General features: G+C 43.9%; 3 protein-coding genes across 5 annotated transcripts; 2 read left to right on the top strand and 1 right to left on the bottom strand.

Moving 5' to 3' along the window:
- Window positions 1–3,543: 3,543 nt before the first annotated feature.
- Window positions 3,544–8,288, top strand: PCBD1 (pterin-4 alpha-carbinolamine dehydratase 1). The gene is made up of 4 exons (XM_068547754.1): window positions 3,544–3,638; window positions 6,202–6,333; window positions 6,869–6,949; window positions 7,718–8,288. Exons 1-4 carry the CDS (start codon window positions 3,636–3,638, stop codon window positions 7,814–7,816), a joined length of 315 nt encoding a protein of 104 aa, XP_068403855.1. The 5' UTR covers window positions 3,544–3,635; the 3' UTR covers window positions 7,817–8,288.
- A 27,724-nt stretch (window positions 8,289–36,012) lies between these two features.
- Window positions 36,013–101,338, bottom strand: SGPL1 (sphingosine-1-phosphate lyase 1). Of its 3 annotated transcripts, XM_068547751.1 has the most exons (16): window positions 101,156–101,338; window positions 100,628–100,688; window positions 100,244–100,305; window positions 67,713–67,878; window positions 61,607–61,674; window positions 58,621–58,768; window positions 56,186–56,262; window positions 54,638–54,766; window positions 47,340–47,428; window positions 45,282–45,387; window positions 43,820–43,918; window positions 43,039–43,188; window positions 41,692–41,930; window positions 40,148–40,294; window positions 39,074–39,194; window positions 36,013–38,566 (listed from the first exon to the last, which is right to left on the bottom strand). In XM_068547751.1, exons 3-16 carry the CDS (start codon window positions 100,268–100,270, stop codon window positions 38,426–38,428), a joined length of 1,707 nt encoding a protein of 568 aa, XP_068403852.1. In that variant the 5' UTR covers window positions 100,271–100,305; window positions 100,628–100,688; window positions 101,156–101,338; the 3' UTR covers window positions 36,013–38,425. The 3 variants fall into 3 exon arrangements, with proteins under 3 accessions (XP_068403852.1, XP_068403851.1, XP_068403853.1); XM_068547750.1 differs by lacking the exon at window positions 100,628–100,688; XM_068547752.1 differs by lacking the exons at window positions 100,628–100,688; window positions 101,156–101,338 and adding an exon at window positions 100,902–100,920.
- Window positions 101,339–120,602: 19,264 nt separating this feature from the next.
- Window positions 120,603–132,480, top strand: TBATA (thymus, brain and testes associated). The gene is made up of 10 exons (XM_068548875.1): window positions 120,603–120,664; window positions 121,927–122,162; window positions 124,116–124,271; window positions 125,154–125,233; window positions 126,399–126,572; window positions 128,530–128,611; window positions 129,422–129,566; window positions 131,161–131,213; window positions 131,980–132,022; window positions 132,264–132,480. Exons 1-10 carry the CDS (start codon window positions 120,618–120,620, stop codon window positions 132,478–132,480), a joined length of 1,233 nt encoding a protein of 410 aa, XP_068404976.1. The 5' UTR covers window positions 120,603–120,617.
- The last annotated feature ends 11,699 nt before the right edge of the window (window positions 132,481–144,179 follow it).

The raw sequence follows: 144,179 nt of genomic DNA, 5'->3' as shown, positions 1-144,179 counted from the left end.
ACGGTTTTGCAAAATTTGCAAAAGAAAGATATTTTAAGTGCAATAGATTAAGCCCCTTGTCTTTTGTCACTCCAACTTTCCCTATGTCACACCCCTCATGTTGGGTTGTGTTAAACATTGGGCATGTTTGGGGATCATACTAAGGGCAAGTTGTATTGGGGATAGAGTTATTTTGGGTTTAGATGGATACATGAATGAATGATTCTCAGTTACATCCATGTCTAGATTAGTTAGTGCTAGCTGTTCTGGTTATAGGAATGCCTTCCAGAAATATCCCCAACTCCTGCTGTGCCGAGTCACCCAGCGTTGTGAGGTGACATAGAGGTGCAGGGCCAGAAGTTGTGATGGGAATGCATCCCACAGCCCCCTGGCAGAGAAGCATGTGGTTAACGGAGGAGAAACAAGGCTCGATGTGTACAGAAACAGCATCTAATGTGTGGAAATTTCTTCCTATCATCAGATGTGTAATATTTGTAAGCAGATGATTTCTTTTTTTTTTTTAAACTTTCAGTGTGGCTTCTGTCACTTAGCATGCTTTTGAGATTCATGCATATTGTTGCAGGGGTCAGCAGTCATTCATTTGTATTGCTGAGTAGTTAGTATTCCAGTTCATGAATGGACCACATTTGTTTATTCATTTATCTGTTGATGGACATTTGGATTATTTCCAAATACAGCTGTTATACACATTTGCATATAGGTTTTTTTTTCCCCGTGGACCTGTTTTCATTTCTCTTGGAGTGGGATTGCTGATTCATAAGGTAAGTGTATGTTTAACTTCACAAGAAATTGCCAAATTGTTTTCCAAAGGGCTGAACCATTTTGTATGTCCACCGGCAAGGCGTGAGAGTTCCAGTGACCTCACATCTTCATCCACACACATGGTATTATCAGGTGGCATTTTTTTCTAGTCCTTCTAAGAGGTGTGTCGTGGGATCTCACTGTAGTACCAATTGGCATTTCCCTAACGATCCCACAGGAAGAAGATGTCTCTCCACATACTCCCCACATTCTTGCCCTTCTCCCAGTGGTACACTACTAGTGCTAGGTTCATGGTAGGGGGCTGAAAGTGGGCTCTCTGTTGCCCTGGGTGCTGGAGCTTTCTCAGTGTTCCTGCCCATCCCCCCCAACCCCAAGCCTCGGCCCCGTGGCAGCCAGACTGCCTTATATCTGTGGCTGGACTTGTGTGCAAGTTTCCTGCTTCTCCCCAGAGGTAGCCGACCTCCAGTTAGTTGTATTGGTATAGAATCCCAGGCCCAGAACTGTTGTCTGCCCCTCCGTCAGGGCAGAGGGATTTTTTTTTTTTTTCTCCAAGTGTTTGTATGGATATATGCTTTCATATATATCCATATATATATATGGAAATGAAGCCACAATGCATATTTATCTGGGTTCTGGGAGTGACAGGATTTGTTGGCCCTCTCCTAGTGATTTACGGCTTTTGCTCCTTTAAGACAAGGGTCTGGAGAGGACTTCAAGTTTGGCCCTTTTCCCACAGCAGCAGCCAATCTCCTGCTTGGCTCGGGGGTGGGGGGGGGGGGAGGGAAGGGGAGGGGGCGTTTGCTCCCATCTTTTGTCCTTCCCCCACTCTTTCTCCTGAGCACTCAGTGGAGGTCCGTAAATAAAAGCTGTTCGTGTGTGCAAACTCTCCCCATGGTGTCTCGGGGCCCCAGCTATTCCAGACTGTATGCCAGCACACACCTGGCTTCCAACAATGTGTTAACATTTCAGCTGATTTCTTCTCACCCACTTTTATGGAGGCTGTGTGTCTTCCCCGTCCCCTCCCCGCCCCACGCCTGGCGGGCATGCCTGGCACAGGTGCATCCTGCCTCCCATGGTATTCAGACTACTTGGTTGCCCGGTGATCTCAGCTCCCCGGCCAGCTGAAGAAAAGTGATGATTGTATATTATCTCCAGGCTTTTCTCATTGCTACTGTGGAACACTCTTTCCAGCTGTCTACACCCTAGCAGAGCCTAAATCCTCCTTTCTGTCTTTGAAACTTCTCTTCTGCCCTCTACCCACCAACGTTGCCAAGCTAATGCATAAGTCTTATTATACCAAAATATAAGATTTCTGCCAACAAAGGACATCATGCAAGAAGTTAGTGTACAGATGGCTGAATGAGAGGAGATAGTTGCAATATTTAAAACTGACAAGCAATTAAAGTTGAGATATATAGAGTTCCAAAAACCAACTTTAAAAAAGCACTGTAAATTCTAAAAAATAAAACTAAAAACTATAAAATATAGAAGAAAACATAGGAGACAAATCTTTGTGACCTTGGGTTAGGCAAAGATTTCTTAGTTACAACATCAAAATACCAATTCATAAGAGAAACTTTTGATAAATTGGATTTCATCAAAATTAAGAACATTTGCTCTTTGAAAGACATTGTGAGAAAGCAAACAAAATATTTGCAAATCATATATCTGATAAAGTGCTTGTATCCAGAATGAAGAACTCTGAAAACCCAATAAGAAAACAAAAGACTCAATTTTTTTTTTTTAAACGGGCAGGAAATTTGAACAGGCAATTCACCAAAGACTGACCATTGGCAAATAAGCACATGAAAAGGTATTTAATATCATTAGTCATTTAGGAAACTCAAAACCACAGTGAGATACCACTGCGCACCAATTAGATTGGCTAAAATTAAAAAGACTGACATAGCAATTATTCGTGCATCTGGGGGTCGGGGGGCGGCGCGGTGCAAGGGAACCGGAAGTCTCATACACTGCTGGTGGGGATGTAAGATGGTCTGACCACTTTCAGAAGCAGTTTGGCAGTTTTCTAACAAGTTATAAGTATATACTTGCCATCTGGCCTAGCCATTCCACTCCTAGGTATTCACGCAAGACAAATGAAAGCATATATCTATACAAACACTTGTATGCAAAAGTTCACAGCAGCTTTATTTGTAATAGTCAAAAACTGGAAACAACCCAAACGTCCAACAAATTGTAGCATATCCATTACAATATAATACTATAAAATAACGTCTACCTAGCCATAAAAAGGAAGAAACTATTGACACGTGCAACGACATGGGCAATTCTGCTGAGTGAAAGACGGCAGATATAAAAAGAGTGTAATTTGTATGATTTCCATTTACATAGCATTCTAGAAAATGCAACCTAATCTATAGTGAGGAAGCAGGTCAACAGTTGTCTTGAGTTGGGAGGAGGCAACTTAGGGTTATGGCTATGTTCATGATCTTTATCGTAGCGATGGTTGCACAGATGCATACATGTCAAAACGCATCAAACTGTACACTTTAAGTATGTGCAGTTTACTGTGTGGGTCAATTTCTCAATAAGGTGTTTTTAAAAAAGAAAAAGTAATCTCGCGCCCAGGGTCACACAGCTGGTAAGTGGCAGAGCGCGATGCAATTGCTGGAGTCCGCGTTTGGAGCCTGGGTCCTTAATCCCCGAGCTCCCGGCAATGTCGGCACGGAGGAAAGTGCTGGAAGGCAGCCCCAGCTGTTGTTAATGATTACCAGTGGGCGGCCCCTTCCTGGCTGCGCTCCCGCCCCGGGGCGGCCCGAGCGCCGCCCCGCGCGACGGCTTCCCAGTGCGCTGGGCGTCTCGCTCGTCTGCTCCGCCGCCACCAGCTGCTGCTCGCGTCCGCGCCCGGCATGGTGAGGGAGTGGGGGGTTCACGCGCCGCCGCCGTCGGGGTGTCCGGGTTAGGAGGGGGCGCGCGGGAGGGGCGGAGGAGAGCCAGGGGCCCGCGTTGGGTCCCCGCCCAGGCCAGAGGACGGCGCCCGGAGGTGCGGGGCAGGGGGGCGGGGGGTGGGGTGGTACCTCCGAGGCCTTCGCAGAGCAGCCGCGCGCCCGGCTGGGAGAGTCGGGGTCTCTGTCCCACCCCCGCCCCCGAGTGGTGACCCCTGGGAAGCTGAAGCCGGGAGAGGGGCGGTGGCAGGTCCGGGTTACACCTAGGCGGGAGCCCAGGCCAGAGCCCGCGCGGGGCCTCAGTGCCGCCTTTCTGGGCGGGGGTGGGGAGGGGCAGCATAGTGAGCCCAGGACATAGTTCCCCTTGGTGGGGAGGTTCTGTCCTGTATTGGGGGCTGGGGTAGGGGCAGGGGGGCGGGGGGTGCTGAGGAGGGGCGACTGAATTTGCGTGTACCTCTGTCTGCCTGTTTACTGCCCTTCTCGCTTGCTCTTCTGCTAAGCCCTCTGTGCTGTCCCCCGACCTCAGAGCCGGCCCCTGGCTCCTAGTTTGAGGCCTGTGCCCAGCAATGGGGACATGGTTGCTCAGGGTCACCCGCCCTCCAGGGTGAGCTTTCCTGGAAGGGAGTCTCAGCTTCAGAGGTGAAGGTGAGCCTGCGGAGAAGCTTCTAGACCCAGGAAGCGTTACTAAACAGCAGAGTGTTAGGCCCAAAAGCATTAGGAGTGGTCGGGACTGTGGTGCCACCTGGGAGGGCACTTTGAAGGCTACGGCTCAAATGGAGGGGAGGTGGTGGGTGAGCTGATTGTGAGGTACACTGAGGCCCCAAAGCCGCAGTGCGTGGGTAATCAGTAACCCCTCTGCACACTCCCAGAGGCCCAGGCTGAGTCCAGGCCTGACCTGTGATTTACTAAGCAAACACCACCCCTGACCCCTCTCTGATCCCAGATTTCAGAGGGACTTGTCAGTTCAGCCCCAGGCTGTGAAATGTAGGGGATTCCAGAAGACTCTAAAAAGGAGCCTCCTAGGAGCCCGCTAGTACCTGCGCACTCCTTTCAGAGCCAAAGAACTAAATGGTGGGTTCTGATGCCTTGGCTGCCATGTGGTCACCCGGTTGGTTGCCTGGATACACGGACCAGGCTTATCAGCCAGTGAGACAGGGTCAGCTGTCTGGGGGTTGGGTGGTGATGCAGATCTCGACTGCCCTCACTGGCCTTCCAGAGCCCAGGAGGGAAGACAGAGCCAGCCAGATCGGTCCAGAGAGAAACCGTACTTTCAGGAGGGAGAAAACGGCTATCAGAGCCCTGAAATGTTTTTCCAGTTCTGCCCCAAACCTGAGGGCCTGTCATAAGCTTACTTGCCCCAGGAAGTCTCTTTTTAAAAATGCAGATGATATTCCCTTAATAACAATGGAGTTTATTAAAATGTCTCCTGGCTCCTCTTGCTGATTCCTAAAGTGGAAGTTCTTGTGCATTTATACCCATCAAGCCAGGGGAGATGAGTGCCCCAGGGCCACCTGGCTTCCAGTTTGCAGGCTGCTTCATAAAAGCTAAATTAACCTCCCTCGCATTCTCTTCCCAGGCCTAACTGATTTAATTTAGCACTCTCACTTTCCTGCCTTGGGTAGTTCTACTTCAGGGGCCTAAATTCTGGGATCCCTTAAGCTCCTCCACCTGGATCTTCTTAGAGGCTGGAACTGACCTTTGCTTTCTTCTGTTCTCCAAGAGAGGGTTCCACTCACGGCCTGAATTGTGCCAGTTTGGGCTGCCTCGAGGGCATTTTGCACAATAGGAAAACAGGCTGAGGCACTGGCTTTGCCATTTGCCCTTGGCCAAGTTACTTCTGCTTTGGGGACTGAGCTCTGTGGCTCCAGCTTCCCAAGCTGACAGAATAGAAAAGAAGGTGGAAATCTGAGAAACGTAGGCCTGGCAGCTGGGAACCAGAGGCTGCGTGGGAGTGTGGTTGGGATACCCACTAGGAGGTAGTGCCAGTGGTGTTTGACCGCGGTGTGGCTAGGAATCGCCTGGAGCATGTTTTAAGTGCTGGTTCCTTTGCCCAGCCTCAGGGGTGCGGACACATGGACCCACCTTGAGAAAGATTCCTGTGCTTTTGCTGACTGAGGTTGGGGGGTGGGGGAAGAGAGGTCATTTCCCCTCTCTAGGCCTCAGTTTCCTCTTCAATACACAGCAACAGTAGGGGCTTGATTTACTTTTGCTCCCCCATGAACAAAAGAGACCTAGTTTTTTTACCGAGGGGGTGCCCTCTGTAAGGCTTTGGGGGCAGGGGTGGGGAAGGAGTGTTTCTCTGCCCCAGCGATTTGCATTACACCTCAGGACTCTCTGTTCTCTAAGAACCTATCAGTGCACCAGCCAGAGCCCCTCCTCCCAGTCTGTTGCTTTAGACCAGCTGCCCTTTGACTGCGCCACCAGAACTGCCAGTGGAGGCTGGCTAACTTCCCCCAAAGGTCCAGAGCCCTCTCTTTTGTCCTGTGAAAAAAACGAATGCCCTTGGTCTTCTGTGTTTTCCCTCTCCTAGGCTGGCAAAGCACACAGGCTAAGTGCTGAGGAGAGGGACCAGCTGCTGCCAAACCTGCGGGCCGTGGGGTGGAACGAGCTGGAAGGCCGGGATGCCATCTTCAAGCAGTTCCATTTCAAAGACTTCAATCGGGTATGGCATCAGGGTGGGACAGAGTTTCCTGAGACTGGGGCTGATCGGGGTCACACTCCAGAACGTGTTCCTTCCCTTAAAGTTCTGTTAGCCAAGACTGTCAGATGCTCCGCTAATCCAGTTTACTTGGAAAGTGTCCTCCTTGGGGATTGGAGAGGAAAGAGGTGTGTCTTGGGCTCTCCATACCTGGAACTTTTAGAAACAATCCTCAGAGAAGACAGTTCAAGTGGGAAGCAGATGCACATTTGAAGACATTTTAGTAGATAACCAAAAGATTGGCGAAGACTCAGAAGCTCTTTGGGGTTTCCACCTTGTTAGTGGTCCTGGTAACAAGACTTCCTACTGCAGAAGGACCGCCTCAAACTCCAGCCTCAGAACCAGTGGCAGGGTGCTAGGCGGAATGCTGAAAGCTAGAAGGGTCACCTTGTAGGGAGCGAGGCAATCCTCCTGCATCTGGGCCTTACACTGGCCATAAAAGGGGGCCCAGCAGTCCTCTCTTTCAGGACACTAACCTGGATCTCACTTCATTAAACAGGCTTTTGGCTTCATGACAAGAGTGGCTCTTCAGGCTGAGAAATTGGACCACCATCCTGAATGGTTTAACGTGTACAACAAGGTGAGTGATACACGCCTAGAACTCCAACTCATTCTGAAGGCCCCTTCCTTGGACTTGACTGTGAGCTCTCCTCACCCATAGGTTGACTGTCCGCTCCTGTTCCTTTCATCTGCTTCCTAGGAAAGACATAAACACCCCTAGAAAATATTCAGTCTCACTACAGATTAAAGAAAAGCAAATTGAAACACTAGTGAGACAACTTGTGGGTTAAGTAGACATTAAGAAGGCAAATCCTAAAGAAGGAGAGGCTGTGAGAACCAGGCATATTCACTGTTAATAGCTCTAAAGGGCTGACATTTTCTGGAGGTATGGAAGAATGAAAAAGTAATAAACTTGAACTGAGAATACCCATGCACACCAAGGAGATCAGCCTGTCTGCTGAATGAATGGGAACAGTCATTAAATGCCTGTCATGAGCCAAGAGCTATGCTGGACTCTTTCTAAAAACTTTAAGGCTGGAAGTGATGATCTGTAAATGGACAGTGTTTAGGAGTTGGTTTGGGGTCTTGTCTTTGGCTTTTAGGTTGCTCTTGATATTTGGATCTTTCTTTTTTTATCCTATGCTGTGGTTACCAGTGTTTATGAAGGTGTAATAGAAGACAGTTTTGCACTGATGTTACAGACTCGTCAGGAAGGCAGCCCCCAGGAGAGGGGTTAGTGTCTGGTTACACTTCTTGGTGTGGCTGAGCCCAGGAGCTGGTGACTCTCTCCTGCTCTTAGGTGCAGTCGGTGGAATCAGCTGGCCCCGAATCTCTGGTTTTGTTTCAGGTCCACATCACCCTGAGCACTCATGAGTGTGCGGGCCTTTCAGAACGGGACATAAACCTGGCCAGCTTCATCGAGCAAGTAGCAGTGTCCATGACATAGACCCTGCCCTTCCTCTCTGAGTTCTTCAGGGGAAAGGGGGCACTGAACTGGGGATCCAGAGAGGGAACTGGGGAGCCCTGAGATGTTGGTGCAGTCAGAAGGGCCAAGTTGACCCCGCTGCTTCCATTTAGGGGCAAGTCCTTGCCGTGGAAGGAGAGGCCAACATTACTGCCAGGACGAGGAACTTAGACCGTTTTTCCCCACGCCACTCTCGTCCTCCTTGGGGCTCTGTGACATGTATATTGATTTGCATAAGTTCTTCCCTTTCTTTACAACTTCCCAGCAACAGTAATGATTTTCTTTCCTGGCTGTGTCTTGCTCTCTTTCTGATTCATTTCCCAAGAAGCTGTGATAGAAGCTGTGTTTAAGATAAAGTTTTATCTTAGAAACCAGTAACCTAAAGCCATCCTCATCCTGTGTGACAAATACCCATGTGCTTTTACGCCTCAAATAAAAACACTGTTTCACTTGGCCTCAGGCTCTAGAATCTTCTTTTCCACAAGTCAATCCAAATCGGAGTCAACAGGCATTTAAAGCACCTACTTTGTGCAAGACAGAGTTCAGGCCGCTAGGGGGAAAGGGGACCAGAGCACCCTGCCTTTTAAGCTCCTTATTGTCTCAGGGAAATAAGTAGAAAAATAGTTAACTATTACTAGGCAGCATGAATGAAGTTAACGCCAGATGCAAAGATAAGAAATGAGTTAACGAACACAAAGTGATGCACAAGGGTGAATCAGAAGGCTTCATTTCAGTTCTGCCTCCAAGACCTGATTAGGATTCTGGAGGCAGAGGTAACTGAGGGAGCATCTTGAAAAGATAAAGGTTAGCCGGACATTTATATGCATGGTGGAACCTACGACTAGATCTTCTTCCCAGCCTGCAGGATCCAACACATGGAGATCTCTCTTTTTTTTTTTTTTTTTTTTACTTGAAGCATAGTTCATTTGCCAATTTGCCATACTGTGTAAGTTTCAAGTGTAAATCAAGGTGATTCGGTTATATATATGTGTATGAGTACATATGTATACACACACACATATATATACAGAAGTATGTATATCTTTTTTATACTTGTCCATTAAAGGTTATTACAAAATATTGAAGATAGTTCACTGTGCTATACATACATCCCTGTTGTTTACATATTTTATATATGGTAGTGTGTATCTGTTAATCACATACTCCTAATTTATCCCTATCCCACTTTACCCTTTGGTAATGGTAAGTATGTTTTCTATTACTGTACGTGTTTCTGTTTTCTAATAAGTTCATTTGTACTATTTTTTATATTCCATATATAGTGGATATCATATGATATTTGTATCTGTCTGATTTCAAGTAGTAAAATAATCTCTAGGTCCATCCATGATGCTGCAAATGGCATTATTTAATTCTTTTTTATGGCTGAGTAATATTCCATTGTGTGTGTGTGTGTTTGTGTATCACATCTTCCTTATGCATACAGCTATCAATGGACATAAAGGTTCCTTCCAAGTTTTGGCTATTGTAAATAGTACTGCTTAAATATTGGGGTGCGTGTATATTTTCGAATTAGAGTTTTCTCCAGCTATATGGCCAGGAGTGGGATTGCTGGATCATATGGTAACTCTATGTTTAATTTTTTACGGAACCTCCATACTCTTCTCCATAGTGCCTGCACCAATTTATGTGCCCACCAAGAGGGTAGGAGGGTTCCTTTTTCTCCACATCCCCTCCTGCATTTATTATTTGTAGCCTTTTTGATGATGGCCACTCTGCCCGATTGTGAGGTGACAGCTCATTGGAGTTTTGACTTGCATTTCTCGAGTAATTAGTGATGTTGGCCATCTTTTCATGTGCCTATTGCCCACTCGTATGTCTCCTTTGGAGAAGTGTCTTTGAGGTCTTCTGCCCATTTTTTTTTTTTTTTGAAATACTGATTTTATTTTAAAACTATATTATAATAACAATGATTTTTAAGATTCAGATCCATATTTATATGGCTTCAATTTCTATTGACATATCTTTCATGAGTTGTGTCTTTTGATTTATCTCTCTGTGGCATGCATACATCTGTATTTTTTTGTTTTTTTTTTTTCACACACACACACACTGTATTTTATTTTTACAAGAGATAAATAGACTGACACCGAGCATTATACATGGATGACCACAACAAAAGCAACAATGATTGCAATTACCAAACATGAAACACACTCATACTATGTCATAATATTGACATTCAGTCCAGTAATGCTCCACTGTAACAGCTCCTTTACTTTGCAGTGAAAATTGATTTGTATATTCTTTGCCTCTGAGTCCTTGTGGGATTTTTTTTTTTTTAATTCAAACAGAAAGTCACAAAAATTATACTCATCCTCATCAGTTCACTCAGTCCCATGTAATTAATTTTTTTTTATCTTGATCTTTTGTTAGCACTTTTATGAGTTCATCAGTTTTTCATTAGAGTTCTGAAAATGATTATTCATTCAGTTCAGCAGTACAGTTACCAGAAACCTGTACTTGTCAGTCTTTTCCATGAATTTCTTGAAGATGAAACCCTTTTATAGGAACATATTTGCAAAAGCATCAGAGTACACCCAGAACTGTCTGTAAATGACAAAAGACTTAAAAATGACCACGGTTAAAGATTTGATGAAAGTTCATAATAATGCAGTTGACAAGAAAATTAGTTATTTCTGAGATACACATTTTAAAGTAATAACTAGGATTATGACTTATAACATTATACCAGAACATAAAGATTTTTAGAAATTTCATGTAATGTCTGAAACATTTATATTAACATATTTCCATACAAATAACCCAATGAAAGTTTAGTATTAGTTGTTTTGTTTGTTTTTTTATACTGCGGGTTCTTATTAGTCATCAGTTTTATACACATCAGCGTATACATGTCAATCCCAATCGCCCAATTCAGCACACCACCATCCCCACCCCACTGCAGTTTTCCCCCCTTGGTGTCCATATGTCTGTTCTATACATCTGTGTCTCAACTTCTGCCCTGCAAGCCGGCTCATCTGTACCATTTTTCTAGGTTCCACATACATGCGTTAATATAGGATATTTGTTTTTCTCTTTCTGACTTAGTTCACTCTGTATGACAGTCTCTAGGTCCATCCACGTCTCAACAAATGACTCAGTTTCGTTCCTTTTTATGGCTGAGTAATATTCCATTGTATATATGTACCACATCTTCTTTATCCATTCGTCTGTTAATGGGCATTTAGGTTGCTTCCATGACCTGGCTATTGTAAATAGTGCTGCAATGAACATTCGGGTGCATGTGTCTTTTTGAATTACGGTTTTCTCTGGGTATATGCCCAGTAGTGGGATTGCTGGGTCATATGGTAATTCTATTTTTAGTTTTTTAAGGAACCTCCATATTCTCCATAGTGGCTGTATCAATTTACATTCCCACCAACAGTGCAAGAGTGTTCCCTTTTCTCCACACCCTCTCCAGCATTTGTTGTTTCTAGATTTTTTGATGATGGCCATTCTGACCGGTGTGAGATGATACCTCATTGTAGTTTTGATTTGCATTTCTCTAATGATTAAGGATGTTGAGCATTCTTTCATGTGTCGGCAATCTGTATGTCTTCTTTGGAGAAATGTCTATTTAGGTCTTCTGCCCATTTTTGGATTGGGGTGTTTGTTTCTTTAATACTGAGCTGAATGAGCTGTTTATATATTTTGGAGATTAATCCTTTGTCCGTTGATTCGTTTGCAAATATTTTCTCCCATTCTGAGGGTTGTCTTTTCGTCTTGTTTATGGTTTCCTTTGCTGTGCAAAAGCTTTGAAGTTTCATTAGGTCCCATTTGTTTATTTCTGTTTTTATTTCCATTACTCTAGGAGGTGGATCAAAGAAGATCTTGCTGTGATTTATGTCAAAGAGTGTTCTTCCTATGTTTTTCTCTAAGAGTTTTATAGTGTCCGGTCTTACATTTAGGTCTCTAATCCATTTTGAGTTTATTTTTGTGTATGGTGTTAGGGAGTATTCTAATTTCATTCTTTTACATGTAGCTGTCCAGTTTTCCCAGCACCACTTATTGAAGAGACTGTCTTTTCTCCATTGTATATCTTTGCCTCCTTTGTCATAGATTAGCTGACCATAGGTGCGTGGGTTTATCTCTGGGCTTTCTATCTTGTTCCATTGATCTATGTTTCTGTTTTTGTGCCAGTACCATATTGTCTTGATTACTGTAGCTTTGTAGTATAGTCTGAAGTCAGGGAGTCTGATTCCTCCAGCTCCGTTTTTTTCCCTCAAGACTGCTTTGGCTATTCGGGGTCTTCTGTGTCTCCATACAGATTTTAAGATGATTTGTTCTAGTTCCGTAAAAAATGCCATTGGTAATTTGATAGGGATTGCATTGAATCTGTAGATTGCTTTGGGTAGTATGGTCATTTTCACAATGTTGATTCTTCCAATCCAAGAACATGGTATATCTCTCCATCTGTTGGTATCATCTTTAATTTCTTTCATCAATGTCTTACAGTTTTCTGCATACAGGTCTTTTGTCTCCCTAGGTAGGTTTATTCCTAGGTATTTTATTCTTCTTGTTGCAATGGTAAATGGGAGTGTTTCCTTAATTTCTCTTTCAGATTTTTCATCATTAGTGTATAGGAATGTAAGAGATTTCTGTGCATTAATTTTGTATCCTGCAACGTTACCATATTCATTAATTAGCTCTAGCAGTTTTCTGGTGGCAGTTTTAGGATTCTCTATGTATAGTATCATGTCATCTGCAAACAGTGACAGCTTTACTTCTTCTTTTCCAATTTGTATTCCTTTTATTTCTTTTTCTTCTCTGATTGCCATGGCTAGGACTTCCAGAACTATGTTGAATAATAGTGGTGAGAGTGGACATCCTTGTCTCGTTCCTGATCTTAGAGGAAATGCTTTCAGTTTTTCACCATTGAGAATGATGTTTGCTGTGGGTTTGTCATATATGGCCTTTATTATGTTGAGGTAGGTTCCCTCTATGCCCACTTTCTGGAGAGTTTTTATCATAAATGGGTGCTGAATTTTGTCAGAAGCTTTTTCTGCATCTATTGAGATGATCATATGGTTTTTATTCTTCAATTTGTTAATATGGTGTATCACATTGATTGATTTGCGTATATTGAAGAATCCTTGCATCCCTGGGATAAATCCCACTTGATCGTGGTGTATGATCCTTTTAATGTGTTGTTGGATTCTGTTTGCTAGTATTTTGTTGAGGATTTTTGCATCTATATTCATCAGTGATATTGGTCTGTAATTTTCTTTTTTTGTAGTGTCTTTGTCTTGTTTTGGTATCAGGGTGATGGTGGCCTCATAGAATGAGTTTGGGAGTGTTCCTTCCTCTGCAATTTTTTGGAAGAGTTTGAGAAGGTTAGGTGTTAGCTCTTCTCTAAATGTTTGATAGAATTCACCTGTGAAGCCATCTGGTCCTGGACTTTTGTTTGTTGGAAGATTTTTAATCACAGTTTCAATTTCATTACCTGTGATTGGTCTGTTCATATTTTCTATTTCTTCCTGGTTCAGTCTTGGAAGGTTATACCTTTCTAAGAATTTGTCCATTTCTTCCAGATTGTCCATTTTATTGGCATAAAGTTGCTTGTAGTAGTCTCTTAGGATGCTTTGTATTTCTGTGGTGTCTGTTGTAACTTCTCCTTTTTCATTTCTGATTTTATTGATTTGAGTCCTCTACCTCTTGATGAGTCTGGCTAAAGGCTTATCAATTTTGTTTATCTTCACAAAGAACCTGCTTTTAGTTTTATTGATCTTTGCTATTGTTTTCTTTGTTTCTATTTCATTTATTTCCACTCTGATCTTTATGATTTCTTTCCTTCTGCTAACTTTGGGTTGTGTTTGTTCTTCTTTCTCTAGTTTCTTTAGGTGTAAGGTTAGATTGTTTACTTGAGATTTTTCTTGTTTCTTGAGGTAGGCTTGTATAGCTATAAACTTCCCTCTTAGAACTGCTTTTGCTGCATCCCATAAGTTTTGGGTCGTTGTGTTTTCATTGTCATTTGTCTCTAGGTATTTTTTGATTTCCTCTTTGATTTCTTCAGTGATCTCTTGGTTATTTAGTAACGTATTGTTTAGCCTCCATGTGTTTGTCTTTTTTACGTTTTTTTCCCTGTAATTCATCTCTAATCTCCCAGCGTTGTGGTCAGAAAAGATGCTTAATATGATTTCAATTTTCTTAAATTTACTGAGGCTTCATTTGTGACCCAAGATGTGATCTATCCTGGAGAATGTTCCATGCGCACTTGAGAAGAACGTGTAATCTGCTGTTTTTGGATGGAATGTCCTATAAATATCAATAAAATCTATCTGGTCTATTGTGTCATTTATAGCTTCTGTTTCCTTACTTATTTTCATTTTGGATGATCTGTCCATTGGTGTAAGTGAGGTGTTAAAGTCCCCCACTATTATTGTGTTACTGTCAATTTCCTCTTTTATAGCTGTTAGCAGTTGCCTTATGTATTGAGGTGCTCCTATGTTGGGTGCATATATATTTATAATTGTTATATCTTCTTGGATTGATCCCTTGATCATTATGTAGTGTCCTTCCTTGTCTCTTGTAACATTCTTTATTTTAAAGTCTATTTTATCTGATATGAGTATAGCTACTCCAGCTTTCTTTTGATTTCCATTTGCATGGAATATCTTTTTCTATCCCCTCACTTTCAGTCTGTATGTGTCCCTAGGTCTAAAGTGGGTCTCTTGTAGACAGCATATATATGGGTCTTGTTTTTGTATCCATTCAGCAAGCCTGTGTCTTTTGGTTGGAGCATTTAATCCATTCACGTTTAAGGTAATTATCGATATGTATGTTCCTATGACCATTTTCTTAATTGTTTTGGGTTTGTTTTTGTAGGTCCTTTTCTTCTCTTGTGTTTCCACTTAGAGAAGTTCCTTTTAGCATTTGTTGTAGAGCTGGTTTGGTGGTGCTGAATTCTCTTAGCTTTTGCTTGTCTGTAAAGCTTTTGATTTCTCCATCAAATCTAAATGAGATCCTTGCCGGGTAGAGTAATCTTGGTTGTAGGTTCTTCCCTTTCATCACTTTAAGTATATCATGCCACTCCCTTCTGGCTTGTAGAGTTTCTGCTGAGAAATCAGCTGTTAACCTTATGGGAGTTCCCTTGTATGTTATTTGTCATTTTTCCCTTGCTGCTTTCAATAATTTTTCTTTGTCTTTAATTTTTGCCACTTTGATTACTATGTGTCTCGGCGTGTTTCTCCTTGGGTTTATCCTGTATGGGACTCTCTGCGCTTCCTGGACTTGGGTGGCTATTTCCTTTCCCATGTTAGGGAAGTTTTCAACTATAATCTCTTCAAATATTTTCTCTGGTCCTTTCTCTCTCTCTTCTCCTTCTGGGACCCCTATAATGCGAATGTTGTTGCGTTTAATGTTGTCCCAGAGGTCTCTTAGGCTGTCTTCATTTCTTTTCATTCTTTTTTCTTTAGTCTGTTCCGCAGCAGTGAATTCCACCATTCTGTCTTCCGGTCACTTATCCCTTCTTCTGCCTCAGTTATTCTGCTATTGATTCCTTCTAGTGTAGTTTTCATTTCAGTTATTGTATTGGTCATCTCTGTTTGTTTGTTCTTTAATTCTTCTAGGTCTTTGTTAATCATTTCTTGCATCTTCTCAATCTTTGCCTCCATTCTTATTCCGAGGTCCTGGATCATCTTCACTATCATTATTCTGAATTCTTTTTCTGGAAGGTTGCCTATCTCCACTTCATTTAGTTGTTTTTCTGGGGTTTTTTCCTGTTCCTTCATCTGGTATATAGCCCTCTGCCTTTTCATCTTGTCTGTCTTTCTGTAAATGTGGTTTTTGTTCCACAGGCTGCAGGATTGTAGTTTTTCTTGCTTCTGCTGTCTGCCCTCTGGTGGTTGAGGCTATCTAAGAGGCTTGATGGGAGGCTCTGGTGGTGGGTAGAGCTGACTGTTGCTGTGGCGGTCAGAGCTCCGTAAAACTTTAATCCACTTGACTGTTGATGGGTGGGGCTGGGTTCCCTCTCTGTTGGTTGTTTTGCCTGAGGCAACCCAACACTGGAGCCTACCTGGGCTCTTTGGTGGGGCTACTGACAGACTCTGGGAAGGCTCACGCCAAGGAGTACTTCCCAGAACTTCTGCTGCCAGTGTCCTTGTCCCCACGGTGAAACAGAGCCACCCCCCGCCTCTGCAGGAGACCTTCCAACACTAGCAGGTAGGTCTGGTTCAGTCTCCCCCAGGGTCACTGCTCCTTCCCCTGGGTCCCGATGCACACGCTATTTTTTGTGCACCCTCCAAGAGTGGGATCTCTGTTTCCCCCAGTCCTGTCGAAGTCCTGCAATCAATTCCCACAAGGCTTCAAAGTCTGATTCTCTATGAATTCCTCCTCCCGTTGCCGGACACCCAGGTTGGGAAGCCTGACATGGGGCTCAGAACCTTCACTCCAGTGGGTGGACTTCTGTGGTATAAGTGATCGCCAGTCTGTGAGTCACCCACCCAGCAGTTATGGGATTTGATTTTACTCTGATTGCGCCCCTCCTACCGTCTCACTGTGGCTTCTCCTCTGTCCTTGGACGTGGGGTATCCTCCTTGGTGAAGTCCAGGGTCTTCCTGTCAATGATTGTCCAGCAGCCAGTTGCGATTCTGGTGCTCTCGCAAGAGGGAGTGAGAGCACGTCCTTCTACTCCGCCATCTTGGTTAATCCCCTTCTTCTGCCCATTTTTAAAATTGGGTTGTTTGTGGTTTTGGTATTGAGTGGTATGAGCTGTTGGTATATTTTGGAAATGAAGCCCTTGTTGGTCACCCTGTTGCAGATATTTTCTCCCAGTCCGTAGGTTGTCTTTTGGTTTTGTTTATGGTTCCCTTTGCTGTGCAAAAGATGAGAAGTTTGATGAGGTCCTATTTGTGTAGTTTTGCTTTTGTTTCCATTGCCTTGGGAGGCCGACCTTAGAAAACATTTCCAGGATTTATGCTAGAGCATGTTTTACCTAAGGTTCTCTTCTAGGAGTTTGGTGGTGTCATGTCTTGCATTTAAGTTGTTAAGCCATTTTGAGTGTGTGTTTGTGTGTGGAATGAGGGAGTGTTCCAACTTCATTGGTTTACATGAGGCTGTCCAGCTTTCCCAATACCACTTGCTGAAGGGACTGTCTTTTCTCCATTGTATATTTTCGCCTCCTTTGTCAAAGACTAATCGACCATAGGTGTGTGAGTTTATCTCTGGGCTCTCTATATTTTGTTCCCTTGATCCATACGGCTGTGTTTGTGCCAGTACTATGCTGTTTTGGTTACTGTAGCTTTGTAGTGTTGTCTGAAGTCTGGGCGGGTTATGGCTGCAGCTTTGTTCTTTTTCCTCAGGATCGCTTTGGTAATTCTTGGTCTTTTATGGTTCCATGTACATTTTGGGATTATTTGTTCGAGTTCTGTGAGAAATGTCATGGGTAGTGTGGTAGGGATTGCATGAAATCTGTAGTTTGCTTTGGGTAGTGTGGCCATTTAAACGATACTAGTTCTTCCACTCCAGGAGTATGGGATAGCTGTCCACTTCTTTGAATCATCTTCAGTGGCCTTTTATCAGTGTGTTGCAGTTGTCAGCATATAAGTCTCTCACCTCCTTGGTCAGGTTTATTCCTCTGTATTTTATTTTTCGATACGATTTTAAACGGGATTGTTTTGTTTACTTTCCCTTTCTGATATTTCATTGTTAGTGTGGAGAAATGCAACAGATTTCCATATGTCAGTCTTGTATCGTGCTACCTTGCTGAATTTGTTTTATCAGTGCTCGTAGTTTTTGTGTGGGGTCTTTAGGGTTTTCTGTGTATAGTATCAGGTCATCTGCATACCAAGAGAATTGTACCTCTTTCCTTCCAATTTGGATACCTTTTAAATCTTTTTCTTGTCTGAGTGTTGTGGTGAGGACTTGCAATACTATGTTGAATAAAAGCAGTGAGAGTGGGCGTCCTTGACTTGTTCCAGATTTTAGTGGGAAGGCTATCAGCTTGTCCTCATTGAGTATTGTGTTGGCTGTGGGTTGGTCATGAATAGCTTTTATTATGTTGAGATGTGTTCCCTCCATCGCTCCGGTAAGAGTTTTTATGATGAATGTATGTTGAATTTTATGAAATGCTTTTCCTGCATCGATGGAGATGATTGTATGGCTTTTGTCTTTTCTTTGGTTGATGTGCTGTGTTGCGCTGATTGATTTGTGTATGTTGAACCCTCCTTGTGAGCCTGGGATGAATCCAACTTGATCGTGGTGTATGACCTATTTTTGTTTGTTTGTTTTGGGGTTTTTTTTTTGATTGAAGTATGGTTAATTTACAATGTTGTGTTAGTTTCTGGTGTACAGCCAAGTGATTCAGTTAAACACTTATGTATCTCCATTCCTCGTCATACTTTTTCCATTATCATTCCTTATAAGATATTGAATAGAGTTCCCTGTGCTATACAGTAGGACCTTGTTGTTTCTCTGTTTTATATATAGTAGTCTGTATCTGCTAATCCCAAACGCCTAATTTATCCCTCCCCCTCCCTTTCCCCTGTGGGAACCATGAGTTTGTGTTCTATGTGTGTGAGTCTCTTTCTGGTTTGCAAATAAGTTCACCTGTGTCATATTTCAGATTCCACGTATAAGTGGTACCATATGATATTTGTCTTTCTCTGTGTGATGTCGTATGATCATCTCTTCTGCAAATGGCATAATTTCTTTCTTTTTTATGGCTGAGTAGTATTTCATTGTGCATATATAGATATACATACACACATATCTATTTATACATATGTCTATATATATAGCACATCTTCTTTATGAATTCGTCTGTTGCTGGACATGTAGATAGCTTCTGTGTCTTGGCTATTGTAAAAAGTGCTTCCATGAACATTGGGGTGTAGGTATCTTTTTGATTTAGAGTCTTCTCCAGCTATATACCCAGGAGTGGTTTTGTTGGGTCATACGGTAACTCTATTTTTAGTTTTTTTTAATTAATTTTTATTGGAGTATAGTTTCTTTACAATGTTGTGTTAGTTTCTACTGGACAGCAAAATGAATCACTATACATATACATATATGTGTATACACACACACACACACACGTTTTGGATTTTGTTCCCCTTTAGGTCACCACAGTGCAGTGAGTAGATTTTGCTGTGCTATACAGTAGGTTCTCATTAGTTATCTTTTATACATAGTAGCACTAGGGTATATATGTCAATCTCAATCTCCCGATTCATCCCACTCCCCCTTTCCCCCTTGGTAGCCTTACGTTTGAACTCTACGTCTTTGTCTCTATTTCTGGTTTGCAAATACGATCATCTATACCATTTTCCTAGATTCCACATATATGCATCAATGTACCATATGTGTTTTTCTCTTTCTGCATTTCTTCAGTCTGTATGACAGTCTCTAGGTCCATCCACATCTCTACAAATGACCCAGTTTCATTCCTTTTATGGCTGAATAATATTCCATTGTATATATGTACCACATCTTCTTTATCCATTCTTCTGTTGATGGACATTTAGGTTGCCACCATGTCCTGGCTATTGTAAATAGTGCTGCAGTGAACATTGGGGTCCATGTGTCTTTTTGAATTATGCTTTTCTCTGGGTGTGTGCCCAGTAGTGGGATTGCTGGGTCATATGGTAGTTCTATCTTTAGTTTTTTAAGGAACCCCTATACTGTTCTCCATAGTGGCTATATCAATTTACATTCCCACCAATAGTGCAAGAGGCTTCCCTTTTCTCCACACCCTCTCCTCATTTCTTGTTTGTAGATTTTTTTTGATGATGGCCATTCTGACCAATGTGAGGTGATACCTCATTGTAGTTTTGATTTGCATTTTTCTCATAATTAGTGATGTTGAGCATGTTTTCATGTGTTTGTTGCCCATCTGTATGTCGTCTTTGGAGAAATGTCTATTTAGGTCTTCTGCCCATTTTTGCATTGGGTTGTTTGTTTTTTTGATATTGAGCTGCATGAGCTGTTTTTATATTTTAGAGATTAATCCTTTGTCAGTTGCTTCATTTGCAAATATTTTCTCCCATTCTGAGTGTTGTCTTTTCATCTTGTTTATGGTTTCTTTGCTGTGCAAATGCTTTTAAGTTTAATTAGGTCCCATTTGTTTACTTTTGTTTTTATCTTCATTACTCTAGGAGGTGGGTCAAAAAAGATCTTGCTGCGATTTATATCAAGGAGTGTTTCGCCTGTTTTTTCCTCTAAGAGTTTTATAGTGTCTGGCCTTACAGTTAGCTATTTAATCCATTTTGAGTTTATATTTGTGTATGGTGTTAGGGAGTGTTCTAATTTCATTCTTTTACATGTAGCTGTCCAGTTTTCCCAGAACCCTTATTGAAGAGGTTGTCCTTTCTCCATTGTACATTCTTGCCTCCTTTGTTGCAGATTAATTGACTGTAAGTGTGTAATTAATTGACATTAAATGATTGTTTCTGGGCTATGTATCCTGTTCTATTGATCTGTATTACTGTTTTTGTGCCAGTACCGTACTGTCTTGATTACTGTAGCTTTGTAGTATAGTCTGAAGTCAGTCTGAAATCAGTCAGTATAGCCTGATTCCTCCAGCTCCTTTATTTATTTATTTTTTTCAGCTCCTTTATTCTTTCTCAAGAGTGCTTTGGCTATTCGGGGTCTTTTGTATTTCCATACAAATTGTAAAAATTTTTTTTCTAGTGAAAAATGCCATTGGTAATTTGATAGGGATTGCATTGAATCCATAGGTTGCTTTGGGTAGTACAGTCATTTTCACAATATTGATTCTTCCAATCCAAAAACATGGTATATCTCTCCATCTATTTGTGTCATCTTTGATTTCTTTCATCAGTATTTTATAGTTTTCTGCATACAGATCTTTCACCTCCTTAGGTAGATTTATTCCTAGGTATTTTATTCTTTCTGATGCAGTGGTTAATGGGATTGTTTCTAGAATTTCTCTTTCTGATTTTTCATTGTTAGTGTATAGGAACCTAACAGATTCCTGTGTATTAATTTTGTATCCTGCAACTTTACTAAATTCATTGATTAACTCTAATAGTTTTCTGGATTTTCTGTGTTTAGTATCATGCCATCTGATTGATTTGCATATGTTGTACCATCCTTCTGAGCCTGGGATGAAGCCACATTTAACTTGGTCTATGGTCTTTCTAATGTGTTGTTGGATTTGTTTTGCTAATATTCTGTTGAGAATTTTTACATGTATATTCATTGGAGATATTGGCCTATAATTTTCTTTTTGCTAGTGTCTTTCTCTTTTTTTTATATCAGTGTGATGGTCACTTCACCGAATGATTTTGGGAGTGTTATATCCTCTTCAGTCTTTTGTAAGAGTTTCAGAAGGATTGGTATAAGTTCTTTGTATGTTTGGTGTAATTTCCCAGTGAAGACATCTTGTATTGCTCTTTTGTTCACAGTAAGCTTTTTTTTTTATTACATATCAATTTCACTTCTAGTGGTCAGTCTGTAAATTATATCTTTCTTATTTATTGAATTGTGGTGGACAGTAATTTTCTACAAACTTTTCCATTTCTTCTAGGTTGTGCAGTTTGTTGGGTTATAATTGTTCACAGTATTGTGTTATGGTTGTTTGTATTTCTGCAGTTATTGGTTATTACTTCTCCTCTTTTTTTTTAACATCTTTATTGGAGTAAAATTGCTTTACAATGATGTGTTAGTTTCTGCTTTATAAAAAAGTGAATCAGCTATACATATACATATATATATATATATATATATATATATATCCCCATATCTCCTCCCTCTTGGGTCTCCCTCCCACCCTCCCTATCCCACCCCTCTACGTGGACACAAAGCACCAAACTGATCTCCCTGTGCTATGCGTCTGCTTCCGACTAGCTATCTTTTTTTATATTTGGTAGTGTATATAAGTCCATGCCGCTCTCTCACTTCGTCCCAGCTTACCTTTCCCCGTCCCCGTGTCTTCAAGTCCATTCTCTATGTCTGCATCTTTATTCCTGTCCTGCCCCTAGGTTCTTCAGAACCGTTTTTGTTTTTTGTTTTGAATTCCATATATATGTGTTAGCATACAGTATTTGTTTTTCTCTAACTTCACTCTGTATGACAGACTGTAGGTCCATCTACCTCACTACAAATAACTCAATTTCGTTTCTTTTTATAGCTGAGTAATATTCCATTGTATATATGTGCCACATCTTCTTTATCCATTCATCTGTCGATGGACACTTAGGTTGCTTCCATGTCCTGGCTATTGTAAATAGAGCTGCAGTGAACATTGTGGTACATGAATCTTTTTGAATTATGGTTTTCTCAGGGTATATGCCCAGTAGTGGGATTGCTGGGTTGTATGGTAGTTTTATTTTTAGTTTTTTAAGGAACCTCCATACTGTTCTCCATAGTGGCTGTATCAGTTACATTCCCACCAACAGTGCAAGAGGGTTCCCTTTTCTCAACACCCTCTCCAGCATTTATTGTTTGTAGATTTTTTGATGCTGGCCGTTCTGACCGGTGTGAGGTGATACCTCATTGTAGTTTTGATTTGCATTTCTCTAATGATTAGTGATATTGAGCATCCTTTCATGTGTTTGATGGCAATCTGTATATCTTCTTTGGAGAAATGTCTATTTAGGTCTTCTGCCCATTTTTGGATTGGGTTGTTTGTTTTTTTGATATTGAGCTGCATGAGCTGCTTGTAAATTTTGGAGATTAATCCTTTGTCAGTTGCTTCATTTGCAAGTATTTTCTCCCATTCTGAGGGTTGTCTTTTCGTCTTGTTTATGGTTACCTTTCCTGTGCAATAGCTTTTAAGTTTCATTAGGTCCCATTTGTTTATTTTTGTTTTTATTTCCATTTCTCTAGGAGGTGGGTCAAAAAGGATCTTGCTGTGATTTATGTCATAGAGTGTTCTGCCTATGTTTTCCTCTAAGAGTTTTATAGTGTCTGGCCTTACATTTAGGTCTTTGATCCATTTTGAGTTTATTTTTGTGTATGGTGTCAGGGAGTGTTCTAATTTCATTCTTTTACATGTAGCAGTCCAGTTTTCCCAGCACCACTTATTGAAGAGGCTCTCTTTTCTCCATTGTATATTCTTGCCTCCTTTATCAAAGATAAGGTGACCATATGTGTGTGGGTTTATCTCTGGGCTTTCTATCCTGTTCCATTAATCGGTATTTCTGTTTTTGTGCCAGTACCATACTGTCTTGATTACTGTAGCTTTGTAGTATAGTCTGAAGTCAGTGAGCCTGATTCCTCCAGCTCCATTTTTTCGTTCTCAAGATTGCTTTGGCTATTCGGGGTCTTTTTGTGTTTCCATACAAATTGTGAAATATTTTGCTCTAGCTCTGTGAAAAATGCCGCTGGTAGTTTGATAGGGATTACATTGACTCTGTAGATTGCTTTGGGTAGTATAGTCATTTTCACAATGTTGATACTTCCAGTCCAAGAACATGGTATATCTCTCCATCTGTTTGTATCATCTGTACTTTCTTTCATCAGTGTCTTATAGTTTTCTGCATACAGGTCTTTTGTCTCCTTAGGTAGGTTTATTCCTAGGTATTTTATTCTTTTTGTTGCAGTGGTAAATGGGAGTGTTTCCTTAATTTCTCTTTCAGATTTTTCATCATTAGTGTATAGGAATGCAAGAGATTTCTGTGCATTAATTTTGTATCCTGCTACTTTACCAAATTCATTGATTAGCTCTAGTGGTTTTCTGGTAGCATCTTTAGGATTCTCTATGTATAGTATCATGTCATCTTCAAACAGTGACAGCTTTTCTTCTTCTTTTCCAATTTGGATTCCTTTTATTTCTTTTTCTTCTCTGATTGTTGTGGCTAAAACTTCCAAAACTATGTTGAATAAAAGCAGCGAGAGTGGACAGCCTTGTCTTGTTCCTGATCTTAGTGGAAATGAATTCAGTTTTTCACCATTGAGAATGATGTTGGCTGTGCGTTTGTCATATATGGCCTTTATTATGTTGAGGTAAGTTACCTCGTTGCCTACTTTCTGGAGGGTTTTTATCATAAATGGGTGTTGAATTTTGTCAAAAGCTTTTTCTGCATCTATTGAGATAATCATTTGGTTTTTATCCTTCAACTTCTTAATATGATTTATCACATTGATTGATTTGCCTATATTGAAGAATCCTTGCATTCCTGGGATAAACCCCACTTGATCATGGTGCATGATCCTTTTTTTTTTTTTAATTTTATTTATTTATTTTTGGCTGTGTTGGGTCTTCGTTTCTGTGCGAGGGCTTTCTCTAGTTGCGGCAAGCGGGGGCCACTCTTCATTGCGGTGTGCAGGCCTCTCACTATGGCGGCCTCTCCTGTTGCGGGGCACAGGCTCCAGACGCACAGGCTCAGTAGTTGTGGCTCACGGGCTTAGTTGCTCCGCGGCATGTGGGACCTTCCCAGACCAGGGCTCGAACCCGTGTCCCCTGCATTGGCAGGCGGATTCTCAACCACTGCGCCACCAGGGAACCCCTGGTGCATGATCCTTTTAATGTGCTGTTGGATTCTGTTTGTTAGTATTTTGTTGAGGATTTTGCATCTGTGTTCATCAGTGATATTGGCCTGTAGTTTTCTTTTTTTGTGACATCTTTGTCTGGTTTTGGTATCACGGTGATGGTGGCCTTGTAGAATGAGTTTGGGAGTGTTCCTCCCTCTGCTATATTTTGGAAGAGTTTGAGAAGGATAGGTGTTAACTCTTCTCTAAATGTTTGATAGAATTTGCCTGTGAAGCCATCTGGTCCTGGGCTTTTGTTTGTTGGAAGATTTTTTTTTTTGAATTTTTGAATATTCTTTTTTTATACAGGTTCTTATTAGTCATCCATTTTATACACATCATTGTATACATGTCAGTCTCCATGTCGCAGTTCATCACACCACCACCACCACCCACCACTGCTTTCCCCCCTTGGTGTCCATACGTTTGTTCTCTACATCTGTGTCTCAATTTCTGCCCTGCCAGCCAGTTCATCTGCACCATTTTTCTGGGTTCCACATACATGCGTTAATATGCGATATTTGTTTTTCTCTTTCTGACTTACTTCACTCTGTATGACAGTCTCTGGATTCATCCACGTCTCTACAAATGACCCAATTTCATTCCGTTTTATGGCTGAGTAATATTCCATTGTATATATGTACCACATCTTCTTTATCCATTTGTCTGTTGATGGGCATTTAGGTTGCTTCCATGACCTGGCTGTTGTAAATAGTGCTGCACTGAAGTTTGGGGTGCATGTTTCTTTTTGAATTATGGTTTTCTTTGGGTATATGCCCAGTAGTGGGATTGCTGGGTCATGTGGTAATTCTATTTTTACTTTTTTAAGGAACCTCCATACTGTTCTCCATAGTGGCTGTATCAATTTACATTCCCACCAACAGTGCAAGAGGGTTCCCTTTTCTCCACACTCTCTCCAGCATTTGTTGTTTGTAGATTTTCTGATGATGCCCATTCTAACTGGTGTGAGGTGATACCTCACTGTAGTTTTGATTTGCATTTCTCTAATAATTGGTGATGTTGAGCAGCTTTTCATGTGCTTCTTGGCCATCTGTATGTCCTCTTTGGAGAAAAGTCTATTTAGGTCTTCTGCCCATTTTTTGATTGGGTTGTTTGTTTTTTGTAATACTGAGCTGCATGACCTGTTAATATATTTTGGAGATTAATCCTTTGTCCATTGATTCGTTTGCAAATATTTTTTCCCATTCTGAGGGTTCTCTTTTCATGTTGTTTGTAGTTTCCTTTGCTTTGTAAAAGCTTTGAAGTTTCATTAGGTCCCATTTGTTTATTTTTGTTTTTATTTCCATTACTTTAGGAGATGGATCAAAAAAGATCTTGCTGTGGTTTATGTCAAAGAGTGTTCTTCCTGTGTTTTCTCTAAGAGTTTTATAGTGTCCGGTCTTACATTTAGGTCTCTAATCCATTTTGAGTTTATTTTTGTGTATGGTGTCAGGGAGTGTTCTAATTTCATTCTTTTACATGTAGCTGTCCAGTTTTCCCAGCACCACTTATTGAAGAGACTGTCTTTTCTCCATTGTATGTCCTTGCCTCCTTTGTCATAGATTAGTTGTCCATAGGTGCGTGGGTTTATCTCTGGGCTTTCTATCCTGTTCCATTGATCTATATTTCTGTTTTTGTGCCAGTACCATATTGTCTTGATTACTGTAGCTTTGTAGTAGAGTCTGAAGTCAGGGAGTCTGATTCCTCCAGCTCCGTTTTTTTCCCTCAATACTACTTTGCCTATTCGGGGTCTTTTGTGTCTCCATAGAAATTTTAAGATTTTTTGTTCTAGTTCTGTAAAAAAATGCCATTGGTAATTTGATAGGGATTGCATTGAATCTGTAGATTGCTTTGGGTAGTATAGTCATTTTCACAATGTTGATTCTTCCAATCCAAGAACATGGTATATCTCTCCATCTGTTGGTATCATCTTTAATTTCTTTCATCAGTGTCTTATAGTTTTCTGCATACAGGTCTTTTGTCTCCCTAGGTAGGTGTATTCCTAGGTAATTTATTCTTTTTGTTGCAGTGGTAAATGGGAGTGTTTCCTTAATTTCTCTTTCAGATTTTTCATCATTAGTGTACAGGAATGCAGGAGATTTCTGTGCATTAATTTTGTATCCTGCAACTTTACCAACTTCATTGATTAGTTCTAGTAGTTTTCTGGTGGCATCTTTAGGATTCTCTATGTATAGTATCATGTCATCTGCAAACAGTGACAGCTTTACTTCTTCTTTTCCAATTTGTATTCCTTTTATTTCTTTTTCTTCTCTGATTGCCGTGGCTAGAACTTCCAAATCTATGCTGAATAATAGTGGCGAGAGTGGCCATCCTTGTCTTGTTCCTGATCTTAGTGGAAATGCTTTCAGTTTTTCACCATTGAGAATGATGCTTGCTGTGGGTTTGTCATATATGGCCTTTATTATGTTGAGCTACTTTCCCTCTATGCCCACTTTCTGGAGGATTTTTATTGTAAATGGGTGTTGAATTCTGTCAAAAGCTTTTTCTGCATCTATTGAGATGATCATATTGTTTTTATTCTTCAATTTGTTAATGTGGTGTATCACATTAATTGATTTGCGTATATTGAAGAATCCTTGCATCCCTGGGATAGATCCCACTTCATCATGGTGTATGATCCTTTTAATGTGTTGTTGGATTCTGTTTGCTAGTATTTTGTTGCAGATTTTTGCATCTATGTTCATCAGTGATATTGGTCTGTAATTTTCTTTTTTTGTAGTATCTTTGTCTGGTTTTGGTATCAGGGTGATGGTAGCCTCATAGAATGAGTTTGGGAGTGTTCCTTCCTCTACAATTTTTTGGAAGAGTTTGAGAAGGATGGGTGTTAGCTCTTCTCTAAATGTTTGATAGAATTCACCTGTGAAGCCATCTGGTCCTGGACTTTTGTTTGTTGGAAGATTTTTAATCACAATTTCAATTTCAGTGCTTGTGATTGGTCTGCTTATATTTTCTGTTTCTTCCTGGTTCAGTCTCAGAAGGTTGCGCTTTTCTAAGAATTTGTCCATTTCTTCCAGGTTGTCCATTTTATTGGCGTATAGTTGCTTGTAGTAATCTCTCCTGATCCTTTGTATTTTTGCAGTGTCAGTTGTTACTTCTCCTTTTTCATTTCTAATTCTCTTGATTTGAGTCTTCTCCCTTTTTTTCTTGAGTCTGGCTAATGGTTTATCAATTTTGTTTATCTTCTCAAAGAACCAGCTTTTAGTTTTAAGTATCTTTACTATTGTTTCCCTCATTTCTTTTTCACTTATTTCTGCTCTGCTCTTTATGATTTCTTTCCTTCTGCTAACTTTGGGTTTTGTTTGTTCTTCTTTCTCTAGTTCCTTTATGTGTAAGGTTAGATTGTTTATTTGAGATTTTTCTTGTTTCTTGAGGTAGGCTTGTATAGGTATAAACTTCCCTCTTAGAACTGCTTTGCTGCATCCCATAGGTTTTGGATCATCGTGTTTTCATTATCATTTGTCTCTAGGTATTTTTTGATTTCCTCTTTGATTTCTTCACTGATCTCTTGGTTATTTAGTAACGTATTGTTTAACCTCCATGTGTTTGTGTTTTTTACGTTTTTTTCCCTGTAATTGATTTGTAATCTCATAGTGTTGTGGTCAGAAAAGATGCTTGATATGACTTCAATTTTCTTAAATTTACTGAGGCTTGATTTGTGACCCAAGTTATGATCTATCCTGGAGAATGTTCTGTGCACGCTTGAGAAGAAAGTGTAATCTGCTGTTTTTGGATGGAATGTCCTATAAATATCAATTAAGTCCATCTTGTTTAATGTATCATTTAAAGCTTCTGTTTCCTTATTTATTTTCATTTTGGGTGATCTGTCCATTGGTGAAAGTGGGGTGTTAAAGTCCCCTACTATGATTGTGTTACTGTTGATTTCCCCTTTTATGGCTGTTAGCATTTGCCTTATGTATTGAGGTGCTCCTATGTTGGGTGCATAAATATTTACAATTGTTATATCTTCTTGGATTGATCCCTTGATCATTATCTTGTGTCCTTCTTTGTCTCTTGTAATAGTCTTTATTTTAAAGTATATTTTGTCTGATATGAGAATTGCTACTCTGGCTTTCTTTTGATTTCCATTTGCATGGAGTATCTTTTTCCAACTCCTCACTTTCAGTGTGCATGTGTCCCTAGGTCTGAAGTGGGTCTCTTGTAGACAGCATATAGATGGGTCTTGTTTTTGTATCCATTCAGTCAGTCTATGTCTTTTGGTTGGAGCATTTAATCCATTTACATTTAAGGCAGTTATTGATATGTATTTTCCTATTACCATTTTCTTAATTGCTTTGGGTTTGTTATTGTAGGTCTTTTCCTTCTCTTGTGTTTCCTGCCTAGAGAAGTTCCTTTAGTATTTGTTGTAAAGATGGTTTGGTGGTGCTGAATTCTCTTAGCTTTTGCTTGTCTGTAAAAGTTTTTAATTTCTCTGTCGAATCTGAATGAGATCCTTGCTGGGTAGAGCAATCTTGGTTGTTTTTCCCTTTCATCACTTTAAGTATGTCCTGCCACTCTCTTTTGGCTTGCAGAGTTTCTGCTGAAAGATCAGCTGTTAACCTTATGGGGATTCCCTTGTATGTTATTTGTTGTTTTTCCCTTGCTGTTTTTAATATTTTTTTCTTTGTATTTAATTTTTGTTAGTTTGATTAATATGTGTCTTGGTGTGTTTCTCCTTGGATTTATCCTGTATGGGACTCTCTGTGCTTCCTGAACTTGATTGACTATTCCCTTTCCCATATTAGGGAAGTTTTCAACTATAATCTCTTCAAGTATTTTCTCAGTCCCTTTCGTTTTCTCTTCTTCTTCTGGGACCCCTATAATCGAATGCTGGTGCGCTTAATGTTGTCCCAGAGGTCTCTGAGACTGTCCTTAATTCTTTTCACTCTTTTTTCTTTATTTTGCTGTGCAGTGCTTATTTCCACTATTTTATCTTCCAGGTCACTTATCCGTTCTTCTGCCTCAGTTATTCTGCTACTGATTCCTTCTAGAGAAATTTTAATTTCATTTATTGTGTTGTTCGTCATTGTTTGTTTGCTCTTTAAATCTTCTAGGTCCTTGTTAAACGTTTCTTGTATTTTCTCCATTGTATTTCCAAGATTTTGGATCATCTTTACTATTATCACTGAATTCTTTTTCAGGTAGACTGCCTATTTCCTCTTCATTTGTTTGGTCTGGTGGGTTTTTACCTTGCTCCTTCATCTGCTGTGTATTCCTCTGTCTTCTCATTTTGCTTAACTTACTGTGTTTGGGGTCTCCTTTTCACAGGCTGCAGGTTCGTAGTTCCTGTTGTTTTTGGTGTCTGCCCCCAGTGGGTAAGATTGGGTCAGTGGGTTGTGTAGGCTTCCTGGTGGAGGGGACTAGTGCCTGTGTTCTGGTGGATGAGGCTGGATCTTGTCTTTCTGGTGGGCAGGACCGCGTCCGGTGGTGTGTTTTGGGGTGTCTGTTACCTTATTATGATTTTAGGCGGCCTCTCTTCTAATGGGTGGGGTTGTGTTCCTGCCTTGCTAGTTGTTTGGCATAGGGTGTCCAACACTGTAGCTTGCTGGTTGTTGAGTGGAGCTGAATGTTAGCATTGAGATGGAGATCTCTGGGAGAGCTTTCGCTGTTTGATATTACGTGGCGCCAGGAGGTCTCTGGTGGACCAGTATCCTGAACTCGGCTCTCCCACCTCAGAGGCACAGGCCTGACACCTGACTGGAGCACCAAGACCCTGTCAGCCACACGGCTGGTTTCAATTCTGGATAGAATTTGAGAATCCTGATGATGTTCAGTGATTTTTGTGTGTGTGTGTGTGCTGTGTTGGGTCTTTGTTGCTGTGCGTGGGCTTTCTCTGGTTGCGGTGAGTGGGGGCTACTCTTCATTGCGGTGCGTGGGCTTCTCATAGCGGTGGCTTCTCTGGTTGCAGAGCACGTGTTCTAGGCGCACGGGCTTCAGTAGTTGTGGCACACAGGCTCAGTAGTTGTGGCACGTGAGCTCTAGAGCGCAGGCTCAGTAGTTGTTGCACATGGGCTTAGTTGCTCCGCGGCATGTGGGATCTTCCCAGGCCAGGGCTTGAACCCGTGTCCCCTGCATTGGCAGGCAGATTCTTAACCACTGCGCCACTAGGGAAGCCCCTCCGTGATTTTTTTTTTATTTAGAGTTTCCAAAACTCCTGAATAAATTTCCAGGTTCTCTGCATTTAGTCAACACTGCTGCCCAGAGAGAGACCATCTCCTTTCACTGGATGAGAATTCTATTCTTCGTAACTTATTTCCTGTTTCCTAAAAGAGAAGTTTCCATTTCACCCTAGCCCTTGTGCATCACAATGCACTGACTGGCGATAATAGCATGTGCAGCAAAGGAGACAAAACAACTCAGAAGTTTGTTTCTCCTTCTCTTTCATTTCTTATTTTTTTAACTTAAGTCCTCTTTCTTTTCTTCTTGGTGTTCCCGGCCAGAGGTTTGTCGATTATGTTTACTCTTTCAAAAAACCAACTTTTGGTTTTTTTGAATTTTTAAATTTTTATTCATCTCTATTTTATTTTCTCTCTGATCTTTATTATTACATTTCTTATGTTACCTTTAGGTTTTGTTTATTCTTTTTCTAATTTTCTTAGGTGGTAGGTTAGGTTGTTTGAGATTTTCCTTATTTTTTAGGAAGACTTGTATGGCTCTGTACTTCCCTCTTAGGACTGCTTTTGCTTCGTTCCAGTATTTGGTATGGTTAAATTTTCATTGTTGTTCGTCTCATGGTTTTTAAAAATTTCCTCTTTGATATCATTGTTCACCCATTGGTTTTTTAGTAGCATGTTGTATAGTCTCCATGTAAGTCTTTTCCTTTCTCTCTCTGGTTGATTTCTAGTTTCATGCCATTGTGGTTAGAAAAGATACTTCAAATTTCTATACTCTTAAATTTGTTTAGGCTTGTTTTGTGAGACAGTATGTGGCCTGTTCTAGAAAATGTTCTATGTGCACTTGAATAGAATGTGTATTCTAGTTTTTTGGATGTAATATGCTGAAAATATCTATTAAGTTTAATTGTTCCGTTGTGTCATTTAGGATCTCTTTTCCCTTATCAATTTTCTATCTAGAAGATCTGTTTATTAATGTCAGTGGGCTGTTAAAATCTCCCACTATTATTATATTCCCATCAGTTTCTCCCTTTATGTCTCTTAACATTTGTTTTATGTATTTAAGTGCTCCTATAATAGGTGCATATACATTAACGAGTGTAATAGCCTCCTCTTGTATTGATCCCTTTATCATTATATAGTGTTTTTCTTTGTTTCTTTATGGCCTTGGCTTTAAAGTCTATTTTGTCCGATATGAGTATTGCTACCCCCTGCTTTATTGTCATTTCCATTTGCATGAAATATTGTTTTCGATCCCCTCACTTTCAATCTATGTGTGTCCTTCACCCTGAAGTGGGTCTGTTATAGCCAGCATATTGTAGACTCTTGTTTTATTATCCAATCTGCCAGTCTGTATGTTTCGATTGGAGCATTTAGTCCATTGACATTTAAGGTAATTATGGAAAGATATTTTTTTACTGCCATTTTAAACCTTGTTTTCCTGTTGGTTTTGTATTTCTTGTTTCTTTTTCTTTTTGTTTTTCCTTTTGTGATCTGATGGTTTTCTTTTGTATTATGCTTTTTTGTTCTCTTCGTTTTTTTGTGAATCTATTCTATGTTTTTGTTTTGTGATTACCCTGTTTTCAAGTATGTTTACCCATTACTGTATCTACTTGCTTTAGACTGGTAGCCATATAGGCTCAAGCATATTCTAAGAAGAAAAATCTACATTGTCTTACTTTCTTCCCCCACACTTTATGATTCTGACGTCCTCTTTTACATCTCGTTTATACTTTTGCTGTTCAAGGTGGTTATTGTCACTTTCAGAAAACTTTTGATTTTTTTTTTTCCTCAATCTCTGTATTGGTTTATTTAAGTGACTTCTTTTCCAATTGTGTGATTTTCTCTTTCCTATAGATTCTTCTTTTCTATTTAGAGAATACCTTTCAATATTTCTTTTAGGATAGGTTTTAGTATTACTGTATTCTTTTAGTTTTTTCTTCTCTGAGAAATTCTTTCTCCTTCTATTCTAAATGATAATCTTGCTGGTTAGAGTATCCTAGGTTGCAGGTTTTTCCATTTCAGGACTTTGAATATATCTTGCCACTCCCTTCTGGCCTGCAATGTTTCTGTATCAGAATCAGCTCATAGTCTTATGGTGGTTAACTTGTAATTAATTCCTTGTTTTTCTCTTGCTGCCTTTAGAATCCTCCGTTTATTTTTCACTTTTGCCATTCTAATTATGTCTTGGTGTAGTTCTCTTCAGGTTCATCTTGTTTTGGACCCTCTGTGCTTCCTATACCTGGATATCTGTTTCCTTCTTTAGGTTTGGGAAATTTTCAGCTATAATTTCTTCTAATACATTTTCGATCCCCTTTTTCTTCTTCTACTGGGATTCCTATTGTGCGTAGATTGACATGCTTTATATTATCCCATAGATGTCATACATTGCTTTTTTTTTTTTTTTTTGGTCTGTCTGCTATTCTGATTGGGTGATTTCCATTACTCTATCTTCCAGATCACTTATTCATTCTTCTGCATTATTTAGTTTGCTATTTATTGCCTTTAGGTTGGCTTTCATCTTGGCAAGTGAGTTTTGTAATTTTAATTGTCTCCCCTTTATAGTTTCTAGTTCCTTTTTACAGTGATTTGTATTTATTGATAGCCTTCCTTAATTCTTTCAGTATCTTTATTACCTCCTTCTTGAACTGGGGGTCTTAGTAGTCTGTAGAGATCTGTTTCATTGTTTGTTCTTTCAGGGGATTTTCTTATTTTAATTGGGAGTAGTTCCTGCGCTTTTTCATTTCACTTAAATTTCTCTGACTCTGAATTTAAGAGAAGGTTATATACTGTGGTGTTGAAGGGCTGTTTTTATGTGGGAGCATCCCTGTGTGGCCTAATATTTTTGGTGCGAGGACTTTTTAGTATGGATGCCTGCCATGTCTCTCTTCAGTGTGTGCTGGATGTTATAGGAGGTGTGATAGGTGTTGTGGTGACCAGAGCCTTCACTGGATGTTCAGCAGGGCCTCCTCTTTGCTCTGTGGTTGTTACAGTCCTGTTTGGGGTGGGTCTGCTCCCCAGTTGTTGGAGAGGAAGCCCCAGATCCATTTCTGAGCTGTGGTGTGAGGTAGGCAGGACTGGAGCACTCCCGCTGAGAGAGGAGCCACTGAGTCTTCTTCCACCGGAGCTGTCCACTGGGAAGTGCGCCCTGTGGCGTTGCCTGTCACCTGTTGTGCGGGCTCACAAAGTACACTGTTGTTGGCGCTGCCCTTGGCCCCGAGTCAGCCATGGGAATGCAGGCAGTCTACCAGGTGTACCTCAGGCGCCATGCTCACAAAGCCACTAGCACAGATCCGCCAGAGTCAGGCATGGGGACCGCTGTAGTTGCACACCTGGACCCGCCATGGGAGCTAAGGAGTCAGCTCAGGCCCCGGCCACGCAGCTGCATGCGCGGGGCCCACAAAGCCTGCAGCTACTAATGCCGGACCCGCCGTAGCTACAGGAGCACCAGTAATCTGCTCAGGTGTCCCACAGGCAATGAAGTTACAAAGCTGCCTGCAGCAGCATAAATCCACTGAAGTCACATGCCTCAGATTTCAGCCCTGCCTCTGCATATGGGCAACCCGCCAGCACTCACATGCCCCCAGAGCTGTAGAGGGGGAGCCGTGCCCACTGTAAGCACCGAGAATGAGGCTGCTATGACAAGGCCCCCCCCTCCCTTGGTGTGCACGTTAATAACAGGGCTTCTGTGACCAACCCATACTCTGTCCTGCGCACACCCCTGGTTGCAGCCTGGACCACACTCCAGCCCCTTTGGGCTATCTCTGTGCAGCCAACCCCAGTCCTCTCCCTGGGTCTATCTGCTGAAGCCCAAGTTTCAGCACCCAGCCCCACATGCTCCAGCAGATGTGCATCTGGGCTGCGGAGTGCAGCGAGGTGGCCGGGACTGTCTGTGCTGGTCTCTCTCTGTGCTGCCTGCTGCAAGCCGGCTGGCTGCTCTCTCCTCTGAGCTGCTGAAGCTCCCTGTCCTGGCTGATCTCCCAGTGGGTGAAGGGGGTTCCCAGGGTGAGGAGACCTTTCCTCTTGCACAGCTCCCTCCAAGGGGCGCAGGTCCCATCCCGATTCCTATTTATTTTTTCTTTCATCCTACCCAGTTATATGGTGATCTTTCTTGAAGCTTTGGTTGTACGAGATCATCTGCCAGCATCCTGTAGGTATTCTGTGAGCATTGTTCCACATGTACATGTATTTTTGATGTATTTATGGGAGGAGGTCAGCTCCGTGTCCTTTTATTCTGCCATCTTGATCTCTCTCTCTCCGAAACCTTTTTTAGTAACAAGTTCTCAGTAAAGCTTAATGTCGGACCAACAAGGTTCAGACAGTGGTTCCCCCATCTGCTTCACTTCTGACATAAATTCTTCTAAATGTGCTTTGACCTAATGACTGTGGATCAGGGGACAAGCCACTAGACATGGTTGTATGGACTGTTATGTCACCTTTCTGCCTCTGCTTACTCTCATGGATCAAAGACTGAAAAACGCCAACCCAGAGGGCACTACAGTTATATGAAGCACCTTGATGTGGTACAAAGACACAAGCAACACTTTCTAGAAATAAACATGTTTATTCTAAAATTAATGCAAATAATTGAAATTACAGGGGAGGATGTTAAGGAGCTATTATGGACCAAAAAAACACAAGAAAAAGTAAGGCAATTACAACTCCAGCTCAAGAAAAGGCTCTCAAACACCTGACTTCTACTTACAGGCTATAGCTGGTGGCTACCAAGTCAGGCCTCTGTCATTACTTCTGTCACTACTGGGTCTAGCTAAAAGCAGCTTGTTGCTGTCAAGACCCACAGAGAAGGCAAAGGGGCTCACAGCTGTAAGGAGCAGCTGTAAGCATCAAGACACCACTTCTTGGGTGGACCACGCCTCCTCACCAAACATATCCTGGCCCCTTTTTCTCTAGGGTTTACCCCAAAGCAAGTATAGGGGCTCAGGGAACCAAGTCATTTGGCAGAAACTATACGGCAAAGGTGGTATTCCTTGGCTTGATTCTGGCGAAGTGTGAATGGGCTGAGAGCCAGAATGAAAAGCTGGGTTACCTGAAGGACAGAACTTCAGAGCCTGAATAACCCTTCAGAAAGACTTCTCACTTCCTGTTCATAATGGAAGAAGAGGCCCAGTGGTTACGTGTGCAGATATCTGAGGAGTTCCATCGGCTCCCAAACCAAATGTGGGCTTGAAATCAGTGTCCTTTGGTGAAATGGATCCACACTGCCCAGCCAGGTGGAGACCACCCCAGATGGCTCCATCCATCAGTAAGATGTAAGCAGGTGTGGACGAGGGAGGTGACTGAAAACTTAAGACAAGGCCCTGGCCCCAAGCAACTGAAGATGTGAGTTCCAGACCTTTAAACAGGTGTGACCGCCACTCCTGGTGGAGCTGCCAAGGAGAGTGCTTGGAACTGAGCAGAACTGCTGCTCGTCCATGGCTGTGAATTGGTTCTGGTATCAGTGGTCACACACAACCACTTCAACACAAAGGGGCGCTTTCTCACCAGCAGCCGGTTTGGAGCTGCCACCACCACCCCAGTAGGTATCTTCCCTGTGTGCCTAAATAGACAAATGAATATAGTCAGCCACAATGATTAAAATTTGGGACATTTTATTACTTAATTGCTTCTTAAGAGATTATTGCTACAATTAGGAAGGGAGCCTTGAGATGGAAAAGGGGGAGGTTAAAGACAGAAAAGATCTAAAAGAGGCAAGTACCGTTTTCCAAGTATAAAACTGGTCATGTTAAAAGTGACATGGCAGTATATTCATGCGACTACTTAATTCTAACCCAGAAATGAGTACAGTTTTTACAGAGGCCGATGTGACACCTGCTGGCAACAAGACATCATCAAGACATTCCACCCACCTCTGCCAGACTGTTACTCATGTGCACAGGTGTACAGAGTAGAAAGCCCACAAGTGTTGGGTCAGACGGAGGCTCGTGATCATAACCTAAAGTGGCAACAGCAGGTCCCTTTGGAAAACACCATCGTGCCACCCCCCACCGCCCCAAGCAATGTCACAGCACAGAGGAAGGTCCTGGGAGACACCGGAAGCAACAGCACACTCTGCAGGGCACGTGCTTCTCCATTTTAGCAGCTGACAAACCACAGTGGTGCCTGCCGGGTGGTTCTGGGCCCCTGGACTTCCTCTATCCAACCTGAACACACTGGAGATCCAGGGACGGTTCATACACAGTCTCTCTCTCAGGAGGTGCCCAGCAGTTCAGCCACCAGAGGGAACGTGACTCTCACGTCCGAAGGATCTCAGCCTCTAACAAACACAAGCACACCCGAACCATCCTTGGAACCCACAGAAGACAGGATGAACACACCACACCAGCCCTGCAACGACGCGGCCAGCTGGCCACAGTTAGTGTGGAGGAAGTACAGAGCTAAAGAACACTTCAGACAGCCGTGCCAAGGAGCTGGCGGGAAGTCCGGGCGTCGTGGCTCTCCCGGCCGGCGTTCCCAGCGAAGAAGGCTAGAGGAGGCCAGCCTGAAGAGGCTGAATATTCAGGAGTCCCTGAGAGGGGTAGGGGGACAAAGGAAAGTTCCTCCCGACTTGCCCCTACCCAGGTGAAAGCCTCAAGGACTGATCCAGCTCCCCTCGGCCCGGGTCAGGAGCAGCACGTCCCCGTTGAGGAAGAAGGCACAGGGTGTGTCAGCACGAGAGCAGGACACCGGCTCAACCTAGATCAGCGCCCCGTGTGGCAGGCAGAGGGTGGGGAGTGGGCGCAGGGTTGGGTCCTGTCCCTGCGCCACCCTGAGCAACTAGTCTTACGAAGGAATCCCAGGCCCTAGGCCACAGCTGACACTTGCCATCATGTCTTCCTATTCCAGAAAGTTTACCTCATCCTAGCCAGGGCCAAGGAGCTTGCAGTACCTGAGGCTTAACTGCTGTCGTACCTTTGGGAGCTGAATAAAGGGGGAAGAGGCAGGAAGAACACAGAATGGAGAGAGATTTTCCTTGCCTTGGGGGCTCTCTCACGCGCTCCTCACACCCACCTCGGGTAAGTCAAGGCAATTTGTGAAGCTGCTTTGAGCTGCTCCCTCAGGCAAACAAACATGCTTGACGGCTCAGAGCAGCAGGGAGGCGAGGACTGCTGCCAACTCTGGTGACACATTTGAATTTGGGTGCTCACCCCACTCTGATCCTCAGAAAAGTATAGAAAAGGGCCTGGTTCCGATCATCACCAGCCCAAGAGAGTTGAGGTGTGCTCTCACACTGCCAATTCAGAGGGGCAGCGCCAGAGCCCCAGAAGGTCCTAGATTCTCTTCCTCGTCCATGGAAGCAGGAACAAACCAGTGGGAGCATAATTTCCTCAAAGATGATGACAACCAAGTATCAAATGGGAACTGCAGGCACAGACGAGGACCCGCGACTGCTCCAGACCCTGCCTGGGTGGACTGAGCAGATCTGCTGGACCACGCCGGCCCCGCATAACAAGAACAATGGCTGGTCAACCTGTGTCCTCAAGAGACAACACAAGCTGCAACAGAAGGGACCCTGAGACAGCTAACCACTCACAGAGGAGGACTGGAGAAGCCTGCTTAGAGCAGACCTCACCCCCACCGAGGGAAACCTCGGTTATGGAACACTCCCCGTCTGACTAGCCCACCTGCCTGAGGTAACAAAGCAAACCTTTTCCTATCTCGTAAGCTGTAGCCCAGCTTCCCTAAGGAGTCAGGACAGGTCAGAGCTGCCACACCGTGATTAAGTGAAGCCGAAAGCAAGAGAGGTTACAGAAGGAAATAGTTAAAACAATTCCCAGGGTAACATTTAGAACAAGGGCAAAATAATTACATCATGGAATCCTTTAGAGTCTTCACATTAAAAACCACAAAAAGATGGAAACAAGAATCCTGAGGATCAAGCTGTCTCATGGTCTGCTTCGTTGTGCTCTATGGAGCAAAGACCAGATGTTGAAACCACATGGCCTGTCCCACACCCCGAGCACCTTCTGAAGGCCAGATGCACCTCGGGGCCACAGAGGATCCCAGCTCAGCGGGGTTTTGGAGAACCATTCATCTGGCTGCCCTGAGTTACAGTGTCTGTGCTGAAAAGGCTGTCCAAGAAGACGGAGGACAATTCTGCCACCAGGTTCCTGTCGACTGTAGCCTGGGCCATGCCGTAGATCGCACCCTACAAACCCAGTCAAAGAGTGTCATTAGAGACGAGGGGTTCGGAGCAAACAGCGCTGTGGTCATGCACTCCTTCTCCCACCATGCCCCCCTCCCCAGCCCAGGCACTATTCTAGCAGAAAGGCATAGGATGTTTTGCACAGGCATTTGCCAGTCTGCCTATCTGCCTAAAGAACTGTCCTATGGGATTTGGTGTAGAAAATTCCGGAGGAAACAGGCTTATTGCCTTTCCCGTGTCAAAATTTTCTTTTTAAATGGACATTACCACCACCTGCCTTTGTACAGCACTTTCAAATTTACAAGGTGCTTATTATATCTAGCATACCTCATTTGAGACTAAAACAAACCCTGGGAATGGGTGAGCAGAGATCATCAGTTCCGACTAATAAGGAAAGAGGTTTGTGGATAAGGGACAGAGGCAGGAACAGACTGGAGGTCATCTGATTCTTTCAAACCCACCAACACCACCTAAACTTCCACAGGAGGAAAAAACCCCAAGTCTCCCTACCATTCCTGTGGTCTTTGCTTTCGGATTCTTCATGATTTGAGTGACAGATTCCCGGATGTCCTTTAGGAACTGTATCGCTACTCGCTTACGGGTGTGTACCAACGTGATGCAGAAATGTATGCTATGCGAGAAGAAAGACAAAGTGAGACGAATCGTGGAAAAAGAGGGGGGAAAAAGTTCTGAACTAAGCAGCCCCAAATACAGGAATTTATTGATTGCTTCTTCATGTTACTCGTGACAGGTGTAGTCAAAGCGCTCCTAGTCCTGGGCATCAGGGCTGTCAAGCATGGGCTGGCATGAGGGCTTCACACCCTCAGTGTGACCAAGAACCACCCTGGTAAGATGAATACAGCTGGCTGTTCTGTCCTGCCCCTCCCCTCAGAAACTGTCCACTGCTGTTCCTTCAACCATGTGACAACCCACAAGACGCTTTTACCTTAGGTGATAAACCCTCATGGGGCTAGGGCCATATGGCTGGGGTCTCGAAGGTCTTCAGGGCAAAGAAGAAACTGACTGCCCCTGAAGGGAGATGGGGGTACAGCGGGATTGTGAAGAGGAAAAAACAGAATCCAGATGGGATTGGCAGTGGCACGACACATGAAAGGATCGGGGGGTGCGTGGAGGACACTAGGAGACCTACTCTGTTGAAGCGGAGTGTGTATTTAAAGGCATCCTGGAAGATTAGGTTAGAAATGCCTATGGAAGGAGACAGCAGCCGGCCTGAATGATTACAGGCCCTTGATTAGAGGCCCTCCGTTACTCAGGTCATGAGAGCACCTGCGGATGGGACAGAACAGAGCCCAGAAAGAGAGCAAGTGTGTGTGTGTGTGGGGCGGTGGGAGACGATCTCATGACCGACCACTCGTCTCAAGGCTGCCACCTAATTTGCCAGAGTTTAAAGCTAACAGTCTTTGTTCTTGATATTGAATAACTCCAAATGGCAAGACAGACATCCTAAGATACTACAGTTGCCACTAAAGTGCTGAGCTCTAGCAGTCACTCTGTCTACTTCAGGTCACCTTGCTGCCCAAGTCCTTCAGCAGTCATGGAGCAAAGGAAAGTCTTCAAGCTCACCTGGGTGGGAACTGCAACTGGTTCAAGCTCCAGCCTTTGGCATTCATCAGGTTGAATAGTCGGTAGATGTCAAAATCATGGGAGCCCAGAGCAATGACTGACAATTGAGGATTCCCAAAAACAAAGATGCCTTTGATATTTTCCAGTCTTAAAACAAACAAAAGGAACAAAAAGGAAATTCAGGCACGTACATTCTTCTGGTCATCTCATGTCTCCCTTATAATAAATCTAACCTTTGGGGGCTTAAGTTTTCTCATAAGGTGGCTAGACTGAGATCAGTGGTTCCTAAATATTAAAAATATTTAAAGGCTCAAACCCCACTAGATCCAGTGAATCAAGACTGTTGGCTCTTGACCTGTCTGCCCAACTCCCAAATTATGATATGCCCCCCAGGGGTATCTGAGGGATAAACAATGTACTTTTTTGTAAATCCTGGAAAAATAATCCATCTCTCTTTAAAAAAAGTCATCCATGTAGGGCTTCCCTGGTGGTGCAGTGGTTAAGAATCCGCCTGCCAATGCAGGGGACACAGGTTCGAGCCCTGGTCCAGGAAGATCCCACATGCTGCAGAGCAGCTAAGCCCATGCACCACAACTACTGAGCCTGCACTCTAGAGCCCACGTGCCACAACTACTGAAGCCCGCATGCCACAACTACTGAAGCCCGCATGCCTAGAGCTCGTGCTCCACAAGACAAGCCACTGCCAATGAGAAGCCCGCTCACCGCAACCAAGAGTAGCCCCCCACTCGCCGCAACTAAAGAAAGCCCGCATGCAGCAACAAAATAAAAAAAATAATAAAGTCATCCATGTAATCCCTAAAGCAAGAAATGGTACAGCACTTCTCAGCAGGTGGGTGTATCAGGACCATATGCAGGCCTTTTTCAAGTGAGCCGTGCCTACTGCCTGCTTTCATTCACCCTCAAGATCGTGAAAAGGCCTCCCCAATCCTGGTGACACAAGGAGAGCCAGGCAGGCGACACACAAAGAGGTGTGTTAGACAAAGCACACAAGCTGGTTCTAGCCTGAACCCCAGATTTCACCACCCCTTCTGCCCTCCCCCTCTCCAGTTCTTCTCTTACTCCAGCGATTCTCCAAGTGTGACTCAGACCAGGAGCATTAGTGTCCACTGCGAACTTTCGGAAATGCAAATCTTCAGACTCCCGTTCCAGACCTACTGAGTCAGAATTCTAGGAGTGGGGCCCGGCAATCTGCATCTTAACAAGCCCTCCATGTGACTGATTAGGATTCAACCTCAAGTTTCGAGAACCACTGTCTTAACCATTAAGCTGTACATCAGCACCTGGTAAGAGCTGCCAGTTGTTAGGGACATCCTTGGAGACAAAATGGCCTACAGATGAAGCCCGGGTGTGGCCTCCAAGTCACAGCACGGCAAGGGAGCTCACCCCCCCAGGCCAGCACCACACTCCTAAGCTGCGGGGCCTGCAGACGGGCTGGAGCTGTGGCACTTGGCCTAGCAGCTGCCTTGAGCCTAAAGCAGACAAAGCAAGCGACACGGCAGAGCCCCCCAACCTTCCACACATACTCTGACTTGAGGAAGCGAGTGGTTTTGATGATCTGCTTGGTAGCTTCAACGTAGCCGCTCTCACCGAAGTACATCAGGGCGGCCCAACAGGCTGCACTGATGCCACCAGGCCGTGAGCCCGCGATGGTTGGGGAAGCGTAGATGCCGCCCTGCCAATCTGTGTCAACGAAGAACTGATAGTGCCTGTACTTCTTGTCAGAGTACAACACCACTGAAGAGCCCTTGGGGGCGTAGCCGTACTGAGGGGGAGAAGCAGACAGGTGAGTGTACAGTTCCATGCGGCAGACCTGCCCCAGAGCTCTCGTCATGCAGATTCCCCCTGTCAGTTTCCCTGTGTTCCCACTCACATTAAGATTTCCAACTTATTTATTAAAGAGTATAAGAAACTTCAGGGGGGTTCATGGGGCTTAAATTCTCTATTTTAGGAATGAGGACTCTGAGGCCCAGGAAAAACAATGTCTTGTCTAGTTAATGGGTTTGCTTCCTACCTCTCATGCAGCATAGAGTTTTCCTTATTTAAGACAGTACCCCAGGGTGGTATGTCAGGATGGAAGCAAAGATAAATTTCCACTGGGAGCCAGGACAGGATGGAACTGAGGTCACTTGGAGCAACTAGAATCACGATCTGACTCCCTTTCCATCTTTTTTGCTTAGTATCATGCTTCCTTCTTAAGAACACCATGGTACTCAAGATCTAGAAGCTATTTAATCCAGCTTTAAAATGAACTATGTACTTCACGAGTGTGCCCTCCTAATTAACTCACTGAAGCTAGCATGTGACTGATGTTACCCCCTGAGCCACACAAGGAGGACAGGAAGAAAAAGGGCACTTTGCCTCAGTCCACCAGGGGTGGCAGGCATGGACACTCCAAACATTACATCCTGAGCACATAAGTTCATCCCTTTTTCAAAAGGACTCTTCCAGTGATAAACCCCAGTCACGCAGGTACCGGAGCCCCAGGAGCACGGGGGCTGCAGCTTCAGCATACCTCCCCTTAGGAACTCTGGTATCAACCTCACCGCCTCCCCCACCCCCACGGATCTCAAGGCTTCAGGGAACCTTTGTGTAAGGGCCACTACACTAGCATGTCCCAGTTACATACACTCACTGGATACAGAAATTCTCCTAGCTGTGACATAAAGATAACAGGTTCCTTTTCACTACTGCTGGTCACCTCTAGCACTGTCCCTTGTCATATGAATCAGCTGCCTTGGTGAGAGCAAAGAGCCAGATTTAATTTTATATTAATGGGGGAAACTAATGCTTTAACCGATTTATTTTATTGGGAGCAGTCAAAATAATCAACTGTCTACTTTGATTAACATGTGGTCTCTTCCCTCGCTCACCTTATGAGTATCAGCTGAAATGCTGGTCACACCTTTCACCCGGAAATCAAATGGTTGCTCCAGTGGGTATCCGGCTTTCTCCATAAAGACGATGAGGAAGCCCCCCAGACAAGCGTCCACATGAAGAGGTATTTTGTATTTGACAGCCAGCTAGTTCCAAAGAGCATAGAGAGTATCAGTTATAGCCCTACAACAAAAACTTTGCAAGACACGGGTGGAATGGTGGGATACAGGCCCGAGGCATTAGGTACTGTCTTACATGTTTTAAAAATCTGGCTATTTTTGACATTTTTAATAAAGCTTGTCTGTCAAATGTAGTTAGCCTTCAAAATAATTCATCTGAAAGTGGTTTCTATTTTATATTTAAATACGCAGGGCCTCAAACTCACCTGCAAAATCCAGCAAGAAATGAGAAGCACTCTGATTTAGGCTGGGGGCGGGGAAGGAGGGAGGGGTGCTCTGGGGCAGCACGGTGGGCTCTGGCAGCCATGCCCTAAATGGAGATTATTTCCTGAGCTGAATCAAAATGTCAGTACTGCTTCAGAATGTCCAGTTTAAACAAAGGCTTCCTCCTCGTGTTATCCCTCCCCCGCAGCAGAAGCTAGTCGCTTTCAGAGGCTTGGGCAGAGCTGTGCAGCTTGTCACGGGGCGGATGAGAGCTGTTCATCACCACTGGGCTAGAATCCAAACTCAAAATCGCTTCTTTTTGCCAAGTACCGCACCATTAGATTCTACTTTAAAATCTCAGTCTGCCTGCCTAGTAGTCCATTCTCGCACATACCTTGGCCACATCAGGGACAGGATCTATCACACCGTGAGGAAACTGTGGGGCAGAACAGACGAGCATGGCAGTGTTCCTGGAGATGGCTCTTCGCATTGCCTAGGGGTTTAAAGTTGAAAGGAAAGTGAGAAGCCACATCACAATTCCTCCTCTCTCCTGCCACCAGGAGCAATCTAGGTACCAGCCTCGAGTTCCAGTTCCACTAGCACCCCCACTTCACCTCTCCAACCTGGAAGAAAACCACCACCCTGCCGTGCTGGCCGGATACAAACATTTGGGGGAAACAGTCTGAGAGCACAATACAAAAACAGCAGAATCACTGTGAGGGTAATAAAAAAGAATATTGGGCTAAGAGGCCAAAGAGCCAGATGTGAGTCCTCGCCCCACCTATTAGCAGTGAAGCCTTGAGGAAACTACGTAACTTCAGCCAGTGTGTTTCCTCGGTTGCAAGAACACTAACAGCTTCTATGACCTCCCCAGGTTGTCATGAGGCTCAAATGCGATTCTGATAACACTCTGAAAACTACAGAGTTCTTCTGTGTAAATGCAAGGCATAAAAATAATTACTAAAGGAATATTACTCTGGCTTAGAAAATCCTGCCATTTGCGACAATGTGGATGAACTTGGAGGACATTACGCTAAGTTAAATAAGCCAGACACAGAAGGACAAATACTGCATGATCTCAGTTATATGAGGAATCTAAAACAAACTCATAGATGCAAAGAGTAGAACTGTGGTTGCCAGGAACTGGAGGATGAGGGAAACGGGGAGATGTTGGTCAAGGGGTACCAAGTTCCAGTTGTGCAAGATTAGTAAGTTCTGGAGATCTAATGTAGAGCCACGTGACTATGCTGAACAATACTGCACTGTATAGCTGAAATCTGCGAGATCTGCAGGGTGGTCTTAAGTATTCTAACCATGAAAAAAGAAAATGGTAACTACGTGAGGTGATGGAGAGGTTAAATAGCTTGACTGTGGTGATTATTTCACAATGTATACATATATCAAAACACCAAGTTGTATACCTTATACACAATTTTTTACTTGTCAATTAGTTAATACCTCAATTAAGGTGGGGGGGGAATAATGCTAGTGCTAATAAATTGTACAGTTTACTTCTGAAAAAAAAATTACTATTATAATGGCAATGGTACTAATTCAGGCCAATCGAAAACAACAGTGAGAGTCTTAGGGCTAGTTAGTCCTGGCTCATTTTACAGACAGAAGAGAAAGTGATGGTGCTGAAGCAAAACCCAGGTCTTTAAAGTCTCAAGTTAGTCTCATCTTCCTATTAGAGTTTATGAAAAGACTGACGCTGCAGTGACTCACCACTGCCAGTGGCAGTTTTTGCAAGTCTGGCTACTACAATCAAAGGCATTTTGAGCCTATCTATCTGTGTGTGACACTGGAAACTGCTTCTTGCAGCCCAAGACAGACAACAGCCCTTCATAGGAACTCACCCGAACATCCACCTCCATCACTTTGTTCAGTGGAACCCGTTTAATCTTCATCCCAAAATAGTTGGCTGCTTTGTCAAATGCAGCATGGGCACTCTGGGGGGCTACACTAAAGGACAGGGAAGAAGAAAACAGTGAAATTCAAATCAAAACAGGGTTCAAGAGATAACATGGTTAGCAGCTAATCTAAATCACCAGGAAGAAACTTCTGATTATTTTTAGTCCAATTTTTAAAACTGTTTATATTGTTTTATTTTTCTTTTTAAGCATAGACAAAAAGAGGTCAACTGATTTTCTAGAGAAACCTTCTCCCTACTTCTTCCTGCTACCAAATCATTTTGGTAGCAGGAAGAACTTGGAAATAATGCCACATGGAGGGATCCCAAGCATAAATCAGGGCTGACAGGGAATCTGGATCCGATCAACATGCGGTCGAACCCTCTAGCGGTTGCCTACCCAAAGGCGGGTACCTCAGTCAGGAGCAAGCTTCCTGACACAACACGTGTTCAAGCAGAAAACATAAGAGTGCTCAGCAGGGATATTAAAGCAGCAGTCAAGCATCAGATCAGTGGTCTTCTCCATCTCTGAAAGACCATAATCCTATGAAAAACTAAAATCCCCATTTTTCCTACATATTTGGGAGCAGCATTTCAAACAGTATTGAAAAAGGAAACCAAGTCATTTGCTTTCAGACTTCCCTCAATTACTCCTCTCTTACAATTAATCTGTTCCCTTTAAGGCAGAAAAATCACTATCACTGAATAAGTACCAAGCATCAAAGATTCATGCATGAAGAGAGATGGCAGCCTGACTTACTCTCTTAGGCTAGGTATGAATCACAGCATGAGATCATGTACAACAAAATCCTTAGTCACTGACACTTGTGGAAAAAAATTAACCCAAAAGATGTGGTATAAACACACTGTACAAGGAGGGAACCTAGAGAAAAAAAAATGTGACCAAGTATCAAAATTATGTCCATGGGGTGGCAATATGGGTAAATCTCAAGAAGAGTTTAAAAAATTTTCCTCCCAGAACACAGCTGTCAGGCTGAAATTTTCTTAGGGAGCACCCCGAAGCAGCCTATTATATTTACGTAACTTTCACTGAACTAAGTAGAGCTTTCCTTAGGTGCGAGATAAACTTATAGCATCACAGAATTCAAAGATGTACTCCTATAACTCTGTCAACTTTTAGAAAAAGGATCTTGTTCTTGCTTGCAATATAAACCATGTATAAATCTGGGTGGTTGGGAAAGGGAATGACCTCCAATATTAACTAGCAGATCCACTTAGGACTTTGCTGAATGTGAAGGATAATGGTCAAGGGCACAGGACTGACTGGAGAGAAGAGGAGTGGAATTACCAGAGGAAGACAAGAAGCAGAAAACAGATTATCAGGCTGTTTCACACAGCAGTATTCCACACAGACAAACCTAAAAGGGGAAAAAACCCAGCCACACATACAGTCAAGCCCTCTGTATCCATGAGTTCAACCACCCAAGGAAGGAAAATATTCAGGGGGGAAAAAGTTCCAAAAAGCAAAACTTGTATTTGCTGCATACCGGCAACTGTTTACATAGCATTTACACATTAAGTATTCTAAGTAATCTAGAGATGATTTAAAACCATATGGAGGGGCTTCCCTGGTGGTGCAGTGGTTAAGAATCCACCTGCCAATGCAGGGGACACGGGTTTGAGCCCTGGTCCAGGAAGATCCCACATGCCGCAGAGCAACTAAGCCTGTGCGCCACAACTACTGAGCCTGCGCGCTAGAGCCCGTGCTCCGCAACAAGAGAAGCCACCACAATGAGAAGCCTGCGCACCTCAATGAAGAGTAGCCCCCGGCTCACCGCAGCTAGAGAAAGCCTGCGTGCAGCAACGAAGACCCAATGCAGCCAAAAATAAATAAATTTTTTTAAAAAACCACTATGTGGAGGATATGCATAGGCCATATGCAAATACTATACCACTTTATATAAGGGACCTGAGCATCGAGGATTTGGTACCCATGGGGGTCCTGGAACCAATCCTCCATGGATACCAAGGGAACTGTACATACATTTCTGGAGTTTTGATCCCATTCTCGAAGGCCAGTTCCCGATAAGCTTTACAGGCCATCAGAATACTTTCTGTCCCCCCGGAGGTCACCTGTAATAAAAAAGAGAGGCCATCTGTGGAAGGGAGTTGGGGATAGCTATCAGCATGCACTTCCTGCCTTGATCTTGAGGGTATCTGACGCAGAAACAGCTGAGCTCTTGGATGCATGCTGCAGAGCAGACGCTTCTGTCCGCCAGAAGGAAAATTTGACTTTACTGGCTAAGCCCAATCTTGCTTCAGGAGAAGAATAAAAACTACTAAATGATTAGAAGCTCCACACTGTATGAACACATGTACATCTGCCCAGATCCCATCTGTGCACAATCCGCCTACATTTCTGTTGTTCGTCCAGTTGCAGATAGCATAGGGCATTTTACCCCATCCAAAAGCATCAGGATTACTGACTTTGATTTAAATTTTTAATGCCCATTGAAGAATGTGAAACTGTGAAGTTACAACTCTAGTCAGCTATGCAATACATTAGAAGACCAAGAAGAGACACTCAGATATTCCAAAGTAAACTTGTGGTTTTGACAAGTTTGAAACACACAAAAAAGGAGAAGCCTCTACTTAGAAGCTTGTTAACTTACTTATCTGAAATTAAAAAAAACAAATCCTAATGTTTTTAAAATGAAGAAAAATGTTTTCCTGAAGCTAGGCCTAGCACCTCTGATACAGGCGAATTTCTTTACCAGAATTGATACAAAAATACTCAGAGGTCATTTCATTCATCTTGTTTTCCTCACTGGACTACAAAACTCATGAAGGTGGGGACCATTCTGTTCATGACAATATTCCTGGCACCTAGCTAGTAGCTGACACCTACCAGACCCTCCATTAACATTTCTTAATGCCTGATTTGACTCTCAGTAAACCATGACCAATACAGGCATGTCATACCCATCTGGCAATCCTTTGATAACATCTAAGAATGAAATAATTTCAAAACAAACAGAAAAAAAAAAAAGCCATAGCACTGAGCTAGGTAGATATTTCCTTAGATTTGTCATCTCCAAAGATTCATATAATCTTAGAAAGCTTTTCCATTTTACAGGTAAGAAAACTGAGCCCCAAAACTGAGAGACTAAGTGATTCACCCAATGTCATCCATCTTTTGATAAAAAGTAAAACTTTCTATATTTTCATATTTAGTGTAACTTAACATGAGATGAAATGAGAGCAGGCGATGACTGAAATTTCCTGAAGTAATATCCACATATAAGACAAAAATACCACAGGATACAAAATCCCAGTGGAGGGACTTCCCTGGTGGCACAGTGGTTGAGTCCACCTGCCAGTGCAGGGGACATGGGTTCGAGCCCTGGTCCGGGAAGATCCCACGTGCTGCGGAGCAGCTAAGCCCGTGCGCCACAAATACTGAGCCTGCACTCTAGAGCCTGTGAGCCACAACTACTGAAGCCCGCACGACTACTGAAGCCCGCGCGCCTAGAGCCCGTGCTCCGCAACAAGAGAAGCCACCGCAATGAGAAGCCTGCGCACCGCAACAAAGAGTAGAACCCGCTCGCCACAACTAGAGAAACCCCGCGTGCAGCAACAAAGACCCAACGCAGCCAAAAAAATAAAATACAAAATCCCAGTAGTCAGGAATTATATGGAAGATTAGCTGAGAAGAGTCAGTCATTTTGTAATTGAGGAAGCCTTCAGGAAACATGTGACCGTCATCCACACAGTAAGGCACTGAACTCGGGCACAGGACACTTGTTTGTAGGTCTCTGCATTTCTCTGCTTACAGTTGAGGTCAGCGCTGCAAATCGCAGCATGTCCTGTGGTCCAGCGTAAAACCTCAGAACATCACATGAGGAACCAAGCCAGCTGTGAAGGAAGTCGGGAAAGGATCAAGTCCTCAGTGCATTGATCTCTCACTAAGGTCCAGTAATGACCTAAGCAGAAATATTTCCAAACCCCTAGTCACTCACTCACTTCACATGTCCTATTTTCAGTCCAATAACTAATCCAGTCAACATCATTATCTGTTAGGCAAACACCAGTGTACTTTGGACTGTAAAAGCAGGAACACCTAAATTTTACTTCGAATTTTTATTTCTGATCCCTAAATTCTGTGTTCAAATATGCTGCTACTCTCCCATTTCCCTCTACCCCTGGCACCAACCCCTCCAAAAATGGAAATCTAATTCTGAAGTAAGAAGACAGAGGCCTCAATAACTACTTATTACGTTAGTCAACATCTTTCAACATTTTTAAAACCTCTCACTCTAATATATGACATCTAAGTCAGAAAACAAGAGAACAGGTCCTATTTGGAAATTTTTCTTTTAGATACTGTTTGGACCTGACGGCATTTGCACAAGCCAAGACTGTTTCCCATGGCAACCTAATTTCTTTCAGTATATAAAGTCACCTCTCACCCATTCTAACTGGGGCAAATGAAGCTAATAAAAGGACAGTTTAAGGTTGAAGAATAAAGAATGACAAGAGCTTAATACCTTAGTTGGGAACAGGCTAAAGACTGCCCAGCCAGCTGGCCGTGTCCTCTTGTTTCCCACCTCTGAACTCTGAACTTTCTTCACCAAAAGTGGCTCATCGAGAGAGAGAGAAACAGAGAAACTCACATAATCCCAGAGGTAATTAGTTCTCTTATAAAAGTCTAAGTATCAGAAGAGACTGGGGATCTTAAGACTCTATCTTTCCTTCTCCTGACCCCTGACACAGCACTAAAAAGGGTCCTAATGGGAGAGGCATGGTTTAACTGTAGCAATGCAAAAACCCCCCCAGAGTTGGATTTCTGGATTAAGATGGAAGACTGAAACTACTTCACAGATTTTCTCTCCCCTAGTACGTGCAAGAATAAAGGAAAAAAGCAGTAAAACCCTGCAATAACAACAACCAAACAAGGAAAGAGAGGGAAATACTGATGATGAGAAAAAGAAACAAGTTTCTAAAGCACAGCAAAGAGTAAAACCCAGTTCTTAATCCCTCCTCCAAGACATGGAAATTGTCCGGGTAAGTCAGCAAAACCCTGAGAATTCTCATTAATACCCCCCAAATCTTCAGAGAAGCAAATGGAGGCGGTTTCTTTATCGTCAGATGAGCGGGTGATAGACATAGCGGCTGGGGAGAGAGAACACCAGGACTGACTCTTTAAAGTGAAGACTCCAGGGATACAGGATGAGCTAAAGAAATAAAACCCAAAGAGTATTATTCTCTTCCAGCTAGGCAGAGTGAACTCTAGTAGGTAACTTTTAACAAAATCTCAGAAGAGGCCTAGATATTCTAATACAGGTGGAACAAAGCTTTACCCAAGCCTTGCCTCTCAGACAAGAAATGACCCACCATGCATCAGAACAAACAGAATGTCTAGAGACAGTCACCGAAGCATGAGCCAACATGAAAGAAATGGCCTGGTAACTATGCAAACATATAAAAAGAAAAAAAGGTAGCCTGCAAAATAAAGGCCAACTCAGAAGGAAATTCCTCCTGTTTCTCACTATAGGACAATATGATAAGAACATGAATTCAAGAAAACAAAAGCTGAAAGACTGGACACTGAAACAGCAGAACGAGACCACAGACCTGAAATAAAAACCAAAGTACCAAGTAGCATGATTCCAGAATTACTAAATACATTAGGAACAGCACGAAACAGACTAAACACTGCTGAGAATAAAAATATTGACTTAGAGGATAGGTTTAAGGTAAATTTAGTGAACCCAGGTAAAAAAGAGATTGAAAGCTCAGTGCTGCTCTACATTTGCAGAACTGTGTCCAGCTGGCTAGTCACAGATAACCAAAAGGCGTTCAGAGAGGAAGGACGGGCATGGGTGGAAACCTGCGAAATCATATTCTCTAAGAAAAGCAGAGAATCCTAGGAAAACTGTGGTGAAGAGAAGATTCAGGGGGAAAGAGGCTTTCAAGTATACAAAGGTCTCCCACATGGAAAAAAACAATCATGGAACTTCGACTTCCAGCAATATACATTATATACCTTGGGTAACCCTCCTTACTAGAACTAAAAAAGCCTGATAAAACATTAAAAAATATTTTTACATCCACCACTGAGTTAACATAAAGGAACACACTGAACACCTAAACAAAGCAAAATCAAGAATCCTACAAGATAAGTGAATGTCAAAGCTGGTTTTAACTTTGAGGGTTATTGCCAACTCCTAGATCTAGACCTCAAACTCCCACTTTGACAAATAAACAGGAAATAAATGTAGGGCCTGCTCAAGATAAGGAATCTAAGAGGGGATGGCTGAAAACAGAGACTTCATCCACACTCTTAGCAGTACAAGAAATAAACCCTGCTGGTACAGAAGAGAACAGCAAGAAAAATTACTTTTCTCAACCCAGATGCTCAGGGTAAAGAAAAATAAGGATCTCTCAAGAATGTATGCCAAGACAGCTTTTATTTGAGTTTGTGGTCTGAGTTCAGACTACTTCCATAGTACAAAACTAAGAGCTGAAAATCAGACTTAAATTGGTTCCAGTGTGGCAGCACTTCCCAGCAAATCCCCAGTAACTGGCAGAAGTAAATACAAAAATACAGATCTTCTCTGGAAGAACTTAACTTCAATCTAGGACTCAAAGTTAAGTTTCCAAGAAAATGAGTGACTCACAGAAAAAAAAACAAAACACAAATATAAGGATACAAGACAGCGTAAGTGAAACCAGCAGAAGCAGACAGGTAAGGCTCATGAATAATGGAATTATCAGACATAGGCTATAAAATAATTATGTGTAATATATTTAAGCAAAGCATAAGACAAGGAAAGGGACTACAAAGAACAACCAAGCAAATTCAAAAAAAAAAAAAAGAACCAAACAGAATTCTCAAGAATGAAAAACACAGTAAATGAAATGTAAAAACCCAATGGAAGAACTAAAGAGTAGTTTATACACAGCTAAAGAGGGAATTAATAAAACCCCTGCACGTATCACCCAGCTCCAACAATTCTCAACTCATAGCCCATCTTTCTTCTAACTGCAACTGCCCCAGCCATTGTTGCTATTGAGAACATCAGTTGTTCTAAAAGTTAAACCTTTACAGGTTATCGATTTTTTCTGGCTGCTTTTAAATACCAACTAGAGGTGTGTTAGCCTTTCTCACTCTATCATTCATGTCTCAACTTTCTATTTGTCTCTCCAGGTTTTATTCTGGTTAATTTTTAAAACTGTCTTATTCCATAAATTTGACTTAGGAACCATGTAAATATTTTACATGGCTATAAATGAACTAGGGCTCCTTGAACGTACGGCTGATTCTGGGTCTGGAGCAGGAAATGTAAAAGGTAAACCTGGAATATTTCATCAAATAAAAATTTTGTCCAAAAAAATATTTTGTCCAAAAAAAAGAAGAAGGAAGGAAAGGAAGCTTGCAAAGACTACTTGAGTCATGCAAAAAGACCCAGGAGCCAAAATTGAGAAGTTCCCACTGGCCAAAAATGGAGTAATTTGAGTATCATTCTGAGTGACAGCTACAATAGACTGACACACACACACTATTCTATGATTCATCCACCCCATTGTTGATAAGCATTTGAATTATTTCCAGTTTTTAGCTATCATGAACAATGTTGCTATGAATATATATCTATCCTGATACACACATGTACGTTTTTCTAGAATATATCCCAAGTAGTGGCATATCAGGGTCATAAGATACGGGTATCTTCAACTTCACTGGATAAGGCCAAACTGTTTTTGTGCTTAACCTGTGGTCTCTTAAAAGTTCACAGAGCCTGTCATACAGAGTGAAGTGAAGTCAGAAAGAGAAAAACAAACATCATATATTAACGCATATATGTGGAATCTAGAAAAATGGTACAGATGAACCTATTTTCAGGGCAGGAATAGAGACGCATGTGTAGAGAACGGACATGTAGACGCAGAGGGGGATGGGAAGGGTGGGACGAATTGGGAGGTTAGGATTGATATATATATACTACCACACGTAAAACAGATGGCTGGTGGGAACCTGCTGTATAGCACAGGGAGCTCAGCTCGGTGCTCTGTGATGACCTAGATGGATGGGATTCGGGGGGGGGGGGTGGAAGGGAGGTCCAAGAGGGAGGGGATATAGGTATACATATAGCTGATCCACTTCGTTGTACAGCAGAAACTAACACAACACTGTAAAGCAACTATACTCCATTAAAAAAAAAAAAGTAAACTGAGCAACTGATCTTCAGAAGAAATTATTTTAAAAAAATATTTAGTGAGGCTTAAAAAAAAAGTTCATCAAGAGTCTAATGGCACAGAAGAATACCCACGTACTGTAAGTACACTGGCATCTCCCCTCTACATCAACCCGTTCATCTAAATGCCACAAGGGAACCCACTGCTAGATTATGGTTGGTTTTTAACAGTTTTGGAACTTTTGCGGGGAAAATGAATGCCAGGAATACCAGTTTTGTTAGCTACTGAGTATTTGAACATGTTGATTTTCCACGGTGCCAACTTCAAAGTAAAACCCAATGCTGCTTATTGGGAAAAAACAAAAAAGTAACTATAAAATGTTCTCGTCTTTGGATGGGCCCTTCAAAATTAAATTTGCAGACTTTCTAATGATTACAAAAGTATTTGATATGATAGAATTAGCATCTCTAGGTTACCACTACAGCACCCTGGGTTAAATCTAACTATCTTGATAAGCTGAAATTTACTTTTTTCTAGAGAAGGCAATATCAGTTTGTGGTACCAAACCTCAACAGAAGTTTATCAATCACAGTTTAGGAAAACAAACATCTACTGGAAAGAATAGTTGAAAGAAGGAATCCTCATGTGCATCTTTAAATACAATGACACCCTCTTCCTTTATTCCTAAACCAACTGAGATTCGATTTATAGCAAAATAATAAACATCCAGCTCAAGCAAAACACGTATATCAAAAAACTATGAGATGGTTTGAAAAAGTTATATAGATAAGTGGGTAGGTAGGTAGGTGGGTGGAAGAAAGGGAGGGAGAGAAAGAAGAGGAGAGAGCAGATATGACAAAATATTTACATTTAGTGAATCTAGGATGTTCTTTAAACTATTCTGACAACTTAATGTAAGTTTAAAGTTTTTCAAAATAAAAGACCGAAGAGAAAAAAATATCTAGAAGATATTTACCAAAATGTTGATACTCCATGAATTACAAAATCATAACCTTTAAAAATCGCTGTTAATCTGGATCTTCCTACAATAATCATGTATTGTGTAATAAAATGTTTTGAATAAACTCTTCCATTTTAAGCTAAAAAAAATCAGATTATACGATGCCACCTGCATATACTTACACATCCACAGGAATCTGGTCCCCCATTGAATAGGGAACAAGCCATCCTCACAATCTCTGCTTCTATCTTACGTAGTCCTGGGAAGATATCTGGATGCAGCGGATTACTCCATGCAAAATCTCCATAAGCCTGCAGAGAAATGCAAGCAGATGTGAAGACGATTACATTGTATAAAAAAAAAGAATCACGCAAAAAACAAAAGTTTCTAGGTATCAGACACAACACTAGAAACTGGAAAAATGGTAAGATATGTTCCCCAATCTAAAGAAGATCAAAATATAGTGGAGGAGACAGGCATAAAAATTATTTTACAATGTGGTAAGAGAGGAAGTATAAATGCGGTTAAAAGCACAGACTAAAACACCAAACAGCCCCAGTTTGAAATCTTAGCTTTACCTATCACTTCTAGCTGTGTATTCTTAGGTCAGATAACCTCTCTGAGGCTCAATTTCCTCGTATGCTAAAGGGGATAATCATAGTACCTACCTGATGGGGTTCTAGCCATAAGTAAATAAGATCACGCATGCGAAGCACTTTAAGTAGAGTGTCTGGCACAACTATTTTAAGTGCGATACCAGATGTACATACGTACATGAAGGTAAGGGGTCTTAAAGAGGGAATAACGAACATCCTGAGTGGTCTGGAGGTTATCTGTTCAGTGGAACCTTGAGACATGAATAGGAATTCATCACTTAGAACAGGAGGGAAAGGAAAACAACATAGGAGCAAGGTGTACTCAGTAAAGAGAAAAGGCAGTGGTTAGTATTCATAAGGGAAAATAACAGGAATGGTTGAAAAAAATAGGTGGGAGCTGGCTCACAAAGGGACTTGTATTTTCTCCTGCATGAGCAGCTTGAGTTTTGTCCTGTATATAATGGGAAGCCACTGAAAGATTCTTAAGCGTAGAAGTAAGGTCAGGGTATTACGTCAGGATACAGCTGAGCAAAACCTATAATATTTAGTAAGGTATGCACAGTTTCATAGTTACAATAATCAAACACAAAGACCTTAGAGACCAGCAGTCCAATGCCAATTTTATACGACAAAGTGGGGTTTAAAAAATAAATTTGATTAGAAGTGGAAGAAGCTAAAGGCAATTTTAAAGTCAACAAAAAATGAGAATTATTTGAATTATAATTGAGACCACTGCTCATTCTCAGATCACGTGATTTGAGACTCATGTAGTACAGGAAATTATGACCCAGTTTCCATCTCTTGTCTCTTCTGATCCAACAAAATATATCTTGTCATTAATAATATCAAATGATGGACTACCTTCCCTACTATCTGCCTTCTACACAGGGCGTCTGTGAAGCCTGGAAACATAAGTAACATTTTACTTTTTTACAGATTGAAGATGTCTTTGATCAATATTATGCATATTCGCCTATGTCTGGGTAAAGAGACACTTTCTAAACCTCTTTAGTTTTATTTTAACAATAAACTTTCATTAAGTAATTTTTTTTAATTACAAAAATAAGGAGAAAAAAATGCAGTAATCTAAACTGGCAGAGCCACACTCCCTTCAAGTACTAGGCACTCACTCACCTTCACAAGGAGTTCAGTGAGCTCCTTCTCCCCACTGTACACCGCTCCGGAGGCTTTCCCTTCTTGCCACAAGACATCTACAGAGAAAGGGAAGACCACTGGATCAGTAAGCAGGAGCCTTTGGGAAGACAGATTCTAATAAAGAAGAAAGAGGAAGAAACTCCTCTGTGTACAAAAGAAAAAAAAAGTTGGAGTGGATACCCAAAGGTGTTCTTACATAAAATCAAGAAAAAGAACTCCAATAAAGAGCTATCACAGCAAAATAAAGATGAAAGGTCAACAATTACCATCAACAACAGTGTGAGAAAGGTATTAACAGCATCTAGGTACAGTAAAGATAGTCCAATAATAATGTCATCATCCCCAACTGCCTTCTAACAGCAGAACAATTTTCCTTTATCTGTACTCCTTTTCTGTCCTCTGTATGGCTCAGCTTGACCTTTTTCAGCAGTGGCTTCCTTCTTCTCTGCCTTCCTAGCCAGTCAAAGGAAGTGTGGGAACTGCTATGAGCAGAGTTAGCAGAAAAGAGTAAGGCGAAGGTGCGGAATTTCAGTATACTATCACCAGAGCTGGAGCCAGGGAACTGAATCCCTGACTAGACAAACCGTGGTGAGATATGAACCATCGGCATCCTGTCCTCAGGGACCCCTCCTTCCGACAAGCCCGGAAACCCATACAGAATTAGCCACCTGCTTCCAGCAACCTCTGCTGCAGCACTCAGCATCAGGAACACAGACATCACTGGGAGAAGGCTCAGAGGACAGGTTCCTGACCAGAATGTAAGGTCCGACTTTCCACTTCCTATCTGAGGTGCTCCCCCAGAGACACTCTACAATACCAACAAATATCTGTTCATGTGGGTGTCTCAGGTCCTTTTATGACAACATGGCTGTGCCCTACTGAAAATGGGTAGTGAGAATTACAGAAGCACCCTAACTGAAAACTGTTGCCATGGGCTCTACAAAGCCAAGATCTGCAGTTCCAATGAGAGCAGAAGACTGAGTAGTGAATATCCCGACAAACCCCTCCTTCTCACGTGATCTGCCAGCTTGTGGCCAGTTTGACTTTCCCTCTTTCTTTAGAGGACACTGGTCTGTGCCATGTATGTCTTCAGACCAGAGGTCACCAGCGTTTCAAAAGTAGGATATATGGTTTTATTTCCTGTTCTTTTACTGGGGCTACAGAGTATGGCAATGGACAGCGACTTAAAAATGGAAGGGAAGGAAATATGGGGCAGCCAACCAGCCCTCATAATCATAGAAATCTTTAATACACAGGCCTCAGAGAATGCTAATCCTTGCTTTATATCATATATAAATCCTGCACTGTATCTAGTTTTGTACCATCTGATGTCAAAAATTCAACAGATGTCAATTAGAAATTTTAAAATGTAATATGGTATCCTGGCCTAGATCCTAGAACAGGAAAAAGGACATTATAGAAAAACTGGTGAAACAGGAATAGAATTTGTAGTTTAGTTAATAGCACTGTACCGATGTTAATTTTTTAGTTTTGACAAATGTATCATGGTTATTTTAGATGTTAACATCAGGAGAAGCTGGGTAAGGGGTATGTGGGAAATCTATTATCTTTGCAAATTTTCTATAAATGTAAAATTATGCCAGACTAAAAAGCCTATTTTTAAAAGGTATTTGTAATATGATCTTAACTTGTAACAAACATGTTTGTGTTAATAATAGTTAACATTTATTGAGCACTTATTATAAGCCAGGTATTACATATTTACATGCATAATCTCATTTAATCTCTACAATTATCCTTTCAGATAAGTACCACTGTTATTATGCTCATTGTAGAGAGAGAGAAAGAGAGGCAGAGACAAGTTAAGTAGCCAACGCAAGGCCGTATTTTAAGTGGCTGAACCAGATGTGAATCCAGGCTGAGTGAATCTGGGCTGTACTCTTAAACATTAAGCTACTTAGTTCATTTATCCTTCCCACACGTGCTCATGCATATATGTACGTGTGTGCTTATTACACAAGACACTATTAACATTCTGAGATTATACATATATATCATCTGTGTTTATCTTTTGAGGATGAAATTATACTGACTTGTTATTTTCTTCTGTGCCTCTATACGGATTTCACAATTTCTATAATGAATCTGTATTTCATTTTATTAGATATTTTCTCTTTCCAAAACACAAATTGGTCTATTTTATTCAGGCTTAGAAAAGAAAGTGGAACCAAGTTCCACCATCCCTGAGATTTGTTTGCTTTATGGGTGAAGGATGAATCTATATAAATACAGTTCTTAAAATACGAAATTCAGCCTTTGAGACAGGGAGTGGGCCCTCCTGAATATAGAAGCACCAGGGATGAACTCTTCTTAACCTCTGCCAACATCAAATGATGACCAAATGACCAGCCACATTAAGGAAGTAGGGAGCATGTATTTGCTGAGAATCGTACCCATAGAGCTGTATTCTTTGAGCTTCTCCAGAACTGCAGCCGGGCTCATTCCTTGAGAGGGCAGGGCTTTCACGTAATCTTTGTCCACTTTCAGGAATGACATATTCTTGGTAATATCTTCCTTGGTCTTGTTCAACTTATCTTGGATCTCCAAAGGTAAGGAAGATAAAGTTAATAGGGAGCTAGAAGAACACCGCACGGAGAGTAGAAGAACCAGTTACAACACCAAACCAACTGCTCAACGCTGGGCACTGCACAAGTGCTTCAGAATAAGGATGGTATATTTTCTTAAAAAGGTATGGTGACATTTTGACCATTCAGCTATTTTCTGGCCTGGGCAATAGTCTCTTAGACGTTTGAAAAGTCAGCTTTCTCCCTGAAGGTCAAAGATACACTCCATTCCCTACTCCACCCCCACCCTTTTCCTCTGCCACGTTGACCTTACCAATGCTTTACTTGGTTTGCCTTTGCTAAAGTCAGCACTTCTCTGAGGGAGATATTTGGACCTTGTTTGTCCCTTGGCAGCAGCTACAGTGTGTGCACCAAAGAAACCAAGGTAGAACCATGAACAGTAGCCAGAAAACAGGCCAAGCAGCAGTAAAACAGATTCTGGTGCTTGAGCAAGGGATGAGCTCCTTCACCAAGGCACGTCCAGAGCACAGCAGGAATCTGGAGGCCCTACACAAATCCCCACACAGAAGCACAAGCCATGCTGGGAAGAGCCAGGGAGGCTGCCACCTGTCTCCTCAGGTTAACAGCTTTGCACTGCTTGACTCTTAAGTGCTAGGAGGAGCTGAAGTCCTTTCTGCTACATCATTTATCAGCTACAGTTATTTCGTTTCCATCCTCATCAGACATTTTCTTTCATTCATTCACTTACTTAATAAATATTTGTTGAACTACTACTGTGGGCCAGGGATACACAGTGAACAAAACAAACATAGGCCGGGGGCGGGGTGTGTGTGTGTGTGTCCTGTTCTCCTGACCTTATTTTTAGCATCACAGTCAGACACTAAAAGTCAGGTAATGAAAAGTGCCATGGATGATTAGAATCCAAGAGGGTCTTCTTAGACGTGGCCCTCAATGAAACCACAGGGAAAGCCTCTCCTTTAACACATGTCTGCAAAGTCTAACAGGCGGGCACTGGCAAGAAGCAGAGCCCACACTCCTGGGCAATGCCAGGGCATGTGATGGACATGAAGATATTTTTTAAGTTGTAAATAAAGAATTATGCTGCATAAATGTAACCAGAACTATGAAAGCTGAGCTTCCATGCATAGATGATGCTCAGAATCTCCACTGCATTTTAATTTCTTCACAGTATTTATTTCGAAGTGAAATTCTTAATGTATTTTACTTATTCATTTTCTGTTTTTCCTTAGTACTGAAATATAGATTCCATGGAGGAAGGACTTGGCCTTCTTCACCACTGTGTCCCCAGCACCCAGAATAGTACCTGACCCTGAGCAGGTGCTCAATGAATGACAGAGGGACACACCCACTCACTCAAAACAAGTAACTTTTGTCTCTGCACCTCAAAATCTGCATCTAAAAATTGAAAGGTGATTATACAGTTTCTAAGTACCTTCCAATTCTGTTATCATATACATTTAATGGGTTCTGGAACCCCAGCATTTATTTGTCTCAAAATCTGAAACTGAAGGAGAAAAGTGTGATGAATAAAGGCAGAAAAAATACAGGGAATAATACGGGGAAAAGCTATTATCCTTTGTGATCAGTCCATCCTTTCTATCTTCCCTCTCCCCTACCCTTCATTTTCTAAGGACTAAAGTAGATTTAATTTTAGGGCTTAACATGATTAGAGGTCAAATAAAAGCCCTCATTCTCCTTCTCCACCCCAGTTATTACTTTCACTTCCCGACAGGAAATGAACCTGAAAATACAAAGTTCTGGGAGACTTATTATTTAGCAAAGTGGTCTGAATGGCCTTCAGTCAAAAGCTAAAAGATAACTGCCATCTTTTCTGGTTTGGCCAGGAAAGGGGAAAAGGAACTGAAAGCCAAAAGTGAAAGAAAGCTTGCAGCAAAGTTGAGGGGCAGGGCAGGGAAGCAAGGAAGACGAAGCCATCAAGGATCATGTGCGTTCCTTAGAGCCTGCAGTGGGGCCTGCCCTGTTTATTTTCACCTGTGATAAAGCATCTGTGGGAAGGGTACAGACGTGACTGTCTTATCCTGAGCGTGGATGAGGACAGAGAGGATCCAGTGAAGGGAACGTACTAGACTACAGATATGAACAAAGAGCAAGAGAATGGCTCTGCTCTAAGTTCCTGAACCTGGGATCAGCAAACTACAGGCCAGATCAAACTATAGGCTGAATTTGGCCTGTGCCTGTTCTTGTAAAGAGAATCTCACTGGAACACAGCCAGGCTCATTCCTCTACCCATCGTACTACCACTGCTTTCCCTCTGCAAGGGCAGAGGTCAGGAGCTGTGGCAGACATGGTATGGCCTGCAATGTCTAAAATGCTTCGTACCTAGCCCTTCACAGGAAATGTCTGCCAACCCTGATCTAAACCATGTAAGCACTCAATCCCTGATAAGTATCTAAATTCAGCCAAATATTGCTCCAAAGCTTCATGTCACTTCTGTCAGGTTGTCTAATTTCAAATTTCTCCTGAATAGCATCTTTCTCCTTCGGTCAGATACGTTGGAGAAAGGGCTGAGTCAGCCTTCTCAATCTTGGCACTTCTGCTATTTTGAGTCAGCCAGTCCTCTGCTGTGGAGGCTGACCTGTGCGCTGGAGGGTGTGTTCCGCAGCACCCCTGGCGCCTATCCACTAGACGCCGACAGCACCCGCCTCCTCTTGTGATACCCAAAAATGTCTCCAGACATTGCTGAATGTTTCTTGGAGGTGGGGGACAAAACTCACCCAGCCCCCTTGAACTTCATTTCAGTGACTATAAAAAAAGAGGCCTGATGACCATGGGGGTAGGAGGCGGTAGGGAAAATCTACAGGATTCTGCTTACCTTACGACCAATAATAGGCATCTTCCGGATAAGCTTAAAACATCTCTTTTTAAACCTTGACCATAAACCTAAAAGAAACAAATGGTTCTATTATCCAAATAAATTTCCACAGATTATATGACCTGATAGTCATAATGTATGAACTATTCAACATGTCCTCCGCAATCTCACCTGCCCTCAGGTGGCAAAGGTAGTTTCTTTCCTTTTTAAAAAAACCTTTTAATTTTTGAATAAGTAGTATATTTACATGGTTCAAAAATAAAAAAATAAACACACACACTCTCTCATCTATCCCCCAGACCTGCATCCTACCCCCAGGTTAATATTACTACTAGTTTCTAGATACCCTTCTAGAATTTCTTTAGGCATATACAAGTAAGAATAGAGGTATGTTCTTATATGTCTCTTTTACACAAAAGGTAGCATACTCCTGCACTGTACTAGACCTTGTTCTTCTACTTAGCAATATTCTTTTAAAGATCTGTGCTTCCTCATTCATTTTTATACCTGTAGAGTATTCCATTAGATGGATGTACCCTAATTGATTTAACCTGCCCTTTCCTGATGGACACTTAGGTTGTTTCTAATATTTGCTATCACAAACCATGCTGAAATAGCTAACCTTGTAACACACACCATATGTGTACGTGACAGTATACCTACAGGATAAATTCCCAGAAAGAGAATTGCTGGGTCAAGTACATTGCAGAGCTCCTTACCTTCCCAAGGTTTCTGGATGCCCAACATTTCTCTCCCCTCCCTCAAAACAAATGCCCAACCCATGCTTTTCTTCAGGATCTATGCTCCAGTCTCTCATTCAACACACATCCCAACAACATTTTCTGGACCTAAAAAGGCCTTCAAATATCACGGACACCAATCAGACTCCATTCTGTTGGGCAGTACACAGGACAAATATGGAATTCTGATCCTGTCAATTACAATAGTTATAAATACATGGCATCTAAGTAGACAGTCGTGCCTTTTAATGAATTCACGTTCAGTATATCTCAACTGACTCTGACAACAAGATTTTGAGGTTGGCAAAGAAAGCACTACCTACTATCCAAGGGCAGATAAGGAACAAAGCATTAATAACTTGCTCAAGGCCACGGACCAAATCAGTGATGGGGCGGGGATTTAACTGAAGTCTTTGTTTTTCTAGTCCTAGACTCCCAGGCCTCTACACTGCTTCAAATGCACAACAGGAATTTTCAGTTATCCCAAATGAGTTTCTAAGGAATCTACACGTAGGCTTTCTGCAAAGATAGAAGGCATGAACTGAATGAACTTCACTGCTTTCCTAGGAGATCTGGGAAATTCCAATTTCCCTGGCCAGAAGGTGCTTCCAACAGCCAAAGAATGTGTCTGTACCTTCTTTGGGTATTTATTATATGATGCCTTGCATCTTTACTAGTTGTTTTTGCTTAGGTTTCATCCCTAAGTGCCTAGCACTGAGGTCAACCCTCTGTAAATGTCTGGGACAAAACCCAGTATCTAAGACACAGACTGACAAAGGGACTGAAACCACTGTTACTTTTTGTTTAAATTTTGGAGTATTTCCTTTCGGTCCTGAGATCTTACTGTATGTACAATATCATATCCTCTTCTCATTTACAGCATTTTCTACATTATTAAAAATTCTTCCTAAACGTATTTTTCAGTGTTACCACAGTAGTCCATCAAATGAGCATAACTTAGTGTTGGATAGTTAAGCTGCTTGTTATTTGATTATTTCTAACAATGTTAAAGCTGTAAAGATTCAGAACCACTTCCTTATTTAATAGATGAAGTAATTAATTAATGAGGTAGAAAGAGGTCTAAAAATCAGCAAGCTGAGCCAGGTGTCCAAAAGTACATTAATGTGACTAGGTGGAGGAGAAAAGAATAAACTAATTTTGTGAAAGTTGCGAGATAATATGGTACAGGGTAAAAAGAACAATGCAGACCAGAGATGGAGAAATTGAGAATGAAAAGATTATGTGGTCAAGACCTAAAAAGATCATCTCAAAAGTAAAATTTCCCAGAGGTACAGGAAGAAAAAGTAACAAGAATGTTTTAAGGTAATACAATAAGAAATGCCAGTGTAAGAACGACAATGTGTGGCTCTTTACAGTTTACAAACTCCTTTCACACCACTTATGCCACTCGATCCTCACGTCACTCTTTGAGACTGGGTAAAGCAGTATTATTATGCTCATTTTACTGTGAGGAAGCAGGCCAGCAGGCTTAAGGGTGTTGCCCAAGGTGCCATGGCTAGAAACCTCCTCCTACCACAGAACTGAGATTTCTGTTGATGAACTGCAGACGGTTCCACAGTTTAAGTCAACATGAGTTAGTAAGGATGGAGCACGATTAAAGGAGAGGTCACACTTAGAGGGCTCCAGCCCTGCCCTGCCCCACCCTCCTGCTGCCTCCAGTTCTTATCTACCCGTGTCCATCCTGTGTTCCGCAATTACCCTCCCCACCTCAGAAGGGTACCCGGAATTTGAAGATCAGCAAAATTTATCACTAGACGGACTTTAGACTCCTCTAAGACAATATACTAAAAGTGACTGCGTGTTCAGTAATACGTGGAATACTTCTACATGAGCAAGATGCTGAAGAAATGGGCAGTTCTATCAAAATTACCTCCGATCTCTGGCGGGAAGACATTTCTATCTGTGTGTAAAATTCAAGTTGGAAGTTACAAAACAAAAAATGTGTTGTGTGTGTATATGTATTAAAGCAATATGAAATTGCCAATATTCAACAATTTTTGACCGACAAAAACTACATTTTATATGATTCAACCAGATTCAGATATAGAAAGAGATACAGATACATAAATGGTGGTTATCTCTAGGTAATAAGATTTGAATTTTTTTCTTATGGTTTAGCTATATTGCCTTATTTTATACAATGAACATGCACTGCTTTTATAATAAGAAAAAATGTTATTAAAAATAAAACAACCACAATGGCTTGGCGTTCACAAGGATTTAGATGCCACATACCATGGACACACTGCTCCTATTAATCTTCTCATGGTGTACTCAGAAGCCAGCACATTCTTTTTTGTACACTAAAGGCAAGTAAGTACCTGAGACCTAAGATGGCTTGCTTCAACTACCGGTTAAGCAAAATGCACACGGGCACCGAGGGCTGCACAATGAAAAACAGAAGTAAATACCTAAAGCTAATACTAATCACAGCAAAGAAATATAAACCTCAAGATCTCTGGCCTTAGTTCAGATTTATAAATGCACCATCTTAAAAGGAAAGGTACACAGAATGGTGGCTGCCAGGAGCTGGGGAGAGGGAGTAGTGGGAAGTTTGTGTTTAATGGGTACAGAGCTTACAATGATGAGAGAGTTCTACAGAAGGATGGTGGTGATGGCTGCACGACAATGTGAACGTACTTAATGTCACTGAACTGTCCACTTAAAAATGGGTAAAATGCATCACAGGCCTGACAGAGGCAAACTGAAGTCACAACACCAGCTCTGAAGTGCTCTTGCTAAAAATGTTAACCTGAATCCAATCAAGCCTTTAAACCTAATTTTAACTTTATTGGAAATAATGAACAAGTTAAATGCCTCCTTCACACCTAGGAGACAACTGAGCAGATCAAGAACATAGGGCATCCTCTAAGATAATTGATCCCGTCTCCTCAAAAGTCATTGCTATAAGAAAAAATTTTTTAAATAAAAAAAGAGACAGAGGACCAGTTACACACACACAGGTTTTTTCACCTTCAGTCTACTGATGGGAAGTATTATATTAAGAAATTTCCTGGGGGCTTCCCTGGTGGCACAGTGGTTGAGAATCTGCCTGCCAATGCAGGGGACACGGGTTTGAGCCCTGGTCTGGGAAGATCCCACATGCCGCGGAGCAACTAAGCCTGAGCGCCACAACTACTGAGACTGCACGCCACAACTACTGAGCCTGCACGTCTGGAGCCTGTGCTCCACAAGAGAGGCCACGATAGTGAGAGGCCCGCACACCGCGATGAAGAGTGGCCCCCGCTTGCCGCAACTAGAGAAAGCCCTCACACAGAAACAAAGACCCAACACAGCCAAAAATAAATACATAATTAATTAATTAATTAAAATCTTAAAAAAAAAAAAAGAAATTTCCTAATCTAGACATCCTTACCCTCCTGGCATGATCCCTTAACTAGGATGGAAGAGATACATAAATATCTTCACATAAAGATGTACAAATAGCTTTCTTTCTATCAGATTTTATCAATAAGGCTATCCTCTGTAGCTTTCCAGCTTCCTCTCTGCTGTGGAAAAGTTCAAGGTTATTATCAGTACCTAGAAAATCTGAACAAGCTCATTGGTAGAACAGACAAACCACAGAACCTATTTTGGAAGTGATCTTTTAATAAATTTTCTAATTTCTTGTATGGATATTGGTTATTTTGGATGTTCTACTTCTTGAGTCGATTTTGATAGTTTAAATTTTCTCTAAAAAAGTACCCATTTCAATGATTTGATCAAATCTATTTTAGATGCAAATGTACCACTTTCTTTTCATGCTTAAATTTGCTCTATACTGTTATGAATCCTTTCAGATTTCTAATTTTTTCTTTCCTCTGAGATTTACAAAATTGGTCCATTTTATTGTGTAACTTTTGTTTAAGAGGTAGCTCTTACATTTCTCAACAATCGTTATTTTATAAACAATTTCTACTTTTCAAAAAAAAAAAAAATGGGTAAAATGATCAATTTTATGTTATGTATATTCTATCACAATAAAAAAAAAAGAGAAGTACATTTACTGCTACTCCTTACAGGCCTCTGGAATCGTACGGGATGGTGGGCAGCACTGAATCAAATGCTTCCCAGGAAAGGAATAAGCCTGAGCAGAAGGGACAGGGGTTGCGTCCGTTTCCAAACCATGGAGCAAATGAAGCACAAGGGTTAGTCTGTCTAATTTGTCAGAGTTTATGAGAAAATCTTGCACGGACTAGGAGCAGAAATTGAGGACAGGGTTTTTAAAGCCGGAGTGAGCTAAAATTCAGACAGGGCAGTCACGTCTCATTTACATTTTAATTAAGTGCAATGTTGACTCCGCCATAACTCGGCAATGTTACTAGAACAGATGGATGGCTGTCTGCATGGTAAAGGGAGGAAACAGAATCTGGCCTCTAAGTTGACTTTTCTGGGGGAAGAGGAAGAAAAGCAGAAACAGTATTCAGTTAAAGAGCCCCTTCAAACAGATGTTATCGGGGAAGCAAACAGTTATGGAAATTTTAAACAAATGAGAAATGGCAAGCAACTCTCGTCAATGTTATTAACTCAGATACCCTGCTAAGGGTGAGGAAGGGGCGCAGGGGGGTGTACAGAGCACCCACCACCTCTCCTACCATTTACTTACGAGACACAGCCTGCAGGGAAAAAGAATTTGTAAGGAGGTAGCACACAACCAGGCGGTGGGAGGGTGGGAGGGTGCGGGGAGTGTGGGCAGGATCTGAGGAAGGATGGAGGACGTACAAACTGATCACTAATAGACTTCTCATCTTCCACACTCCCCGAGAAGCAGCCTCCTCTTCCCATGTCAGTCTGGCTCCCGGAGTCACTACCCAGGAAGCTCAAAGTGTACTGTCCCCTGACAGCAGAGGTTCAACTCCAAGAGCACACGGACCCTGTATTACTTGTATAGATATCCCTAGAGCCTGGCAGTGCCTGACACATAGCAGACATTCCAATGGTCACTGCATGAGTGCTGTTCCAATGTCACATAATCTTTATTGAAACGATGGCCTAAAATGAAAGCAACAAACTCATGCTTGGGGAACTCCAGGTGACACAATTATGTTCTAGGCAAGAAGGTGAAAGTGAAGAGGGTTTAAGCCATACTCTGTGGATCCTTACCAGGACTAATCTCTCAGGGGTTTTAATGTAAACTGCAAATCCAGAAAAATCAACATAACAGTTACAGTTACACAAGTCCTATTAAAACTTTACCAGTCAGAAGGCAATGTCCTTTCTATTTAAACAGATTTTAAAAATCAGAACCAAACCAACCAGGCAAGAAATTAGTACAGTCCGTTAGCCATCAGTTCCAAAGCTAGTGTAACTCCACTGTATCTTTACAGGGGGGACAGTATACTTACTCTCTGGCTGGAAGACAAACTCGTATACCCAGACTATCAGCAGAGTCCACACGACACTCCATGCAATTAGCTGCCAGGGCTCATACTTGGTGCAATGCCCGTTTACATAATTCTTGGCCTTTGTGGAATACACTTCCAAAATCTCGAAGTAGGGCTCAAAGGCCTTCTAGAAATACAAAAGAAAAAAGAAATATTACATTCAAAGAGAGAAAGGAAGTCTATTCTTAGTTTGCTCTTCAACTCATTTTTCAAGGGCAAGGCCACTCATGATCTGGCTCTACCCCAGCAATAATCTTATCATCCTGCTTCTGCTCTAGGAACTCCAGTGCACACTGCCCCTTAACAGACAAGTGGACTTTGACACAGTTTTTGATCTTCTATCTGTAAAATAAAAGGTTAATTGGACTTCCCTGGTGGTGCAGTGGTTAAGAATCCACCTGCCAATGCAGGGGACACAGGTTCGAGCCCTGGTCTGGGAAGATCCCACATGCCACGGAGCAACTAAGCCCATGCACCACAACTACTGAGCCTGTGTTCTAGAGCCCGCGAGCCACAACTACTGAGCCCATGCACCACAACTACTTAGCCGGCACTCTAGAGCCCAGGAGCCACAACTACTGAGCCCACATGCCACAACTACTGAGCCCGCATGCCACAACTACTGAAGCCTGCGCACCTAGAGCCCATGCTCGGCAACAAGAGAAGCCACCGCAATGAGAAGCCCACGCACCGCAACGAAGAGTAGCCCCAGCTCACCACAACTAGAGAAAGCCCACGCACAGCAATGAAGACCCAATGCAGCCAAAAATAAATAAAATAAATAAATAAAAGGTTAAGCTAGATCATCATTTCAGCTCTAAAGTTTCTAGATGACTGCAGTATTCACTGTCCCACTCATCTTCTCAATATGAATGTCTTTCTCTTCTTCTCTACTTGAATCTTTCCCATCCTCTAACACAAAAGGCAGCAGACTGTTTCCATAAAAGGCCAGAGAGTAAGTATTTTAGGCGCCGCAGGCCAAAAGTCTCTGTCACAACTACTCAACTCTGCTGCTGTAGCACAAACGCAGTCACAAAATAGTGGGTAAAGAAATGAACGTGGCTGGGGCTTCCCTGGTGGCGCAGTGGTTGAGAGTCTGCCTGCCAATGCAGGGGACACGGGTTCGGGCCCTGGTCTGGGAGGATCCCACGTGCCACGGAGCTTCTGGGCCCGTGAGCCACAACTGCTGAGCCTGCGCGTCTGGAGCCTGTGCTCCGCAACGGGAGAGTCCACGACGGTGAGGGGCCCGCACACCGCGATGAAGGGTGGCCCCTGCTCGCCGCGACTGGAGAGAGCCCTCGCACAGAAACGAAGACCCAACACAGCCAAAAATAAATAAATACAATTAATTAATTAAAAAAAAAAAAAAAAAGAAATGAACGTGGCTGTGTTCCAACAAAATTTAATTACAGATGCTAAAATTTGAATTTCATGTAATTTCACAGATCACAAAATATTCTTTTTATAAAAACAATTTCAAATTAAAATATCATTTTAGCTCATGGGCTATACAAACACAGGCAGCAGGCCAGATTTGGCCCATAGGCCATAGCCTGCCAATCTCTGCTCTAGGGCCCTATTTGACGAAAACTCTTAAAGCCAGGAACCATATCTTATCATTATGTGTATCCCTCACAATACATAGCACAAGCAAGAAAAAATCCTCTCCCCTGAAAGGTTACCAGAATACCCAACTCATGAGAATTAATCTCCCCCATTAAATTCTCGTCAAGCATTCATTTGTGCCTCTCACAGAGCTTATCACAATGTGCCTTGCAGTCTACTCATCTGTTCCTCATCTCCTTTACAACATGGTTAGGTCCCTGAAGCCTGACCGGATCCCAGTCACATTCACAAGCCACCGAGTGCGCTGTACAAAATAAGTTCATCTACAGTTTGCCATTCAATCACTTATTCAACATTTATGAAGCTTCTCCAGTGTTTAAGGCATTAAGCTGGGGGAACATTAAGGTATATATCCTAAGTTCTTGCCCTTACTGAGCTTACAATCTAATGAGAGAGGTCCACACATACACATGCAGACACACATGGGCACACACATATATAAACAAGTAACTGTAACTCTTCAGGATAAACACTATAAAAAGGATGTAAATGAAGTGCTAAGAGAGACCACTAAGGAAGGCCTATCTAGCTATACCTGAGGGGAGATAAGGAAGATATGACAGAGGATAAAATCTAACAATGATCAAAAAAAATTCTCGGGGATTCAGGGCAAGATGGCGGAAGAGTAAGACGCGGAGATCACCTTCCTTCCCACAGATACAGTAGAAATACATCTACACGTGGAACTGCTCCTACAGAACACCCACTGAACACTGGCAGAAGACGTCAGACCTCCCAAAAGGCAAGAAAATCCCCACGTACTTGGGTAGGGCAAAAGAAAAAAGAAATAACAGAGACAAAAGAATAGGGACGGGACCTGCACCAGTGGGAGGGAGCTGTGAAGGAGGAAAGGTTTCCACACACTAGGAAGCCCCTTCGCGGGCGGAGACTGCGGGTGGCAGAGGGGGGAAGCTTCGGAGCCACGGAGGAGAGCGCAGCCACAGGGGTGCGGAGGGCAAAGCGGAGAGATTCCCGCACGGAGGATCAGTGCCGACCAGCACTCACCAGCCCGAGAGGCTTGTCTGCTCAGCCGCCGGGGCAGGCGGGGACTGGGAGCTGAGGCTCGGACTTCGGTGCTAGCCGGGAGGGAGTCCGGGAAAAAGTCTGCAGCCGCCGAAGAGGCAAGAGACTTTTTCTTGCCTCTTTGTTTCGCGGCGCGCAAGGAGAGGGGATTCAGAGAGCCGCCTAAACGAACTCCAGAGACGGGCGTGAGCCGCGGTTATCAGCGTGGACCCCAGAGACAGGCGCGAGCCGCGGTTATCAGCACGGACCCCAGAGACGGGCAGGAGACGCTAAGGCTGCTGCTCCTGCCACCAAGAAGCCTGTGTGCGAGCACAGGTCACTCTCCACACCGCCCCTCCCGGGAGCCTGTGCAGCCCGCCACTGCCAGGCTCCCGTGATCCGGGGACAACTTCCCCGGGAGAACGCACGGCGCGCCTCAGGCTGCTGCAACGTCATGCCGGCCTCTGCCGCCGCAGGTTCGTCCCGCATCCGTACCCCTCCCTCCCCCCGGCCTGAGTGAGCCAGAGCCCCCGAAGCAGCTGCTCCTTTAACCCCGTTCTGTCTGGGCGGGGAACAGACGCCCTCAGGCGACCTACACGCAGAGGCGGGTCCAAATCCAAAGCTGAACCCCGGGAGCTGTACAAACAAAGAAGAGAAAGGGAACTCTCTCCCAGCAGCCTCAGAAGCAGCGGATTAAAGCTCCACAAACAACTTGATGGGACTGTATCTGTTGAATACCTGAATAGACAACGAATCATCCCAAATTCAAGAGGTGGACTTTGGGAGCAGGATATATTAATTTTTCCGCTTTTCCTTTTTTTGTGAGTGTATATGTGTATGCATCTGGGTGAGATTTTGTCTGTATAGCTTTGTTTTCACCATTAGTCCTAGGGTTAGGTCCGTCCCTTTTTTTTTTTTTTTTTTTTTTACTTAAAAAAATTTTTTTTTCCTAATAAATGTTTTCTTAATAATTTTTTCCTTATTTTCTATTTTTAGAAATTAAAAAAATTTAATAAGTCTTTTCATACTTATTTTAAAAAATTAAAATTTTTTTCTTAATTTTCTTATTTTTTATTATAAAAAATTAATAAATCTACTTTTAAAAATTAAAAAGATTTTTTTTTCTGAATACATTTATTCTTAATAATTTTTTTCTTATTTTTTATTGTAATAGCTTTATTTTATTTTATTTTATCCTCTTTCTTTCTTTCTTTCTTTCTATTTTTTTCTCCCTTTTATTCTGAGCCGTGTGGATGAAAGGCTCTTGGTGCTCCAGCCAGGCATCAGGGCTGTGCCTCTGAGGTGGGAGAGCCAACTTCAGGACACTGGTCCACAAGAGACCTCCCAGCTCCACGTAATACCAAACGGCGAAAATCTCTCAGAGATCTCCATCTCAACATCAAGACCCAGCTTCACTCAATGACCAGCAAGCTACAGTGCTGGACTCCCTATGCCAAACAACTAGCAAGACAGGAACACAGCCCCAGCCATTAGCAGAGAGGCTGCCTAAAATCATAATAAGGCCACAGACACCCCAAAACAGACCACCAGACGTGGACGTGCCCACCAGAAAGACAAGATCCAACCTCATCCACCAGAACACAGGCACTAGTCCCCTCCACCAGAAAGCCTACACAACCCACTGAACCAACCTTAGCCACTGGGGACAGATACCAAAAACAACGGGAACTACAAACCTGCAGCCTGTGAAAAGGAGATCCCAAACACAGTAAGATAAGCAAAATGAGAAGACAAAAAAACACACAGCAGGTGAAGGAGCAGGGTCAAAACACACCAGACCTAACAAATGAAGAGGAAGTAGGCAGTCTACCTGAAAAAGAATTCAGAATAATGATAGTAAAGATGATCCAAAATCTTGGAAATAGAATAGACAAAATGCAAGAAACATTTAACAAGGATGTAGAAGAACTAAAGAGGAACCAAGCAACGATGAAAAACACAATAAATGAAATTAAAAATACTCTAGATGGGATCAATAGCAGAATAACTAAGGCAGAAGAACGGATAAGTGACCTGGAAGATAAAATAGTGGAAATAACTACTGCAGAGCAGAATAAAGAAAAAAGAATGAAAAGAACTGAGGACAGTCTCAGAGACCTCTGGGACAACATTAAACGCACCAACATTCGAATTATAGGGGTCCCAGAAGAAGAAGAGAAAAAGAAAGGGACTGAGAAAATATTTGAAGAGATTATAGTTGAAAACTTCCCTAATATGGGAAAGGAAATAGTTAATCAAGTCCTGGAAGCACAGAGAGTCCCATACAGGATAAATCCAAGGAGAAACACGCCAAGACACATACTAATCAAACTATCAAAAATTAAATATAAAGAAAACATATTAAAAGCAGCAAGGGAAAAACAACAAATAACACACAAGGGAATCCCCATAAGGTTAACAGCTGATCTTTCAGCAGAAACTCTGCAAGCCAGAAGGGAGTGGCAGGATATACTTAAAGTCAAGAAGGAGAAAAAACTACAACCAAGGTTACTCTACCCAGCAAGGATCTCATTCAGATTTGATGGAGAAATTAAAACCTTTACAGACAAGCAAAAGCTGAGACAGTTCAGCACCACCAAACCAGCTTTACAACAAATGCTAAAGGAACTTCTCTAGGCAAGAAACACAAGAGAAGGAAAACACCTACAATAACAAACACAAAATATTTGGGGGGGGGGGGAATAAAAATAAAAAAATAAAAAAATAAAATATTTAAGAAAATGCGAATAGGAACATACATATCAATAATTACCTTAAATGTAAATGGATTAAATGCTCCAACCAAAAGACATAGACTGACTGAATGGATACAAAAACAAGACCCATCTATATGCTGTCTACAAGAGACCCACACTTCAGACCTAGAGACACATACAGACTGAAAGTGAGGGGATGGAAAAAGATATTCCATGCAAATGGAAATCAAAAGAAAGCTGGAGTAGCAATTCTCATATCAGATAAAATAGACTTTAAAATAAAGACTATTACAAGAGACAAAGAAGGACACTATATAATGAGCAAGGGATCGATCCAAGAGGAAGGTATAACAATTGTAAATATTTATGCACCCAACATAGGAGCAACTCAATACATAAGGCAAATACTAACAGCCATAAAAGGGGAAATCGACAGTAACACAATCATAGTAGGGGACTTTAACACCCCACTTACACCAATGGACAGATCATCCAAAATGAAAATAAATAAGGAAACACAAGCTTTAAATGATACATTAAACAAGATGGACTTAATTGATATTTATAGGACATTCCACCCAAAAACAACAGAATACACATTTTTCTCAAGTGCTCATGGAACATTCTCCAGGATAGATCATATCTTGGGTCACAAATCAAGTCTTGGTAAATTTAAGAAAATTGAAATCATATCAAGTATCTTTTCCGACCACAGCGCTATGAGACTAGATATCAATTACAGGAAAAGATCTATAAAAAATACAAACACATGGAGGCTACACAATACACTACTCAATAACGAAGTGATCACTGAAGAAATCAAAGGGGAAATCAAAAATACCTAGAAACAAATGACAATGGAGACACGACGACCCAAAACCTATGGGATGCAGCAAAAGCAGTTCTAAGAGGGAAGTTTATAGCAATACAAGCCTACATCAAGAAACAGGAAACATCTCGAATAAACAACCTAACCTTGCACCTAAAGCAATTAGAGAAAGAAGAGCAAAAAAACCCCAAAGCTAGCAGAAGGAAAGAAATCATAAAGATCAGGTCAGAAATAAATGAAAAAGAAATGAAGGAAACAATAGCAAAAATCAATGAAACTAAAAGCTGGTTCTTCGAGAAGATAAACAAAATTGATAAACCATTAGCCAGACTCATCAAGAGAAAAAGGGAGAAGACTCAAATCAATAGAATTAGAAATGAAAAAGGAGAAGTAACCACTGACACTGCAGAAATACAAACGATCATGAGAAATTACTACAAGCAACTCTATGCCAATAAAATGGACAACTTGGAAGAAATGGACAGATTCTTAGAAATGCACAACCTACCGAGACTGAACCAGGAAGAAATAGAAAATATGAACAGACCAATCACAAGCACTGAAATTGAAACTGTGATTAAAAATCTTCCAACAAACAAAAGCCCAGGACCAGATGGCTTCACTGGCAAATTCTATCAAACATTTAGAGAAGAGCTAACACCTATCCTTCTCAAACTCTTCCAAAATATTGCAGAGGGAGGAACACTCCCCAACTCATTCTACAAGGCCACCGTCACCCTGATACCAAAACCAGACAAAGATGTCACAAAGAAAGAAAACTACAGGCCAATATCACTGATGAACATAGATGCAAAAATCCTCAACAAAAAAACAAACAAACAAACAAACAAAAAAAATCCTCAACGAAATACTAGCAAACAGAATCCAACAGCACATTAAAAGGATTATACACCATGATCAAGTGGGGTTTATTCCAGGAATGCAAGGATTCTCCAATATATGCAAATCAATCAACGTGATACATCATATTAACAAATTGAAGGAGAAAAACCATATGATCATCTCAACAGATGCAGAGAAAGCTTTCGACAAAATTCAACACCCATTTATGATAAAAGCCCTGCAGAAAGTAGGCATAGAGGGAACTTTCCTCAACATAATAAAGGCCATATATGACAAACCCACAGCCAACATTGTCCTCAATGGTGAAAAACTGAAACCATTTCCACTAAGATCAGGAACAAGACAAGGTTGCCCACTCTCACCACTATTATTCAACATAGTTTTGGAAGTGTTAGCCACAGCAATCAGAGAAGACAAAGAAATAAAAGGAATCCAAATCGGAAAAGAAGAAGTAAAGCTGTCACTGTTTGCAGATGACATGATACTATACATAGAGAATCCTAAAACTGCCACCAGAAAACTACTAGAGCTAATCAATGAATTTGGTAAAGTAGCAGGATACAAAATTATTGCACAGAAATCTCTTGCATTCCTATATACTAATGATGAAAAATCTGAAAGTGAAATTAAGAAAACACTCCCGTTTACCATTGCAACAAAAAGAATAAAATATCTAGGAATAAACCTACCTAAGGAGACAAAAGACCTGTATGCAGAAAATTATAGGACACTGATGAAAGAAATTAAAGATGATACAAATAGATGGAGAGATACACCATGTTCTTGGATCGGAAGAATCAACATTGTGAAAATGACTCTACTACCCAAAGCAATCTACAGATTCAATGCAATCCCTATCAAACTACCACAGGCATTTTTCACAGAACTAGAACAAAAAATTTCACAATTTGTATGGAGACACAAAAGACCCCGAATAACCAAAGCAATCTTGAGAACGAAAAATGGAGCTGGAGGAATCAGGCTCCCTGACTTCAGACTATATTACAAAGCTACGTTAATCAAGACAGTTTGGTACTGGCACAAAAACAGAAATATAGATCAATGGAACAGGATAGAAAGCCCAGAGATAAACCCACGCACATATGGTCACCTTATCTTTGATAAAGGAGGCAAGCATATACAGTGGAGAAAAGACAGCCTCTTCAATAAGTGGTGCTGGGAAAACTGGACAGGTACATGTAAAAGTATGAAATTAGAACACTCCGTGACACCATGCACAAAAATAAACTCAAAATGGATTAAAGACCTAAGTGTAAAGCCAGACACTATCAAACTCTTAGAGGAAAACATAGGCAGAACACTCTATGACATACATCGCAGCAAGATCCTTTTTGACCCAGCTCCTAGAGAAATGGAGATAAAAACACAAATAAACAAATGGGACCTAATGAAACTTAAAAGCTTTTGCACAGCAAAGGAAACCATAAACAAGACCAAAAGACAACCCTCAGAATGGGAGAAAATATTTGCAAATGAAGCAACTGACAAAGGATTAATCTCCAAGATTTACAAGCAGCTCATGCAGCTCAATAACAAAAAAACGAACAACCCAATCCAAAAATGGGCAGAAGACCTAAATAGACATTCCTCCAAAGAAGACATACAGATTGCCGACACATGAAAGAATGCTCAACATCCTTAATCATTAGAGAAATGCAAATCAAAACTACAATGAGGTATCATCTCACACCGGTCAGAATGGCCATCATCAAAAAATCTAGAAACAATAAATGCTGGAGAGGGTGTGGAGGAAAGGGAACACTCTTGCACTGTTGGTGGGAATGTAAATTGATACAGCCACTATGGAGAACAGTATGGAGGTTCCTTAAAAAACTGAAAAATAGAACTACCATACGACCCAGCAATCCCACTACTGGGCATATACCCTGAGAAAACCATAATTCAAAAAGAGTCATGTACCAAAATGTTCATTGCAGCTCTATTTACAATAGCCAGGACATGGAAGCAACCTAAATGTCCATCGACAGATGAATGGATAAAGAAGATGTGGCACATATATACAATGGAATATTACTCAGCCATAAAAAGAAATGAAGTGGAGGTGTTTGTAGTGAGGTGGATGGAGTTAGAGTCTGTCATACAGAGTGAAGTAAGTCAGAAAGAGAAAAACAAATATAGTATGCTAACACATATATATGGAATCTAAGGAAAAAAAAAAAAAAGGTCATGAAGAACCTAGTGGCAAGATGGGAATAAAGACACAGACCTACTAAAGAATGGACTTGAGGATATGGGGGGGGGGGGGTGAGATGTGACAGGATGAGAGAGTGTCACGGACATATATACACTACCAAATGTAAAATAGATAGCTAGTGGGAAGCAGCCGCATAGCACAGGGAGATCAGCTCGGTGCTTTGTGACCACCTAGAGGGGTGGGATAGGGAGGGTGGGAGGGAGGGAGATGCAAGAGGGAAGAGATATGGGAACATAAGTATATGTATAACTGATTCACTTTGTTATAAAGCAGAAACTAACACACTATTGTAAAGCAATTATACTTCAATAAAGATGTTAAAAAAAAAATTCTCTAGGCAGAAAAGTTAAAAGAAAAAGAGAGTCATATCAGAAAGACAGAATAATAGCTGCAAACGGATAAGAAGAGTCTGAGGATGGCAAATAGGTCTTGTGTAGTAAGAGCACAGCCTAGATGAGGGCAGAGACCATATCTGTCTTCTCCAGCACTAAACCCTCAACATATAGCATGGTGCCTGGCAAACAATCTGTACTGAATAAAAGCTTGGAGAGTGGCTTGACAGTGACCAAGTAAATGAGTGAACACATCAAGTTACAAGAGAACTGAGGCTGGGAGAAATACACTAGGTCCAGATTTTAAATGGTCTTGGAAAAAAAAAAAAAGCATAGAGATTGGAAGTATAAATTGATAGGTACTTTTTGTAAAGTGATTTGTCAGTATCTATTAACATTTTAAATGTATATTCATTTTTACCCAGAAATTCTTTTTGGTATCTATATAATTGCACCTATGTACATGTTCAAGGACTTTCACTTCAGCATTCTTTGTAACAGCAAAAGAAAAAATATAAATAACATAACTGTCCATTGATAAATGGTTAAATAAACTATAATATACACATTTTATGTACCCATACCATGCAGCATTAAAAAGAAGACAGATTTATGGACTTCCCTGGTGGCGCAGTGGTTAAGAATCCGCCTGCCAGTGCAGGGGACACGGGTTCGAGCCCTGGTCTGGGAAGACCCCACATGCCGCAGAGCAACTACGCCCGTGAGCCACAACTATTGAGCCTGCGCTCTAGAGCCCATGAGCCACGACTACTGAAGCCCGCGCACCTAGAGCCCGTGCTCCGCAACAAGAGAAGCCACCGCAGTGAGAAGCCCGTGCACCACAACAAAGAGTAGCCCCCGTTCGCCCCAACTAGAGAAAGCCTGCGCACAGCAACAAGGACCCAATGCAGCCAAAAATAAAAAATATATACATAAATAAATAAATTTATATATTTAAAAAAAGACAGATTTAAATGAACCACATGGAAAAATTTCCAGAACACGATGTTGAGTTAAAAAAAAAGAAAAAAGCAAATAGCAGAACAACAAAAACAAAACGAAAGGTATGGGTATTAACCAAGAGAGCAATTTTTTTTTTTTTTTTAAGATAACTTCATGGGAAAGGAATAGAAGGAGGACAGAAATTAGAGACAAAAATTTTAGTTAAGAGGACTGTTGAAATAGTCCAGGGGAGAAATAAACTGGGTTTCACCTTAAGCAGTATGGTATCTGGGCCAAAACATGGTATGGATTTGAAAAACATTTTTAGAACAGTGTTTGATAACTTATTAGATATAGAAAGTATGGAGTGGGAAAGATACAGATAATTCCAGATTTTCAAGTTTGAGAGACTGGGTAAGTGGTGACAGCATTAACCATGGCAGACTAGAAGAGGAAGGGAAGCTGAAGATGGTACAGGAGATTTTGAGAACAAGATAATGCTGTAGGTTTATGTTCCTGTTGGATATCTACATGCAATGTTCGAGGAGCAGCATGAAAGCTCAGAAGGAGGACGGGTGCTCAACTAATGTTTGTTGAAAACATTTATACACTTAGCAATTAGGCTGCGGTATAAGGTAATTAGCATTAGACAAGTACTGGGTTCCCAGAGGGCTATCCATGGAAACACAGTTTATCTGCAACCCCTTCATAGTTCTTGGTGGCCATTCCCTAGAGCCCACTGTTGCTATCAACAATCTCTATCCTGCACAGCAGTGGCAGTGCTGGTCGAGACCCGAGAAAGACCAGAGGAGTCTACCATCACTGAAGGTATGTCATAATTTCAACTATTATAGAGAATCTTCTAGTGTTAAAGCTGTGATCAAACCAAATGGTTAAATAGTGTGTATGAATGGGATGACGGAAGAACAATCATACAGATCAGCTTCTCCTCTGGTGATTCTAGTTCCTAGTTCACCCAGAAATTAGAGGTTACCAATTACAAAAGATGACTGTAGATATTATCACAGCACTGACTAAACAAAAAAGTAACATAACTAGTATTAGGGAAAGAGCAAAGAATCAGCACATGCAAACCACTTCCATTTTTAAAAAGCCTATTAAGATATGAAGGCATTCCTTGCTAACATTTACAAAATTATATTCAGCAAAAGTATATTTTCTTTGTAATTGCTATGAGAAGATAATGGGAGTCCTTGAATATATCTCCTTAAGAGGAGATATAGGGCTTCCCTGGTGGCGCAGTGGTTGAGAGTCTGCCTGCCGATGCAGGAGACACGGGTTCGAGCCCTGGTCTGGGAAGATCCCACATGCCGCGGAGCAACTAGGCCCGTGAGCCACAACTACTGAGCCTGCGCGTCTGGAGCCTGTGCTCCGCAACAAGAGAGGCCACGATAGTGAGAGGCCAGCACACTGCGATGAAGAGTGGCCCCCGCTTGCCGCAAATGGAGAAAGCCCTCGCACAGAAACGAAGACCCAACACAGCCAAAAATAAATAAAAATAAATAATAATTAAAAATGAATATCTGCAAAAAAAAAAAAAAAAAAAGAGGAGATATAGAGAAACATCTCTCAAGGAGATACATTTCTATATTCTCTTACTCCAGTGACAGAATGATACTGTACTTGGATGGGTCCTAGCAAGTTTTTTGAATGGGCAACCAGTTGGTCACAGAAATTGTATCTCTTGGTCTCATTCCAAGGTCCTTCTAGGTTACTACAAACAACCTAGGCTCGGTCCCAACGAGGAAGCACCTCACAACACTGACAACTCGCTGCACTACAGGTCTCTGTGGGGTAGCGTGTGCTGTCTCCTTGGAAAAAAGGTTGAGGCAGTTCCTTGGGGCCTTGCAACCAGCACCAACCCCAGGCCAGGTTCTGATGCAATATTCCAGCCCTGGGGAGGTATACAATCTAAATGTTGAAGGGAACTTTAGAGATCAAGCCCACATTTTCATTTTACAGGGGCCCCGAAGCAGCACGGTATACCTCAGCTCATGCAGACGGGCTTGTGTCAGAGTGGAGACTAGGAACCCACGCCTCCTGCCAGTATTTAGTACTCTTTCAATTCTTCATTCTCAGTGTCACAGGCAGAGGATCACTAAACACATTACAATCCAGTGCTATCCCAAGAATTTTCTTTCCACAATTTATGTTCCTGGCATAATATACCTTGGATATATGGTAACATACAACAAACCAAAATTGTATTGCTAGGTCATGACTACAGAAAAAACATCTAGACAGAGATGGCACGAGAAGTTAATATAATTATAATTACTATTTCCCACCACATCTTTCTTCTTATAGAAATATATTTTGTCTATATACACCTGCATATTTATTTATAATTACAATACTTAGGCTTCTGTCTATTTCAACTTAATCTCTACATTGTGTCTCTGGAAATACAAGAACCATAAGTGGTCATCTATGAAGGCCACTAGCTTATTGTGCAACTCCAGGCAAATTATTTCACCCATCTGTGCCTTCATTTCTTTATCTAGAAGGGACACAGAATATTCACAAAATAAACTGTCTGTGTACATGTGTGTCTGTGGGTATGTGTGGGTGTTTGTGGCTGTTTATCTCTAATCTTTGCTTAATAGAAAAGTAGTTTTGGTAAAACTTCCACAAAAAAAGCATTATTTCCTTCACACTTTGTTATAAAATTGGAAATGTATTCCCCTAGAGGAAAAAGCAAAATACTTTGCCCAATGAATGTATATGAAATGATAGTAAAGAATACCATAAATCTTTTAAAAGTGTATTAAAGGAAAAAAGATCAACTTTAGTGTGAAGATTTAAAATATTAACTACTTTGAACCTACTGTCAAATAAGGATGAATAAACTAACCAGACTTTCTCTTTTTATTCATCCCACTTCCATCTAAAGATTTAGGTTCTAGCAGATACCTAAAGGACATCAAAATAGTACTCAATAATCCTAATCATTATTAGACAAAAGGCAGCTGCTAGAATGTATGGGAGCTTGGTAGCCTACTATTCTCATACTGAACCCTCTCACCCCCCAAATCACTTCAAAGGAGCAAGACACTTCTGTGAACATGACAGTAGCAGTCTACAAATTTGGTAACTTTGGGGCCTACCACTTTTTTTCTTTTTTTTTTTAAAGCATATGGTTTGGTTTTTTTTGGCTGCGTTGGGTCTTCATTGCTGCGCGTGGGCTTTCTCCAGTTGTGGCGAGCGGGGGCTACTCTTAATTGTGGTGCATGGGCTTCTCACTGTGGTGGCTTCTCTTGTTGCGGAGCATGGGCTCTAGGCACATGGGCTTCAGTAGTTGTGGCACACGGGCTCAGTAGTTGTGGCTCGCGGGCTCTACAGCGCAGACTCCGTAGTTGTGGCACATGGGCTTAGTTGCTCCGCGGCATGTGGGATCTTCCCGGACCAGGGCTCCAACCCGTGTCCCCTGCATTGGCAGGTGGATTCTTAACCACTGCGCCACCAGGGAAGTCCCAGGGCATGTCACTTTTTAGACCAACGAGTTTCAAACTTTTCCAATACAGTCCCACAGAAATGTATTTTACAACACAAACTAGCACACACAGCAACAGAAAGATATAAAACCAAAACAAAAATTTCCAAAATAATACTTAACACCTTATTACTTGGGATACACTTACATTTCTTTTCTATTTCTTCCTTCTTTTTTCAAAGGCTTGGCCCACTAAATTGATTCTGCATCCCTCTAAATGGATCATGACCTTCAGGTTTAAAACTAGTGTCTTAACAATACACTACTTGATAACGAAGTGATCACTGAAGAAATCAAAGGGGAAATCAAAAAATACCTAGAAACAAATGACAATGGAGACACGACGACCCAAAACCTATGGGACGCAGCAAAAGCAGTGCTAAGAGGGAAGTTTATAGCAATACAAGCCTACCTCAAGAAACAGGAAACATCTCGAATAAACAACCTAACCTTGCACCTAAAGCAATTAGAGAAAGAAGAACAAAAAAACCCCAAAGCTAGCAGAAGGAAAGAAATCATAAAGATCAGGTCAGAAATAAATGAAAAAGAAATGAAGGAAACAATAGCAAAAATCAATGAAACTAAAAGCTGGTTCTTCGAGAAGATAAACAAAATTGATAAACCATTAGCCAGACTCATCAAGAGAAAAAGGGAGAAGACTCAAATCAATAGAATTAGAAATGAAAAAGGAGAAGTAACCACTGACACTGCAGAAATACAAAGGATCAGGAGAGATTACTACAAGCAACTCTATGCCAATAAAATGGACAACCTGGAAGAAATGGACAGATTCTTAGAAATGCACAACCTGCCGAGACTGAACCAGGAAGAAATAGAAAATATGAACAGACCAATCACAAGTAATGAAATTGAAACTGTGATTAAAAACCTTCCAACAAACAAAAGCCCAGGACCAGATGGCTTCACAGGTGAATTCTATCAAACATTTAGAGAAGAGCTAACACCTATCCTTCTCAAACTCTTCCAAAATATTGCAGAGGGAGGAACACTCCCAAACTCATTCTACGAGGCCACCATCACCCTGATACCAAAACCAGACAAAGATGTCACAAAGAAAGAAAACTACAGGCCAATATCACTGATGAACGTAGATGCAAAAATCCTCAACAAAATACTAGCAAACAGAATCCAACAGCACATTAAAAGGATCATACACCATGATCAAGTGGGGTTTATCCCAGGAATGCAAGGATTCTTCAATATATGCAAATCAATCAATGTGATACACCATATTAACAAACTGAAGGAGAAAAACCATATGATCATCTCAATAGATGCAGAGAAAGCTTTCGACAAAATTCAACACCCATTTATGATAAAAGCCCTGCAGAAAGTAGGCATAGAGGGAACTTTCCTCAACATAATAAAGGCCACATATGACAAACCCACAGCCAACATTGTCCTCAATGGTGAAAAACTGAAACCATTTCCACTAAGATCAGGAACAAGACAAGGTTGCCCACTCTCACCACTATTATTCAACATAGTTTTGGAAGTGTTAGCCACAGCAATCAGAGAAGAAAAAGAAATAAAAGGAATCCAAATCAGAAAAAAAGAAGTAAAGCTGTCACTGTTTGCAGATGACATGATACTATACATAGAGAATCCTAAGGATGCTACCAGAAAACTCCTAGAGCTAATCAATGAATTTGGTAAAGTAGCAGGATACAAAATTATTGCACAGAAATCTCTTGCATTCCTATACACTAATGATGAAAAATCTGAAAGTGAAATTAAGAAAACACTCCCGTTTACCATTGCAACAAAAAGAATAAAATATCTAGGAATAAACCTACCTAAGGAGACAAAAGACCTGTATGCAGAAAATTATAAGACACTGATGAAAGAAATTAAAGATGATACAAATAGATGGAGAGATATACCATGTTCTTGGATCGGAAGAATCAACATTGTGAAAATGACTCTACTACCCAAAGCAATCTACAGATTCAATGCAATCCCTATCAAACTACCACTGGCATTTTTCACAGAACTAGAACAAAAAATTTCACAATTTGTATGGAAACACAAAAGACCCCGAATAGCCAAAGCAATCTTGAGAACGAAAAACGGAGCTGGGGGAATCAGGCTCCCTGACTTCAGACTATATTACAAAGCTACAGTAATCAAGACAGTTTGGTATTGGCACAAAAACAGAAATATAGATCAATGGAACAGGATAGAAAGCCCAGAGATAAACCCACGCACATATGGTCACCTTATCTTTGATAAAGGAGGCAAGCATATACAGTGGAGAAAAGACAGCCTCTTCAATAAGTGGTGCTGGGAAAATTGGACATGTAAAAGTATGAAATTAGAACACTCCCTGACACCATGCACAAAAATAAACTCAAAATGGATTAAAGACCTAAGTGTAAGGCCAGACACTATCAAACTCTTAGAGGAAAACATAGGCAGAACACTCTATGACATACATCACAGCAAGATTCTTTTTGACCCAGCTCCTAGAGAAATGGAAATAAGAACACAAATAAACAAATGGGACCTAATGAAACTTAAAAGCTTTTGCACAGCAAAGGAAACCATAAACAAGACCAAAAGACAACCCTCCGAATGGGAGAAAGTATTTGCAAATGAAGCAACTGACAAAGGATTAATCTCCAAGATTTACAAGCAGCTCATGCAGCTCAATAACAAAAAAGCGAACAACCCAATCCAAAAATGGGCAGAAGACCTAAATAGACATTTCTCCAAAGAAGACATACAGATTGCCGACACATGAAAGAATGCTCAACATCCTTAATCATTAGAGAAATGCAAATCAAAACTACAATGAGATATCATCTCACACCGGTCAGAATGGCCATCATCAAAAAATCTAGAAACAATAAATGCTGGAGAGGGTGTGGAGGAAAGGGAACACTCTTGCACTCTTGGTGGGAATGTAAATTGATACAGCCACTATGGAGAACAGTATGGAGGTTCCTTAAAAAACTACAAATAGAACTACCATACGACCCAGCAATCCCACTACTGGGCATATACCCTGAGAAAACCATAGTTCAAAAAGAGTCATGTACCAAAATGTTCATTGCAGCTCTATTTACAATAGCCAGGACATGGAACCTAAATGTCCATCGACAGATGAATGGATAAAGAAGATGTGCCACATATATACAATGGAATATTACTCAGCCATAAAAAGAAATGAAATGGAGGTATTTGTAATGAGGTGGATGGAGTTAGAGTCTGTCATACAGAGTGAAGTAAGTCAGAAAGAGAAAAACAAATACAGTATGCTAACACATATATATGGAATCTAAGGGAAAAAAAAAAAAAAAAGGCCATGAAGAACGTTGTGGCAAGACGGGAATAAAGACACAGACCTACCAGAGAATGGACTTGAGGATATGGGGAGGGGGAGGGGTGAGATGTGACAGGGTGAGAGAGTGTCATGGACATATATACACTACCAAATGTAAAATAGATAGCTAGTGGGAAGCAGCCGCATAGCACAGGGAGATCAGCTCGGTGCTTTGTGACCACCTAGAGGGGTGGGATGGGGAGGGTGGGAAGGAGGGAGACGCAAGAGGGAAGAGATATGGGAACATATGTATATGTATAACTGATTCATTTTGTTATAAAGCAGAAACTAACACACCATTGTAAAGCAATTATACTTCAATAAAGATGTTTAAAAAAAAAAAAAACAACTAGTGTCTTAGAGTGGTTTCACTCCTGGCTCTCTTAAATTTAGAATGCGGCTCTGTAATGCAGTGAAGGGAGTTAACACTAAGGTTATTTTCCACTCAACACAATCTCAGTGCTTTTTATACTTAGGATTTATTCTCTTAACATTTTTGTGAGGCCAGGATTATGACGTGATGGAGTGACTCAGTCCAGGAAACTCAGAACTCTTCAATCACAAATTACTTTCCTATCAGTAGTAGCCCACGGCTCTCCCCAATGATACCAAACTCTTTCAGTCCTTAAATCACTTCAAGAGAACAAGATATTCTGTAAGCAGACTTCCCATAATGGCACTATCCACACCCCCATTCCCCCCAAAAAAACTTCTTTGACAACTATTACTGTACTTAACCAACTGCCAATTAGGCAGTAATATTTTTCCCCCCATTAAATGTCCTTAATTACCAACTTATACCAGAAGAAACATTCTAAAAATGACTATCACTGAAAGAAGACATTTCCAGACCTACACTGGATGGTGCTTCTTTCTTTAATAATAACAATCCTTTCACCATGATTTAATGGGGGCTAACCAGTAGAATGCATCAAAATCATCCAAGGAGCTTTTTTCAGAACACCCCACCCCAGAGGTTTAGTAAGTACAGAGCGGAGCCCAGAAATATATATTTTGGAAAACTTCCCCCAGATGATTGTGACAGACATCCTTGCTTGGTTAAGAACCCTTTCTCTACACTACAACAGGGCCCTACTCTCCCCATCCCCTTCTTTGATAAAAGAATTACCCAATAATTGAGTTAACATATTACTAGACGGGGGTAAAAAGACATCCACCAAGTTTTACTGTAAGTGTTAAAGTTGGGACCAAGCCACATCAATCCACAGATCAACGCATTACTCATGGCTAATATTTATTCTCTGGCCAGATACTAATGAAAATCAAAATCTTCCACTCTGCAATGCTGCAGAGAAAAAAAGGATTTTGTTTTCCTCTTCCTTCCACTTTCTTCACCTCTAATACAAGTGCACAATTCAACACTCAATAGTTTTTCCAGAAGAGACAGAAATCTGAGCTTTAAAGCAGGAATGGGCTGTTGAGGAAAAGAAAAACCTGTTTTACCCAGTTCATCCACTGCCTGAATGTCTTCAAATCAAATGGTCCTCTAATGACTGAGACTCAGATAAGGGAGTGAAGTTAAAATACAGAAGAAAGCCTAAAAGTTAAGTATTTATTCTTACTCTACTTCTGCTCTAAAAATGGAAAAAAAAATTAACTGAATCTGATTCTCTTTCATATTACATTCTGCAGAACTTCAAAGTGCAAAGTAAACAGGTAAGAAAACACTATTGTCTTTAGAGCCTCAAAAGGCATTAAAGTTTATCAGCAAAAACAGATCACAAGCTCAAAGGGAAAACTCCCTTGGGTCATTAAAGAAGTAAGAATTGAGCAATAAACCAAACAGCCATTCCAACCAACCAACGGTGACTGTGTGATATAGAAATGTTTAAAGGGACCAAGTCATCATTTCTTAGGAGGTAAAGAGCAAACCATATACTTCCCCCCAAATTCCACTATGTAAGTCTAAAGATCCAGTATCTGAGAAGTTCATCTCAAAAACCTTAACTGTCCACATTTCCCTTCCAGCCATGCCTCGAGCCAAATATACATGCTCAGTACTAGTTCACAAGCACTTACAAAGTCTAATAGCTCTACACTTAACACTGGAGTATTTGGGCAAAGCACCCCGTCACTGAGACACAATCTTGGCCTCAGAAAGGAGAGACAGCCATGCAATGTTCTCAAGTCACTAGGAGTGCACTCACAGAAAATCCAAGCTCCTGGGTTCATAAAAGTGGGCAGCCCCGAAGACTGCCAAATGGTTGCTGAAAACTTTTTATTCATTTACTTGTGTTCAGGACCAGGCATCAAGTGAAGACAGATGCTGATTCTGTCAACTAACAACTCTGAGCACCTCTCTTCTGAAGTCTATCAAGAAAGGCCCTACGGGGAACTTAACCTAGCAGAGAAGACTGAAATGCATAAAACTAAGTTGAACAAGCAGAGGAACAGGCTGAGGGATGTAGAGGTAATAAGGGCAATCATGGGTTTTCTTGGTAAATACATTCTCAGCCTGAGGGAAGTAGGGAAGATGCGGGGGGAAAAGTACTCTGCAAACCTGAACATGTCAAGTTGCCAAATTTGCTATGAACTCCCAGCGTCTCTTAAAGTCAGTAGCTAAACGACTTACTGTACATGTGCACAGAAGTTACCTTTCAAAGTAAAAAAGAAGTTCATTATCCTCCGAAGAATGGAAATGAGAAACCCTTGGAGAATAAGCAAGGTCTAGTGGAATTAATCCTACGTTCTTCACACACAAAGGAGAAGTCTTGACTTCCCTGAGCATACCACAACTGGGGAAGAAGTTGTCTAGGCTTCTCCCTTCCTGTACTTCTTTTACTAATAGGATTATCTATCTACCTTTGTCAGAGTTAAGATAGCTAGAGATTTTTTTTTTTCCTAGAAAAGCTAGACTTTTCTAAACTAGTTATAGAAATCCCCTCCCTTCAATAGTCATGCTGATATTAGAGATGAGAAATACTGAATATATGCCTAAAAGTGTAACCTAAGTTAAGTTGCAAAGCCTACTTCTCTGGAGATTTCTAACAAATAATCCTGTTCAAAAGAATAAACCAGAGACCTATCCCTGGGTCTCTGACTGATACTCAACAGATACAAACATTTTTCAAAATCTAGTCACAAAGGAGATGCTTTTTAAATCTGAAGTAAAACTCTAAATTTAAAATTAACACTTGGAAGACTTTCAGACTTTTTGGATAATCTATTGAAAGTGCAGGAGAAAATGTGTGTTTCCAGCGGAAAATCATACATTGTCTAGGACATCCCTCTGATTCTGATTATATGGCAGTTATTTTACAAGTCTGGAAGTTGTAGATAACTGATAGCAATGCAAACTGATCTTAATCTATAAACATAAAGTCTGCCATGTCCAGTAAAGGTTCAAATGACCTCCCTCTCCACTATGGAAGAAACTAGTTTTGCCTCCATTTGCATACTCATTTTAATATTCTTGATCTATAAATGTGTCTGTTCTTTGGACTTCTCCTTTGAACACTGTGAGTAAAATAAAGTGTGTATTCATTTCCTAATCATGTATGAGTGTCATGATTTTACCTTTTTTGGGAAATTATCTTTTAACAAGAGCTAAATGTTTTCAGTCCCCTAAACTCCCCCACCAAAAAATACTTGGGAATATAAAATCTTGCAAATAATACAAAGGGTTCAGGACATCCTGAAGGCCAGTCATATATGGAATCCATATTCCTCAGATTAATAATGCCTTCTCTAAAATGAATCATAGAAGTAGCCTTAATATGACAAACTATCCTATTATATATAAAGCAAACAACATTTTTGAGAACAAAATAGAAACACTGGATATATCCATTACTTACAATTCTTCAGGAAAAGCCTCATGAGTATAGTAAAAAGGAATGAAGTTCTGATCCATGCTACAACATGGATGAACCTTGAAAACATCACGTTAAGTGAAAAAAGTCAATGATAAAACACCACATAGTATTTACATGATTCATTTATAGGAAATGTTCTGAATAAGGGAATCTATAGACAAAAAGTAGTTTGGTGGTTGCCTAGGACTAGGCGACTGGAAGGAAGTGACTACTAATGAGTAAGGGGTTTCTTCTGAAAATGTTCTAAAATTGTGGTGACAGCTGTACAACTCTGTGAATACACTAAAAACCACTGGATTGTATACTTTAAAGAAAAAAAAGCATTATGACTCAGCAATTCCATTTATGTTCACCAAATGTTCTCTTGGCTAAGACCAACCACCTAAGATTGTTTGGATTCAAAGACTTTCTTTAAAAAACAAAGTCTTTCTGAAAAAAAGTTTCCATATGGCCAAAGATAGCAGAAACTTTGCAGTTCCAGAAACAGAGATTAAAGCTTTGGACTCCAAATGAAAGCAACCCTAAGTATCTTAAAAATAACGTAGAAATTTATAGAGTAATTATGGATAAACTAGACAAAAAGGGTCATTATTTTCCAAAAGTATAGTTTTTAAGGGTCTATAAACAAAATCACTAACTGCTAAAATGACAAAACTTTTTTAAAACACTTTTTGTGTTTGTTCATGAACACATACTCCAGCCACTACCCAGGATATCTGAAAAGGACAGAAACCTCTGAGTAGTGTCCTAAACTGACACCTCATCACGACTCCTGTGAACTCTTTGAGAGTCTGAGAGTCGTGTTAATAGTGTTTTACAGGCCACTGTGGTGTCCTGGAAAGTCTGGATAGTGTTCAAAGGCTTCTACTCTAATTTTAGCTCTCACTTAGAAGCTGTGTGACCTTTGGCACTTATTGAACCTCTATGCAACTGGATTTTGCTCATCTGCAAACAAAACTAGATGCCATTGTTATAATTCAACAAAAAATTCACAAGAAAAAAACAATTCACAGGGTTGTTGTGAATATTAAATGCAGCAAGGTAATGAGCAAATGACTGCAGATAATAAACACTTCACAAATTATTTGATGCATCTGAATTCTCTGATAAACATTTTCCTTTCCTTTTCAATTAGCAGCAAGGAAAAGTGACCTTTGCAATGTTCCAGGCAAAGCCACAAAGGCAGAGCTGCGAGAGGCTTTAAGTAGTTTGATTTCCATGCCTATGCTGTATTTTCCTACAGATGATGGTAATAAATGCAGGTAAATCGTGAGCTGCTCCTCAATTTTGTAAGACAGATGTTAAATCAACTCAGCCTTCAACAATCTAATTCAATCAGAAGGTTGCAAGTGTCCCCTTACCTACTAACAAAACAGGATTAAACCAGTTACCTACTTATGTTTACAGATCATAAACCTGATTTCAGTCATCCAGATAGACTGTTGTTGACTGCTGCAGTCATGACTCATGCGAAAGCATCTGAAACCTTAAGCTTATCAAAAAGGGCTGGGTAATATTCTAATCCTAGGCTTTCTTCCACCCTGGCTGCAATACAGCTCAACAAGGAGCAGGTCCACCATGGCATTCTCATATTTGTCCTCAATTCCTCCCCATTAGAGTTTGAAACAATTATCAATTTCCCTCAACTGTCTCAAAGACTCAGCACCATTAAGACTGGAACTCAAGGCAGGATTAATGTATTCCTTTTTAGACTCATCTACCAAAATGCAGTTCAAAGGAGTGAACTCAAATGCCTCTCAGGAAAAGTCTCCAAAAAGAAGGTCTTCCCACTACTGAGTACAAGGCATAAATATACCACAACTACTTAGGTTCCAAAGAGTTCCAAAGGATTATGATTCCAGCCCTGGAATTAACTGCTACAAATGGTGTTTTATAAATCTAAACTCTGCTCTTAACAGAGCCCTTTTAATACTCAAAAAGAACCAAGGTTTTTTTTTTCCCATCAAATGTTTATTAATAGTTATAGACTAGGTAAACGAGAACGCAAAGAAAAGGGCATTTCACATTTTAGAAGTACCTATACTACTTCAGGAAAGAGTTCTTAAAGCTCTCTCCACTGTGCAGGTAACAAAAAGTTAAGACTTGTTGCCCAAAGCTAAATCCAAAAGTTATATACTAAGAAAACCCTATAGGAGTATAAACTGGTACAACCACTTTAGAAACCTGTTTGGCAGTATACCTCACGACCCAACAATTGTATTTACGTTTACTAAAAGACATGTTCAAGAATGTAGCAATGTCATTCATAACAGCCAAAAACTAGAAACATAAATGTTCATCAACTACAGAATGAATAAATTTTGATATTTTATACACCATAAAACTACACAGCAATAATTCTTAAAAATACTGCTACATCAGACCATGGCTGAAACTCACAGATACAATCAACATTCAGAACAAAAGACATTCACAAAAGAAAATATATTGTACGTTTCCATTTATATAAAACTGAAAAATAAGCAAAACTATCTATAGTGAGAAGAATGACAACCTTTGGTGGTTATCAACTGGGAGGGATATGAGGAGCTTGCTGGGATGCTGGACATTTTTCACATCTTGATCTGGGCAGTGAGTACGTGTATCCATATACAAATATTCATTGGCCTGTACAAATAAGATTTGTGCCCTTTACTATACACAAGTTATCCCTCCAAAAAGAAAACTCCACACTTTTTTAATTTAAAAGTGCTTTGTTCACTTTGTAGGATAACAGGACACATAAATAACAGTGTGCCAGGAGAACAGGTGAGGACGAGTGCTCTGTGGTTTCTGCCTATACAACAGGCAAGTCATTCATTCATCAAACACTTACAGTTTGCCTATTTCATGACAAAAAGCTCATATAGCTATGTTATATTAAGTCAAAAAGCATTATTAGATAAAAATCACAACTTACTAGATAAGATGTAACAATTTTAGATCTGGATGCATCTAGTAATAAAATATCAAGTTATGTACAACAAAATCTAAGAGAACTACAAGAAGAAATAATTAATAAGGCATAAGGATGCTTAAAGAGGCATCCACAAAACAGAAAATCCAAATAGTCAATGAACATTTAAAAGAACACACCTCATTAGTAATCAGGGAAATGCACAGGGAAAGCAATTAGATTTCAACCCTACTGAACTGGCAAAAAAATTAAAAGCCTGTTAAATATCAAGTTTGTCAAGCTGTATAGGAACAAGAACTCTCATCCTACTGTTGCTAGGAGTATAAACTCTATCAACCTCTTTAGAAAAGTTTGGCATTTTCTAGTGAAGTTAAGGCTATATACCCTTTAGAATCCACCAATTCCACTACTAGGAATAAATCCCAGAAAAACTCTTACACTTGTGATCATTTGTCATGTACAAGAAAGATCATACCAGTAACTTCAAAAAAGCCCCAAACTGGAAACAGTCCAAATATCCATCATCAGTGGAATGGCTAAATAAATTGTAGTAATCATATAATGAAATGCTACATGACAATGAAAATGAATGAACTAAACTATAAACTACATGCAACAACATGGATGAATCTCACAAATACTGGGCACTATAGGAAAATCACCAAAAACACATATAAATCGTTCACTGCAATCCCTATCAAATTACCAATGGTATATTTTTCACAGAACTAGGACAAAAAATTTTAAATTTGTATGGAAACATAAAAGACCCCAAATATCCAAAACAATCTTGAGAAAGAAGAATGGAGCTGGAGGAATCATACTCCCTTGCTTCAGACTATACTACAAAGCTACAGTAATCAAAACAGTATGGTGCTGGCACAAAAACATACATATAGATCAATGGAGCAAGATAGAAAGCCCAGAAATAAACCCACACACTTATGGTCAATCTACGACAAAGGAGGGAAGAATATACAATGGAGAAAAGACAGTCTCTTCAACACCTGATGCTGGGAAAACTGGACAGCCACATGTAAAAAACTGAGATTAGCACATTCTTTAACACCATATATAAAAACAAACTCTAAGAGGATTAAAGACCTAAATGTAAGACCGGATACTATAAAACTCCTAGAGGAAAACATAGGCAGAACACTTTCTGACATAAATCACAGCATTATTTTTTTTGGACCTCTCTCCTAGAGAAATGAAAATAAAAACAAAAATAAACAAATGGGACCTAATTAAACTTAAAAGCTTTTGCACAGCAAAGGAAACCATAAACAAAATGAAAAGACAACCTATGGACTGGGAGAAAATATCTGCAAACAATGCTACCGACAAGGGATTAATTTCCAAAATACACAAACAGCTCGTGCAGCTTAATATCAGAAAAAGAACCAACCCAATCAAAAAATGGCAGAAGACCTAAACAGACATTTCTCCAAAAAAGACACTCAGATGGCCAACAGGCACATGAAAAGATGCTCAATATCGTTAATTATTAAAGAGATGAAAATCAAAACTACAATGAGTTTATCACCTCTCACCAGTCAGAATGGCCATCATTAAAAAGTCTACAAATAATAAATGCTGGAGAGAGTGTAGAGAAAAGGGAACCCTCCTACACTATTGGTGGGAATGTAAACTGGTGCAGCCACTATGGAGAAGAGTATAGAGGTTCCTTAAAAAACTAAAAACAGAGTTACCATATGATCCTGCCATCCCACTCCTGGGCATACATCCCTAGAAAATTCTAATTCAAAAAGATACATGCACCCCAATGTTCACAGCAGCACTATTTACAACAGCCAAGACACGGAAGCAACCTAAATGTCCAGCAACAGGTGAATGGATAAAGAAGATGTGGTACATATACACAATGGAATACTACTCAGCCATAAAAAAGAATGCAATAATGCCATTTGCAGCAACTTGGAGGGACCCAGAGATTATCATATTAAGTGAAGTAAGGCAAAGACAAATATCATATGAGATCACTTATAAGTGGAATCTAAAAAATCATACAAATGAACTTATCTACAAAACAGAAATAGACTCACAGACATAGAGAACAAACTAACAGTTACCAAAGGGGATAGTGGGGGGGCGGGAGGGGGGATAAATTTGGAGTTTGGGATTAACATATACACACTACTATATATAAAATAAACAACAAGGACCTACTATATAGCACAGGGAACTATATTCAATATCTTGTAATAACTTATAATGGACAAGAATCTGAAAAAGAATATAGATAGATAGACACATATATATCTATATATATAACCAAATCACTTTGCTGTACACCAGAAACAAACACAACATTGTAAATTAACTATACTTCAATTTTTTTTAAAGGTTAAAAAAATACATATAAATCCATTTGTATCAAGTTGAAAAACAAACAAAATTAAAATTCAGGATGCAGAAATAGGTGGTAACACAATTTTTTTCCTTAAACAGCAAGGGAATAACTATCCCCAAAATCAGGATAGTAGAGTGATATCAGTAGAGAAAAGGGAAGGAGATGTAACCAGGGTGGGGCACATGGGGTTGGGGGTGAACGCTCTATTTCTTAACCTAGGTGGTAGATATATGACTGTTTTCTTCATTATTATTCTTTAAAATGAGGATACGTGCTTTATACACTCTTCTGTTTGTATAACAAATTAAGAATGCAGGCAAGCTCTTATCCTTCCCATTTCCTCTTCCTGCCAAATGAAACGCGGACCTGACAGCTCAAGCTCAAAGCAGCTATCCTGACCTGGAGAGGATGCGCTGAGCAGTGGAACCTCCTCAAAGACCTAGGAATGGCGGTATCAGTCACCAACTGTTGACTCTGGATTTCTCTTACTTTAGAAAAATTTATTTCTACTTTTTAGAAATCTCTATTTCTGCAGATTTTTTCTCTTATATTCAGCCAAACCTAATCCTGATACATTCAGTGATTTGGACAAATAAAAACTTTCTAACATTTAAAGCTGTCCAACAATGGAAAGGACTCCCTGAGAAACTCTACCGCACCCACTCCTGGCCAGGCATTGTGGAAGGGATTCCCACATGGCAAGGGAAGTGGCACTGCAGGATTTCTAAAGGCCCTTCTGGCAATTAAGATTCTAAGGCTACTACGGGAACAAACTAGCTCTGAAGCTGTGGCAACTCTCTGCCTCTGAATCTATCCTTCTGTTATCAGCGAGAACATTCCTTTTCTATAACATTCCATGACCTACGTTCTTCAAGACAGCTCCAACAATATCTTCTCACTTGTACCTTTCAAAACTAACTTGACCTTGACTTCAGCATACTCCTCTACCGAACCTTCCTCAACTCTGTTATGTGCTTCATGGGGCTGTCCTATAAATTAAATCACCCAGGTTCCTATATCCTCTGGTTTCCAGTTGGGTTTGACCAATGAAAAGCTCCAGCAGACCAGAGGGTGGGAAAAGAAAACATGTGAGGTGTTTATTCCCCTTGATTCCCTTCCTGCTAGGCCACTGGTTGGAAGTGGCTGCATTCCCATAGGTTATCTTCTCTTTCCGCTAAGTTCTCTCAAGTTCCAGAAATTACTCCTTCTCTTGCTCCGTCAGGCCTAAGGGTGCTAATTGCTCTTAGCCCTGAAGTGTTTCACCAACCCCTGTTGGTGTTCCTTAACTCTGGGCAATCACACTGTTGGAGTGCACCAGGAGATAACTGATAGACCCAACAAACTATTTTCAGCCTGCACTGTTCCGTCGTCCCCGATGGCTCCTATCTCCCCTTACCCCATAGCATGGTTTTTCTCTCAGTAATTGCATTCTGTATGCTTCCACATATGGACTGATTCACTATAAATCAGTTCCCTATGAAAAAGTCTTAATCCCAGGCTGATTCCCATTTCTGCCACCAGTGTGTACAAACTACATGTAATACTAGATCGGGCAATGCCTAATTAAGAGGTAAATGTTACTAAAAATTCCTGACACACAGACTGCAAAGCCAAGCCAAAGACTGAGATTTGGGGTTTATCTATTTATAACTTTCCTTTCCTTCAGACCAAAAGCTGGAGAAATTATCATACTTGTTATTATATTTTGCTTTATTTACAAGAATGGAACAAGGCCAAAAACAGTGCTCATCCTACAATGGCCACTCAAATTGTCAACAAAAATTGAAATGTCCTACCAGTTCCAATGAATCCTCCCTTTCTTCCAGACAAGCCTACAAATAAGACACCAGATTCAAATAATAGAAATGAGCTTTTAGTGTCAATCTTTCAGTTTATTGCTTAAATCCCATTTGAGAGTCATAAAGAAAGCATCCCTGAAAAAGATTCAAGGGTCAAAGATAAAGCTCTAATATCTGGAAAGATTTGATTTTTGCACCTGAAAAACAAAACTGAGACAGGCTTACTGTTTCCAAATCAAGAGTGCTGTAGAAATGTTGCAAAAGACAGCATTTCTTAGGACTTTTACTGTGCTTCAGAATATCATGCTGTACACTCTCCAGTATATATTCCGAAGTAGCAGAGCTTGATCCATGGGCAAAATAACCCAAGTATCACTGTAACAGACCCATTAAACTCTAAGAAAAGACCTACTGCCCCATCCACATGAATGCCAGGGCTGCACAGATACTGTTACTTACGTTAAGGAACCTAGACCAGGGTTTCTCAACCTGGGCGCTTCTGACATTTCGGGCCAGATAATTCTCGGTTGTGGGGGACTATACCGCAGAGTAGGACAATCAGGTGCATCTCTGACCTCTAGCACTCCTCCAGTATGACAATCAAAAGTGTCTCTACACACTGTCAAACGTCCAGGGGATGGGGGTGGGGGCAAAAATTGCCCCTGGCTGAGAACCTTGACCCTAGATCAACTTTTAACACTCACACCCCACCCAGCACTACCATGGTGCATACGGTAACTCTGAGTCATCCATCTGGATGGGTCTATGGAGCAGACTTAGCTTTATAAGGTACCTTTTTTTTTTTTGTTAAAGCTAGGAGTATTTGGCAACTCACAAAGCGATACAGACCCCTAGCACTAGGAAGGAGGAGAAGATGGATGAAAAGAATGATTGCTAAAGTGGAGAAAGATTGCTAAAAGATTTCCAGACTTGAATTCCCTCTGAAAGCATCACAATTCTCAGATGAGTGAATACACTCACTCATTTTATTCTCTCTGAGACATAAGTGGAAAGTATCACAGTCCATGGCATAAATGAACAAATGGAAAAAGGCAGGCAAAACCCCTTAATCGAATGAGGACAAAATCAAAGGCAGGAAAGCACTGAGGGCTGACAGCCCAAGAGCCTTCGTCTGGAATCCAAAGTTTGTCATATATGGACTCCAGTCCATCTTCAAGTTTTATTGCCACAGCATACTGTCCACAAGAGTGGCTTTCTACCCTCTCAGACCCAATGCCCCCTTCTGTAACAAATATTTTGTAATGCTCTTTATTCTGAAATGAAATTCAAAGATTTTAACATTATACCATTATACCCACAGACATAACTTTTAAAATTTCAATATAGTGCCCCAACTGCAATGTAAGGGAAGAGAAACAAGAAGATTTGTATAATAAAACGTATGTTCAGACAAGACGAGACTGGAAGACAAAAGCATCCCCACCACTCTTCCAAAGTGTCCCCTAGAGGGCAGAGCTATCCCACTCCTGCTCCACACAAACCTGCTCTCAACAGTCACACAGTTCAGCAACCTCCATCCCTTTCGATGAATATGACACAGAGGCAGCATCACAAAATAGGTAAGAAAGAGGGCTTTAGGGCTTCCCTGGTGGCGCAGTGGTTAAGAATCCGCCTGCCAATGCGGGGGACACGGGTTCGAGCCCTGGTCCGGGAAGATCCCACATGCCGCGGAGCAACTAGGCCCGTGCACCACAACTACTGAGCCTGTGCTCTAGAGCCCACGAGCCACAACTACTGAGCCCATGAGCCATAACTACTCAGCCCGTGTGCCACAACTACTGAAGCCCGCGCGTCTAGAGCCCGTGCTCCGCCACAAGAGAAGCCACCGCAATGAGACGCCCGCACACTGCAACGAAGAGTAGCCCCCGCTCGCCGCAACTAGAGAAAGCCCACGCGCAGCAACGAAGACCCAATGTAGCCAAAAAAAAAAAAAAAGAGGGCTTTGAAGTCAAACCAGCTGTGGCTAAAACACAGCTCCGCCACTTCACTGCTATGGTACCCTCTCTAAGTCTAGTTTCTCACCTATAAAAGGAGAATGCCAGCATATTTTTCAGAGTTTTTGGGAAAATTAAATGAGTATGTAGAATATCTATTTCTGCACCTAACACATAATATGTGCTCAATAAATGTTAGCTATCAGACTTAAATTATTATTCCTGAATCCACCTCGTATTATGTCTTAGCTTATGCCCGTCTTACTCTCCCAGGAGAAAGGATGGATGACTGGATAGTCATTTAGCAGAGATAGTCTAAAAAGGACTCACGTACAATATAAGAAAGAAGTTGCATCATATGACTTGTAAGGTTGTTTCTAATTCTGAGATTCTACCATATGCTGCCCTACACTGAGGTTATCTTCTATTAACTGGGGTCCTTTTTTCCCAGTTAGAGGACCAAGAATATGTCTAATGCATCATACTGTACAAAGCAACTATAGAGAAACACCTTGAACTCAGATCATGACAGTTTAGTGTCCCCCTTGAAAGCCCAGCCCTGGTCACTGATTCTTTACCATTTAGCACAGGACAGTCAAAGAAAGAAGGACAACTTTTCCAAAGAAAGCACCTCAAGCAACATGTACAGTGTCTTCAGAGAGTGATGATTCAAGGGCCAGCTGCTATCTATATGAATTAATTCCTTACACCAAGGAGCAAAGCAACACCCCTAAACATCTAGATTTGCAAAAGAGGAAGTGGAAACTAGTGGTGACAGCTAGAGAAATACTTCAAACTGATTCAAAGTTAATATTCTGAAAAAAAGCACTCACTGCTCAGACTGTTAAAGGGAGCCCACAGGCCCAAGAAGTAATAAGCACATGGCTGGGCATGGAGTTATATCCTACTGACATACAGGAATCTTAATTTACATATACATACTGCTTTATGAAACAGAAAACAGAAATTGCCAATTATTGCAAATCATTCTGCAAGGTGCTAACAGTGGTTATTTCTGGGTAGTGGAATTATTGGGGGTTGCTTCCTTTTGCTTATTAATAGTTTCCAATTCTTCTAACATATTGCTCTTGTAATGAGAATTCAAAATTACACAACACAATTCATTATCTACTGACAATCCATGAAATCTGAGGCAAAAAAAACTATTTTAGGTGAACTCTTCATCTGAACCTGTGGATAAACCACAGGTTGTCTCTAAAAATCATCCTTGCTCCCCACCTCAAACCGGAACTAATCACAACTTTGTTGCCCTCTTAATCTCTCCTGCAGACATTACAGGTTTTGACACTACAGGACATCATTATTAGTTTTCGCCAATTTCCCAGTGACAGCTACCAACTCTCTGGGACAGTGAGATAAAGAGAAGGAAAGGAAATGTTTTAAATCAATGTTTTTTTGCACAAAGCGACATCAGATTCAAAGAAGTGACTTATTCAAAACTAAACGCAGACACTTCTACATCGCTATTTGAAAATCACGGGCTCCTCACAATCCTCACACTAACAGGCCTCTATGAAAAAAATAAAAATCAATAAAGAGCCTCTATGGAATCATGAATGTGCCAAGAATAAAACGTCATTTTGGTAAACACTCATTTGGCAATTGTATTTTCCCTGCTCCGTGAAAAAACAGCACAGAAAGATCTCAAGAGGAGAGGGGAAAAAAACAGCCTCTACGAAAACAGGCATACCCCTCAGCACAGCAGAAGCAAGTAAATTCAAACCAGTTCAATTCAGCAATTAAGCAACTCACCATATACGAAGCACCATGACAGGTGTTTATCATCTCTAAACAAATAAGACAAGATATCTGCCTTCCAGGGAATCATAACTCTAGTCTGGGAAACAAACCCTTATAAACTAATATACGGCAGATCCAGACAAAATTTAATAGAAGTTTTAAAACTGTTCTGGTAGTATAAGAAAGGAGAGATTAAAATCAACTGCAAGAATTTTGAAAATGATTCTTCATATTCATTATATATACACACACACACACACACACACTTAAATCAGTCACTTATCCACCTTAATCATTAAACCCAAAATAAAAGGTGGCAGAAACTCTCAGCTACCAAAAGCAAGCATAGAGGTGAAATCTACACACTCATCCTTCGGACTAAAAATAAAACGTAAACGACAAGTGACTTACAACAAGGAGAATAGATGCAAAAAGGACTCACCAACATCAGAAGGTCCGTACTCGGCATCTTCCTCTTCCAAGCGTCCTTTCAGTGCCTCCCCTCTGCAAAAGGGAACCACGTTTGTTTACTTCTAACGCTTTAAACGGTCCAGTCGGCCCGCCGAGATTCGCGAGAGCTGCAGAGAAACGGTTCTCTCACTCCTTTAAGAGCTCAGATTTCACTCCTAGCTTTCACACTCCACCCCAGCACCCCAAACCAGCGAATCAGAATCCTGCTGGCACTCTGCTTCCCTCCCACAGCTGCCCAAACGCTTCCAGAGCCAGCCTCCCACAAAGCAATCCCCCCAGGTAGCTACCGGGGGAAACGCCCAACCTGCAGCGGACCAGGGCCTGAAGGCCAGGAGCCCCGCCCATTCAAACTAACCCGGCCGAGACGCGGACGCTACAGGCAGTCCACTCCCAGGGTCCAGCCTCCGGTGGACTCCCTTTAGAAACAGATAGGCCTCGTTCTCGACTTCATCCCTCCCTCCCCACAACCCTCTCCTCGCCTGCGAAGGACCAGCAAACCTGCCCACCCCAAGACCACTCCTACCCCGCCGGCGTAGTGGAGTTTCGGACCCCGCTCCTTCTCGGCCCTGGCGCCCTCCCCCACCCACTCGCGAACCCTCACTCAGACCTCGGGTGGTCGGCGCCCCTACCCTCAGCCCGAACCCGAGCCGCTAGCCCCTCGGTCCGGCCTGGCCCTTCCTCCTCTCCTCGCCCTTCCAGCACTCCTCACCCCTCCGCAACGGGACCCCTCCGCAACAGGCCCCCCGCAGTCCCGTCACTCCTCCCTCTCCCCGACCAGGACCCGCCTCCCATTCAGTCCTGACTCTCCCCTATCCCAAGCCGAAGCCCTCCTCCCCAGCCCGGACCCTCCTCCTTCCTCCGGGTCCGCGGCGGCCCCGTCCACCTCCTCAGCCGGGAGCCAGCTTCTGCGCTCCTTCCCTCGGACACTGTCTCGCCGGCCCTGCTCCTCTTCACCGCGGGACCGACTCGCGGGGCGCTGGGCGCAAGCTCCCCAGGCGGCGTCTACTGCTGCCGCTGCTGCCACCACTGCCGCCGCCGTCGAGATTAGAGATCCGGCCGCCGACGGCCCCGCCCCTCCCCGCCCCGTCCGGAAATGGCTCCCACGGTGCCCTCCCCGTTCCCCAGCCCTGGCGTGCGCGGCTCCGCCGCCGGTCACGCGCACGCCCCGGCCTGGGCGCCAGGCCCGCTGTCCACTCCGGGCCCCACGGCGCGTGCGCGCCGCCTGCTGGCCTGGCGGGGGCGGCGGCCAGGCCTTCCGAGAAGATGGAACGCGCCCGCCGCAGACGGTACTCAGCTTCTTCGGTCTCCCTTTTTAAAAACCAACTTGCTGGTCACTTTTGGTCACTTGGAGCCCCTGAGAGAGTCAGCCTGCAGAGCACTGTTCAAACTGATCCATAACAATGACTCGAGATGGGTCTCTAGAGAGGCCTTTGGGATTTTAATGAGTGACTCAGAGATTTGCTCCTTGTCTCCTTCCTGGAGATTTCCATCGAGGTCAGCGATGCCTGAAGAAAAGCGACAGGAAGACGCCCTTATTGGAAATATTATCCCCATCATCCCCTCTCCCCACAAAAATGGATAACAGTGACTATAGGTGTTGGGCAAAAATGCTACCAATACTACTTTATTTTCGTGAGCAATGTTGGGAGTCATCTAATATTCAAGTGAGAGCACCCACCAGGATCACAGAGGTCACCCTTCATTTCCAGAAGAACTAACTCTTAAGTCAGTTTCATGACTTGCCCATGTTGTCATGGCACTAATTCAGCAGAAGCAGAAGACAGTGTAGTTACTTGTAACTGCTAGGTGATCTGCATACAGTATTTTTTTTTCAACAAATTATTTAAATGACACCTACATGGCATCTTGAAATCTTAATAAAAATGACACTTATGAATGTACTCAATTCCATCCCCTTGCAAAATGTTGTCATGACACTAATTTGGGGTGTCATCACTACCATCATTACCCTCATCTAGTGCTCTTAGGATGGAAGTCCTTGTTATCACATCTGCCCTTTTCTGCACGGCCCCTTTAGCACTTGCCAGTTTCCCAGCCAGAAGGGTCAAGACTATGAAAGAGTGGAACAGGTTATCTCTGGGCTTCGTTGCCCTCACCCCTACCCATCAGAAGTCCCAGACATCTCTACTATCCAGAGCTCCTGAATCAGGCACTAACACCCCCATACCCTTAGTCCTCTTGCTGTTCCCCAGCAGACATGCATTCTCAGTGTTGAAGGGTCAGAAAATGTCCTGGGCTTCCTGCCAATGCCTACTCATCAAGAGTAACTTTGGGATTCCAGTTATGTCCTCCCCAGCCCTCATCCCCTACCCCTCTGCTTTATTTCTTCTTCAGATCCTAGGATCTGCTCTCCCTAGCCTCCTTAACTGCCACCTCTCATCCTTTAATTTAGAATTTCTGTGCCAGCTGACTGCAGGGCAAGGTCCACGTCTGATTGCTCCCTAAACTTCTGTGGTACAACTTCACTGCTCCTCACACTGCACAGTAGGTGGTCTGTTCATTCTTCCCAGATGAATGAATAAATTCAACCATATTGTCTAACCTTTATTGTTATGGACAGAAGGTTTCCCCCCCAAATTCATATGTTGAAGCCCTAACCCGCAATGTGATGGCAGGGGTTTTGGAAGGCAGTTAGGTTTCAATGAGGTAATGAGGGTGGAGCCCTGTAATAGGATTCATGTCCTTCCTAGAAGAAGAAAGACCAGGCAGGCAGAGCATTCTCTCTCTCTCTCTGTCTCTCTCTCTCTCTCTCCCTCTCTCTCTCTCTCTCTCTCTCTCTCTCTCCCTCTCTCTCTCTCCCTCCCTCCCTCCCTCCCTCTCTCTCCCTCTCTCTCCCTCTCTCTCCCTCCCTCCCTCCCTCTCTCTCTCTCTCTCTCCCCCTCTCCCCCTCTCCCCCTCTCCCCCTCTCTCCCTCTCTCCCTCTCTCTCTCTCTCTCTCTCTCTCTCTCACTCTCTCCATGCACAAAGAAGAGGTCATGCAGGCACACAGTGAAACAGCAGCCATTTGCAAGCCAGGAAGAGGACCTTACCGAAAACCAAATTTGCCAGCACCTTGACCTTGGACTTCCCAGCCTGCAGAACTGTGATAAATAAATGTCTATGGCCACTCAGTCTGTGGTATTATGCTATAGCAGCCTAAGCTAAGATACTTACTTTGCCAAGAACTATGCTAAGGCAACTTTACATCCAAGGCTGTATTTATGTCCTAACTTGCCCAGATCAGGTGACTCCCATCATCTCTCAACTTGTAAACAAAGACGTTGAGGCCCAGAGAAGGTAAATGATCATCCCAAAGACACACAGGAGAAGGGAGTGGAGTTTGGATGGGAAGTGAAGTCTTCAGATTTTGTAGGAAGGACCTAAAATATGTTTGTTAATGAATTGGAATCAAAGAATGTTAGAGCTAGAGGGGCCTTCAACTATTTGCAGTTCAACCCCATAATACATGCATGAAGAAACCGAGGCCGGGAAAGGAGCATGACTCCTGGCAGTTCCTGGCAGAGCCCAAGGGCCCTGTGTGAGGGTGTGTGCGGGGAGGGGGGCAGGGGCTGAGACTTCAGGCCCACTGCTCCTGTTCCCCACACTCCCTCTGACTGCAGCTTAACATCAGGGATTACAAGAGAAGCATCAAGTAGAAAATGACCAGAGATAAAAGACGCATGAGGATTAAGAAAGAAAACTTCAGCCTTCACAGGGGGAATCACCAAATGGAGCAAAGTCCCCACTGACTATCGGACTCACACGTCCTAGCTATATTGGTGAGCCCTTGGGAGAAAGCAAGAGAGCAGAGAGCAAAGGGGACATAAATGAGAGAGAATTACGGTTCAGAGAGAAGAGGGATGTGCCAAAGCAGGAGTGATGGCTAAGGAGGGGACAAACGTCCACCTCTTTCCCCTCTCCCCCCAGATGCTCGCACAGTAGGGGCTTCGGAAGTTCTACAAAGGAGGGGCTCCGGTGGCTGGTGGGAGGCAGAGGTGGGGTGCTGGGGCTCCCATACTCGTGGCGTGGTCTCCCAGTGAGCGGCCCTGGCATCCCCTGGGAGATGATTAGAAATGCAGTTTCCTGGAGCCCCACTCCAGACCTACCAAATCTCAATCTACATTTTAACAAGATCCGCAGGTGAGATATATGCGCAATAAAACGTGAGAAGCAATTCTCTCAACACCCTGCTTGCAGAGAAAGCACAGTGTTTTTTTTAAGATTGTGCATTTGTTTGGGATGGTTTAAGGAGGTTGATGAAGAAAATGTATGAGGGTGAAGAGGAGAACTAATGCCCCCCAAGTTGGCCTTTGGTGCCATCATAGTGCCTTCCAGGATAAAAAAAAAAAAAAAGATTGGGAGGGATTAGAAAGGCCTCTGGGGGACCAGGGAGAACTGAAATACCTGCTGATGACAGAGGGCTGGGGATGGCAGGGGGCAGAATGTGGAGGAAGATAGTCTGGACTTTTTTCCCCATGTGGCTTCTTTTAAAATAATCCATGCTGGCAAATCTGGTTCTGCTTAAAATGGCAGCTAGCCATGGCCAAGTTAGTGACACCCGTCCCTCTAGACACAAGCACACAGTCCCCACTCTAAAAGCAGGAACAGGCTATCATGCCTCCACTCCTGACCCTGACACCGCCACCCCCAACCCACCCAACTGGGGACTTTCTATGGAAGTTCAGCTTAGGACAGGGCTGCGGGCAGATCTCAGGGCAGCTGCAGCTTCTAAACCACGCCTGGGAAGGAATGGCCCACAGGAAAGCCCCCTGCAGGACATCTGGTCATGGAGCCTAAAACGCCCTGCCCAAGGAGGGGCAGGAAACCACCCAACAGCAGCAGGCTGGGATGATCATGACAGAACCGGCCACTGGGGAAAAGGGTGCTAAGAGCCGGCCAGGGCAGGGAGCATGTGCCCAGAGGTTGCCACACTGGGATAAAGAGCAAGGTGCAGTGGATCACTGAGCTACATGTCCCAGGTGCCAATTCAGCCAAAAGTCAGAGTGGCCAGGCCAGATCCTGAGAAACAAGTTATTTCCCAAGGAAGCCCACCTTTCCTGAGGAAGCCCCCTGTTGCTATCCAGGCTACACAATCACTCCTAGCAAAGCATCAAAACCAGAGAGTGACTGCTTATCAAAAACCAAATAAATACAAACTTCCTTGGGCAGAAGGAAACCAGCTGGGCCTGCGATGACAGAACAGCTTTGAAGGCAGACGAGCCTCTACCCAGAGATCACTGTGTGGCCTCAGGTGAGTGGGTTTAACTGAGCCTGGGCTTCCTTGGTTGAAAAACAAAGGTTAATAGCATCTACCCTGGGACTGTGAGGGCGGCTGGGTATGTGTACCCAGCACAGGGCCGATCCACAGTAGGCACTCAGGAACTATTAGTCTAACCTCCTCCACCATGTGCATGATGGAGTTCAGATAAGATGCCAATCTAGGCTCTGTGACCAGCTAAAGCAAGCCTAGCTCTCTCTCATCTCATTGCTCTAGGTCTGGCTCAGTCCCCATCAGGACCTGATCCTGACAGTTGATGAGTCTTTCCAACGTGCCCCTTGCCCCACTGAGTGCACCCTAGGCCTTTGCAAGGCTTACCCAAGAGCTACAGATCTATCGTATTCCTGCAGACTTTTGGTGTTTGTAGATCAGTAAGACCCAAACCAACTAAACCCAACGCCCCTTGTTTATGGGAGTTACAAAATATATGTCGTAAACAGGGGTGAGTACCTACCTACATAGCAATACAGTGTCCTAACTTTAAAACTGAAAGCCGTCAGAAAAAAATGCTACGTGAAGTTAGCAGATGCATGAACTTACGATGGATAAGTATGCACTGAAGGTAATATTTAATATTGTCATTTTTTCCTTTATATTTGCCATTTTGAAATAAGGCTAAATTAGTATTTTTATACAACTACATACAATTGTTCCGAACGGGAAAGCTACAAATGCAGTCCAGTATAGAGGTGTTGTCTTGTTGACTCTAGTACTATGTGAGCAGCATTACCACGGGTGATGTGATTTTCCAAAATGATGGATTAAGAGTTGATAAAGTTCCAAACGAAATGAAGGATAACCTACCTGCAACTTTCAACATGGTAGATGTGCTCCAGGAAGAGTGTGTGATAAAACCATGTTTTTAAAGAAATCCACTTTTTCTTGTATGAAAGTGAAATTGAGTTCTTGGCCCATGTGACTATGAACTGGTTTTTCTCCTACATGATTGTTCTGGCAGGATGTTAAAAAAAAAAAAAAAAAAAAAATGTGTAGGACTCAGGCCAGTTCTTCATTGTGAGGGACTGCCTTTGCAATGTCTGCATTATAAGACATCTAGCATCCATCACCATTACCAAATGCCAGCAGAACTACCCCCATCATTGTGACAACCAAAACTTTAAAAAATTTTGGGATTCCCCCTAGGGAGCCAAACTGTCCCACTGAGGACTGATAACAGGAATGCACGCTAACACAAGCCTCATGTTAATATCTACAGCTGAATGTCTGTCAAGTTAGGAGGGACTCAAGCATCATCCGGCATGGCACATCAGAACCTCCAAGGAGCTTTTCCAAATCCCCATGTCAGGGTTTTCCTACATTCCCTGGTGAATGAGGGGTGGGGCCCAAACATCTGTATTTTGAACATCCCCAGATAAAAGCTGCTAAATCCTATCCATTCTCATCAATTTCTATGCCTTGGTCCCACAGCTAGTGGAAACCGAACCTAGAATTCCTGCTCTAGAAGCCCAGGCCCATAAAACATGATGAAACTTATAGGTTCTCGTGCTGGCTTTGAGACTCACATGCTGTGTGGCTTTGGATTCACCCTTTACCCTCTCTGGGTCTCAATGTCCTGAGCTCAAAATTGGATAGAGAGGGGAAGCTGCTCTCCAACTCTGTCAGACTAGAATTCTCTATGCCCTACTTGGGTTACACTTCCCAGAAGCCTCTGTTTAGAAACTCGACCTCTCTGTGCTCAGGGTCCCAGGAGGGGCCCTTGATCACAGAGTTATTTGGTTGGAGAGGGTGTCTGCCCTGGTCCTGCGCTGAGGATGCATGGTGGGGCCAGAATGCCCTGGGAGGCCAGCGCCTTCTCCCTCTCCCTCCCCTTCAGTGTTGACACAGATGGCATGCAATGAAGAGTAATATAAGTCCTGTGTAAACAGAGGACCAGGGGGCCAATTAGTAACCTTGACCCATGGTTACTCCTCGCCTGGCCCTGCAGAACCGGTTTCCAGGACTGACTCGCTCAGAGGAGCTGGGCTTTGGACAGCTGGGCGGGCAGCAGCTATATCCGGAGCTCAGGGTCGGGGTAGAAGGAGAGGGCGTCCATCTCTGCAAGCAGATGGAAAAGATTTTATGTCTTACAAAATTAAAGAAATTTTCCCCAGTTTTTTGTTTGTTTGTTTTTTTTTTTAAACTAAAGGCAGTCGTCCTCCATGCTCCATGCTCTGGGGAACGGACCTAGGCAGAGGGATCAAGGACAGCGTGAGCTGAGGGGGCAGGATGAGCAGGAGTTAACCAGGCAGAGAGATGCAGGAAGAGTGTTCCAGCTGAGGAAACTGTATATGCCAAGGCCCAGAGGTGGGCTCAGGAAGGCCAGCGAGCATGGCAAGAGTTAGGGCGAGGGGAGGGAGAGGCTGGTGTACAGGTCAGTAGGGACGGATGTGTAGGGCAGGTGTACAAATGCACATGCCTTCAGGGGCCCAAGCAGGTAATGGGAGAGTTACCATTTGGGAATGTAGACCTCAGGCTCGTTCATTCATCCATTCAACTATTTAATGTTAGGTTGCAGTATCCTGGGTGGGGGATGAATCACTGAGCAAAACGAAGATCCCTGCCGTCATGCAACTTACATTCTAGTGGAAGGAGACAGACAAATAAACAGAATAACTAACTATATGGCCAGGTAGAAGGTGCCAAGGGCTGTGGAAAACGAAGCAAAGCCCAGTATGGGAAATAGAAAGTGTGGGGTATGCAGCAGGATGTCATGGGTGCTACAGTTTTAAGCAGAATGGCAGGCAAGTGCGACGTATGATAACTCTTTATCCTTAGTTAGCAACAGGAAACAGCAAGCCAGCATAATTTCTGGACAAAAAGCGCACAAAAATATTGCAGGACCATATTGTGTTCTTGTTGCAATTTGCATAATCTGTCTTGTGATCATGATGTAACTTGCTGAATCCAACCCCTCTTTGTTCATTCCATCTTCCTCTCCCAAGAGAGAGGAAAGAAATTCGTAGTTGCACAGTAATTGTCAAGTGATCTAAAAGGTCATAAAGAAGAATATGACTAAGGAGCTCCCAGAACTTTGGGCAACTTACTCAATTGTTTTGAAGTTTTGTTTTTTCATCAGAATATACTATATGTACAGACCAGTCCACAAATCAAAGAGTAGAGCTTGATGAATATCCACGGCGTGAACGTCAGTGTTCAGCACCCCTATCAAGAAACAGAGTATGGCCAATTCAATTGTTTTTTTTTTTTTTTTTTAATTTTTATTTATTTATTTTATTTATGGCTGTGTTGGGTCTTCGTTTCTGTGCGAGGGCTTTCTCTAGTTGTGGCAAGTGGGGGCCACTCTTCATCGCGGTGCGCAGGCCTCTCACTATCGCGGCCTCTCTTGTTGCGGAGCACAGGCTCCAGACGTGCAGGCTCAGTAACTGTGGCTCACGGGCCCAGTTGCTCCGTGGCATGTGGGATCTTCCCGGACCAGGACTCGAACCCGTGTGCCCTGCATTGGCAGGCAGATTCTCAACCACTGCGCCACCAGGGAAGCCCAATTCAATTGTTTTTAAGCAAATGCAACTGAGAACTAGATGGAGATGTTAAGTGTCCTGAGACCTCAGGGCCCTGTAGGATACAGTATTTCTAACTTTTTCGAAAGAGCAGTAAGCAGCCATTGAGGTCCTTTTAATCAAGGAGCTGACCGTATCACATTTGTGTTTTAAAACAATTCCTCCGCATAGTATAGAGAATGGCTGGAAGAAGATCCAAATGGCAGACTAGGTACAGGCTTTTGCTTTCATCTCAGCAAAGAGTGAAGGCGGTTGGTTCTAGGATAGAACAAGGGCGTGAGCTTAGAAGACGGACTCTTGGAAAGTGGGATAAACAGATTAGAAGGAGCTTCCCAGAACTACAGTCCACGCTGTGCCCTGACCAGCAGGCTGCCATGTGTGACCAAGCTAGCAGCCCCTGAGGAGAAGTCACATTCGCAGCTCAAGACAAACTAACCCATGCCTAGTGGGCTATACCTTTAACTTGTTAGAGCAGGATTGGGGTACCTCTCCCTTAACCACGGGACTCTTTCTGACCTGATCATTTCCCACAAAATAGAGCTGGTTGCAGCAGTAACCAATAGAGTGGTTACATTCGTGCTGAGGCTATTTCTATCTACCCTAGTGTTGTGGGCTGAATTATGTCCCCCAACAATTCATATGTTGAAGTCCTAACTCTCAGTACAGTACCTCAGAATGGGACATTCTTTGGAAGAGGGGTCATTGCAGATGTCATTAGTCAAGATGAGGTCACACTAGAGTGAGGTGGACCCCTAATCCAATATAACTGGTGACCTTTAAAAAGGGTGAATGGAGACACATACATGCACACAGAGAGAATGCCATGCGGAGATAAAGGCAGAGATGGGGACTATGCTTTTACAAGTCAAAGAACACCAAGGACTGCCAGCAAACCACCAGTCTGGGGCAGAGGCATTGGGCAGATTCTTTCTCACAGCCCTTAGAAGAAACCGGTCCTGCCGACACCCTGATCTCAGATTTCTGGTCTTCAGAACAGTGAGACAATAAATGTCTGCTGTTCAAGCTACCCTGTTTATGGTCCTTTGTTATAGCAGTCCTAGCAAATTAATACACCTAGATTCTCAAACTAGCCCCACACTTCAATAGGTTGACAAAAGAAGAATGGGAAGGGAAGGGTGACACGACCACTCCTAGTTGCCTTACATCCCCTCTGAGCGTCCAACTGTTGGAGCAGTGACTGGGGTCGGGAAGCCTCCAGGAGCCCTGGGGTCCACTGCCGACTGGCTTCCTGGTGGGCAAAAGCAGCCTGAAGCTCGTCCTTGTGGATCTGCTTGAGGGGACTGCTACACTCAGTTTTGGGGTGCAAAGAAACACCTGCCGCTTAGGGACAGATGTTGCAGGGGGCAGTGCAAAGGAATCCACTCATTCAGACATATTTCAAATACCCACTCTTACTATCCACTTCTCATGTAATTCACGTACTCCGAATATTTAAACCATTTCCACTGGCTGCCCAGTCAAACATCTAACTCAGCACTGCCTTGTTATTGCATCATCTTAGACTCAATTAAAAACTTGTTTTGGTCAAATATCCTTACCAGTCCCTCCAATATACAAATAATTTCAGTCCTTTAAAGCAAGTTGTTTATCGCTATAGGCCTGCTTCTGATCCTAGCTACATCCCTCCGGGGAAGTCTTACAAAGTCTCTGGTTGACAGCAAGAGGTCCTGAGGGGATGGCTCAATGTTGTCTCTGGACACAACCTCACAACTATAAAAACAAGTCAAAACCAAGCCTTAGTGGCAGAGAATCAGTTACAGAAAATGCATGAACAAGGGTCAGCAGAGATTGCCCGGGCCACACCCCAGGCTATTTGGAAAGCGCTTACCTGATATCTTCCATAAATGATAATCCATAGCAATAATCATCTATCAGTGGATGTACTGATCTGTCTGTGAATTAGATCATATCTGGAGAGGATGCCCTCCAAGGGAAGGTACCATACAAGGCCCAGTTAATTGAATGTTCTTCTTGAACTTGGTCCACAAGGCCCCTTATGATCAGCCCCTGCCTCTCTCTACCTTCATCTCCCCCATTTCTACCTCACCCTCAGACTTTATACCCCAGGCATAGTTAGAGTAACTATGTAATTAATCATCCAATCTGGGACACTTTTGAGACGGAGGACATAACTAATAAGTTTTCTGGGACAGCAGGCATAATAAACTGGACTGTTCTGTGCCTTCTGGGATTTCTCATTTCCCTAGTCATGTGGAATTACTTAGAGTTGCATAACATGCCATGGGCCCTTACAGAGTTGTCATCACAAAGAGGGCCGAGGCTTGATTTATGTAACCATAAGAATAAATCAAGAATATTGACTGGAAGCTTCAAGGAGATATATTTTGGTTCAGTATTAAGAAGAACTTTCTAGCCAACAGGACTACACAGAAAATGAACAGGCAGCCTTGGGCAGTAGAGAGCTCCCTGTCACTGGAGCTGTTTTGTTGACAAATACTAGCATACAGTGGGTAGGACTTCTGAGGAGAGGATTCAGGCATATAAGGGGTGAATAGGCAGAATAACTACCTTAGACTCTGATTCATCTATTCATTCATTCAATGAATATTTACTGGGCATGAGGCATTGCACCAGGAGTTTGATGAATTAGTACAAAACAAATACACCCATGCAACCAGCATGCAGAGCAAGGCCCTATGCTTGGTGATAAACGAGATAGATGTGGCCTCTAACCTCTTGGAGCTGACAGGCTTGCAGAAGAGATACATGAAATTGTAAGAATTATTGGGTATTCAAAGACAGTATGAGGGGAGAACTTGGGATGGGAGTCAAAGAAGGGACATTTAAGTCGAAAAGGGATGAATGTAGGAAACTTGTCTGGTTCCATGATCTTAGATCTTTCTGGAGAGCTCAGGCTTATTCTCTCTTCTCTGATGCCTACACTTTCAGTTGGGTAACCTTCCTGAGTGCTGCTGACTTAGACCAGCCTATAGCTGCCAGCTCCAGAGCTGTGAGTCCTGTTCAGATGACATGTTACCAGGTAACTGACCATCCTAGGGGAGACAGGAGGGGTGGATGAGCCATGTGGGGTCGTTAGTCACGCCTCTTTCTTTCCTCCTTTATTCTCTAAAAGATCATCAGAAGGCTAGTCACACAGACTTCAGGACAATAGAGGCACAGGCAATGCCATGGTAGGTAAACCCCAAGAGCCTGGCAGAGACTCAACTTTAAGAGCAGCCAGCTCTCTTCAAAGCACCCAGTGATACTGGCCACAATCCAAAATCTCATGTATGAAGCAGAAGAGACAACAGGTGAGATAAAGGGCATGTGATCACAGGATTTTCTCCTGTACATTGATGGGAAATAATACCAGGATCATACAGCAGATAAATAAGTACTAGGGATGTACTGTACAACATGATAAATATAATTCACGCTGCTGTATGTTATGTATGAAAATTGATAAGAAAGTGAATCCTAAGGGTTCTCATCACAAGGAAAAAAAATTTTTTTCTATTTCTTAAATTTTGTATCTATATGAGATGATGGACGTTCACTAAACTTATTGTGATAATCATTTCATGATGTATGTAAATCAAATCATTATACTGTACACCTTAAACTTGTACTGTGCTGTATGTCAATCATATCTCAAAAAAACTGGTAGGAAAAAAAAATCAGTTAAAAAAACAAAATCCCAGCAAAAATTTTTGTAGATGCAGATAAATTATTCTAAAATTTGTATGGAAAGGCAAAGGAACTAGAAGAGTAAAGACAATCTTAAAAGATAAAGCTGGAAATCTGCAATATTGTGATTTATCATAAGAAATATATATCCATTTAGTCTTCATCTTCATTCCTAGCTCCTAAAACCCTTGGAATTTCCTACGTGATGAGACAGCTAAAGGTGTCTTTTGTTATTCATAACTGGCTCCTTCAATCACACACCTGACTTTATGTTACTGAGGTAATATTTGGTTGCCAGGGGAAACTTTCAGCCCTACCCCCTGACCTGGGGCTGGTGGTGGACTCAATCACCAATGGCCAATGATTTAATCCATCACGCTTACCTATTGAAGCCTCCATAAAAACCCAGAAGGATGGTGTCTGAAGAGCTTCCAGGTTGGTGAGAGGTCCACATGTTGGGAGCGGCACACCCCGGTTCCAAAGGGACAGATGCTCCTGTACACGGGCTCTTGCCCTAGGTACCTCTTCATCTGGCTGTTCATCTGTATCCTTTATAATACCCTTTACAATAAACTGTAAACATAGGTAAATATTTACCTGAGCTTTGTGAGCCATTCTAGCAAACTTGCAGACCTGAGGAGGGGATCGTGAGAACCCTGATTTAACACTGGTCAGTCAGAAATACAGATGACAACCTGGACTTGCGACTGGTGTTGTTACCAATAAGGGCTCATGTGCCTGCGGCCACAGGAAGCCAAATTCTGACAGCGGGTGTTTGCAGCAAAGTAAGGGTTTTATTGCATCACACCCTGCAAGGGAGTGGGAGACAAGTCTCAGATCCACTCCATTTGGTCTTTGAGTGAGGGATGTTTTGAAGGGGAGGAACAAAGAGGCTGGAATTAATCATCATCAGGTGACATTTCTGTGACATTAAGGTTCTGGGGCTCAGGATGTCTCTGGTTTTGGATTCTCTGGCCAGGTGGTCCATGGCTCAAGGGCCTGTTATCTCACGTTGCCCTGGAGAAACAATCTGAGTTTGTACGTTAACGACGATATCTATAGTAGCAACCTGAGTACATTAACGATGTTATCATTTCATCGACAACAGCAATTTTAGTCATCTGACCCTGGTCGATGAGTGTTCAGTTAGCACAGGACTGAGGTCAGAGGGGACAAGAAAGGGAATAAAGTTTTGGATTGAGAGATTAATCATCAACTCAGTACGGGAACTTAGTTTTAGCGGGACACTCAGTTTCAGTGTCTGAAATGGGGGCAGCCCTGTGGGACTGGGCCCTTAGCCTGTGGGGTCTGATGCTGTCTTCGGGCAGACAGTGTCAGAATTAAGTTAAACTTGTAGGACACCCAGTTGGTTCCTGCTGAAATGGGGAAATGCTTGGTGTGGGGAAAACCCCATACATCTGGTGTCAGAAGTATTGAGAGTGGAGCAAAAAAAATAGTTTTCTCCAATGAAGTTTTATACCACTAGATATCAAGATGTATGTAAAACTACAGTTGCTAAGAGAGTGTAGTATTGGCAGAATGCTAGACCCATAGTGCGCTCGAAAAGAACGAGTCCAGAGACAGACCCACACGTATATGGACACTTGAATTTTGATAAAGGTGATACCAGAGAGAAGCAAGTCAAAGACAGTGTTTTTAAAAATGGTGCTGGTCAAATAGATATTTGCAGGGGAAAAAATATGGCTCTTGACTCCTATCTTGCACCATACACAAAAACCAATTCCAGATTGATCATAGCTCTAAACGTGAAAAGTAAGACAGTAAACTTTCTAGAAAATAATATGAAGAGTATCTTCATAACTTTGGGTAGGCAAAGATCTCTTAAGTAGGACACAAACACCATTCATCACTAAGGACAAAATTAATCAATTGGGCTAAGTTAAAATTAGAAATTTCTCTCCATCAAAAGACTGCATTTGATGCATCCTATGATGTTTTGGTGATACTTGTGATGAAGGGTTCTGGTGTTTTTCTGTAGCAGAAGGAGAAGCAAGCAGTGTGGTGACAGTACGGCCTATTCTAATCTGTGTACACATTTGTGTTTCCATTACCTCCAGGAAGGACCCTTTACTATTGCCTCCTCTCTGGGCACTATTTGCACAAAATCAGCTATTCTACTCCCTCAAATAAATCCAATATGTATATGATATTGTGATATAATAAGAAATATATATTTGGTTTTTGACTCTGGTTCCCGGCACAGAGCTCCTAAATCCCTTGTAATTTCCTGAGTGACAGGGGTGTAAAGAGTGTCTTTTCTTATTTACAATAAGTTCCCTTAAACCTTGTCTGAGTTTCTGAGTTTATGCTAATGACTTGACTCTTATGGGCCCCTAGATAGCTTCAGATGGGGGCTGGTTGCTATAGAGGAACCAAACATATAATTAGAGGGTTGGAACTTTCAGCCCCACCCTCCGACCTCCAGGGAAGGGAAGAGGGACAGGGGATTGAGTTATTCACCAATAGACAATTATTTAATCAACCATGCTTGTGCAATGAAACCTCCATAATTCAGGGTTGGTAAATGCATCCATGTGCTGGGAGGGTGGTACACTCCAGACTCCACAGGGACAGAGAAGCTCCTGCGCTCAGGACCCTTCTGGACCTTGTCCTAAGTACCTCTTTGTTTATAATAATAGGAAGTAAAGTGTTTCCCTGGGTTGTGTGAGTCATTATAGCAAATTATAAAACCTGACGACGGGGTCATGGGAACCCCTGATTTGCAGCCAAGTTGGACAGAAGTGTGAGTAACCTGGGAACCCACTACTTGTTACTGGAGTCTGAAGGGGGCAGTTCTGTGGGGCTGAGCCCTTAATCTGTGGGGCTGCACTAACCCTGGATAGTTCGTGTCAGAATTGGATTAAACTGCAGGATACCTAGCTGGTGTCTGTAGAAAATTGGAGAATTGCTTGGTATAGAAAACTCACACATTTGGTGTCAGAGGTGTTTGAGAAAATATATCTTAGGGACGTATTTACACAGTAACCTTGTTGGGAGATACGGAAATAATGATATCCTGAAAAGTTATGTTTTTTTTAATCTTTCTCTACCACAAATTTAATATTATGTCTCAGTATGTTTGATAGGAGTGAAATAAAATACTAAGAAAGAAAGAAAAAAAAAGACTGCATTTGATATGTATAGCTGATTCACTTTGTTATAAAGCAGAAACTAACACACCATTGTAAAGCAATTATACTCCAATAAAGATGTTAAAAAAAAAAAAAAAAAAGTCTGCATTTGGAGACAGAAGAGCAAGCCACAAGGGGAGAATATATTTTTTAACACATACAAGGATTGCTCTGATCATCAACTTCCTCATCTACAGGGTTAAATGAGACAATATGTTTAAAAGGATTAGCACAGTGCCTGGCACATAAGAAGTGTTCCATACAATTTTACGGTGCTTCTCTTATAACTGAGGCATCCTAGCAGGAGAACTGTACTTCAGACCATTTACAGGCAGGCAGAATCTCTCTCCTCTTTCTGACGCTCCGTAAAGAGCAGTCGGAAGGGTTTCCTCTCAAGTCTCTCATAAACCTTATACACCAGTGTTGAGGGCATTCCGTAAGGTACCCCCTTCAATCCCAAAGCTGCAATCTGCACGGAGATCCGGTGTTCAGTTTTAAACAACACAGTGGTGGGGTAAGAGGTGCAAGGGGAGGATGAGTGGGCTTTAGTCTCGGCCAAGTCAGGTCACACTGTGGGAAATCCCCCAGGTGAGCTGAAAGCACCACGGAGGGGCTGGCAGGAGAGAAGAAAGCTCTCTCTCCTTTCAAATACAGTCTTATTTATCATAGTAGCCATCAGGATTCCCAGAAGCATGCAAGAGGGGGCTTTCAGAATGGTTTCAAAGGGGTCACCTCATTCCTGCAGAGACAAGCCCAGGAGAAGCCAGAGCCTAAAGGGAGCACGTTCTGACCTGTGTGGATGGAGAAGCACTGGAGGCAAGGCCAAGCTCAGAGGCCACCCCTGAATGGGGCACTGCAGTGGTTTGGGTCCCCACCCCTCAGTGGGGAGGGGCAGAACTTCTGAAGAACTTGGGTTTGCCTCTAGCCATCCTCCTTCCTGCTCTTCCTCCCCAGCAGAGGACACAGAGTCTAGAAGCCTTGGGCCACTGATATGAAGCCAGGGGTGCCGAGAAGGAAGACCCTCGACTAGGCCCACCCCCATCCGTTTTGAGGGCCGGCAGCCTGACTCCTAGGACAGCACCAAGCATCATCTGCAAACCCTTCCATTGTTGGCAGAGTCTGTGTACGCCCCTCACAGCCTCTGATCTCACGTCAGCCCTGTGGACAAAGGATTATCCTGGTCCCCTGTTTCAGCGGTCCAAGCTGAGCCTCAAAGAAACAAAGTAAACTACCCATGGTAGTTCTCAGGCTCAGGACTCATCCCATCCCCCTCCATCTTCCCTCCATCAAGATACCAATTACAGATCATCTATACTTCAATTAAAAAAAAAAGATACCAATCACAGTGATTATTATTACCATTTTTGAGCATCTCTTGTGCACCAGGCATATGACTGGGTGCTTCGCTTTTATTCGTTTGTTTGTCCTTCAGAATAACCTGAGAGGGCTTCCCCGGTGGCGCAGTGGTTGAGAATCCGCCTGCCAATGCAGGGGACACGGGTTCGATCCCTGGTCCGGGAAGATCCCACATGCCGCGGAGCAACTAAACTCGTGTGCCACAACTACTGAGCCTGTGCTCTAGAGCCCGTGAGCCACAACTACTGAGCCCGTGTGCCGCAACTACTGAAGCCCACACGCCTAGAGCCCGTGCTCCACAATGAGAGAAGCCACTGCAATGAGAAGCCCGCGCACCGCAACGAAGAGTAGCCCCCGCTCGCCGCAACTAGAGAAAGCCCGCGCGCAGCAACGAAGACCCAACACAGCCAAAAATAAATAACTAAATAAATAAAATTTAAAAAAAGCAAAATCTAATTAAAAAAAAAAAAAAAAAAAAGAATAACCTGAGAAGTAGGTGAGGGTGCCCCATTTTACTGGCTCAGAGAGGGTAATAATATAAGTTAGCATACTTGGTGCCAGGCACTATTCTAAACACTTTCATGTGCATTACGTCATGCAATCTCAAAAATCCCGTGAGAATAAGTGCAAGTATCATCTCCATTTCAGAGACAGAGGAACTGAGGCTCAGAGACATCAGGTAAATTGTCTGAGGCCTCATAGCTAGGAAGTAGAGCTGGAATTGGAACCAAGTATTCTTACCACTGTTCCACACCTCTGGCAGTACAGACGACTTACTCAAGGTGGCACATCTAGGGAGTGTCAGAATCCCATGGAAACCCCTGCCGAACTGAAAGCCCAGGGTCCTCCCACCCAGCTAACCTGCCTAGAGTAGGGCTGCAGGGATGCTTTGGATCCTGTTGGCGGCCTCCTCCTCTCCATCTAAGAGACAGCTCTCTGCGAATCAATCCCCAGAAATAGGATGCATGGAGACAGACCCCCTCCGTGGTGGCAGACAGCCCGGTCAGGCTGACAGAGCTGGCACCCAGCCCAACCAAAATTTTTTGCCAGTTTTTCTCTCTCTGCATGATGCTCATTGGCTGAAACCAGCCCCTGATTCTCATTTTCTCCCTTGGTCTCCATTGAAAGCGCTGAATGGGAGATAGAAAGGGAGCTTGGAGGGAGGGCGAGCAGGTCCTCAAGCGAGCCCTCCTGACCCTCCAGGAAGGGTAAGAGGAGCTGGGTGGGGGTGAGGAGAGGGGTGCCAGGGAGTGAGTCCTGCAGCTGTGGGGCAGAGGTAACCTAGCAACCACTGGCTCATGCTGTCACAAAGCGACAGGCTAGCCCACAGAACTGACGAGCCTTCCCATTGACATATCTTTTTGCTCCTTCCTGCTGGGGCAGCAAGGGCTACTCACCCACATGCTATAGTGGCCACTTTCCTCCGTGAGTCCGGGGATCTCCACAGGGCAGGAAATGGGCGCTCCAGACAGCCCAGGGCCTGGGGGAGGACCCACAGGGGCCAAGAGGGGAAAAGGGAAGTTCTGTCTCTGCATTGGTGTCAGCCTTCAGGCCCCTTGTGCCTGGCCAGCTGGGGGCCCAGGGAGAGAGGGAAGGAAGGTCAGGGTCAGATGCAGTGGGGCCCCGACCTGGCTTGCTCTGGAAAAGGCAGGCCTGGCCTGCTAGAGGCTCTGGTGACCTCTTCACAGCAGCTGTGGACTATGACCCATTAGTGGCTTATAAAATCAATTTAATAGTTTGCATCTAACACTGACAAAATGAAAACAAAAAATAGGATGAAACTATCAGTATGCATCACATATAACAAGGGTAAGAATTGCTTCAGTTTCACATACACACACAAATGCATGCACACTTGTGTGTGTGAATTGGGTTATGATGTAAAAATGAGTTTCTTAACTGTGGTCGCAGTCAAAAGTATTTAAAAGTCTCTGTTCTATCGAGTCCTTTTCCTGTAGGCAGGTGGGTATGGGGCATCCCAATGCCCTGTCCTCAACCCGGCAGCATCTAAGTGCTCTAGAGCCTAGCCCCCATCATTAAGGATGTCCAAACTTCCTTCAAAGGAAGCCCTGCCAACTGGTTTTCTCTTTAGGCAAAGATCAGGAGACTCTGAGTCAGGATGCCTGGCTCCTTGCTGTTTGATCTCAAAGTCTCTCCTCTTACCCGATCTCAGGTAGTGCTGTCCGCTCCCCTCCACCCTAACCTGATGGAAGGCTGGCCCTGGGGGAATCTCTGGGGTCCCTTGCAGATTCTATGACTCAGACGGTTAATTCTCAGAATACACTGATTTCCTGCCTCAACCCCATCCTTGGCACCTGCAACCCCAGCACTATATATATACAGATCCATAGATTTAGATTAATCACAATTCTTGGCTTTAACACCTATTATCTTTCATTCATGTCGTCACCAGTAAATGCACTTCTCAAACCAACAACTGGAATACCACCACCAACACATCATATTTGCTCCTCTCCTCCCACCTCTCCCCTTCCCATCTGCCCTCAGAAATAGCCTCTATCTGAATTTTGTGTTTAGTGTTTCATTGCTCTTTTTTCTTGTTTTATCACGTTTATGATAATTTTCCTTGCTTTTTGTTTCTTTCTTTCTTTTTTTTTTTAATTTTGGTTGTGCAGGGTCTTAGTTGCAGCAGGCAGCCTCCTTAGTTTTAGCTCGCCGGCTCCTTAGTTGCAGCACGTGTACTCTTTAGTTGAGGCCGGTGGGCTCCTTAGTTGCGGTTCACTGGCTCCTTAGTTTCGGCATGCATACTCTTAGTTGCGGCATGCATGTGGGATCTAGTTCCCTGAACAGGGGTCGAACCCGCGTCCCCTGCATTGGAAGGTGGATTCTTAACCACTGCGCCACCAGGGAAGTCCTCTAATTTTGGTTGCTTTTGAACTTTATTTTTAAAAAGCATCTCAGGCTATATGGTCTCCTGCAACTTGCTTTCCTAGACTTAGCATCACATTTGTAAGATTCATCTGTGTTGTTGCGTGTAGCTGTGGTTTGTTCATTGTCGTTGCAATATAATGTTCAATCGTCTGAATGGACCACAGCATATTTATCTATTCTTCTGCCACCGGACATTTAGATTGTCACCAGGTTTTTGCTAATTTGAACAATGTTGGTTTGAATATTCTTACACATAGCCCCCTTTGCACATCTGCAAGAGTTTCTCTGGGGTATATTTCTGGGAGAGGAATTGCTGGTTGATATGGCATGCAAATGTTCAATTTTATAAGATACTGCCAATTTTTTCCCCTAAAATCTGTTCCGGTTTACACTCCTGCTACCAGTCAACAAGAGTTCCTGTTATCCATCTTCAACACTAGTATTAAATTCACCGGTCCTTACTCTGTTAGAGGCCCTACAATGGCTACGGAAGTGAGGACCCAATTGGCAGAGCATCCACTGACGAGGTAAGGTCCCAAATGCCTTCCCTGCTGACCAAGGAGGTGGAGGGGGCCGGGGTGGGTGGAAGACAAAGGAACTCAACAAACTGAGGGTCCAAGTGGAGATCACCTTCCACTGCCATCAGCCAGGCCCCCAGTGGGTTCTCAGGCCTGAGTTAGCAAAGTCACAAGCAGGGCCCCTCCTGGGTAGGGAGAGAGTCACAGGCAGGGGGCAGGAGCACAGAAATTCCAGGGGTTTTCAGGGGCTGACTTCTTCTGTTAGTTGGGGGTAGGGGAGGCCAGCTAACAGTGACTTTCAGAGAAGCTTTGCTTTATTTCTTTAAGTCCCAGATCCCTTAGAGGCGAATCGAGGACGGAACAGGAAACTCAGGGGCCTGGTCAGCGAGATCTGCAGAGGGTCCCGGGGCAAAACGCCTTGCTTAGCATATCCAGAGTCCATCTATACTCCTCCAGAGGGACTCCCTTCAGCCAGGGCCACCGGAAGGGAAAGCAGACAGTGAGCAGGCAGGTGGTCCCACCAGGCCCCTGGCGGAAAGCAGGCCACCTCTGGATCCTCGCTGGACCTACTCCATCTCCTCCTCCGGGGGCAGAAGCACAGCGTCCTCAGGAGAGGGAAGGGGTGCGGGTGGAGGACAGAGAACCTGAGACGCTTGTCTCCAGCGAAGCGAAGCAAGAGCTTGAGGCTTCCCTGCAGCGACGCAGCCCTGACAGCCGCCCTGTCACCTCTGCATCTCCGGGGAGGGGGCCCCCCCCCCGGAAAAGGACTCGCTGGCCTAGTCCGGCCTTGGCGCCAGCTTTCGCTCCTGGACGCTGAGTCTGGGCCAAAACTGCCCCTGAGGGCAAGGGGGGAGGGTGACAGCCTATAGCTGGCTTCTCTTGGGCTGCCAACAGTTTGGCTTGGGGAGAGGCCCATGCTAGGGTCAGCCCCCTGGCCCTGGAGGTGTATATAATGTACCTTTGCTCCAGTCCAGGTATTTGGATGAGTAGGTGGGTCTATGGCTTCTCTTTCTGGCTTTAGAAACGGTTTCTGAGAGAAAACTGGGGTCCTGGCTCCCTGCTCAGGCATCTTAGGAAGACAGAAGGGTCCCTGGGGCCGGATGGCATGGCTGGGAAAGGACCCTGGGGGAGGCTCAGCTTTGGTGTCACGGGGGTGGTGGTGAAGTCCTGGAAACCAGATTTCAGAGTATCTCAGGAATGGATTCTAATAAGCTCAGGTGGGCACCGCTGCCAGGGGGCTCCATTTGCTTCTCCCTGACCCTCTCCTTCAGTCCAAGGGCTGAGCCAAAACCCGAGAAGAAATCAGGGTGCAGGCCAAGGAGCCACGTGGACGGCGGGCCACAGAAAGAACTGATGATCCCAGGGATCGTGGATTTCAATCTGATCCGAGAGGCACTGAGGACCTCCAAGCCCCAAACTCCCGGTGCCCACCGCTTCGGCCACCTCAGCCACCACTCCTTCTTCTCCCGGCACCACCCCCATCCCCAGCACGTGACCCACATCCAAGGTAGGGCTGAGGCAGGCCAGAGCCTGGCCGGAGGTGGGGACAGGGGAGGGCGTGCTGGAAAGGGAGGACCCAGCCCGCGCTTGGCCGAGCCAAGACCCGACCTGAGGCAGGGGCAGGGTGCGGGGGTCCAAGGGCAGACTGCCTAGCCCTACAGGATTTAAGTCATTGCCGATTCTCCCATTTTACAAATCAGAGAAAGGGATGAAGGTTCTCCTGCAGAGCTGCACTCTCTTCTCGAACTCAGGCCATTTCACCCACTCAGCTATTCATCCATCAAATATCTAATGAGTGTGAACTATAGGTCAAGCAGTTTTTTAGGTCCTGGGGTTATGATAGTGAGCGAGACAGACAGTCCCTGCCCTCACGGAGCCGACTCTTTGGTGGGGAAGAATAGGAAATAGATAAGGTGTCAGATGTGGTAAGTGCCAAGGCTATAGGGGGAGGCCTGACCAACGGCATGACATCTGAGCAAAGAATAAAGGAAGACAGGGCATGACCCATGTGGATCTCAGGGGGAAGCCTGTCCCAGGCAGAGGGAACAGCAAGGACAGAGGCCCTGAGGCGAGAGCATCCTGGCTCTGTTGGAGGAACAGCAAGGAGGTCAGTGAGGCTGGAGCAGAGTCAGGAGGGGGGAGAAAGGAGATTCATCAGAGAGGCAGCCGGGCCCACATCGCGTGAGCCTTGGAGCTCACCGTGGTCACCCTTAAGCCATCTCACTGGGTCAGATAGGAGCCACTGGAAGGTTGAGAGCAAAGAGGTAGCAGAAGGGATCTACTGGCTTTTGAATGGATGGTGGCTTGGACCGGGGAGGTAGCAGTGGCGGAGTTAGTGGCCCTGCTCTAGAGATATACAGAAGGTAAGGCCAACGGGATTTGCCGATCGATTCAAAACAGAGTATGAGAGGGGAGAGGAGGCAGCCTGACTCCCAGGTGTTTGGCCTGAGTAACTGGAAAACTGGAGTTGCACTGGCTGAGACAGAGGAGCCCACAGAAGGGGCCAGTGGAGGATGGGGAGGGTCAGGGGTTTGGTCTGGGACGTGGGAGGTGCAACATGTGCAATGCCTCTTAGAAGTCTGAGGGGAGGTACCGAGTAGGGAGTCAGGTCCACTTGGGGCAGAGATGCCAACGTGAGAGCCACTCAGATGGGGGTGGTATTTGAAGTGGTGTGCTGGATGGGATCATGAGGGGACCATGTAGATGCGGGGAAGGAGAACCTGGCATGAGCCTGGGGACCCCAAGGCTAAGGGGTTGAGGAGAGGAAGAGGAAGCAGTAGCGGAGCGGCTGGTGAGCTAGGAGGACCCAGGAGAGTGAGGGGCCCTGGCACCAAAGGAAAGTGTTCGGGAAGACAGAGCGAGCACCCACGGTAAGTCCTAACCAGGCTGTTCCCCAAAGCTTAACTAATGATGCTATAACATCACACAAACCTTAGACCGGAGGGTCCTCACGTGTAAATGTCTCTTACCACCTCCAGGCTGCCGTGCACTCAGCCCTGCAAGCCTGACAGATGGCATGAAGTTTTATCCAGAGGGTCTCACTCCCTGTGATTTGAGCCCAGGCCCCTCTTGTCACAAACTGTGGCTTAATGACCCCCGTCCCCACATCCTCTTCTTTAAGCTGCCTGACTCTGTGTGCTCACACCTGCACTTCACTGCCCTGTCACAGAACACCGAAAGGACCCCAGGACTAGGGTCTCAGGAAGCCCAGGTTCCTGTCTTACCTCTGCCTGACTCACTGCGTGACCCTGAGCACATCCTTTCGCTGCCGTTCTAAGTGTCCCCAGGGGTAAGGTCGCAGTGGTTACAGAGGCCCTCCCAGCTCTCGCCATCTCTGGGCTTCTGGTTACTGGAAGAAGTGGGCCAAGTGCTCCCACCTGCTCACCAGCCTCCTCCCAGCCCCCCGGAGTTCTTGGGGTCCACTCAGGCCCCCCTTCCCACAGCCTCTAACCTTTCACAGATCTCACCGGGAAGCCTGTCTGTGTTGTCAGGGACGAGTTCTCTCTGGCCGCCTCACCTCAAGCCACGCTCTTACCCCGCTCTCTGATCGGGATGCCCACCATCTCGGTCCCCATTGGAGACCCGCAGTCCAATCGGGATCCCTGGCTTTCTTCTGGTGGGTACTTGGGCCACAGCCCCTCTACCTTGGGGTTATACCTGTGCCTGGCAAGAAGGAAAGGGCCATTGCTCTTAGGTCAGTGGGGTCTGGTGGGGAACCCCACTGTTTTCCTTATTTCCTCGGGCAGCTGCATTTGCGTTATTCCCCAACCCCAGGTCCTCAGAAATGCACCCCTGCTTGGCTTTGACGTGTCTGAGGAGTCATAACAAGCAGAGGACAAGCAGATTTGGGCAACAGTCATGTGACTTACAGCTCTAGCCAGGAACAGTATTGGAAATACTGTATTTCGTAACCTGTGTGCTCAGGCACCAGCCAATCAGAACAATCAGCCATAGACAGTGTGTTGGGGGGCGGAGGGGGAGGGCAGCATTTCAGAGGCCTCTGCTCTGCCAAGCCTTACCCTTTCCCTTAAGGGCAGGGAGGATCCTGGGGAAGGGGCAGAGGGGCTTGGAAGGCTTGCTGCAGTGCTCGTTACCAACCTCGCCAGGAGTCACTCAGTATTTTAGTAACTGCCACAGCATATCGACTGAATCTCTGTCCTGGCTTTGGGCTCCTAACAGATGCAAAGCTAGACTAAATCACAAACATCTTGGTACATGTAGCCAAACGTTCTCCAGCATCTCCCAGTAAAGCCACAGGCTAGGACATCAATATCAGTAGCCACCATACCCACCAACCCACCAGCGGTGTGATTCCTACTCCTTCCCTCAAGGGTACCACCTCCCCTGTGAAACTACCCCTCCCTTTAAGATGCAGGGCAGGAAGACGGGGAGGAGAGGAGGCCCTTCCAGCTACAGTCCTCCCCACACCCAGTGTACAGGGAGGGCAAGGAGGAGAGCCCCAGATATCAGTTGGCCGGATCTTGTCCCCTCCTTCCAGAGGCCTGGAAGAAGGAGTTGAAAGACCTGGCTTCCCGGGTGGCCATCTTCACCAAGGAGAATAAGCCGAAGAGCAAGGAGGTGGGTGCAGAACAAAGCAGATGTCTGAGAAGAGATGAAATGGACTCGCTCCTTTGTAACTAAATCCCTCCCACGTGGCTTCCAGCAGATCAGCACAGAGCGAGCCTTCCTGAGAGGCGCTACTGTTGGCACAGGGGAAGGGGCCCATGAATTCAACCCAAGGGAGAGGGTCCCAGTGAGGGTTCAGAGGACAGAACGTACCAGGTGGAGAAATCCAAGAAGGGCTCATAGTTTAGAAGCGGATGGGGAGAGGCGTACCTAGTGGAGGCGTACAGCATAAAGGCTCACAAGCTGGAAAATGCAGGGCATCCTTAGAGACCAGAGGGCTGAAGAACAGGGTACAAGTGGGCAGCAGTGAGGGAGAAGGTGGGAGAAGGGCTGACTTTGGACGTAGGCAAGATCAGCTTGCTTCTCATTTCTGAACTTAGTTTCGTGTCTAATCTGAGAAGGGGTGGAAAATCCCTGAAGAATTTCAGACAGAACGGGGGTGGCCTCCTGGGTGCTATTTGCTGATAAACCAGTAAGGAGAAGTGGGAGGCAGCTTGAAAGTGGTTGAAATTGGTCCTAGGACAGGCCCAGCTCTTTGTGGCTGAGTCTGGTCCTGCCCTCGTCTTGGGCAACAGAGTTCTCGTCCCTGCTCTGCAGCTAACTCGCTGTGACACTCAGGGCAACTCAGCTAAGCTGTCTGGGTCTCAGTTTTCTTATCTTTAAAATGGGGAGAAGGATACTACCAGTCTTAACTGGAGTTCCAGGGACAGGAGGTCCTAGGCCTTGTGCCCACAGGCCTGGCTCAGGAAGGTTTCCCAGGGCAAAGAAAGGATGGCAAGCTGTGGGGGACAGTATCCTACACCAAGGCAGGATACTGTTTTCAAATCTCCGACGGGCTGGGCGGAAGGGCATGGGGAAGGCCTACCCAGGAAGAAGTACAAGGACCACCCGAGAACCACGGGGGGGCAGCCAACATTCAATGAAATTCCAGCAGGAAGAGCAATAGCTATAATGGAAGGGCCGCCTCACTGGCAGGAGGGGTCTAGGACAGGGTCGGGCTGGCCTGGTTGATCTCCTGGGTCCCTGGCCTCCTCCTCTTCTTTTCCCCCTTGTCCCCTCTGCTTTCTCCTCTTTCTCCCTCTCTGCGTAGAGTCTCTGGCCGCTTTCTTCCCAGCAGAAGCAGGAGCCTCAGCGGGAGCAGGGGGCGAAGTACTCAGCAGAGACTGGGAGGCTCATCCCTGCTCCCACCCGGGCCACGGCCCGCCGCCACTCCCGCCAGGGCGCACGAAACCGCCCTGCGAGCAGAGATGGAGGAGACCAGACCTTCATCCTGCAGGATCAGGAGTTGCTGGTGAGGCGCTGGGAAGGTTGGGGGCTGTGGACCCTACAGAGGCCCTAGTCTGAGGGCAGAGAACACGGTGGTACCTGCTCCCAGGCTCACAGGGATCCAACTAGGACCCTTGCAAACCGCTTTCAAGCCTGGCTTCTCCCAGGGAGCCTTGCGCCTGAGACCATAAGGCTCGAAAACCCCAGACCTGGGAGTCAGGAGCCTGGATTCCAATCCCCAGCTGCCTCTAGCTTTCTGTGTGAGCCTTTCCCTCTCTAAGTCCTTTTCCCTCTCGGGACCTTAGTTCAATGATTTAGCCAAACTGGGAGCACGGACACGTTGTCACAAGGTCTGGTCCAGCTGTGGCACCTGACGTGTTAGTGAAGGGAGCCACGGCGGTGGAACGAGAAGCCTGGAGGTGGAGGCCCTGCCTGGCGTGTCCTCACCACGCCCAGCCTGCTGCCCCCCGCAGCCTGCAAGGCTGGTCGCAGCCACCTCCCCACACCCTGGAGCCATCTGGTCTGTGCTGCAGTGAAGCATAAAGCCCCCTCCTCCGTGTTCGAGTGTCCCATGGGGGCCTGAGAGGCACGCGGGAGTCGTGCTGGTGGGCGAGGCAGTGAGAGTCTCTGTTCAGAGGCGCACATGTTCTCCAGGAGAGGCCAGACCATGACAGCATCCTGACACCTTCCCTGTGACCAGTGCTTTAAAGCACGCAGTCCCCTTGGAGCCTTACGACAGACAGTTCAGGGAATAGATAGAGCAGACAGGACCCCATTCCACAGATGGGGAGGCTGAGGCCCTGCCGGGTGACAGCCCATGGCCCAGGTCCCCGGAGAGGGAGCAGCATGGCAGGGGCTAGAACGCAGTGCTTTCTCCACCGTAGGGCGGCCTCACCTTCCCTGGAAGTAGGTTCTCGGGTCCTGTGGGGAGGGGGCACAGGGCAGGTAAGTTGGATGCGGAGAATGGAGAGGGACCCCGGGCAGATGGGGGCGGGGGTCACCTCAAGGGGCGGGCACCCGGGGGTGAGGGTGGGCAGCCGAGCAGTCGCAGGCCTGGGGAGAGGCCCGGACCAGCTCCCGCTCTGCCAGGGATGACGCAGACCTGCTGGGCACTGACAGCGCCCCTCGGGTCCTGGGGAGACTGACCACCAAGCACTGAGGGAACCCCACTTTCCTAGGACTCCGGGGGCTCCGCCTCCCCCCTTGGGCCCCAGCTCCACATAGGCACAGCCGCCAGCAGCAGCCTGGCCTAGGGAGCCCCCACAGCCCTGCTAAGACAGAGCTGGATCTCTTGCCGATGATCCCTGACTGGAGGACACCGCGGGGAAAGGGCCGCGAAGTAGCAAAGATGCCAGAGGCTGAGAAGGCGGCTGGGAGCGAAGAGCGCACGGCTCTGGGCGGAAAGGAGCCCCCGGCCGAGCAGGGCACAGAACCAGCTGACTCCGGCCCTCAGGCCGCCCACGGGGATCACCCCACCTCTTTGCTAACATCTCCAATCTCTGAACTTGGGAACTTCAGGGAGGGGAGGCCCATGGGGTCCCTGAAATCCCCACACCAAGGACCCAAGCATTCGGGACTCGGTGCATCTCTGAGGAACTGATGGGCCAGCTCTGACCTTGCCTTCCCAGTGAGGGACTTTGGGGTACAACCAGCCCAAGTAGGGCTCAGGGATGAGGGGTCCAAGTGTCTGATTCTGAGGCTTCGTTCTGCCACAACGGCTCTGCGAGGTGTCCTCCTCTCTCGAGGCCTCAGATGCCTCATCTGCCCGGTAGGGAGGTTAAGAATCTTCCTCCAGGGCTGCAGGCAGAGAAAGCTTTCTACAAAGTGTAAAGTCCCATGCGGAGGGGAGGCAGGGACCATAGTGGGGACGCGTCTAGCCAAGCAAGGGCCCTGGGAGACCACTTCGCGGGGGAGGCAGCTGTGCAGCCCGCTACAACATGCCGTCCGGCCACGCTGACCCACGCCTGTCCTCCTGCCCACAGATCCTGGAGCTGCTTTCGCAAATCCTGCAAACAGACTCCTTGAATGCTATCCAGTTCTGGCTACTCTACGCGCCCCCCAAGGGTGAGGACACAGTCCCGGGCCCAGAACCTCGCCTGAGTGGAGACCGCTGAGGGCTGTGTCCGCTGTTTCTGCAGGACTCAGATGTCACTCGGCTCCCACCCCAGGGCCTTACACGGGGGCCTCTCCTCCTTTTTGGAGCCCCAAACTAATCTCTTCCAGCTAGACAACGTCACTGCTCCCTCCTCCACATTCCTCAGCAGGGTTTCCACGACCCTGCTCCTTAGGGGGGACCCCCTCCTCCACACTGACCGCAGGCCTCGGCCCCTGGGAGGGAGACATTCAAAGACCATACGTAGCAGACACAGCCTTTAATCCACCACTGTGGGAAACGCACATGCACGGAGATGCAAATGCTCGTACATAAGAGCACACACACATGTGCACGTGAACACGTAAATGGACGTACACATACTCACTGGGGAGGTAGGTGGAGGGGGTATCTAAGTGGGAGGGTGAGGAGTGATGAGAGCCAGAGAGCCGATTGGACGGGAGAGTGGAGGAGGAGGAGGGGGAGGAGGGCGGGTCCCCAGCAGGCTTCCCAGGGGGCCAGGGGGTGTGGTGGCAGGTGGACCAAGAACCAGGTACACTCGAGAGAGGTGTGGAAGGCCGAGGCACGCTGCACACACAGGGGCCAGAGAAGTGTGGCCTTCCCCACGGGCCCCCGAGGACAGAACGTGAGATGGTTAGAGAGAGCCGTCTGGGCCCACTGGGCAGAAGAGCTGGAGGCCCTGCTCCCTGCCTGTCCCACCTAGCGGCAGGATGGGGGCCGAGGTCTTGCCCCTGAGGATTCTCCCCCGCCTGTGTTTACAGAGAAAGACATGGCACTAGGCCTCCTGCAGACAGCAGTGGCTCAGCTCCTTCCCCAGCCCCTAGTCTCCATCCCAGCAGAAAAACTCCTGAACCAGCTCCAGGAAATTCAAGAACCACTTCAAGAGAGGCAACAGCTACCCTACAGGTGGGCTTCGCACCCCTCAGCTGCCCCTCTCCTCCCTAACATTCAGCCACCTGTCCTCCCAGGTGAGGCCAGTGGAGGCCAGAGGAGGGAGCCCAGTGCTGGCCAGAGCCTGGGCTGCCTAAGCCTGTCCTGGAGGAAGAGGCCCATGCTCTCCCCCAGACCCCCCCAGTCCTACCTATGTGGCTTGAAAGCTTACTCTGCCAGACCAGACTCCAGGGGCCAGCTGTGGGGATGCTAAGGGGGTGACCTGTGTCAGTTGTTGCAAGACAGGGCTGGGTAAGCCACATCTGGCTCTCCACGAGCTCTTGGTCTTTGGGAGGACACAAGCAGAGAAGGAACGGTGACACAAGGCAGGCAGAAGTACCTTTAAGTATTAAGTCCGGTATTAAGTCCTCTGGATGGCTGGAGAGAAGGATTAATGATGAGCTGGGGAAAGGGAAGATGAGGGAAGTCCACACACAGCAGGGGAGTGGGGCCTGAGTGTCAGCCATGGGACCAGCAATCCTGAGTGCCCACTATGTTTGCCTGACACCGCTGGGTGTTTAACACATTTCTAGTCCATACAGCCACCCACGGAGGCAGTAATACCTCCATTTTACAGATGAGAAAACAGGGTCAGGAACAGTTGAATGACAGCCCAAAATCACGCAGCTGGGCAGCAGAAAAGCTGGGGTTCAAACTTAGGCTTATCTGACTTCCAAGCCCAGCAGCGCTCAGATTCACCAGGGAGCTTTTTGAAAAGGCAGATGCCTAGAGATTGTCACTCAGTAGGATGGGGGTGAACACGGAGATGTGTATTTCCAATAGCCCTAAGTATGTCTGAAAGTGCCTGGGGACACTGCTGGGATGGATAGGATTTGAACAAGCAAATGAGAGGGTGGGGAAAGTCAGGAGTGGAAGTCAGAAATGGGAAGCGTTAGGGAATGTTAAATCTGGGAGTGGCTGGAGCGCGGGTGGGCGGATTGGTGAGAAGGGGGCGGCATGCTGTGCTGGCTTGGATGTGCTGAAGGTGTGGGTGCTTGCTCTGGCCCTGGACTCGGTTTTCTTTTCCACTTTGAGACCAGGGGTGGCACAGTGGTAAGGCAGCTTCACTGTGACCTTAGGCAAGCCACCTGCCATCTGTGAGCCTCTGTTTCACCTTCTCAAAACCCCCTCTCCCGGAATCATAGGGAGGAAAAATTACATCGGGTGCATCAAAAGGCTTGCTGAGTGCAAAGCCAATACAAGATATGAATGTTATCCATGCTCATCAGTATTTCATTAGGGAAGCAGGGTTTCTGTCTTCTCCACTCACACAGGAAGGTTTCCCGTCTGCAGGGAAGCAGCAGGCCAAGGAAGGGCAGGTGCAGTGGCCTCCCTACAGCTCCCTACAGAAGGGCCTTGGTTCCCTGTGGCCACAGCGGGCGATGGAGTCACAGTTGTTGGGGTCCTGCTTGGGGTGGGGCCATCCCTGGACAAACACCTGCTGGCTCTCAGGAGGGGTGGCTCTTGCCTCTCCCTGGGGCACCTTCCCCACCTCCCTGCCCACCCTGCCACTCGGCTGGCTGCACGGCTCCAGCCTGACCTTCCCAGCCTCTCCTTGTGTTGGTTTTAGCCAATCCCTGAAGAAGACGAAGACACCACCTCTATCAAAAAGCGAAAAACCAGGTAAGAGTCCACGTAACAGGTCACTGGGGGCTCTCAGAGGCCCACCATGGCTAGATTCCTCAGGGGATACAAGGACCCCCTGGAGATGGGGCCCTGCCCAAAGAAGCGGCTCATTTCATCCATCCATCCATCCATCCATCCACTCATTCGTTCAGCAGATCCTTAATTAGTACCTAAGCGCTAGCTTCTGGGGTCACTGGGGGAGAATTCGGAGACGAATTCCTGCTGCCGTGGAACTTCATCCTAGGCAGAGGAGTGCAGACCACAAAGACACCTGAGGCAGATGGGTGCCCTAAGGAAAATGGCAGGGCGATGGCAGAATCAGGAGGACAGGCAGGGTGGGGAGAGGGCCCCTTGAGCCGAAAGGCAGGAAGGATCCAGCCCTCTCTGGGTCAAGGGAGAGCCTGCGAGCAGGGCTTCCACCTGCCAGCTGTGTTGGTGAAAGGGCAGGCAGGCCAGGGTGGCCGGAGCCTCGTGGGTTCGTGGACGGTGGTAAGAAATGAGATCGGTGGGCAGAGCCGGCCTGTGGGAAAGGCCAGGCATGTGGTCTCATAAAGAGAGCATGGGGTTCACCGGAGGGTTATCAGCAGGGTGTGGTGGGACCCCTCTGGCTGCCGTGTAGAGAATGGACTGTGGGGTTCCAGAGGGGATGAGGGAGACCAGGGAGGAGGGGGTACCTTAGACCAGAGGCGGGGGGAGGGGAAGGAAGGTTGGAGGGGAGAGGAGAGGACAGGTATTCTCGATGTACACTGTTCTGCCCCACTAGACTGTAAAGGGTCCTGTGTGCCGGGCAGCGTGTCTGACACGGAGTAGGTACTGCTCAGACATCTGTGACCTGAATGTAGAAAAGGGTGGTGAGGCTGGGGGAGGGGAGTCAACCCCTCCCAGGTTGCCAGGAGAGCCCGAGCGGAAGCCTGGCCTGACCCAGGCACGCACACATCCACCAGGGCCTGGCGGGGAGAAGGGGTCTCCCCAGATCTCCTGGGCAGCTCCCAGGTAGGGGCCTGGCCCCTCACGCTCTCCTGCCTGCTGTGTTCCCCCCCCTCCCAGAGAACGTCGGGAAATCACAAGTTCTTCACGTGCACTCCAGCCAGAACCCAGAAGAGAAGGCGGCAAAGCCAAAGGCAGAGGGCTGAGGAGTCCGCACCACTTTGCCCACCTTGCTCAAGAAGAGTCCCTGAGTTCAAAGATTCGGCCCGCACCTCCTCAACAGCAATACCGGTTTTCCTATCACGTGGAGCCTATTAAAATACTGTCTTCCCCTTAAGAGGACAGTTCCGCTCTCCTACCAGGAGGTCTGTGCTTGGGTAGTTTGCTCCAGGAGGGGGAATGAGCTGTACCAAACCATCCCGACTCCCTTGGAGAAAGCCTCCCCATGTGGGGCTTCCCTGGTTCTGTTAGGTTCCAGAGAACTGAAGGGCAGGTCGTAGCTGGGGCTCTGCTCATCCTTGAGCCAAGTCTCACAGGGTTCTGGGCAGATTAGAGCAGAGGCTGGGAACTCGCCACTTTACAATACCGATCCATACCAATTACTGAGTTCCTACCAGGCACTGAGGCAGGACTTAGGTACTAGCTAATTCACATAGAACACTATGTGAATTGCTGTACGTATTTTATATATGGTACTATGTTTGATGTTCCCCAAAGCTCTATGAGGTAGAGAATCACTCCCATTTTATAGATGAATAAACTGAGTGAGGCTCAGAAAGGTGAATGAGCTTGTCCAAGGCCACACGGTAAGTGACAACCAGGATCCAAACGCAACATGTCTGGATCTAGAATCCCTGCTCCTATCTGCTGCACTCTGCTGCCTTGCGAACAGCAACCCTCACCGCAAGTTGTGGTTACATTCCTGAAGAGCATATGGTTAGGAAAATGGTGCTTGGCAAGATCAAGAAGGAAAGGGACATTATACAAATGTGACCCAGATGCAGCTGGGGTGTCTCTATCCTTTAAGATATAGAGAAGACGGCTTTGACCCTCTGGGAAGTCCAATGGGTTCCTTGAGATTTCTGCAAATTGCTTGGGATGGGATGGGGAGGTCGGCATTGAGTATTTACAATTTCATGGTCACCTATGGCTCTGAGCTCCTACTTCTATTGACTTAGTTCAGTCCACGGATTGTGGCTCCATTCTATACTTCCAGCACTGCCCCCATTCCCCCACGTCAATTCATATGACCCCATTCACACAAAACTTGTGCACGGCAGGCTTCAATCAAGATCAGGGGCTGGATGGGGATTTTCTGTGAACCCAGCAAACAGCTTCATGGTCAATATTAGATCACCTTGTTTTTAAAAGTCCTTGGCCACTCTTCCACTGGGGATGTTTCCCTGGTGGCAGCATCACATATAACAACTATGCCCTGGGGCTTCCCCGGTGGCGCAGTGGTTGAGAATCCACCTGCCAATGCAGGGGACACGGGTTCGATCCCTGGTCCGGGAAGACCCCACATGCCGCGGAGCAACTAAGCTCGTGTGCCACAACTACTGAGCCTGTGCTCTAGAGCCCATGAGCCACAACTACTGAGCCCACATGCCACAACTACTGAAGCCCGCGCGCCCAGAGCCCATGCTCTGCAACGAGAGAAGCCATTGCAATGAGAAGCCGGTGCACCGCAACGAAGAGTAGCCCCCGCTCGCCGCAACTAGAGAAAGCCTGCGCGCAGCAACGAAGACCCAACACAGCCAAAAATAAATAAGTAAAATAAATAAATTTATAAAACAACAACAACAACAACAACTATGCCCTGGGACTTCCCTGGCGGTCCAGTGGTTAGGGCTCTGCGCGTCCACTGCCGGAGGCACGGGTTAGATCCCTGGTCAGGGAACTAAGACCCCGCATGCCGCGTGGTGCAGTCAAAAAAACCAAAAACACAAAACAAAACAAAAACCTATGCCCCTTGCCATCTCACTGAATTTCTCCTGCCCCGTCCTCAACCCTGCCACCAGTTTGCCCCCAGAAAGCCCACACTATTTTTATTTTTTCCAATTTTTTTCTTGTAAAATATACATAACACAAAATTAACCATCTAAACCACTTTGAAGTGTAAACGTCAGTGTCATTAACTACATTCACATTGTGTGCAACTATCACCACCATGCATCTCCAGAACTCTTTTCATTTTGCAAAGCTAAAACTCTGAAACCCATTGATAATTTCCCATTCCCCCCTCTTCCCAGTCCCTGGCATTCCACTTTCTGTCTCTGAATCTGACAACTCTAGGTCCACCATATTAGTGGAATCATATAGTCTTATGCATTATCCTTCTGTACCTGGCTTACGTCACTTAGCATGATGTCCTCAAGGCTCATCCATGTTGTAGCATGTCTCAGAATGTCCTCGCACATTTACTTTTTTAATCGATGCAGCAGTTCAGCTCCTTCAGCCTCTGTTCCCAAACACTCCAGCTCCACCTTGCCCTGTCTAACCTCATTTAGGGGCTGAGCTGAACAGAAGGACTGTTCATGGAATAGGGTCCTTGCCCCTTGGCAGTTGTGGTTACAAGAGTATATCCCTACTCCATTATGAGTAATTTTTTTGAAATCCAGACAGTGAAAAATGCTAAAAGCTATCTGTTTCCAAAATATATCATACTTCTTGGCACAAAAGCCCTGGGTCCTTAGGTAATCCTTCTACCCCTCCTCTAATTTTTCAGGAAAACTTGCCATGAGATTAATACCTGCTCCTGCAGATTCTCATACTTTTCTTATTCTCTGGAGCGTACCTCTCTTTTAAGTTTCTTAGCCCATCCTTCAAATCTATTTATTTTGCTTTCTCTACCTCGTGTTTCCTTTTGCAACTCCCTGCAAAATGCTTGTGTCACTGCCTGGCTTTTGTACCCATTGTCACTGCATTGAAAGACAAGATGTTTCAGGCCTGGCTTCTTACCTGTGTATTTTGAGGGTAGACTGTGAACAGATGAGATCTTTCTCAGCAGCTCTGCAGTCTGTTAGGAGAAAGATAAGGGGACTGAGTTGAATCATGTGCACATAGAAACACTGTGGAAATAAACATGTGCTATGCAAATGGGAATGGGAAACTACCATATTGCAAAAACACAGATGGCTAACCTATGGTTGCATGGGATGATCTGACCTCATTCAATGCTCACAGCCACCCGTAAAGTAGGTTTTATAGGTGGAAAATCCAAGGCTCAGAGCAGAAGCAACATCAAAATTTACACAGCCAATCAGCAGTGGATTCAAACTCAAGGCTGTGGGCTCCTCTGTCAGTGCCCTTTGCTTTCTGCCAGCTGCCATCTTGCAGGATCACCCCAAGTCACACTTGTCTCCAGACAGAGAAGTGGACCCTTCTCTCACTTCCAGCCACTTCACCCTCTCTTCCTTCTGGTTCCTCTTCTTCCATCTCTTAGATACGGAGTTCGGCAGGGTTTGCTGTGACTCCCTGGCCCTCTTCAAAGTCCTCCAACAGGCCTGCATCCTTTCTCCATGTTTTAAGGGGGTCAGTGCTGAACCCCAGGGGGACAGCCAGCTGGGAGAATTGGAAGGTTCCAGACATCTCACAAAGCACTGGCCAGAGTCATCACTGGCCTTCCTGGAAATGCAAGTGGTGTCGGGCCTGCCTTCCTCGTCACCTGCACAGGGCCATCTTGACCTCAGGGCCATCTTGACCTCAGATCCTGTGCAGGTTGGAGGCCGGGCTGGTTACTGGGCTGTGGCCTGTAAGCTCTGCTTGGCTTTGCAGAGCTTCTGTGCCCTGCTTAGCAGCGCTCCCTGTCTGGGCCCCCTTTTGGGCATCAAGGTGACTTCTGCTGGGTGTCAGGACCCCATGACCACTCCTGGGTCACTTCTAAATTTTCCTTGGCTCAGGCCCTGGAATTTCTCTTCTCACTACCCTCTGCTTCTCTGCCTGCCTGAAGCATGAGGACAGATTTTCCCTTCCAATCTTCTCTCCTATGGCTCTAGGTCCTCCTTGGGATCCAGTCTCCTTAGGCACTGTGAAAGCCATTGTTGGGTTTGCCCAGTTGCCCCCACCCCCTTCCAGGTGGGCCTGAAACTTAGCTCCGTCCAACCAGAGTGCCCCATTCCTGGGCACAGTGAAGGATTGGATAAGCATGTGACCCAAACCAGGCCAACCACAGTCCACCCTTGGGATTGTTTTGTTGGCTGGGAAGGAACGTTGGCTTTTGAGATGACGCCATCATCGGTCATCATTGCTCCAAGAGACAAAGCTGTGGATTCAGTCACACCTGATGGTCCTGATTCTTCCCCATCCTTCCCCATTATATGAGACAATAAAATTATTTCTTAATCGAATTGTTGATTTTTATGCACTTTTAACATAAAGCTTACTATTTTACCCATTGTTAAGCATACAGTTCAGTGATATTAAATACATGCATATTGTTGGGCTACCATCACCACCATCCATCCATAGAACCCTTTTCAGCTTGCAGAACTGAAACTCTATACCCATTAAACCATAACTCCCCATTCCCTCCCGCCCCCAGCCCCTGGCAACCACCCTTCTACTTTCTGTCTCTATGGATTTGATTGTTCTAGGTACATCATACAAGTAGAATCATACAATATTTGTCATTTTGTGACTAGCTTACTTCACTTACCATAGAGTCCTCAAGATTCATCCATGTTGTAGCATGTGCCAGGATTTTCTTCCTTTTTAAGGCTGAATATTCCCTTGTATGTATATACTCCATTTTGTTTATCCATTCATCCATCGATGAACATTTGGGTTGTTTTGCTTTTTGGCTGTTGTGGATAATGCTGCTAGGAACATGAGTGTACAGAAGTTGATTTTTATGTCACGTGTGACCAAAGGGATCCTGGATAATCTAAGGTCATATAGCTAGTAAGTAGAGGCTCCAGAACTAGAATACAGGTTCATCAGACTCCAGAGCCACTGACAAGAGCCCCTGGTTCCCAAACTTGAACCATTCTCATACCCCCATCATGAATATGTTACAACTGTTCACCACCTGTACTATTCCTTCATATTTCTTTAAATTTACTTTTTAAATTTTTTTCACTTAACTATAGTTTTGACCTCAGCAATAATATCCCTGGCATCATGGTTTTGAGGTGTTATTTATAAAAGTTTCTCATACACACAAAAATAAATAGAAATAGAAATGTTTAAAATGATAATGTTCCTCCGTGTGCCCCCTAAGTTCAACTTGTACCACCAGAGTACACTTTCCACACCTTGGGAAACGTTGACTAGAACAGATAGCAGTTTGAAGATGAGAGAACCATGCTTGGGACCCTTGGCTAAAGGACACACACGGGGGTCAGCTTCTCCATGCCCAGTTTGCTGGCTCAACAATCACCCCACTGACCGCCCTCCACTTGATGGGTGAGACGAGAATAGGCTGGCAACCCATTTTCAGCAAAGGCAGGGAAAGATTGTACCCTCCCTTTTGGAGCCTTAGGAGCCCACTGTTGGGACGTCCCTCAGAAGCTCTCAAGCCCCCTTCCCAGCCCATGGCAAACCCTCATTGTAGCACCCATGACATGGCGTCCAAATTCAGGTTGGACAAGGATGGTAACAGAGATCCCACCACCTTTCCTGACTGCTCAAACCTTAGTTCTGTCCCCAGAGCCACAAAGATGAGGTCTTTCCTTCTTCCTCCGGCTTTCTAATTTTGCCCTTGTCAGAACTCTTTTATGTCTCAAACCACGCCTCCTTTCAAATATTTATACCTTAAAAAAAATTTTTTTTTTGGTCTGATTGCATTAGCTAATACTTCCAGAGAATAATGTTAATTAATAACTATGATAGTGGGCATTTCAATATTATTTAATGAGAATGCCTTTCATTTTTCACCATTGAGCATGAGTTGACTTTGTTTACATATCAAATATATATAAACTGAAATAGTCACATATTCGTAAAGTTAGGTCAAGAAGTATCCTTCAACTCTTACTTGTTTAATCCACGCTGGAACCTTATGAGGTAGATACTACTGTTAATGACAATTTTACAGATAAGGAGCTGGAAAAAAAGAAGTAACTTGCTCAAGGTCGTATAAGCAATAGGAAACCAATTCAGGATTCAAATCTTGCAGTTTGAATGGGCAGAGCCCATTCTCTTAACCCCATTCTAACTCCCCATAATAACTCCACGTGGTAGATATTAGCACAATTTTATAGACGAAAATTCAGAAGAGAGGTTAAGTGATTCGTCCAAGGTCAAACAGCTGACAAGTACATCCTTCTCACAGGTTAACAGGGTGGTCTTAGAGTTTATCTCTACTGCACATTGGCTTAATTTCTTCTGCGTGCTGTGTGATTTTTTTTTTTCTCAAATCTGTCTTCCATTTCACTGTCTTGTGTTTCTATCATGTCAGCTATACCCTTGATATTATTCTACTACATTCATTAACTCTGCAGTGGTATTATTTTTGTCCTTGTTTCTTTTCTTAGTCCTTTTCAACTCATTCTATTGCCTTGTCTGCACTTCAATCTCTTGTTTCAGAATTCAAGTTGTCTTTAATTTCTTGAGAATGCAAAACAGTTCTTATCTAATATTTTCTTCTGTTCCTGGGTGTATCTTCTTCCAGAAATGTGCACGTCTTTCTTTTGCATGTTCTCCTTCCTCTGTCCCACTCCTTCCTTTTCTCCTGTAGAGTTGTTGCATAGGTACCATGTCAGTTTCTTTTGGTTTTGCTTACGTTGGATCTGGAGCACTTCTTTCCAAGCCCCTTATTTGCACAAATGGTGACTTCTTGATTCTCCTCTTTGTTTACCTGGGCCCTGTGTGCACCCTCCTCTCTGAACACTAGCTTGAGGTCTGACTGTCATTGGTTTATATTCTTCCTGTTTCCCTCTTCAGCTGCCTGGGACAGAGGGGTTGGAGAAAACTGGGTCCTGGGAAGCCAGCAAACCAACTGCGTCTCTGTTCTCTTCATCTGTAACTTTTAAAAAATAAACTTTTAACTTTAAAACTGTGTCAGGTTTACAGAAAAATTGTGAAAAAAGAGAGTATCTATATAGCCTATATCCAGTTTCTCCCACTCTTTTTTTTTTTTTAATGTAACAGCTTCACTGAGCTCTAATTCACACACTGTGAAGTCCACCTATTTCAAGTATACAATTCAATAGTGTTTAGTGTTCAGAGTTGTGCAACACAATCAATTCCAGAACATTTTCGTTACTCCAAAAAGAAACTCCAGTACACACTGGCAGTCACTCTATTTCCCTCAAAGCTCCCCCTTCCCTATGCGGCCACTAAACTATTTTCTCTCTCCATGGATTTGCCTATTCTGGCCTTTTTGTATAAATGGAATCATTTAATACGTGATTTTGTGACTGGCTTCTTTCACTTAGCATAACATTTTCAAGGATCACCCATGTTGTAGCATGCGTCAGTACTTCATTCCTTTATGGCTGAATAATATTCCATTGTATGGATATACCACATTTTGTTTATCCATTCATCAGTTGATGGACATTTGGGTTGTTTCTATCTTTTGGCAATTGTGAATAGCACTGCTATGAACATTCATGGACAAGCTTTTTGTGTACATATGTTTTCAATTATTTGGGGTCTCTACCTAGGAGTAGAATTGCCGGGTCCTATGATAACTCTGTGTTAAACTTTTTGAGGAATGGCCAGGCTGTTTTCCAAAGCAACTGCAACATTTTACATTCCTACCAGCAGTGTATAAGGATTTGAATTTCTCCACATCCTGTCAATACTTGTTATTGTCTTTTTGATCGCCATCCTAGTGGGTGTGAAGTGGTTTCTCATTGTGCTTTTCATCTGCATTTCCCTGATGGTTCGTGAAGTTGAGCATCTTTTCATGTGCTCATTGGCTATTTGTGTATCTGCTTTGAAGAAATGTCTATTCAGATGTAATTTTGTTTTTAAAAACAAAACTCCTGTTTTGTATATGAGGATTCTCCATCCTGTCTGGAACTTTCCTAGTTCTACAGGGGACGCCCTGAAAGGAAAGCCCACCAGCCACTCTGGTTTGAGGGTCTCAGTTATTTTTGCTTTTACTATAGCCCAGCACTTTGTTAATTCCCTTCTGCTAAGCCTTTGTTTGCCATCAGAGATTATTAACATAGGCTAATCAGCGCTTGCATACTTTCTTCCCAGCAGCTGGGAGAGGGTAAAAGTTCATGCTAGCTGTTCTGTCTCCACCTGAGATGCTCTTTATCCCTAATGGGAGACAAGTACCAGGTGTTACAGTGCCCATGTAGGAACTTCCAAATCCACAGACACTTTCCACCAAACTAGGGGGTACCCATGACGTTTTAGATTTTTCTTTGCCCAACTTCTCTCACTGTACTACTTTTAAGGATCAAAGCCTGTGTCCATTCCTGGAGCCTTCATTCAGTCTGGCCTAAATTGTTGCCTCCTTAACGTGAATCTTCATGAAGCATGTGGTTTTGGTTGAGACCCTTCCCAAGTTTCTATGTGAGTAACCCATTCCTTGCAATTTTTATTTCCTTTGGGCCATTTCAGTATGCAAAAGGAAATAAAAATAGCAACAGAGATGCCATAATAGCCAATCAATTTGTGTTTCAATTTTTGCTGACTTGGCTGTGAAGGAATAAAAACCTGGACAAGATTAAAGGCATGAGGATCAACTCGGACTGAAAAAACCAAAAGCAGCCCTGCCGTCATCAGGCAGGGACAGACACAGACAAAGCCAGATGCAAAGTTAACAGAAAATGCAGCTTTTCCCTAGGTCATGCCGCAGCTGTAAAATGCCATAATCACCCCCACTCTGCGTGACTGTTGCTTTCTTGCCAATGAGACCCCCAGAGCTCTGCTGCTATTTTCCTTTATTCCTGGGGATACCCAATTGCTAAGCTGCCCTTGCCCCGTGACAGAACCCAGCCCCTGGTTAATCGCCACTTCTCCTCATCCTGCCTCAGAAACAGTCACCAATCCAGGACTGACCCCTGCTTCCCTGGGGCTCTTCCAGAACCCTTCAGGGGGAACCCAACCCTTAGAAAAGACACTCCCTGCTGGCTCTCTTTAGTCCAGAGGCATTCCACGCTCCCTCACTGACCCAGGTCAATAAGTTTGATTTTGTCCGACCACAGGCTTGTCCTCTGGGTCTGTGGCTGCTTGGAGTGTAAGAGTGGGTATTAGATTAGTGTCGCCCCGCTGTTTTTCCCATTCAGCTCAGCTTTTGTTTGCCACCAGCAATAATTAACCCAGCGTAGTGACTGATTAGGTTCCTTCTTCCTGCCAGCGGGAAAGGAGAAAAATAGTACCTATTAGTGGCTCTCCCAGATCTGTTCACCACTTCTAGGATAGGGGTGGGTTCCAAACCTGGCTGCCCACACAGGAAGGTGCACAATCGTCCAGCCCCAACCAAGGACAGCATTTGGGTGAAGGGCCCACGATCAGTGTGCACATGCCAAGGCCTCTCCCATGGGGCCAGGGAGCAACCGTGGTGGCACTTGATCCTGCCCTCAACGAGCCGTCTGTCCCCACACAGTCCCTCCTCTCTTCAGGCCTCCGTTCACCCCTCAGCTCACTAAGGTCCCTTCTTCCTACTTGGACAGTCTATGATCTAAGTTCAAATGATAGAAATAAGTGGGGATCCCAGCAATAAAAATCACTATCACTCCCCTCAGTCACGCCCCAAACCAGGTCCCCTGGCTCCTAGGCCTCTCTTTCTAGAGCAGCTAGCCGTGTCCCCTCCAGACCTGTCTAGCCTAGGCAAAGTGAGGGCCCTCCGCCCTGTAAGGTCACTGGACCTGGAGCTGCTCACCCTGGACTAGGAGAGCGAGGCAGATGGGGAGGAGAGGAAGGCTCCAAGACAAGATGCTCCTGCGGGAGGGTCCAGCCCAGCCCACCTCTGCCCAGCTCAGCAGGCCAGATTTAAAACTCAGGATCTAGGGTTCCTCCTGAAACACCAGAAGCTGTGGAAACCCAGGGTCCTTGATCCACTGGCATGAGCTCTCATTCACCATAGTCCACACCCTCATTTACAAGACTTGCCTCGTGTCTGAGAGCCCTACCCTGGACACACACACTGTCCCTTTGCGGCTACTCTAGCTTGCTCAGGTCCGCCCCTCAGCTCTCTAGCTCCCCATCCCCTTACTCGCTGCATCCACGTAACAGTGGCCTCAAGGCCCTGAGACAATGGGACAAGCTCTTGGCTGCAACAATTGCCCAAGGAGCATTTCATTAAATCACTGAGCCCTAGAGAGGGGAAGGTTTTTTCTTTTTTTTTATTTATTTACTTGTTTATTTTTGGCTGCGTTGGGTCTTCGTTGCTGTGTGGGCTTTCTCTAGTTGTGGCAAGCGGGGGCTACTCTTCGTTGCGGTCAGCGGGCTTCTCATTGCGGTGGCTTCTCTTGTTGCGGAGCACAGGCTCTAGGCGCGCAGGCTTCAGTAGTTGTGGCACGTGGGCTCAGTAGTTGTGGCTCACAGGCTCTAGAGCGCAGGCTCAGTAGTTGTGGCTCACAGGCCTAGTTGCTCCGTGGCATGTGGGATCTTCCCGGACCACAGCTCGAACCCGTGTCCCCTGCGTTAGCAGGCAGATTCTTAACCACTGCACCACCAGGGAAGTCCCGGGGAAGGTCTTGTCCATAGTCACGGATCAGGGAAAGTTCTGAGTGAAGTGTATTCTACTGCATTCTAAATTACAGAAAATTCTCAGAGGGACTCCAATTCCATTCACTGCAATAGGTGTTGACTGACCCCCTATTGTGTCCTGACCACATTCCAGCTCTGCAGTTACTCACTGAGTGGAAGGATAGGCTTGGTGGCTTTAGAGCCAGCTCAGCTGCTCATTGTGTGACCTTCTGCAATTAGCTCGGGACTCTGAGTCTTGGCTTCTGATTCATATGAGAACTGTTCCCAGCTAGAGCATTAGATTAATCAGTAAGTGGATTTCAATACTAAGAGCCCCAGCCCTTTTCTTTTTGCAAAACTGTCACTTACTGGATAACTGAGGCTGCCCTGCATACAGAATTACAGGTGTGTGTTTTGTCAATTGCACAATCTCCCCTCAGCTGCCTATATAGAGATTGTCTGTACCCTTTGCTAGCTGTGTGACTTTAGGCAAGTGACTCAACCTCTATGAGTCTCAGTTTCTTCATCTGTGAAATGGGAATGATAATAGCATCAACTTCATAGGGTTGCTGTAAAGATTTAGTGAGATATTAGGTGGCATGTCACAGTGCCTGGTATATAGTATGTGTTCAATAAATGTTAGCAATGTATTTCCCTACACTCAAGCACTCATTTCCAGAAATTAATCTAGAATGAAAGCCACATTACTAATACCACACCTACTTTCTTGATAACTCTTTATACAAGGGACAGGCTAACACAAAGGGATCTCATGGCCACTGTCCCAATCTTCATAACTGCCCCACGGAAGGCTCAGTCCAGAGATGGCTTTTCCTGTCTTCTACGTGATGGGTAAAGTGAGGCACTAATGGTCAGACACGAAGACGGCTGAACTAGAATCTGGGTCTCCTACCCCCCAGACCAGTATTCTGCCTCCTACATCTTGCTGACCACTTGGCAAGAGGATCAGCTGAGATGGTGATTGTTTTTAAGAAGTATTTTATTATTATTATTATTATTATTATTATTATTATTATTGGCTGTGTTGTCTTTGTTGCTGCGCGCAGGCTTCCTCTAGTTGCGGCGAACATGGGCTACTCTTTGTTGCAGTGCGCGGGCTTCTCACTGCAGTGGCTTCTCTTGTTGAGGAGCACAGGCTCTGGGCGCACGGGCTTCAGTAGTTGTGGCACGCGGGCTCAGTAGTTGTGGCGCACGGGCTTAGTTGCTCTGCAGCGTGTGGGATCTTCCCAGACCAGGGATCAAACCCGTGTCCCCTGAATTGGCAGGTGGATTCTTAACCACTGTGCCACCAGGGAAGTCCCTGAGACAGTGATTTAGAAGGCTCTTCGAATGTCCTACACTCTTGGGGACAACATTATGAATGTCAATTCTCACCATGCAGACAGCAAATTCAAAAAGTTCTGATAATATCATGTTTGG

This window comes from Eschrichtius robustus, chromosome 7 (assembly GCF_028021215.1).
Source record: "Eschrichtius robustus isolate mEscRob2 chromosome 7, mEscRob2.pri, whole genome shotgun sequence".
Classification (NCBI taxonomy): Eukaryota; Metazoa; Chordata; class Mammalia; order Artiodactyla; family Eschrichtiidae; genus Eschrichtius; species Eschrichtius robustus.
This window is presented reverse-complemented; position numbering and strand designations above follow the sequence as displayed.

Excerpts from the sequence above, each read along its gene's own strand:
- PCBD1 (XM_068547754.1), top strand. Across the intron at positions 6,334-6,868 it reads ATTTCAAAGACTTCAATCGG|GCTTTTGGCTTCATGACAAG; the intron begins GTATGGCATCAG and ends TTCATTAAACAG. Across the intron at positions 6,950-7,717 it reads GGTTTAACGTGTACAACAAG|GTCCACATCACCCTGAGCAC; the intron begins GTGAGTGATACA and ends GTTTTGTTTCAG.
- SGPL1 (XM_068547751.1), bottom strand. The coding sequence starts at position 100,270 with ATGCCGAGTACGGACCTTCTGATGTTG. Across the intron at positions 61,675-67,712 it reads GTTTGTCTTCCAGCCAGAGA|GTTTATGGTCAAGGTTTAAA; the intron begins GTAAGTATACTG and ends TGTTTCTTTTAG. Across the intron at positions 58,769-61,606 it reads TGCCTATTATTGGTCGTAAG|ATCCAAGATAAGTTGAACAA; the intron begins GTAAGCAGAATC and ends TTACCTTTGGAG.
- TBATA (XM_068548875.1), top strand. The coding sequence starts at position 120,618 with ATGGCTACGGAAGTGAGGACCCAATTGGCAGAGCATCCACTGACGAG. Across the intron at positions 125,234-126,398 it reads ATAAGCCGAAGAGCAAGGAG|AAGCAGGAGCCTCAGCGGGA; the intron begins GTGGGTGCAGAA and ends TCTTCCCAGCAG. Across the intron at positions 131,214-131,979 it reads ATCAAAAAGCGAAAAACCAG|ACTGTAAAGGGTCCTGTGTG; the intron begins GTAAGAGTCCAC and ends CTGCCCCACTAG.